This window comes from Salvelinus namaycush, chromosome 9, assembly GCF_016432855.1.
Source record: "Salvelinus namaycush isolate Seneca chromosome 9, SaNama_1.0, whole genome shotgun sequence".
Lineage (NCBI taxonomy): Eukaryota > Metazoa > Chordata > Actinopteri > Salmoniformes > Salmonidae > Salvelinus > Salvelinus namaycush.
In genome coordinates, this window is record NC_052315.1 from 14,078,317 (window position 1) to 14,222,495 (window position 144,179).

The following is a 144,179-nucleotide window of genomic DNA, read 5'->3' on the forward strand; positions in this document are numbered from 1 at the left end:
GCAACTGCTCGGCATCCGACCGCAAGGCACTACAGAGGGTAGTGAGTACAGCCCAGTACATCACTGGGGCCAAGCTCCCTGCCATCCAGGACCTCTATGCCAGGTGGTGTCAGAGGAAGGCCCTCATTTTTGTCAAAGACTCAAGTCATAGACTGATCTCTTTGCTACCGAAGCTACCACAAAGCAAGTACCGGAGCGCCAAGTCTAGTTCCAAAAGGCTCCTTCACAGCTTCTTCCCCCAAGCCATAAGACTGCTGAACAGTTAATCAAATTGCTACCCAGACTATTTGCATTGACGCCTTTTTTAAGCTGCTGCTACTCGCTTTTTACCTAGGCATAGTCACTTTACCCCGATCTACATATTACCTAAATTACCTCAACTAACCCGTACCCCTGCACATTGACTCGGTACCGTACTCCCTGTATATAGCCACGTTGTTATTTTATTGTGTTACTTTAGTTTATTTAGCAAATATTTTCATACTCTGCATTGTTGGTTAAGGGCTTGTAAGTAAACATTTCACGGTAAGGTCTACAACTGTTGTATTCGGCACATGTGACAAATAACATTTTATTTGAATTTGAAGTCAACACTTCATTAGTTTCCGATGCACCTGGAATCATTTTGTCACTTGTCAGTACACTTGTAAAAATATATCTATAAAACACCATTATATACATACAACAGCTAGAAATATCTATATCACAATTCAGTTGTGAGCATATTAGGCATTCCATATTATACTACAACATCAGTCTAACTGAATATGGATGTTGTGTTGGTTGAATGTTCCAGGCAGGTTCCAGAATGTTCTTCAGCTGGTGAACCTCTTATTGTGTTGGTAATGGTTTAGCAGATTTTGACGATGTTATAGCCTACTTGTAAACACACCAACTATGACAAGACACGGACCATGTTTATGCCTGGCTCCAGTATATTTATTTGCTCGTCATGGAAAGATTTAGTAGATTGTAGGTGACATACACTAGTTCCTGGTGCTGAGCTTGATCTTGAAGCCTCTTCAAATGTTGATGGGATTGGACTCTAAATAGAACACATATAGTCACGTTAGCATCTGAGGTAGTCCGTTAGCTAGCTAATGGTTAGTTAATGTAACCTGAGAAGGCTAATGTTAGCTTGCAAAGTTAACATCGCATCGCCAGATAGCAGCTGGCTAATTACATTGGCATGCTTTGGAATGTCTTGAAAGCTAGATAGCTATATTTCGGTTTAGATAAAGAAATGTAGTTCGCTACCTTAACGCAGCTTGCCCTCTCTTCTGCTGCGCTGATGTTGGCTGATCAGATGCCTTCTTCTTTGAAGTGAAGGGTAAACTCGATGGAATAGCATCACTTTCAACGTTCGACGACACGGCATCCCCATCAGTTGAGTCTTCAGTTCCTAGCTGGCTGAAAGCGCTGGCTACAAACACAGACATTTTGTCACTGGTGTAGGCAGGAGTAGGCAGGAGGCAGTCGCAGGTTTAGAACGACTGAGTTAATTTAAAGCACCATAGATCAAAGCGGGACGAAACCCAAACGCTGTTGTGCTCAAAATATTGAGCATCAGCTATCTGAGCAGCTCACCGATCACTGCAGCTGTACACAGCCCATCTATAAATAGCCCATCCAACTACCTACCTCATCCCCATATTGTTTTTATTTACTTTTTTTGCTCTTTTGCACACCAGTATTTCTACTTGCACATCATCATCTGCACATCTATCACTTCAATGTTAATTTGCTAAATTGTAATTACTTCACTACTATGGCCTATTTATTGCCTTACCTCCTTACTCCATTTGCACACACTGTATATAGATTTTTCTATTGTTATTGACTGTACTTCTGTTTATCCCATGTGTAACTCCGTGTTGTTGTTTTTTGTCTCACTGCTTTGCTTTATCTTGGCCAGGTCGCAGTTTTAAATGAGAACTTGTTCTCAACTGGCCTACCTGGTTAAATAAAGGTGAAAAAAAAAATATATATCTTCATAAACAAAAAGGCACAGGGCGAACCCAAAGTGCATAATATAAAATACTCAGGAAATAGTAGGCGAGATTCCTCTCAGGAAAACAAGTAACATTTGCAATGACCGACAAAGACAAACGGCAGAGGGAGTATATATACAGTGACAGAGTGGGGATTGGAACCACGTGTGTGTAATGATGACGAGACAAGTCCAAGGTTGATGAGTGAAGGGCATTTGCCAGCAGTATGTTTGGCAGCAGCTAGAAGGCCGGCGACGCCAAACGCCTGAGCTGGACAGGAGGGAGAGCCAAAGCGAAGGCTGGTGCGACACATTTTTATATTTCTCACATCAATTGGATACACCTCAACGGGGTGGTCCTCCACGTCCTGAAATCAATATGAATTCTGGACATTGTGGTTTCCTTACAACCAGGACATTTAGTTGGCCTGTTTCTACCGCTGAAATGAAGAAACGCTCTTTTTTTCATGTAATGAGAAAATTCTAAATTTTTATGAAACATATATGTTAATAACATATTAATGGCAGTGGCGTGCCGTGGGCCTGGGGCCTGGGCCTTCAGTGAGGTACTACACAGTCCCACCCGAATTAATCCACCTCTTATTACCATCATTATGATGCCATGGCTCTAGACACTATACATTTAGACAGAAACGCAGTATAACCAGGCGTTGCGTCACCTTGAAATTGACAAATTGACATTTTTGGGTAAACAGTGTTTACCCAAAAACATGACACAATCAATGAGTCTTTTCAATATTTCCCTTCACCTTTTCATTGTGCAGCTCCGTTGCCCTGCGCGCTTGTTCGTTGAGCTGTAGATCCACTCCGGTGTCCCCAAAAGTTTTCAAAAGCACCATTGCTTGTAAGTGTGAGCCATTGATAGCGCTCGTAGTTGAAACTTTGAAAGTGGCGAGCGAACGAACCCCTTTCCCGCCTGTGACAGGCTTTGTAGCGTCGGGCGACCTCTCCTTACAATGTCTAACTTTTCTTGAAAAGTTCGTCTTGAGAATGGCGTTATAATTATATCCTCGACCAAATCGATATCTTCTCCTCCTTCCGCCATTGTGGGTTGAAAAAACAGCTTAGTAGTACGCGAATTAATTCGTTTATCAAATTCAGTTTCCTAGATCTGCATAGACCTGCCCATAGGACCTGCCTCTCAATATTGGTAATCCAATCAAAAGACGTGCACGCACTACGCCTGCTAGCTGGCTCCTGTGTAACACTGGAGCCAGCCAGCAGGCGTACAATAGCCAACTCTAAAGCTGATTGGTTGACACAAAATTTTCATTTCCATTCACTATAAGCTACAAGCGCCCGCACTGTTGATTCTGAAGGCCTGAGGACAGATTTTAGACCCCTGGCAACACATGATGGCTGAATATGATTGGATAAAAGATCTAACATAAAGACCAGCCCTCCAAATCTCAACCTGGGGCTGGAAGCAGTGCAACCAAGAGGAAAGCTATGAAATGAAGAGTATAACTCTTACTCTGTGGAATAATTTAATACATATTTGTGGGAAAATATATTTAAAAAAAAAAATTATATTCTGATGATGTTTAGGCCAGCAGAGATGGCCTTGCTGGCCCTGACGGCCCACCACTGATTAATGGACATATATTGTTAACTACAGCAGTGGTGAAATGCCCCTTTAAGGTTCCCCTATGGCATCATTCTGAAGAACCTTATTTGGTTTCAACTGTTACCTTTATTTTTAAGAGTGTAGTATCTATTCTTAATTACAGGGAACATTGAGTTTCTCAATTATGTAGTGAAACGAGGCCCAGGTGTCTTACACAATCAAATTGCATGTTCAGAGAGTTCTAGCACACTGAGGATGTGTCACACCAAACTAAACTGTTGAATCATTGGGTTTCAACATCATTAGTGTCCATAACAAGCTTCCATGTTCTGTCTTTAAAGGTTATTTTAAATGATGGCCATTGATGTCTTTAATCAAACCTAAATTGAGCCCCCATAGGCACTGATAGTCATTCTCAATGCGCTTAATATGGCAAATGAATCAGGGTGAACAAATCAGAACAAGGCATTGCTGCTTTAACAAGCCTTTATCATGTTCCCAGCTCCTTTCTTCAGCACATTGTCCATTGATTTTCTTTTCCCTTTCCACCATATTTGCTAGTCGCCATGGAAACAGCCCTGATGCCTGGCTTCAGAAGGAAAGACGGGTGTAATATCCAGAGGACAAAGACAACTCCCGAGAACAAAGACGTGTGAGAGAGTAGGGGAGGTGCAAATGGAGTATTGTGGTCTGTCTTGGAGAGAGGGCAAAGTAGGTTTATCCAGGCCACTGATGTCTCAAATTTTACAGACAGTGAGCGAGAGACCCATTGGTAGCGGACATGTTAAGGGTGAAGAGGATCTCCTTGGGTGTAGGTCTATTTTGTGATCATATGGATCCCAAGACTATGGGCTAAAAATGCTATTTTGCTGAATGGGTTAAAAATGCATTTGCTGAATATGAAAAAAAAACTGTTATTCTCTGGAATTAATTAGTGTTCGCAAGCAGTTTCATTGGAATACATTTACTGTTCACCTTCATTAAGTAGAAATACTGTTATTAATTTATTAAGACTTATATAATATACTTCATGATTTGATTGTGATTTGATTGGTTTCCGATATAAGCAGCCCTGTACTTACACCTGAAAAAGGAGTGAAAAAGCACATTGAGGGATTCTGTAAATAAATATCACTGATGATTTTGATCAAAAACCACATTTGAATCTTATTTTGGTCAGATGTGCAACTGAAAACTCTTCCTATAGTATCTATTGTTGTATTAGGTTCTCTCCACAGCCTAACTTTGAACACATTAGAGTGGGCATGTAAGGTGTGCATTGATATGCTGCTCAGCAAGTTGGTATTGTATAAGAATGCACTTGGCCAGTCTCGGGCCGGCCTACGCTAGAAGAAGAGTTACCAGAAATGTCTTTCTCAAAGAAGATAATAATCATGGAAAAGATTTACAAAGCATTTTTAACCAATTAGCTATGGTAAATCAATGGAACTGAGCTAACGTTCAACACGTGTATGGGAGTAAAGGACAGTTCTGTACATGGTGAACCACATGATCTGCTCTCTTGCTTCACTGGCCTGTGCCATAGTGGTATTAAAGGAGATAAATGTTGTGTTTTTTTATTTTGTCATTTAGCAGGCACATTCTTATCCAGAGTGACTTACAGGAGGAGCAATTGGGGTTAAGTGCCTTGCTCAAGAGCACATCAACAGAGCCTTGTCGACTCGGGATTCAAACCAGCAACCTTTCAGTTACTGGCCCAACAACTACCTTAGCAAGATGGCGCCGACAGAGATGGTCGCCTCACTTCGAGTCCTTAGGAAACTATGCAGTATTTTTTTTAATTTTATGCATTTCTTACATTGTGTGAGGGCATTTTTCTGCTTTACCAAATGAGGAGAGTTACAAACTACACACCAGTCAGAGTTATACTTAAACTACATCTTTAATAATAATAAGAGCTTTGCAATAGCCCTTTTTGAGGGGGAACACGGGGAGTGTGGCGAAGCCAGGTAAGAGACCTGCGCAAACTCCCCGTGCTTACTATGGAGAGAGAGAGCGTTGTACTGGTCAGGCACCGTGTTATGCGGTAGAACGCACGGTGTCTCCAGTACACATGCTTAGCCCGGTGCGCTACATCCCAGCTCCCCGCATCTGCCGAGCTAGGGTGAGGATCCAGCCAGGGAAGATGGTGCCAGCCCTGCTCTCCAGACAGCCAGTGGGTCTCCTCGGGCCAGGATATCCTGCGCCGGCGTTGCGCACTGTGTCTCCCGTATGTCTGCACAGCCCAGTGCGTCCTGTGCCTGCGCCCCGCACGTGCCGAGCTAGAGTTACCATCCAGCCAGGACGGGTTGTGCAGGCCATTAGCTCGAGACCTCCAGTGCGTCTTCACGGTCCGGTCTATCCAGTACCACCAGTGCTAACACCACGCACCAGGCTTCCTGTGCGTCTCCAGAGCCCTGTAAGCCCTGTTCCTCCTCCCCGCACTCGCCCTGTTCCTCCTCCCCGCACTCGCCCAGTCCGGTACCACCAGTTCCGGCACCACGCACCAGGCCTACTGTGCGCCTCCAGGGTCCAGTATGCCCTGTTCCTTCTCCCCGCACTCGCCCAGCGGTGCGTGTCCCCAGTCCGGTACCACCAGTTCCGGCACCACGCACCAGGCCTACTGTGCGTCTCCAGAGCCCTGTACGCACTGTTCCTTCTCCCCGCACTCGCCCTGAGGTGCGTGCCCTCAGCCCGGTACCACCAGTGCCGGTACCACGCACCAGGCTTATAGTGCGCTTTGAGAATCCAGTGTGCCCTGTTCCTTCTCCCCGCACTCGCCCAGTGGTGCGTGTCCCCAGTCCGGTACCACCAGTTCTGGCACCACGCACCAGGCCTACAGTGCGCCTCGGCAAGCCTGAGCTGCCCGTCTGTACAGCGCCGCCTGAGCTGCCCGTCTGTCCAGCGCCGCCTGAGCTGCCCGTCTGTCCAGCGCCGCCTGAGCCGCCCGTCTGTCCAGCGCCGCCTGAGCCGCCCGTCTGTCCAGCGCCGCCTGAGCTGCCCGTCTATCCAGCGCCGCCTGAGCCGCCCGTCTGTCCAGCACCGCCTGAGCCGCCCGTCTGTCCAGCGCCGCCTGAGCCGCCCGTCTGTCCTGAGCCGTCAGAGCCGCCCGTCTGTCCTGAGCCGCTAGAGCCGTCCGTCAGTCAGGAGCCGCCAGAGCCGCCCGCCAGTCAGGAGCCGCCAGAGCCGCCAGAGCCGCCCGCCAGTCAGGAGCCGCCAGAGCCGCCCGCCAGTCAGGAGCCGCCAGAACCGCCCGCCAGTCAGGAGCCGCCAGAGCCGCCCGCCAGTCAGGAGCCGCCAGAGCCGCCCGCCAGTCATGAGCTGCCCTTCAGTCATGAGCTACCCTTCAGTCATGAGCTACCCCTCAGTCATGAGCTACCCCTCAGTCATGAGCTACCCCTCGGTCATGAGCTACCCCTCAGTCGTGGGCTGCCCCTCAGTCCGGAGCTGCCCCTCAGTCCGGAGCTGCCCCTCAGTCCGGAGCTGCCCCTCAGTCCGGAGCTGCCCTTCAGTCCGGAGCTGCCCTTCAGTCAGTGAAGGACGTCAGTGAAGCGGACAAAGACTATGGTGGAGTGGGGTCCACGTCCAGCGCCAGAGCCGCCACTGTGGACCCTCCTTGGGGGGGGGGGGGGGGGGGTACTGTCACGTTTCTGACCTTATTTCCTTTGTTTAGTCTTTATTTAGTTGGTCAGGACGTGAGCTGGGTGGTTATTATCTATGTTGTCTGTTTCTATGTGGGGTTTCTTGTTTGGCCTGATATGGTTCTCAATCAGAGGCAGGTGTTAGTCATTGTCTCTGATTGGGAACCATATTTAGGTAGCCTGTTTTTGTAGTGTGTTTTGTGGGTGATTGTTCCTCTTCGTGTGTTCATCTGGTCTGTGTTCACTAGTTCGGGACTGTAGCGTCTTCGGTTCTTTCTGTCAGTTTGTTGTTTTTGTTCGTTGTTTAAGTAGCCTATTAAAATATGGATTATCATCACGCTGCAGTTTGGTCCTCCCCTCTTTCACCCGAAGACAGCCGTTACAGGAACAGTGTAAAACACTAAAAGAATTATAAAGGATACCAGAGAGGCTGGTCTAACAAAAAAAGTGTAAAGCCTTTATTACAGCATAGCAAAGATTAAAAACAGACGAATTTGGGAAATTGTTTAACCGACAAGTTGTGGTTGCGTGAGGCTTGGTGCTCAAGGAATCAGTAGGCTATTTAACAAACACTCTGTCACACCCTGATCTGTTTCACCTGTCTTTGTGATTGTCTCCACCCCCCTCCAGGTGTTGCCCATCTTCCACATTATCCCCTGTGTATTTATACCTGTGTTCTCTGTTTGTCTGTTGCCAGATCATGTTGTTCGTCAAGTCAACCAGCGTTTTGTCTCAGCTCCTGCTTTTCACCAGTCTCTCTTTTTCTCGCCCTAATGGTTTTGACCTTTGCCTGTCCTGTCTCTGAGCTCGCCTGCCTGACCCGGACGCTGTAATAAACATTATTACTTCAACACAGTCTTCATCTGGGTCTTACCTTCAAACCTGATACACTCAAAAGGCAACAGAAGCAGGATCTGTCTTATTTTTGTAGGTATATAAGTGTGATTTATAAAACCAGGTGTAACAGTATCACTTTAAACCGTCCCCTCGCCCCGACACGGGCGCGAACCAGGGACCTTCTGCACACATCAACAACGGTCGCCCACGAAGCATCGTTACCCATCGCTCCACAAAGGCCACGGCCCTTGCAGAGCAAGGTGCAACATTACTTCTAGGTATCAGAGCAAGTGACGTAACTGATTGAAACGCTACTAGCGCGTACCCGCTAACTAGCTAGCCATTTCACATCCGTTACACAGGCACATTTAACGGTTAGGCTGTTGATTATAGACCTGATTAATTTGGGGTTTCCTCTCTCCTCACTGTTCTTAGAAAATAAAACTTAGGGCTGTTTTCTTGTCACCTAACTCCGCTGCTGCCTCCTCCACATTGTTCTCAACACCAATATACTTTGCTATTATGCACTTAGCAACACGGTCTAGGAAAAGGCACCAATTCAACAGTGCACTGATGTATTTCAGAACCCACGGACAGCGACCACTATCCAACGCGGGAGAAAGCTCATTTGTTATAAAATATTATTTTTATTTGTGTTGCACCATTGTTCTTACATAATATAACTATGTACAATGTCAGTAGCAAATGTCTTAGACTGCTCGGCTGTGCCATCCCCATGGCCTCCACAATGGATCAGTCAACTCAGACAGGCACGAATCAGACAGGCGTCTTGTACTCCATGATTTATTAGTTGTGTTTTTTTGCTACTGCTCTCTGGGTCAACCAGCAGCCTATCGACCAAACAATCGAACAGTCAACTAAATAGGGTCAGCCCTACTCTGGAGCGCCGTGTACGACAGCGTGTTCCAGTTGCCAATATCCATCAATATCCATCAACTTCGCACAGCCATTAAATAGTAGTGGGACATTATTCCACAGGCCACAATCAACAGCCTGATCACTTCTATGCGAAGGAGATGTGTCGCTCTGAATGAGGTAAATGGTGGTCACACCAGATACTGATGGGTTGATGGGCCAGGTCTCTGACTTCCTCCCTATAGGCTGTCTCGTCGTTGTCTGTGATCAGTCCTACCACTGTTGTGTCGTCTGCAAACTTAATGATGGTGTTGGAGTCGTGCCTGGCCATGCAGTTGTGGGCGAACAGGGAGTACAGGAGGGGACTGAGCACACACCCCTGGGGAGCTCCAGTGTTGAGGATCAGCGTGGCAGATGTGTTGCTACCTACCCTCACCACCTGGGGGCGGCCTGTCAGGAAGTCCTGGATCCAGTTGCAGAGGGAGGTGTTTAGTCCCAGGATCCTTAGCTTAGTGATGAGCTTTGACGGTACTATGGTGTTGAACGCTGAGCTGTAGTCAATGAATAGCATTCTCACGTAAGTGTTCCTTTTGTCCAGGTGGGAAAGGGCAGTGTGGAGTGCAATAGAGATTCCATCATCTGTGGATCTGTTTGAGCGGTATGCAAATTGGAGTGGGTCTAGGGTTTCTGGGATAATGGTGTTGATGTGAGCCATTACCAACCTTTTAAAGCACTTCATGGCTACAGACGTGAGTGCTACGGGTCTGTAGTTATTTAGGCAGGTTGCCTTTGCGTTCTTGGGGGGTTTTCTCTGCTGTTAAACATCATTTTTTACCCTTAAGACAACACAAGGGTTAAAAGGCACCATTGGACAGGCAACTATATCTCACAAGTTCACCAAGGACCATCTCAGTACAAATTTGACATGCATGCATTTGTATACCAATTTATCATAAGCATAATAAAAGATTTCAGCACAAAAGTGGTGGTTTATAAGTGATGGTTTACTGTATATAGCGATTCCCCAGTCTTGTAAAGGAAGAGACTCACATTCTTCAGGACTTTGATTAGAAATGGGTGTGCAAACTGAAACCAGGCTGACTTACACTGTGACCCAGTGTCTGGTTGCTGGAGAAGTGCCAAGGTAAACACAATTATTTTAGTCAGACTTGCCTTTGGAGAGATGAACTGTGCGATGGTGGTCTGGAGATGAAAACATAAAATCTGGGCTATTTCTTAACAGGAGGATGCTCCAATTCTCTATCCAAATCTATACTGTACTATACTCTAAATTTACTAAGTAATATTGCAATAATGCATTATGCAAGATGTTCAAAAACACATAGCGCGTACCATGGACACAAGGGCTGAAAAGAATCCTGGAAAGGTTTGGATGTCTTGTGCGCTGTTGTTTTGACAAAGGCTCATTTCTATTCAGATTATACGACTTTAGGAATAAACAGGCAAGACAGATCATAGGTGACATACAGAATCAGGGAATGTGTGGAACAGGATCCTTTACAAAATAACCTTGTGTACATTTTTCCATCTGAGGAGCATCTGTTATTCTATAGACATAAAAGAGGAACTTGTTCCTGCTTCATGTATTAGACAACATCTTGTGACTTGTTGTCTTGCAGACCACTTCATGTTAATGAGACCAGAATGGGTTAGCCATTCATTGACAGTCACGATGTCTGTGTTATACTCCCAAACAAAGCACTTGTTATTATACTGTTGTAATACATATTCATGAAGTTATTGAATGAAAGAAGTAAGACTGTTGTACTTTTGGATCAGTACTGTACTGTGATTAAAAATGGCAAAAGAAGTTTTGGTACTATACTTCTCTTTCTTAATTTCAGATTTTTGAATAATCCTAAAATTATTCAAAGTGTACCAACAGTTTAATAAGGATTACAATTTCAGAGGCTAAATGAAGGCTTGGCATTAGGTGAAGGATGTTACCCAATTTTGGGTAGCAAATATATGGCACTGCAAAGTGACAACCAGTTTGGATGCCAGTTCCCATACTTATGCAAATTGCGCAAAAAAAACACATTTTTTTCACAGAAGAACAACTGTTCAACTAAATCATTCCTCGCCAACATTGTCCTAGTGGTAATTTATGAGATGGGCATGGGTGCTGTTTAACTTTTTAGGCACCCAAACTTTTTTGTACTTTCATCAGTTCTGGGATTTTATCAAAGCAGACACGTATTGTGTGTGTCTGGTTCTTCCATTTGGATCAACAGACACAGTTACCATGGGAACATTTCCCCTCTGGAAGCACAGTTTTAATGTTCACAAACATTGCTTTTTTTCAACTGTTTAATATTCAGCCCTTATGCCCAGTTTCTCATCATTACCTTTGCTTGTTGCTTGATTATCTCAGAATCCAACAGCTCTCATGTTTGTGAAGTGTCTCTTTGTCACCTACTGTATGCTTCCATACTTCCTTTATTTCAGCAGACAGATACAATTAATGCATTGGCCATCATACCTACATTGAATAACATATAACAACAAACATGTAGCACAGACATAATCCTTCTCTAAGCAAAGGAGGGAAATAGTGTTGGTGTGAAACACAGGGGAGGAGAGGACCTTCCTTGGATCTTTTTATAAGCACAGGAAGTTGCCAAACTTGAGATGATGTCACGCCCTGATCTGTTTCACCTGTTCTTGTGCTTGTCTCCACCCACCTCCAGATGTCGCCCATCTTCCCCATTATCCCCTGTGTATTTATCCCTCGTCGTGCTTTTCTCGGCCTCCTGGTTTTTGACTTTTGCTTGTCCTGACCCTGTACCCGTCTGCCTGCCGTCCTGTACCTTTCTTCCACCTCTGGATTACTGACCTCTGCCTGTCGTCCTGTACCTTGGCCTCTGCTCTGGATTATCGATCCCTGCCTGCCTTGATCTGTCGTTTGCCTGCCCCTGTGGTTACAATAAACATTGTTACTTCACACAGTCTGGACTTGGGTCTTACCTTGATTCCTGATAGATGAAGGTTATTTCCCAGCACTCCCTGGTTTCCCTAATGTGGTATCCTCACTGGGATTCATGCATTATTCTTTTATAATGAAATCCAGAAGAGCAGGAAATGAGTGCCTATATGGATGCACTTGCAGCACTATTCTCACAGTGGAAGAATCAATGTTTTGAAGTGTTTGCAGTCCAATGTATAGCCAGTCTTACGTTTTCTAAATAAATTGGCTCCAATTTTTGTCAGCCTTTTTTATTCAACAGCCTAAACAGCAATGTAGATTTCATGCCATCACCAGCAATGGGGTCTAGCTTGCTTATCCAGAGCTTGGGGGGTATCTAGTGGTCAAAAAGATAAATACATTGGCAGATTCTTCATATTGCATGTTGTACTTTTCTTTTAGCAAACTCGGCCTAAAGTTGAACAAAATTGCATTACATTATTGAGGGCTTAATTTCAATACATTTCTGATAATAAAAGTTGAAAAACAAGTTTTCTATTATATGAAAAAAAATGACATAGGGTAGCCTATGTTTTCTCTATAATGGAAAACTGAATTTTGTCAACCTTAATACTAGATTGTTAAACGAGGAACTCAAATAAACTTTGTTCCGTTTTAGACTTTATTTGGGAAATGTGAATTATAAGCTTTCATGAGCATGTTGTTTTTCATTCATATTAAAATAAATGTATTATTTTGTTGAATAAATCAGAAATTACTGTGCGACACAGGATAAACACATTTTTTATTACTTTTTGTAACGACATTGCATTTGTAAGCACCATTGTGCAATCTGGGCAATGTAGCCTACTCAGGGTGAAGAACTGTAGGCTGAATTGATCTGAGACAGTATCTGATGTGATGGTGAAAGTGTTCTATTAAAAAAATTGTTTTATTTTTTTACCCCTTTTTCTCCCCAATTTCGTGGTATCCAATTGGTAGTTACAGTCTTGTCCCATCACTGCAACTGAACGATAACTATTTGATGGGGAGCAGCATAGCCTTCTATTACAATTAAGGATTTTGGGTAGCAGTAGTATCTGATGGGGAACAGAACCCCTGAATGTAGGATAGCCAACTGTATCCATACACCAACATATCATTGGCTTTATTTTAGATATGTCTCAAAACCTATCCACCTTATTATTCTATTTGACCTGTGCTATACTTGCTTTAGGCAGGCAGTATAGTTTATAGTAAAAAATGTTCGGCAGCACGAGTGCCCTCTATTGACCGGATGCATGTCCCATCTCCTGCTTGAAGGAGCTGAGTTGGTGGTTTCAGCACAAACCAACAGTCGCTAGCTAGCCACAGTCTGGGACTGCTAAAATGTTACCATTATCTATAAAAGACGACGAGTACAAGCCAGCCAAATTCAACCTCCTTGCCAAGATTTCAGGATGGTTCAGGTAAGTTGTCGTATTCGTACTGTCTTTTTGTTTTATTTAGCTATTTTGAATCTATGCTAATTCAGATATCTGAAAATCATGCCAAAATATGATGCTTCCTGAAACATAATGGATTTATTAGCTAGCAACTTTACAATCTATATTGGTTGACCAGAGAGATATTGTTGTCAGCTAACGTTACATAGACAAATATTTATAGGGGACAGTAGCTGGCTAGCTAACTTAGCTTCAGATGCCGGAATGGATGTCTTAACTAGCCAACACACCTGAACGTTACTTCCGACTTACTTAGCTATCTAGTAGTAGCTATCTAACCTAGGGCGGTTGTATAATATTCAATATTTGTATGCGGTCAACATGCTTTACAGCTAAATGGATACAATATTTGCCATGGCTAACATTACTTCTCATTCATAAACTGCCATACAAAAGCAATACGTTCGACTGTTGTGATTAGCGCAAGGCTAGCTTGTTTGATAACTCGCGTTAGCTTGCGGCTTTCATCAGCTGGGATTCTAACTCAGTGCAATTTCTTATTTTCCAGATCAATCCTATCTGATACAACATCACGCAATTTGTTTTTCTTTCTCTGTCTGAATCTGTCCTTTGCTTTTGTGGAATTATCGTACGGCATATGGAGTAACAGGTAAGTTCTGACCGTATATAAATCGAAAAACACGCAACTCTTATTTCAGGATGTGCCACGTATGTCTAAGCATTGTGCCATAAACCGTTGCTTGCACTGCCCCTATCAGTGGGAATGCACCACAAACGATATATATTTGAGTTACTTTGATAATTGTTATTCCCCAATGTGTATTAAAATGTCTATTCAGCTTGACGTCTGTGCATTAATTTCTGCCAGGACATCCTCGCTGCAACATGTGTTCAAATTACCTGGAACCAGCTGATTATCTGTCTGGTTTCCCAGGCTAGTATTCAAATGTCACTATCAGAAAATTAATGTCTTCCCATAGACAAGTAACTAGCTAGCTAGAACTAATATGTGCAAGAATAAATATGTTATTGTTTAATCAGCCATTCCTTAGTCATTCATAAAAGTACTGTGTTTATTTTTTTTGCTCTCAGTTTAGGCTTGATATCAGATTCCTTTCACATGTTCTTCGACTGCACTGCACTTTTAGCCGGACTTGCAGCCTCAGTGATCTCCAGGTGGAGGTCAAATGACTCCTTCTCATATGGGTACGTATGCGATCAATGTAGACCAGGGGTTTCAAACATACGTGGGTGGTTTTATCTTTTGTTATAGCAGTATCGAAAGGAGTTTGTAAGATGTTTTAATTGAGGTACACCGAGCACTCACGTACCCGTCTCCCGTGTTTTCATTGTTGCTCCTAGAGGATTTTCCACCACGTACCAACAGACTACACTGTCGTACGGCTCCAGAAGTGTCTTTATACCGGTATCATATTAACCAAGTTGACTAATGAAACCAAGATGATTTCTTGACAACACAAGGCTCTTGCGTGGTACTCTTTAGATGCCAAGGGAAGAAAACCCCTCAGTAAGAGAAACAACAGAACGTTCCACAAAAGAGGAGTACTCACGTTTGACTCCCCTCCAGAGAGCTGATTCTGAAGCTTTCAACCAACACGGCTAAAAACCTTAGCATCCCATCCTCGTCGCTATTATGTAAAGGATATTTTCAGGTGAATAAAAAAAGAAGTGCAATCGTTGATAAGTTGCAACAGGAAGACATCTCCAGAACAGAAGTAGAGAAAATGTCTAACAGGCCTCTTGGCAACGCCCTTTAGAGAACATTTGGTACTGTCCGATTAGAATATAAACATAAGCCCGAGAGGCTTGTATGAAGTCAAAACAAAAGGCGGTGACTATGCCACCTACTACAGAATCAGTACTAAACTCAGCAAAAAAAGAAACGTCCCTTTTTCAGGACCCTGTCTTTCAAAGATAATTTGTAAAAATCCAAATAATTCACAGATCTTCATTGTAAAGGGTTTAAACACTGTTTCCCGTTCTTGTTCAATGAACCATAAACAATTATTGAACATGCACCTGTGGAACGGTCGTAAAGACACTAACAGCTTACAGACAGTAGGCAATTAAGGTCACAGTTATGAAAACTTAGGACACTAAAGAGACCTTTCCACTGACACTGAAAACACCAAAAGAAAGATGCCCAGGTTCCCTGCTCATCTGCGTGAATGTGCCTTAGGCATGCTGCAAGGAGGCATGAGGACTGCAGATGTGGCCAGGGCAATAAATTGCAATGTCCGTACTGTGAGACGCGCTACAGGGAGACAGTACGGACAGCTGATCGTCCTCGCAGTAGCAGACCACGTGTAACAACACCTGCACAGGATCGGTACATGCGAACAGCACACCTGCGGGACAGGTACAGGATGGCAACAACTGCCTGAGTTACACCAGGAACGCACTATCCCTCCATCAGTGCACTGTCCACAATAGGCTGAGAGAGGCTGGACTGAGGGCTTGTAGGCCTGTTGTGAAGCAGGTCCTCACCAGACATCACCGGCAACAACGTCGCCTATGGGCACAAACCCACCGTCGCTGGACCAGGCAGGACTGGCAAAAAGTGCTCTTCACTGACGAGTCACAGTTTTGTCTCACCAGGGGTGATGGTCGCATTCGTGTTTATCGTCGAAGGAATGAGCGTTACACCTAGGCCTGTACTCTGGAGCGGGGTCGTTTTGGAGATGGAGGGTCCGTCATGGTCTGGGGCGGTGTGTCGGCCTGAGCTTGTTGTCATTGCAGGCAATCTCAACGCTGTCCGCCCTCATGTGGTACCCTTCCTGCAGGCTCATTCTGACATGACCATCCAGGATGACAATACCACCAGCCATACTGCTTTTTCTGTGCGTGATTTCCTACAAGACAGGAATGTCAGTGTTCTGCCATGGCCAGCGAAGAGCCCGGATCTCAATCCCATTGAGCACGTCTGGGACCTGTTGGATCAGAGGGTGAGGGCTAGGGCCATTCCCTCCAGAATTGTCCGGGAACTTGCAGGTGCCTTTGTGGAAGAGTGGGGTAACATCTCACAGCAAGAACGGGTAAATCTGGTGCAGTCCATGAGGAGGAGATGCACTGCAGTACTTAATGCAGCTGGTGGCCACACCAGATACTGACTGACTTTTGATTTTGACCCCCCCTTTGTTCAGGGACACATTATTCCATTTATGTTAGTCACATGTCTGTGGAACTTGTTCAGTTTGTCTCAGTTGTTGAATCTTATGTTCATACAAATATTTACACATGTTAAGTTTGCTGAAAATAAACGCAGTTGACAGTGAGATGACTTTTCTTTTTTTTGCCTTGTTTATAATAATCAGTGTGTCCTCGGTACTTGTTCCTTCAGTTGCTCTGACGTCAATCACTATCAGATGATACGAGAACAACCTATAACATTCAGTATCAAGTCTAGTGACCATCAACCCCTACACAAATCAGTGTCACAAACAGAACACTGGAAATCATGTGTGTTGCGGAAAGGGAAAACATATAAATATGCTAAGTATTGTGTTAATTACTCTTAACTGAATATTAATTTTATTCATCTTAAATATTCCCATTACAAATAAATATAACACATTTTTAAGAGCGGCCCTCCAGACCTCAACTAAGACTGTATGCGGTCCGTGGGGCAAATTGAGTTTTACACCCCTGATGTAGAGTGCTAGCTAAGAGTGAAGCTACAATGGTTACGTTGTCTCAAACTAATAAGGTGTGTCTGCTGATGTTTACATTGACGTTTGTGACGTCTCCATATTCCAAGCATATACGGATACCTGCATTATTTCTGATCTTATGCCTTTATTGATATCCAGGGTTGCCAATCCTCCTGGTGAGCACAAACTTTCTGACAGAATGTGCACCTTCACTTAGGGCTGGCGCGGTAATTGTATAATCGTGTAACCGACGATTATGGATGAAGACTGATGAAAATAAAATAAGTCATAACCATTTATTTTTTGTGAACTTAATATTCAAGTCGACAAACTCTACCCAAAAGTAGTCAAGTAAAAGTAAGCCTGGTTCACATAACAGCTGATATAAAGCGAGAGCAGCGGAGACAAAGTTTTAGAATTTTGTGTTGTGGAACAAACGGAGGACTGAAGACTGCTGAAGTCCGAAGTTTCCATTTCCATGGGCACATGGACTCTACAACGTGATGAAACTTCATTGCTCCTTGTTTCAGCAAGGTTTTGTTGCAAACTAGTATCATGAAATGCATGCACTCAATGGCTTACCAAAAACAGGGCACACTGTGACAGTTAGGAGAGGAGAAAATGTGCTTCATGAACGACTATAAGGGTGGTCGTTAGACTGACAAATAAGACATGTAAAATTCCATGACTGTCACAGCCCTACCTTCAGTACACATTTGGATGTGTGTATTGCTACTCATGTAACAAAGGTGCTGCAGTTGTTTTAAATCCCATTGGTATTTGGATAGGTGATTAGCCTTTATTGTTTACCTGTGTATTGTCTTTCTAATTCTTATCTGTTTTTCCAGGTATGTGAGGGCAGAGGTGTTGGCAGGGTTTGTGAATGGCCTGTTCCTCATCTTCACTGCCTTCTTCATTTTCTCAGAAGGTGTAGAGGTATGTCACAGAACAGTCATGTTCATCATATCACATAATGAAACCAGGTTGATGGGCCTAGTGTTTGGACAATATTTTTTTTAACTGAAATTGACAATTGTATCTACCTTTTTTTTATTTAAGATGATCCATTCTGAATAACGTTCTTGTGATGTTGTTTGACTGGTCTTGTCTCCTGCTGCTTCTGACAGAGGGCTTTGGAGCCGCCACACGTGAATCACGATCGCCTGCTACCAGTGTCCGTCGCTGGACTGCTGGTTAACCTGGTTGGCATCTTTGTGTTCCAGCACGGGGGCCACGGCCACTCTCACGGTGGGGATGAAGGTAGGACCAGGACATCTCTCTCTCTCTCTCTCCAGTGTCACTTTGCACCTCCATATCACTACATGATCCCCTAATCATAACATTCCCAAGTGGTCAGTCCTTTCCTGATAATTTCTCTCTTCAAAGTTCCTGTACTTCCTCCTTGTGCTTCTATGCTCGGTCTTAAAGCATATACTATTGGGGTGGAGCCATGAGGTGATTTGCCTTATCAATTTTTCTCCTAAGGTTCCTTTACTTGGCGGTCCCCCAAGTTGTTCACTCAAATCCTCCCCAGGCTCACGTGTTTGGCTTTCTCTCTACTCTTTCTTTCCCAAGTATCTCTCTCTTTCCCAAGTCCCTTTGCTCTCCGCCTAACCCCTGTCCACTCTGAAGTCACCAGTCCCTGTACCCTTTTCAAACACCCTAATTTTAGCTTGTCTCATATACTGTATGAAGGAAAGCTAGTTTTGTCGGGAAACTAGTCAGACAACATGTACATGACTTGAAGCTGCAGCACATGATATGCAGCTAACAGTCAGCTGAGCTTCACATCCAATTAGAGATTAGAAACACTCCTCTTAGGGATGTCAAACTTTCAGCCTGCTGCGCAGACACTGGAGGCTCTAGTCTAGAGCGCCCGGTAAATTGTTTTCGAGAGCATTTTTTAAATCTAAATGATTAAATGAGTGAGAAATAGATGTCGTTGTTGCAATAGTTTGTGAGTTGACATGTTACATTTTTTTGCCATATTCAATTATTGTTAATTTCGCTAATGTGGACAATTTGCTACTACCTTACACAAGGTTGAATTTTCACCCCATAAAATTTAGTGGAATTACCCGTTTTACCTCAGATTGGTGATGTTAGTATAAAAGTTTAGACATCACGATGACATAAGATTGATTGCTTAAATCAGATCAATATCTTTGGTTTTGTGCCATTAATTTTATCACTCGCGCTGGGATGCTCAGGACTTAAATCTTGTTAATGAAATCACACGAATAGTTACGTTTCTAGCCACACAACAATACATGGATTTGACTGTCAAATCAGCACTTAAATAGCAGTCAACCGTTGTCAGTGTTGGTATTCTATGCCGCGTTGTGACTCTTTTAAGTTAACTAACAGAAAAAATTGTATGTTCCGTTTTCCATGATGGCAGCCTCCCGAAATAAACATCCGACATTCCAAAATATACATATAAGCCTTTTACAAGTTTCATCTAACCAGCCATGTATAGGTTATTCAAAGTTTCCCTGTGGCCTTTGGATAGTGTTAGTTCAAACAGCGCTACACCACAAACGTTTGCCCCCGTTCTATTGATTTCAGTGTGATATTAATGGAAGTGATTAACAAAAGTGTTGCGTTACACTTACCGTGTTGCGACCAACATGAAACAAAATGCAACACTTCAAAATGTCTTCTACAATCCGTGTGGTTTTTGAGTTGTGTTAGTTTTAACAGGACGTGCAACCTCTTGCGCAATTGATTTCAACGTGATATCGATATGAGTGATTGACAAATAAGTGTTGCATTTCTCTTTCCGTTTTGGTGACCCCCAAATCCAAATGCATCACTCAAATGTAGCTGACTGTCTTCTGCAGGTTGTTCTCTAGCCAGTGATTTAAAAGATATCTCCAGTTTCCATGTAGTTTTTTTAAAAGTTTTGAACAGCATGGAATCTAATATCGATATCGGTGATTTGTTGCCACTTGTCAAAACAAACGGTATTTAGTGCGTGTGCAGTTTAAGGTGCTTGTTTTAAAGAAAATACAATAAATATATTATTGCTATTGTTGCACATGTACAGTTGAAGTTGGAAGTTTACATACACCTTAGCCAAATACATTTAAACTCAGTTTTTCACAATTCCTGACATTTAATCCTAGTAAAAAATTCCCTGTCTTAGGTCAGTTAGGATCACCACTATTTTAAGAATGTGAAATGTCAGAATAATAGTAGAGAGAATTATTTATTTGAGCTTTTATTTCTTTCATCACATTCCCAGTGGGTCAGAAGTTTACATACACTCAATTAGTATTTGGTAGCATTTGCCTTTTTAAATTTAACTCAACGGCTAGGAGGTATCACTTCTGTAGCGAATAAGAGTTCAAAGTTCATACCATTCACAACCAAAGCTCACGCTGAGGTTGGCTTCGTTCTGTAGTTATTATCTGAATCCTTCTGACATCGGACCGTCGTCCTAATGTACCCGAAACAGAAGGTTACATTTTTGTCAAGGGCTTATATAGTGGAGGGAGAGAAGAATGTGTTTCATAGTTTATAACCCATGCGTGGTCCCATGGTGTTTATACTTGCGTACTATTATTTGTACAGATGAACGTGGTACCCTCAGGCATTTTGAAATTGCTCCCAAGGATGAACCAGACTTGTGGAGGTCTACCATTTTTGTTCTTGGCTGATTTATTTTTATTTTCCCATGATGTCAAGCAAAGACGCACTGAGTTTGAAGGTAGGCCTTGAAATACATCCACAGGTACACCTCCAATTGACTCAAATGATGTCAATTAGCCTGTCAGAAGCTTCTAAAGCCATGACATAGTTTTCTGGAATATTCCAGGCTGTTTGAAGGCACAGTCAACTTAGTGTATGTAAACTTCTGACCCACTGGAATTGTGATACAGTGAAACAATCTGTCTGTAAACAATTGTTGATAAAATTAATTGTGTCATGAACAAAGTAGATTTCCTAACCGACTTGCCAGAACTATAGTTTGGTAACAAGGAATTTGTGGAGTGGTTGAAAAACAAGTTTTAATGACTCCAACCTAAGTGTATGTGAACTTCTGACTCAAACTGTGTGTACAGTCGTGGCCAAAAGTTTTGAGAATGACACAAATATTAATTTTCACAAAGTCTGCTGCCTCAGTTTTTATGATGGCAATTTGCATATACTCCAGAATGTTATGAAGAGTGATTAGATGAATTGCAAAGTCCCTCTTTGCCATGCAAATTAACTGAATCCCCAAAACATTTCCACAGCATTTCAGCCCTGCCACAAAAGGACCAGCTGACATCATGTCAGTGATTCTCTCGTTAGCACAGGTGTGAGTGTTGATGAGGACAAGGCTGGAGATCACTCTGTCATGCTGATTGAGTTTGAATAACAGACTGGAAGCTTCAAAAGGAGGGTGGTGCTTGGAATCATTGTTCTTCTGTCAACCATGGTTACCTGCAAGGAAACACGTGCTGTCATCATTGCTTTGCACAAAAAGGGCTTCACAGGCAAGGATATTGCTGCCAGTAAGATATCACCTAAATCAACCATTTATCGGATCATCAAGAACTTCAAGGAGAGCGGTTCAATTGTTGTGAAGGCTTCAGGGCGCCCAAGAAAGTCCAGCAAGCACCAGGACCGTCTCCTAAAGTTGATTCAGCTGCGGGATCGGGGCACTACCAGTACAGAGCTTGCTCGGGAATGGCAGCAGGCAGGTGTGAGTGCATCTGCATGCACAGTGAGGCAAAGACTTTTGGAGGATGGCCTGGTGTTAACGACAGCAAAGAAGCCACTTCTCTCCAGGAAAAACATCAGGGACAGACTGATATTCTACAAAAGGTACAGGGATTGGACTTCTGAGGACTGGGGTAAAGTCATTTTCTCTGATGAATCCCCTTTCTGAATGTTTGGGGCATCCAGAAAAAAGCTAGTCTGGAGAAGACAAGGTGAGCTCTACCATCAGTACTGTGTCATGCCAACAGTAAAGCATCCTGAGACCATTCATGCGTGGGGTTGCTTCTCAGCCAAGCGAGTGGGCTCACTCACAATTTTGCCTAGGAACACGGCCATGAATAAAGAATGGTACCAACACATCCTCCGAGAGCAACTTCTCCCAACCATCCAGGAACAGTTTTGTGACGAACAATGCCTTTTCCAGCATGATGGAGCACCTTGCCGTAAGGCAAAAGGGGAACAAAACATTGATATGTTGGGTCCATGGCCAAGAAACTCCCCAGACCTTAATCCCATTGAGAACTTGTGGTCAATCCTCAAGTCAAAACAAAAACCCACAAATTCTGAAAAACTCCAAAAATTGATTATGCAAGAATGGGCTGCCATCAGTCAAGATGTGGCCCAGAAGTTAATTGACAGCATGCCAGGGCAGATTGCAGAGGTCTTGAAAAAGAAGGGTCCACACTGCGAATATTGACTCTTTGCATCAACTTCATGTAATTGTCAATAAAAGCCTTTGACACTTATGAAATGCTTGTAATTATACTTCAGTATTCCATAGTAACATCTGACAAAAATATCTAAAGACACTGAAGCAGCAAACTTTGTGAAAATGTATATTTGTGTCATTATCAACTTTTGGCCACAACTGTAGGTAGTACAGTTTATATTTAATACATCACACTGTTTCTGCATATTGGTTATTGATTTGGACATTTTAACCTGATATTTATCCAAATGTCTTGTCAGCAGGAAGCAGCATCATTTTCAACTTAAGTTTTAGGAATATAAATGTATCTTTCAACATGACTTTCCAATGGTGTTGTACTTCATCAGGTAAAAACAGCTGTCCAAAAACGTGCTGCGATTTCTGATGTATTTTGATGATATACCAGAAGTCACCAAAATGGGTTTGCCCTGCCTATGTCCTCTGCATTTCACCATTTAGCAAACAACATGGCTCCTGCTTGTGCTCACCTTCACTCCACCTTCTTTGGTTCCGTTCTTCTGTCTCTCCGAGGGCAAAGAAGATGATTGTGGACAAAGGAGATGACTGTGGACTACAGGAAAAGGAGGACCGAGCATGCTGTAGTGAAGCAGGTTGAGAGCTTCAAGTTCCTTGGTATCCACATGACCAACAAACTGTTATGGTCCAAACACACTAAGACAGTCGTGAAGAGGGCACGACAAAGCCTATTCCCCCTCAGGAGATGGAAAAGATTTGGCATGGGTCCTCAGATCCTCAAAGTTCTACAGTTGCACCATCGAGAGCATCCTTACGGGTTGCATCACTGCCTGGTATGGCAACTGCTTGACCTCCAACTATAGGGCACTACAGAGGGTAGTGTGTACGGCCCAGTACATCACCGGGGCCAAGCTTCCTGCCATCCAGGACCTCTATACCAGGAAGGCCCAAAAAATTGTCAAAGACTCCAGCCACCCTAGTCATAGACTGTTCTCTCTGCAACCGCACGACAAGCGGTACCGGAGCTCCAGACTTAACAGCTTCTACCCTGAAGCCATAAGACTGCTGAACAGTTCATCAAATGGCTACCCAGACTATTTGCATTGACACCCCCCACATGTACATATTACCTCGACTAACCGGTGCCCCCGCACATTGACTCTGTACCGGGACCCTCTTGTTTAAAAAAATAAATAATAATAATTTACTTAACCAACAATGCAGTTAAGAAAAATAAGTGTTAAGGGCTTGTAAGTAAGCATTGTAAGGTCTACTACGCCTGTTGTTTTCTGCGCATGTGACATGCAATTTGATTTGACATTTACTATAGTATGACTTTTGTCAGGTTAATTAGCTGAACACGTTCCTCAAGCAGGGAGCACCCCGAATAGAAGAGCACCAATGCCAAGTGTATTCTTTCACCTTTATCTTCAATAGAATGTCAACTGATTTACATGTTTTCCTCTTGACACAGATGTAGCTGTAGGTGTTTGAGCACAAGAATAAACTGGGCTGCTGACATTTTTTCAGTAATAATGATAATAATCTGTGTCTTCTATCTCTGCAGGTCATGGCCACAGTCACTCTTTGTTCAATGGCAGTACGGGACACGGACACAGCCATGGGGGGCATGAGTCCAAACACGGAGATGGGCACGGGCACAGCCATGGAGATGGGCACAGCCATGGAGATGGACATGGGCACAGTCACGGAGGGCACGGTCACTCCCACGATGACCCCCACTGCCATGGTGAGACCACACCTGGCACAGAAAACAATGGCTGTAATGCTCCAGAATTGGTAGTTATTTCAGTGGGTTGCAATGTTTTATTTCCATTTAGGTAAATACACAAAACATTTGAGGAGAGTGAATATGCAGTGTATGAAAATGCAAACACCAGCAACATTTTCCCAAGAATTAGTTGTAGATTCATATTGAAGATAATTTAAATGAGTTTTCTGCTTCTCAATGTGTTGGCATTATTTAGGGGTCCAATCCCAAATAAATTCCTACCCATTCCTTGTTAAAGGTGTAATTTGGGTTGCTACATCCATTTCTGGACTTTTAAATTCATGATACCCAATGATTCTTAAAGAGTGTAACTTATAAATGCCTATGAGCTTAGTTCAACTGTCGTACCACGTCAGAACCCCAAATATATGCTTTTTTTCGTTCAAATATTTTTTATTGAACACACACAGGAATGGTGTATAGGTATAAAAGGCAGGTATACCATTTTTATCTAAACATAAAAGAGCAGACAGAAACAAAAAGACCCAGAGTTCTGGGTACAAAACAAATATTACAAAACAAGACATACAGAACAAGGACAGGTAGAAAGAAAGAGGGTAGGTGTCACCCCCCAATTATTCCCCCCCTTTATCCCTCCCCCACTTCTTCCCCCCCTTTATCCCTTCCCCTTATTCCCCTCCCGACTGCTCGGGTGGCGGTGCCAGCACATGCTGCCCAAAGGTGGATTAAAATATTACTATTGAGAGTGCTTTAAATATATGCTTTTTTTTACGCCATTTTAAACAAACACTGTATAGCCTCAAAACATGTTTAAAGCTATAATTTTGATACCATGGATGGTCAGTCCTTGCATCCATAGCTGTCTATGAATTTGAGTGGTCACATTTTTCATTTTTTTGTTTTAACAACATATTTCCCCTTTAAATCTCTATACACTGAATTAGTGCCTTCTAGCTGAAAATGACTTTTTGCCTACAACGCTAGGTGGCGCTATTACCACATTGCTGATACCTTCCAAATCCTGTCAGCTCTACCAGCGGGACTCAACGATGTACTGGTGGGGAAAGGGAGCTGTTTTTAAGGCCTGATTGTTCAGTGTGTGCAATTATTGACTGTTCACTCACCGTTGTCTATCACTTTTACCACAATTCAGTCTTTGCTAGCACTACATGGTTTGACATGTAAACTGGCACTTTATGTGTATGTGGCAGCACTTCACTCACCTTTTCAGTCATGGCCTGTATGGTTCAGTTGGTAGAACATGGCTCTTGCACTGCCAAGGTTATGGGTTCGATTCCCGGGGCCACCCATACGTAATTACTGTAAGTCGCTTTGGATAAAAGCGTCTGTCAAATGACAGTTGTTGTTATTATATATTGTGTCCCAGCAGAAGTCTCGCTGAACCTATGCAGGCAGTTGAAATGCTGTTGTTAATCTAATTTGTTGTTTGCCCTGTTTTCTATAGTTAATACCAATTGTCTGCTGTATTTAATGTATTTATTTATTCCAGATGAACTGCACACACCAGGCAAGGGCTCCAGCAAACAGATTTTGCAAGGTACTGAACATTTAAATGACTTAGCTATTTTGATGCACAGCATAATCCAGCTATTGACTAATTTGTTCACCTACTCTATGTACGCTGCGCACAACGTTTATTTTAAAATATTTGCTTACACCACCATCCGTCACCTCCATAATGGCCGATTTAATGTTGTGTGTGTGAGATTGTAGTCATGAGTTTTCATCCAGTTCAAGATAAAAAAAATTGTCTCGATTTGAAGTCTCCCTTTTTATACATAGGCCTACTTAAAACCTTACATCTATCTGTTTGATTGTGTTTCTGACATCGCAGCCAAACCATTTGAAATGGTGTGAGATTATATGGGACTGGTCATTGGTGGGAAACACTCAAGGCACCAATTACATCTGAGGAAGAGTCCAGGATCACTGTCACTTTAAACTGCTTTGTCCATGCTTTTATGGGAAAGGGCTGAGAAGAGAAAGTAGTTTGTCCCTTTCACCCAGCGCATAGAGAGAAATTAAGAGAGAGCGAAAGAATGGGGCCTTTGGAGGCCTACTCAGAGGAAAAACTGGACCCACACAGAAGTTGGAGTGGCATAGGGGGCTCTGGAGAATGGAGAGGGATGGGAGAAAGAAAGGGGGGGGTGACAGTGCGAAAGGTGACTTAACCCCTGTCCCTGTTGAGCCATTGGTTGAGGACCATTCCTCTGCTTCCGATTGAATTGTTATGAAGCTAGTCTATCCCAGGAGATTGGTTGATATTTTCTTTGTCAACTGCTGTGTTTTCCATATACAAAGTGCATGGTACTTTTGGCGTAGAATGACTTCCTCCTCAACATTCCTTTTCAACTTCAGTTTTCATCAAAAACCTTGCCACATCACAGGTCCTATGTCACTGTAATATTATGGCTCCTGTACAATTGCAGTGCTAGATTGGGCTTCAGAAAATGCCCCAAATCAAAGTTATAGGCACAGTAGCAATTTATAATTTGTGGTTGAAGTGCCCCTTTAAACACCTGGAAAAGGTTTTGAGGCTAAAACTTTTTTTGTGCATTAATTAATATAATTTCACTGTCTTAGACTGTAAACATTTTTTTTATTCTCCACACCGACTAGGTGCAGTGAAATGTGTAGAAATAATAGTACAGCGGCGCTGGAGGAAATTAGGGTTAGGGCCTTGCTCAAGGGCACATCGACATATTTCGTTACCTTGTCGGCACAGGTATTTGAACCAGCAACCTTTCGGTTCCTGGCCCAATGCTCTAACCGCTAGGCTACCTGCTGCCTATCTCAACATCTGAAGGCTAACCCCAGCCAAACTCCAACAGTAATGCCATTCATGTAATGTTTCATTCTACGTGAATATGGAAGGACTAAACAGAAGTCTGTGTTGTGGGGAAATTAGAGTTGTATAACCTGTTGACCTTGGGACTGTGGGGGGGAAGTTGTAGCTTGCTCTCAAGGAGAGCGGAGCAATGCATAAGCCCATGGGAACACCGTGACATACATGATGATGTCAGCCCAGAGTCAGTGGAAGTGAGTCCAGTGTCAGAGCTGCGCCTTACATACAGTCCAAATCAACCTCCTGCTCAACTGGGTTAAAAACACTTCAGTTGTAACTGATACAGTAGCTTGATTTCCGAAGTCAGAATACTTAAATTGATCAAAAATGTATCACTAGCCACTTTAAACAATGCCACTTAATATAATGTATATGTATATACTGTACTCTATCATATACTGCATCTTGCCATCTTTATGTAATACATGTATCACTAGCCACTTTAAACTATGCACTTTTATGTTTACATACCCTACATTACTCATCTCATATGTATATACTGTACTCGATACCATCTACTGCATCTTGCCTATGCCGTTCTGTACCATCACTCATTCATATATCTTTATGTACATATTCTTTATCCCTTTACACCTGTGTGTATAAGGTAGTAGTTGTGGAATTGTTAGGTTAGATTACTCGTTGGTTATTACTGCATTGTTGGAACTAGAAGCACAAGCATTTCGCTACACTCGCATTAACATCTGCTAACCATGTGTATGTGACAAATAAAATTTGATTTGATTTATGTGTTAAGCATGAATGTTAAAAAAAAAACACAAAAAAAACTTCTGCCCAGTATTGGTTGCGGGACTTATTTGTAGATAAGGATGATATGAAATACTTATGACGACCAATGTTGTTTTGCAGGGGTGTTTTTACATATCGTAGCAGACACCCTGGGCAGCGTTGGAGTGATAATCTCAGCCATCCTGATGCAGAAGTATGACCTGATGATCGCTGACCCCATCTGCTCCATGTGCATCTCCATTCTGATCGGAGTCAGGTGAGATGACCGTACACAGCAGTAAATTCCCAACAGGTCACACACTCATTTTACAGATATTCCCATAAAAGAGAAACTTAAAGGCCATCGTCAAACTGCTGCCGGAAAGTAGCACATACACCCAGGGCTAGATTTAGAAAGGGTTTTCGCCAGTACAGTTTGGAAGCATTATCTTCAGGATGCAACAAAATACCTTAAGTACAGCTCAAACCAGGACATAACTTTTAGGTTATAAAACCTTCCCTTGTTTGAGTTTTGCACTAGTGCAAACACTTCTTAAAACACTGCCCAATAGTTGTGATTTTGGACTCATTAGTGTAGTTCACTTTGATTGTTTTTGACTTGCCATGGTAGCAGAGAACTCCAGAGAAATTTCACAATCCCCATCCATTGAATGCTCCACAAGTAGGGCCACACCCAAGGAATATTGCACACTGGCTTCTCCCATGACATTGAATATAGGTATTCGTATCCAGCTTAATGTCTTTAGTAGGGCTGTGATGATGCCATTATTACAATATTTTTTTCAATGGCAAAAATGAACTCTGATCGTGTTAGGTTCTGAACAAAGAGTAAAAACTCAAACGGACGACTAGAAAAAGCTCAAACCAAGTTTATTCACCTACTGGGTCATACAGCTGCAAAGACAAACCATGTCCTAGGTGGGGTCAATCCTTACACATCTAGACAGCCAATAATACATCTCTGTAGCTAGTCAGGAACTTAATTGGTTCCTCTCACAGGTGTATTCATGGCCCTGCCTGACGCTAGAACCTTCGAGGGTGTGAAATGTACAGTATCAGTCAAAGGTTTGGACACACCTACTCATTCAAGTGTTTTTCTTTATTTTTCTATTTTCTACATTGTAGAATAATAGTGAAGACATCAAAACTATGAAATAACATGTGGTAACCAAAAAAGTGTTAAACAAATCAAAATAAATGTTTATTTGAGTTTATTCAAATAGCCACCCTTTGCCTTGATGACAGCTTTGAACATTAGGCATTCTCTCAACCAGCTTCATGAGGAATCAAAACTATGAATAGTTTTTCCAACAGTCTTGAAGGAGTTCCCACATATGCTGAGCACTTGTTGGCTGCTTTTCTTCACTCTGCAGTTCAACTCATCCCAAACCATCTCTATTGGGTTGAGGTCGGGTGATTGTGGAAGCCAGGTCATCTGATGCAGCACTCCATCACTCTCCTTCTTGGTCAAATAGCCCTTACCCAGCCTGGAGGTGTGTGTTGGGTCATTGTCCTGTTGAAAAACAAATCATAGTCCCACTACAGTGCCTTGGAAAAGTATTCACCCCCTTGGCGTTTTTCATATTTTGTTGCATTACAACCTGTATTTAAATAGATTTTTATTTGGATTTCATGTAATAGACATAAACAAAATAGTCCAAATTGGGGAAGTGAAATGAAAAAAATTAACTTGTTTTAAAAAAAAATCCCCAAAAATAATAAAAGTTAAAGTGGTGCATGTATATGTATTCACCCCCTTTGCTATGAAGCCCCTAAATAAGATCTGGTGCAACCACTTAACTTCAGAAGTCACAATTAGATTGCACACAGGTGGACTTTAACTAAGTGTCACATGATCTGTCACATGATCTCAGTATATATACACCTGTCCTGAAAGGCCCCGGAGTCTGCAACACCACTAAGCAAGGGGCACCACCAAGCAAGTGGCGCTATGAAGACCAAGGAGCTCTCCAAACAGGTCAGTGACAAAGTTGTGGAGAAGTACAGATCAGGGTTTGGTTCTAAAAAAATATCAAACTTTGAACATCCCATGGAGCACCATTTAAATCCATTATTAAAAAATTGAAAGAATATGGCACAACAACAAACCTGCCAAGAGAGGGCCGCCCACCAAAACTCACGGACCAGGCAAGGAAGGCATTAATCAGAGAGGCAACAAAGAGACCAAAGATAACCCTGAAGGAGCTGCAAAGCTCCACAGCGGAGATTGGATTATCTGTCCATAGGACTACTTTAAGCCGTACACCCAACAGAGCTGGGCTTTACGGAAGAGTGTCCAGAAAGAAATAAGCAAACGTTTGGTTTTCACCAAAAGGCATGTGGGATACTCCCCAAACATATGCAAGAAGGTACTCTGGTCAGATGAGACTAAAATTGAGCTATTTGGCCATCAAGAAAAACACTGTCTGGCGTAAACTATCACCCCGAGAACACCATCCCCACAGTGAAGCATGGTGGTGGCAGCACCATGCTGTGGGTATGTTTTTCATCGGCAGGGACTGGGAAACTGGTGCGAATTGAAGGAATGATGGATGGCGCTAAATACAGGGAAATTCTTGAGAAAAACCTGTTTGTCTTCCAGAGATTTAAGACTGGGATGGAGGTTTATCTTCCAGCAGGACAATGACCCTAAGCATACTGCTAAAGCAACACTCGAGTGGTTTAAGGGGAACATTTAAATGTCTTGGAATGGCCTAGTCAAAGCCCAGACCTCAATCCAATTGAGAATCTGTGGTATGACTTAAAGAGTGCTGTACACCAGCAGAACCCATCCAACTTGAAGGAGCTGGAGCAGCTTTGCCTTGAAGAATTGGAAAAATCCCAGTGGCTAGAATGCGCTAAGCTTATTGAGACATGCCCCAAGAGACTTGCAGCTGTAATTGCTGCAAAAGGTGGCTCTACAAAGTATTGACTTTGGGGGGGTGAATTGCTATGTACGCAAAAAAAAACAGTTTTTTTCCTTATTTCTTGTTTGTTTCACAATTTTTATTGTATTTTATATCTTCAAAGTGGCATGTTGGGTTAATCAAATGATACAAACACACAAAAAATCAATTTTAATTCCAGGTTGTAAGGCAGCAAAATAGGAAAAACGCCGAGGGGGTGAATACTTTCACAAGCCACTGTAAGCGCCACCCGGATGGGATGGCGTATCGCTGCAGAATGCTGTGCTAGCCATGCTGGTTAAGTGTCCCTTTTTGAATCAGTGTGTCACCAGCAAAGCACATCATCACACCACCTCCATGCTTCACGATGGAAATCACACATGCGGAGATCATCCATTCACCTACTCTGCGTCTCACAAAGACACGGCGGTTGGAACCAAAAATCTCAGATTTGGACTCATCAGACCAAAGGACAGATTTACACCGGTCTAATGTCCATTGCTCGTGTTTCTTGACCCAAGCAAGTATTTTCTTCTTATTGGTTTCCTTTAGTAGTGGTTTCTTTGCTGCCATTCAACCATGAAGGCCTGATACACGCAATCTCCTCTGAACAGTTGATGTGTCTTACTTGAACTGTAAAGCATTTATTTGAGCTGCAATTTCTGAGGCTGGTAACTCTCTATTGAACTTAGCCTCTGCAGCAACGGTAACTCGGTCTTCCATTCGTGTGGCGGTCTTCGTGAGAGCTAGTTTCATCATAGCGCTTGTTTGTTTTTGTGACTGCCCTTGAAAAGTTCTTGAAATTTCCACGTTGACTGACCTTCATGTCTTAAAGTAATGGACTGTCGTTTCTCATTGCTTGTTTTAGCTGTTCTTGCCATAATATGGACTTTTACCAAATAGGGCTATTCTGTATACCACCCTTGTCACAACTGATTGGCTCAAATGCATTAAATTCCACAAATTACCTTTTAAGAATGCACACCTGTTAATTGAAATGTATTCCAGGTGACTACCTCATGAAGCTGGTTAGAGAATGCCAAGAGTGTGCAAAGATGTCATCAAGGCGAAGGGTGGCTACTTTGAAGAATCTCAAATATAAAATGTATTTCGATTTGTTTGGTATTTTATTAGGATCCCCATTAGCTGTTGCAAAAGCAGCAGCTACTCTTCCTGGGGTCCACACGAAACATAATACAGAACATCATTAGACAAGAACAGCTCAAGGACAGAACTACATACATTTTTAAAAAGGCACACGTAGCCTACATATCAATGCATACACACAAACTATATAGATCAAATAAGGGAGAGGCTTTGTGCCGTGAGGTGTTGCTTTATCTGTTTTTTGAAACCAGGTTTGCTGTTTATTTGAGCAATATGAAATAAAGTTCCATGCAATAAGGGCTCTATATAATACTGTACGTTTTCTTGAATTTGTTCTGGATTTGGGGACAATGAAAAGACCCCTTGTGGCATGTCTGGTGGGATAAGTGTGTGTGTCAGAGCTGTGTTAGTTGACTACGCAAACAATTTGGGATTTTCAACACAATGTTTCTTATAAAAAGAAGTGATGCAGTAAGTCTCTCCTCAACTCTTAGCCAAGAGAGACTGGCATGCATAGTATTAGTATTTGCCCTCTGATTACAATTAAGAGCAAAACGTGCCGCGCTGTTCTGGGCCAGCTGCAGCTTAACTAGGGCTTTCCTTGCAGCACTGGACCACACAACTGGACAATAATCAAGATTAGACAAAACTAGAGCCTGCAGAACTTACTTTTTTGAGTGGTGTCAAAAGCAGAGCGTCTCTTTATTATGGCTAGACCTCTCCCCATCTTTGCAGCCATTGAATCTATGTTTTGACCATGACAGTTTACAATATAAGGTAACGCCAAGTCATTTAGTCTCCTCAACTTGCTTAACAGCCACACACATTACCAGATTCAGCTGAGGTCTAGCACTTAAGGAATGATTTGTACCAAATACAATGCTCTTAGTTTTAGAGATGTTCAGGACCAACCATCAGCCACCCATTTCAAAACAGACTACAACTCTTTATTAACTTCTACTTGCACACAATCCCGGATCCGGGAGCACCCTCATCAGTAAAAAAGCTGACTAGCATAGCCTAGCATAGCGCCACAAGTAAATAGTAGCATCTAAATATCATTAAATCACAAGTCCAAGACACCAGATGAAAGATACACATCTTGTGAATCCAGCCATCATTTCTGATTTTTAAAATCTTTTACAGGGAAGACACTATGTAAATCTATTAGCTAACCACGATAGCAAAAGACAACTTTTTTTGTCCACCATTTTTTCCCTGCATAGGTAGCTATCACAATTTCGACCAAATAAAGATATAAATAGCCACTAACCAAGAAACAACTTCATCAGATGACAGTCTGATAACATATTTATTGTATAGCATATGTTTTGTTAGAAAAATGTGCATATTTCAGGTATAAATCATAGTTTACCATTGCAGCCACCATCACAACTCTCACCAAAGCAACTAGAATAACTACAGAGACCATCGTGTATTACCTAATTACTCATCATAAAACATTTCTTAAAAATACACAGCGTACAGCAAATGAAAGACACAGATCTTGTGAATTCAGCCAATATTTCAGATTTTCTAAGTGTTTTACAGCGAAAACACAATAGCGTTATATTAGCTTACCACAATAGCAAACATCACAACAGCATTGATTCAAGCCAAAAATAGCGATATCGTATAAACCACCAAAATATATAAATTTTTTCACTGACCTTCTCAGAATTCTTCAGATGACAGTCCTATAACATCATATTACACAATGCATATAGAGTTTGTTCGAAAATGTGCATATTTAGTGGCACAAATCGTGGTTATACAATGAGAAAAGTTGCCAAGCTGCCCAGAAAATGTCGGGAGAAATCTTTGGAGAGGCACTTATTCTAATCAGTAACTAATCCAAAACTTGACTAAAAAATACAGGTTGGACAGCAAATGAAAGACAAATTAGTTCTTAATGCAATCGCTGTGTTACATTTTTTAAATTAACGTTACTTCAACATACAGCGTGCGCTAAAGCGAGACCGCACCGAAATTCATGGCGGAATTATTATTTTACATTTGTCAACATAAATACGAATTAACAGCATAAAGACTGCTTACTATTAGCTGAGCTTCCATCAGAATCTTGGGCAAGGTGTCCTTTCTCCAGAACAATCGTCTTTTGGTTGAAAGATGTCCTCTTCTCCTGTAGAAATAGCAGCTAATGCTAGCCCTCCACCTGAGAGGTGTCCAACTCCTGATAGCGTGTGACAAAGAAACCCCAGAAAATCGCAATAAACTGATATAAACTGCTATAAGTCGGTTTAAATTAACTACCTTATGAAGTTTTTAAGACAAAAATCAAATTAAATCAGAGCCGGAGATACAGAACTGCTAAAACGAAAGCTTTTCAGGACGCCATTGTGATGTCCCTCTTGCGCCAAGCGCCCCGTTGAAAAGAACGGTACTTCCGTTCCATGAGCCTTTATAGTGTCCCAGATTGTGCAATCCAGTCCATTCAAATTCTCACCGCTTACTGACATCTAGAGGAAGGCGTATGCAGTGCATGTAGCCCCGTAGCTTGCATGGGGACTTATAAACTGACCTCAGAACAGGGACCTCGATTTCAGAAATCTCACTTCCTGACAGGAAATGTGCTGCAGAATGAGTTCTGTTTCACTCAGAGAAATAATTCAAACGGTTTTAGAAACTAGAGAGTGTTTTCTATCCAATAGTAATAATAATATGCATATTGTACGAGCAAGAATTGAGTACGAGGCAGTTTAATTTGGGAACGTAATTATTACAAAGTCCCAACAGCACCCCCTATTGAGAAAAGGTGATTAACTAATCATAAACTTGACAAAAAAATACAGGTTGGACAGCAAATGAAAGATACATTAGTTCTTAATGCAACCGCTGTGTTAGATTTTTAAAATTAACGTTACTACGACATACAGCGTGCGTTAAAGCGAGACCGCACCGAAATTAATGGCGGAATAGTAGTTTGACATTTTTCAACAGAACAACGAATTAACATCATAAATAGTTCTTACTTTATGATGAGCTTCCATCAGAATCTTGGGAAAGTTGTCCTTTGTCCAGAAGAATCGTTGCTCGGTTGTAGATTGTCGCCTTCAACTTTGGAATTAGCAGTAAACATTAGCCATGTGGCGAAGACGTGCCCAACTCACTATAACGCAGCACTAAGAAAATTCCGAAAATCGCAATATACTGATATAAAATGATAACTCGGTTTAAAATAACTACATTATGACGTTTTTAACACCTATATCGAATAAAATCAGAGCCGGATATATCTAAGGCCTATAACGAGAGCTTTCCAGAACGCCATCCTGAGGTCTGTCTTGTGTCATGGCGAATGTTGAAAAGAGTGTACCCCACGTTCCAAAACCCTTTATATGGCCTCAGATCTGCCTAGCAACACCATTCCAATTCTCACTGTCGACCAATAGAATACATGCAAATTAATAAACTGACCCTAGAACAGACTGCCTGATTTCAGATTTCTCACTTCCTGACAGGAAGTTTGCTCCAACTTGAGTTCTGTTTTACTCACAGATATAATTCAAACGGTTTTAGAAACTAGAGAGTGTTTTCTATCCAATAGTAATAATAATATGCATATTGTACGAGCAAGAATTGAGTACGAGGCAGATTAATTTGGGAACTAAATTTTTACAAAGTGAAAACAGCACCCCCTATTGAGAAAAGGTTTTAACTTCTTATGGCTGGGGGGCAGTATTGAGTAGCTTGGATGAATAAGGTGCCCAGAGTAAACTGCCTGCTACTCAGGCCCAGAAGCTAATATATGCATATTATTAGTAGATTTGGATAGAAAACACTCTGAAGTTTCTAAAACTGTTTGAATGATGTCTGTGAGTATAACAGAACTCATATGGCAGGCAAAAACCTGAGAAAGAATCCAACCAGGAAGTGGGAAATCTGAGGTTTGCTTATCCAATATACAGTGGGATGTTGGTCATCACTTCCTAAGGCTTCCACTAGACGTCAACAGTCTTTAGAACCTTGTTTCAGGCTTCTACTGTGAAGGGGGAGCGAATAAGAGCTGTTTGAGTCAGCTCATGGCATTCTGCCAGACCCCTAAGTCAGGCAAGCACCCGTGAGAGTGAGCTGCGTAAAGACAAAGGAATTGTCCGGTTGAAACATTATTGAAGATTTATGTTAAAAACATCCTCAAGATTGATTCTATACACATTACGGCTGAAATCCCGTCAACGGGATCGTTATGACAACAGCCAGTGAAAGTGCAGGGCGCCAAATTCAAACACAAATCTCATAATTTAAATTCCTCAAACATACAAGTGTTATACACCATTTTAAAGATAAACTTGTTGTTAATCCCACCACAGTGTCCGATTTCAAAAAGGCTTTACGATGAAGCATACCATGCGATTATGTTAGGTCAGCACCTAGTCACAGAAAAACACAGCCATTTTTCCAGCCAAAGAGAGGAGTCACAAAAAGCAGAAATAGAGAAAATGTATCACTTTCCTTTGATCTTCATCAGATGACACGCATAGGACTTCATGTTACACAATACATGTATGTTTTGTTCGATAAAGTTCATATTTATATCCAAAAATCTTAGTTTACATTGGCGCGTTATGTTCAGTAATGTTTTGCCTCCAAAACATCCGGTGATTTTGCAGAGAGCCACATCAATTTACTCATACTCATAAACATTGATGAAAGATACAAGTATTATACATGGAACTTTAAATAAACTTCTCTTTAACTTCTCTGCGCTACGGATCCCTTTTACGGGATCCCTTTCCTAAACAACCGCTAGAATTGCAGGGCGCCAAATGCAAAAATATTACTAAAAATATTTATAATCATGCAATCACATGTGAAATATACCAAAACACAGCGTAGCTTGTTGTTAATCCACCTATCGTGTCAGATTTTGAAAATATATTTTACAGCGAAAGAAATCCAAGCTTTTGTGAGTGTAGCTTTCAATGCTACAACAGCTAGCCCCAAATTAGTAGCATGGTCACGAAAGTCAGAAAAGCAATAAAATGAATCGCTTACCTTAGATAATCTTCGGATGTTTGCACTCACGAGACTCCCAGTTATACAATAAATGTTATTTTTGTTCGATTAAATATTACTTTTATAACAAAAAAACGCCATTTGGGTTGCGCATTATGATGAGAACTACAGCCTCGTTCCGGTCCTGAAAGGAAGATGAAAATTTCCAAACGTATCACATTAAAAAATATTACTAAAAATATTTATAATCATGCAATCACAAGTGAAATATACCAAAACACAGCTTAGCTTGTTGTTAATCCACCTATCGTGTCAGATTTTGAAAATATACTTTACAGCGAAAGAAATCCAAGCTTTTTTTGTGAGTGTAGCTTTCAATGCTACAACAGCTAGCCTTATATTAGCTTGGTTAGCTTGGTCACGAAAGTCAGAAAAGCAATGAAATTAATCGCTTACCTTTGATAATCTTCTGATGTTTCCATTCACGAGACTCCCAGTTACACAACAAATGTTATTTTTGTTCGATAAATATTACTTTTATCACAAAAAAACGCCATTTGGGTTGCGCATTATGTTATGAAAATCAAAGCCGTGTTCCGTTCGACAAATTCCAAAAAGTATCTGTAATGGTCGTAGAAACATGTCAAATGTTTTTTATAATCAATCCTCAGGTTGTTTTTAACAAACATAATCGATAATATTTCACCCGGACCATAACCTATTCATCAAGAGACAAAAGGAAAATGGGGTGCCCCTCTCTTGCGCGCAGGAAATATTCAGAGGACACCTGACTACAAGAAAGGCATTGATGTTTATGGTTAGGTACAGTCGTGCAACGATTGTGCAATTTTCGCAAATGCGCTTTTGTTAAATCATCCCGTTTGGCGAGGTTGGCTGTCTTTGTTAGGAAGAAATAGTCTTCACACAGTTCGCAACGAGCCAGGCGGGCCAAACTGTTGCATATACCCTGACTCTTTTGCAAGAGAAGTGACACAATTTTCCTAGTTAAGAAATTCATGTTAGCAGGCAATATTAACTAAATATGCAGGTTTAAAAATATATATTTTAAGAAAGGCATTGATGTTTATGGTTATGTACACGTTGGAGCAACGACAGTCCTGTTTCGCGAATGCGCACCGCATCGATTATATGCAACGCAGGACACGCTAGATAAACTAGTAATCTCATCAACCACGTGTAGTTAACTAGTGATTATGATTGATTGATTGTTTTTTATAAGGTAAGTTTAATGCTAGCTAGCAACTTACCTTGGCTTCTTACTGCATTCGCGTAACAGGCAGGCTCCTCGGAGTGCAATGTAAAGCAGGTGGTTAGAGCGTTGGACTCGTTAACCGACAGGTTGCAAAGATTGAATCCCCGAGCTGACAAGGTAAAAATCTGTCGTTCTGCCCCTGAACAAGGCAGTTAACCCACCATTCCTAGGCCGTCATTGAAAATAAGAATGTGTTCTTAACTGACTTGCCTAGTTAAATAAATTTACGTCAACAGTCTTAAGAACCTTGTTTCAGGCTTCTACTGTGAAGGGGGAGCGAATAAGAGCTGTTTGACTAAGAGGTTTGGCAGAATGCCATGAGCTCAGTCTCGCGAGCGCCCGTGAGAGTTAGCTTCGTTCCTTTTCATTTCTAAAGACAAAGGAATTGTCCGGTTGGAATATTACTGAAGATTTATGATAAAAACATCCTAAAGATTGATTCTATACATCGTTTGACATGTTTCTACGAACTGTAATAGAACTGTCGTCTGAACTAAGTGCCTGCGCCTCTTGAAATTGGATTTTGGAACTAAACGCGCGAACAAAAAGGAGGTATTTGGACATAAATGGACTTTATCGAACAAAACAAACATTTATTGTGGAACTGGGATTCCTGGGAGTGCATTCTGATGAAGATTATCAAAGGTAAGTGAATATTTATAATGCTATTTCTGACTTCTGTTGACTCCACAACATAGCTGGTATCTGTATGGCTTGTTTTGGTCTCGGATCGCTGTACTCAGATTGCATGGTGTGCTTTTCCGTAAAGCTTTTTTGAAATCTGAGACAGCGGTTGCATTAACTTCTTAGCGCTAGGGGTCAGATAAAAAAATATATATAATTTTTATTTTATTTTAAATAACGTGCCCAACGTAAACGGACATTTTCTCTGGCCCAGGTTGTAGAATATGCATATAATTTACAGATTAGGATAGAAAACACTCCAAATTTTCCAAAACTGTCAAAATATTGTATAACAATACTTATTCTGCAAGTGAAAACCTGAGAAAATGTAACCCGGAAGTGATATATACACTGCTCAAAAAAATTAAGGGAACACTAAAATAACACATCCTAGATCTGAATGAATGAAATATTCTTATTAAATAGTTTTTTCTTTACATAGTTGAATGTGCTGACAACAAAATCACACACAAATTATCAATGGAAATCAAATTTATCAACCCATGGAGGTCTGGATTTGGAGTCACACTCAAAATTAAAGTGGAAAACCACACTACAGGCTGATCCAACTTTGATGTAATGTCCTTAAAACAAGTCAAAATGAGGCTCAGTAGTGTGTGTGGCCTCCACGTGCCTGTATGACCTCCTTACAACGCCTGGGCATGCTGCTGATGAGGTGGCGGATGGTCTCCTGAGGGATCTCCTCCCAGACCTGGACTAAAGCATCCGCCAACTCCTGGACAGTCTGTGGTGCAACGTGGCGTTGGTGGATGGAGCGAGACATGATGTCCCAGATGTGCTCAATTGGATTCAGGTCTGGGGAACGGGCGGGCCAGTCCATAGCATCAATGCCTTCCTCTTGCAGGAACTGCTGACACACTCCAGCCACATGAGGTCTAGCATTGTCTTGCATTAGGAGGAACCCAGGGCCAACCGCACCAGCATATGGTCTCACAAGGGGTCTGAGGATCTCATCTCGGTACCTAATGGCAGTCAGGCTACCTCTGGCGAGCACATGGAGGGCTGTGCGGCCCCCCAAAGAAATGCCACCCCACACCATGACTGACCCACCACCAAACCAGTCATGCTGGAGGATGTTGCAGGCAGCAGAAGGTTCTCCACGGCGTCTCCAGACTCTGTCACGTCTGTCACATGTGCGTGTGAACCTGCTTTCATCTGTGAAGAGCACAGGGCGCCAGTGGCGAATTTGCCAATCTTGGTGTTCTCTGGCAAATGCCAAACGTCCTGCACGGTGTTGGGCTGTAAGCACAACCCCCACCTGTGGACGTCGGGCCCTCATACCACCCTCATGGAGTCTGACCGTTTGAGCAGACACATGCACATTTGTGGCCTGCTGGAGGTCATTTTGCAGGGCTCTGGCAGTGCTACTCCTTGCACAAAGGCGGAGGTAGCGGTCCTGCTGCTGGGTTGTTGCCCTCCTACGGCCTCCTCCACGTCTCCTGATGTACTGGCCTGTCTCCTGGTAGCGCCTCCATGCTCTGGACACTACGCTGACAGACACAGCAAACCTTCTTGCCACAGCTCGCATTGATGTGCCATCCTGGATGAGCTGCACTACCTGAGCCACTTGTGTGGGTTGTAGACTCCGTCTCATGCTACCACGAGTGAAAGCACCGCCAGCATTCAAAAGTGACCAAAACATCAGCCAGGAAGCATAGGAACTGAGAAGTGGTCTGTGGTCACCACCTGCAGAACCACTCCTTTATTGGGGGTGTCTTGCTAATTGCCTATAATTTCCACCTTTTGTCTATTCCATTTGCACAACAGCATGTGAAATTTATTGTCAATCAGTGTTGCTTCCTAAGTGGACAGTTTGATTTCACAGAAGTGTGATTGACTTGGAGTTACATTGTGTTGTTTAAGTGTTCCCATTATTTTTTTGAGCAGTGTATATATTTTTAAACCTGCATATTTAGCTGAAATAATTCCAGGTTAGCAGGCAATGTTAACCAGGTGAAATTGTCACTTCTCTTGCGTTCATTGAACGCAGAGACAGGGTATATGCAATAGTTTGGGAAGCCTGGCTCGTTGCGAACTCATTTGCCAGAATTTTACATAATTATGACATAACATTGAAGGTTGTGCAATGTAACAGGAATATTTAGACTTATGGATGCCACCTGTTAGATAAAGGCTCGTAAGCCTTCATTCAAACAGCACTTTTGTGCATTTTGCCAGCAGCTCTTCGCAATGCTTCAAGCATTGTGCTATTAGCCTATCAACTCCTGAGATTAGGCTGGTGTAACCGATGTGAAATGGCTAGCTAGTTAGCGGGGTGCGCGCTAATAGCGTTTCAAACGTCACTCGCTCTGAGACTTGGAGTAGTTGTTCCCCTTGCTCTGCATGGGTAACGCTGCTTCGAGGGTGGCTGTTGTCGATGTGTTCCTGGTTCAAGCCCAGGTAGGAGCGACGAGAGGGACGGAAGCTATACTGTTACACTGGCAATACTAAAGTGCCTATAAGAACATCCAATAGTCAAAGGTATATGAAATACAAATCGTGTTGAGAGAAATAGTCCTATAATTCCTATAATAACTACAACCTAAAACTTCTTACCTTGGAATATTGAAGACTCATGTTCAATGGAACCACCAGCTTTCATATGTTCTCATGTTCTGAGCAAGGAACTTAAACGTTAGCTTTTTTACATGGCACATATTGCACTTTTACTTTCTCCAAAACTATGTTTATGCATTATTTAAACCAAATTGAAGCTAAATATTTGAAGCTAAATTGATTTTATTGATGGGTTAAAATAAGTGTTCATTCAGTATTGTTGTAATTGTCATTATTACAAATAAATGTAATAAATCGACCGATTAAATCGGTATCGGCTTTTTTGGTTCTCCAATAATCGGTATCGGCGTTGAAAAATCATAATCGGTTGACCTCTAGTTTGAACCAGTGGTCTTGTTGAAAGCCTTTAGTTTAGACAGGCGCGCGGCCGTAAGCACGACCTCCGTTCCCTTTCATTTCTAAAGACAAAGGAATTGTTCGGTTGGAATATTATTGAAGATTTGATAAAAACATCCTTAAGATTGATTCTATACATCGTTTGACATGTTTCTACGAACTGTAATGGAACTATTTTGACTTTTCGTCTGGACTTAGTGCCCGTGCATTGTGCATTTGGATTACAGGACTAAACGCGTGAACAAAAAGGAGGTATTTGGACATAAAGATGAACTTTATCGAACAAAACAAACATTTATTGTCTAACATGGAGACCTGGGAGTGCCATCAGATGAAGATCATCAAAGGTAAGTGATTCATTTTAACACTATTTCTGACTTTTGTGACACTTCTCCTTGGCTGGAAAATGGCTGCATGGTTTTCTGTGGCCAGGCGCTGACCTAACATAATCGCATGGTGTGCTTTTGCTGTAAAGCCTTTTTGAAATCTGACACAGCGGTTGCATTAAGGAGAAGTTTATCTTTAATCGTATGTTAAACACTTGTATCTTTGATCAATGTTTATGATGAGTATTTCTGTAATTTGATGTGGCTCTGCACTTTCACCGAATGTTTGTTTGAGACGATGCATTTCTGAACATAACGCGCCAATTTCAAATTAGGTTTTTGGACATAAAGATGAACTTTATCGAACAAAACACACATTTATTGTCTAACATGGAGACCTGGGAGTGCCATCTGATGAAGATCATCAAAGGTTAGTGATTAATTTAATCGCTATTTCTGACTTTTGTGAGCCCTTTCCTTGGCTGGAAAATGGCTGTATGGTTTTCTGTGACTAGGCGCTGACCTAACATAATCGCATGGTGTGCTTTCGCAGTAAAGCCTTTTTGAAATCGGACACTGTGGTTAGATTTACAATAAGTTTATCTTTAAAATGGTGTATAATACTTGTATGTTTGAGGAATTTTAATTATGGGATTTCTTTTTGGCGCCCTGCAATTTCACTGGCTGTTGTCGAGGTGGGATGCTACCGTCCCACTTGTACCAGAGAGGTTAACTTCTTATGGCTGCAATCCCGTTAACGGGATGATATGACAACAGCCAGTGAAAGTGCAGGGTGCCAAATTCAAACAGAAATCTCATAAATAAAATTCCTCAAACATACAGTGGGGAGAAAAAGTATTTCATACACTGTCGATTTTGCAAATAAAATGCAAATTAATTACTTAAATCATACAATGTGATTTTCTGGATTCTTGTTTTAGATTCCGTCTCTCACAGTTGAAGTGTACCTATGATAAAAATTAGACCTCTACATGCTTTGTAAGTAGGAAAACCTGCAAAATCGGCAGTGTATCAAATACTTGTTCTCTCCACTGTACATGTATTTTATACCATTTTAAAGGTAATATTGTTGTTAATCCCACCAAAGTGTCCGATTTCAAATAGGCGTTTCAGCGAAATCACCACAAACGATTATGTTATGTCACCGCAAAATCACAGACAAAAACAGTCATTTTCCCAGCCAAAGACAGGAGTCACAAAAAGCAGAAATAGAGAAAATGAATCACTAACCTTTGATCTTCATCAGATGACACTCATAGGACTTCATGTTACACAATACATATGTTTTGTTCGATAAAGTTAATATTTATATCCAAAAACCTCAGTTTACATTGGCGCCATGTTCAGAAATGCCTCCAAAATATCCGGAGAAATTGCAGAGAGCCACGTCAAATAACATAAATACTCATCATAAACTTTGATTAAAGATACATGTTTTACATAGAATTAAAGATACACTTGTTCTTAATGCAACCGCTGTGTCAGATTTCAAAAAGCTTTACGCCAAAAGCACAATATTCAATAATCTGAGAACAGCGTTCAGCCACAAAAGCAAGCCATACAGTTACCCGCCAAATTGTGCAGTCAACAAAACTCATAAAAAGCATTATAAATCTTCACTTACCTTTGCTGAGCTTTGTCGGAATGCACTCCCAGGACTCCCACTTCCACAAATGTTCGTTTTGTTCGGTAATGTCCATCATTTATGTCCAAAAAGCTATTTTTGTTAGCGTGTTTGGTAAACAAATCCAACGTCAGGAAGCGCGTTCACTAAAAGCTGACAATGTCCAAAAGTTCCGTAACAGTCAGTAGAAACATGTCAAACGATGTATTGAATCAATCTTTAGAATGTTTTTAACAAATCTTGAATAACGTTCCAATCGGAGAATTACATTGACTTCAGATATGTGATGGAACAGAGCTCCCTCATGTGAACGCGCATGGTCAGGTCATGGCAGACCTGACTAATTCCCCTCTCATTCGGCCCCCCTTCACAGTAGAGGCATCAGACAAGGTTCTGCAGACTGTTGACATCTAGTGGAAGCCGTAGGAAGTGCAAACTCATCCATATCTCGCTGTGAATTCAATAGGATCTTGGTTGAAAATCGACCAGCCTCAGAATTCCCACTTCCTGTTTGGATTTTTTCTCAGGTTTTTTTCCTGCCATATGAGTTCTGTTATACTCAGACATCATTCAAACCGTTTTAGAAACTTCTGAGTGTTTTCAATCCAATATGAATAATAATATGTATATATTAGCAACTGGGACTGAGGAGCAGGCAGTTTACTATGGGCACCTCTGTGCACCTTTCATCCAAGCTACTCAATACTGCCCCTGCAGCCATAAGTTAACACTTTTTTTGGTTACTACATGATTCCATATGTGTTATTTCACAATGTCTTCATTATTATTCTACAATGTAGAAAATAGTAAAAAATAAAACCATTGAATGAGTAGGTGTCCAACTTTTCACTGGTACTATATGTTTGTGAGAGAGGACTGTAGTAGGAGGGTCATTGTGCTGGCCCCCCTCCCAGAGGTCTCAAATCATCTGTTGACTTGACCTCAAGCCAAATTCCTCCCTCCCTCCATAGTTCCACAGACAACCCGCCTTATCAGGAATTGAAACTAGACTGTTGCCCTTTTGCCTCCATAGGACCAGAATATGAACTTTCTGCATTTCCCCTTGTCTCACTCAGTAACTTTCCATAGCTCAAATTCCTATCCACCTTTCATTGACCCCAACCTATACATTCCTTATACACGTAATCAATAAGTTCTAGTATGGAAACATAAGTAAGTATATTTCAACAGTCCTTTAAAAACCTGTATGTAAAATATTGTGCGCTTTAGCTTGCAAAATCAATCATTTTGACTCTGGATGACAACATAATGAAGTTTTGTTTCCAACGTTAGTTTTCCTTAAAAATTTTTTTTTGCCACGACACTAACGAGTATCGCGATACTGGTATTGTCCCGGCCCTAGTCTTTAGTGGTGGATCAGTCTTCACCGTAGACACACTGCTCCTGGTGCTGCAGAACAAGATGGAATGACAGGGAAGGCCTGCATGCATTGTCATGTTTCGCTGCTTCAAACTGTCCTCTGTTAATCTTTCTCAAACGCTGCTGCCACCACCACTGTAAGGGGTCTTTGTGTCTCCCAGAACATATGGCATCCCAGAAATCATTCTCTTTCCCGCTTTGTAGTATTTTTCAAACATTTAATGCCATGATGCTGCCAAGTAGACTTGTTTATGCTGTGTAAGATTCATGCTCTATACACAAAGGGTTGGATTCTATCCGTATCGCCGAAGTATTGCGGAAGATCTGCGTTGTAGCTCGATTTAAATGCAATGTTCCCTCTTTCGCGGAGACTGCATTCACAGTAAATGCTGCATGTCGGCTCAATCGGAAATGACCTTTTACATTAACGCAGATCTTCAGTGATACAGATTGAACCCAGCCCTAAAGAATGCCCAGCATTGATTGGGATGCTCTGTGTAGCCTGTATCTGACTTAGGGAGCTGAAGTCAACATGATTTGTGATTACATCAGGTTTCAGCCCAACATAACTTTTCCTTGATCACCTCGCCATTCCCAACAGAGACAGTGGTAGGTGCTGTAGCCCAACTAGTAGTCAGCGTGTGGCCCTGCGAGAGGTGACATTTTGGCATCTTAAAAATATATCTTGCTTTTCATATTTTGTTACCCGGTGATTGGTGGAACTAGTGAAATCCAGAGGCTTTATTTGGTGAGGAATGGGTCTTGAGACCCAGAGCAGGAAAGAGGCATGAGTAACCTCCATAGTGGCTCTGCTGCTCATGTTTTAGGGGGATTTTCCTTGGTGTGCCACTGTCCTCTGAAGTTGTACAGTAAAGGCAAAGTGTTCAGGGAGTGGGCCCCTTTATGCAAATGATAAACTCAGCCTCTCTGGTAGACTTGTTCTCCATTTCATAGTGTTTGAGTCAGTTCTTCCTCTCTGGAATGTGATTGTTCTGTTAATATCTGTGAACAAAGCCATCCTTGAGTGTGAATTTCTCCCACTTTCTCCCTCTGAGTGGGGTTTTGTGTCATTGAGACTTAAGCCAAAGCGTTTTTGTCGTTAGCCATCCGTGAAAGGCTATTTTTTTTTTACAGTTCACATGTTAGACAGTAAGGACAAGGGAACCCGCCTAGGCCTATTTTACAGCATGTTGCGTTCCTCCTTGGAACAGAGCGATGCTCATGAAGGACTCATTTTAATACAGGTGCGATATGGGACAAGTGAGGGAAGAATGAAAAGGGGGGAGGAGCAATTAAATAGCACAAAACATTGAGAAGCAGATGTAAACCCCAATATCAGACAAATTTAAAAACAAACAATTAACCTAAACTTTGTAAAAGCACCATCTGCAACAGTTTTTTTTTTTTATTCTTAATGATCGGCTATGAAAAGCCAACTGACATTTACTCCTGAGGTGCTGACTTGCTGCACCCTCGACAACTACTGTGATTATTATTATTTGACCATGCTGGTCATTTATGAACATTTGAACATCTTGGCCATGTTCTGTTATAATCTCCTCCCGGCACAGCCAGAAGAGGACTGGCCACCCCTCATAGCCTGGTTCCTCTCTAGGTTTCTTCCTAGGTTTTGGCCTTTCTAGGGAGTTTTTCCTAGCCAACGTGCTTCTACACCTGCATTGCTTGCTGTTTGGGGTTTTAGGCTGGGTTTCTGTGCAGCACTTTGAGTTATCAACTGATGTAAGAAGGGCTATATAAATACATTTGATTTGATTTTGGGGGTATTATTTCAGCATTTTTGAGCTTGTTTGTTAATCGGCTGGATCGGAGAAAATGGAAAGAGGGAGGCTGTCAACCAGGGATTTGAAAATAAATCCCCTTTGTGGCTATTTTGTCCCCCCACTCATAATGTTGTGCGGCTTCGTTGATGCATTTTCCACAGGCCTTGGTATATGTCATGTTTTGCCGTGAATATTTGTTTTTGTTTTGAGATGAATCACCTTCCTGTTAAAGTTCCGTGTAAAGTTACTTTGGGGCCTCGTGTTGTGATATCTTGATTAAAAACTTTAGCACTGGAAACGGTGTTGAATTAATTCCAGAAGTCAAAAGTGAGATTTGGAAAGAACTCAAGTGTAATTGCTTGAAGTAGCCTATATTCGCTACAGTTCTTTGTGCCAAGGAATTGAATGGCCATCATCGATTGTGGGATTCAAGATTCATACAATATTGGCCCACAGATATAATTTACTATTTGATTAACTAGTGAAATGGTGCGTAGTTCTTCTAGTGCGAATTCATGAGTTTTTGTTATTGGCCTGGCAGAGGGACTGTGGGTTGTTTGGAGAAATGGAAGTCATTTTGCGCTGTATCTTTTACTGACGTTGACCACATTTCAGGCTGGAGGACAATTAAGGGGAGGGGGGCAGCTTCTCCCTCCTCCCTGAAGGATGTCTCACCTAGCCATTTTTAAGATGAATGCACTAATTGTAAGTTCCTCTGGAATAGAGTCTGCTAAATGACTAAAATGTAAGGCCTTGTGGCTGCTGGCCTCACACCGGGGGGGGGGAGATATCTGGGCTGGCTGAGGACAGATGGAACAGTCTGCGCAGCATGTGATTAGTGAGTGGAGAGCAGTGGTTAGAGGCCCCTCCAAGCCTCTTGGCTCTCTGTTAGCTGGGACCCCATGTGGGACCAAGAGCCAGGCTGAGGATCCTCTCTTCCTGTTGGAGGAAAAGCAGCCAAAGGCTAGGTAATGACTCCAGGTGAAAGCCTGGAAACCAGATAAAGTAGGTGTGAATAAATTAGCACGGGCTATGTAAATACAAGCACTAGTCAAGGCCTTTGGGGATGGTGATTTGGCTCTGAAATTATATGGATGACTATGGCCCTATTCCAACTAAGAGATGGAGATTCTGAGGAGCGGAGTGGCGAAAGAGATGTCTACTTTTCAATTCACATTACATCCTTGCCTTTTGTTGTGACTGGCAATGCGACGTTCTTGGTCTGCAACTCAAATTGACCGTGAATATCACAGTTTACTGGCCACTAGCCAGTAAACACAAACCTATTTAACAATCAGAGCAAATTTTCTTCTAAAACCAGGGTTGGGGAGTAACGGATTACATGTAAGGGATTACAAAAACCCAGTAACTGTAATCCGTTACGTTACCAGCAAAAATATTGTAATCAGATTACAGATACTTTTGAAAACTTGATGTTTACTTTGAGGATTACTTTTAAATTCAAAGGATCATTGACCCTTCTCTGTTTTCTCAATGACGTTCAAATCGGCACTGAAAAAAGGCGCAAGTTTAAATTTGTACAACGTGGCAAGTCTAACCATAAATCAGACACCACTATGATGGCACACCAAATGTTTTTGATGGATTGGAGGAAGAGGCTTTTGTAGGCTATGTCTTCCAATGGTGTGACTGCTGTCGGCACCCAAAGATTTTCCAACTTGAAAAAACCACTTGCAGGTAAGGATGACAGTAGTGATGTAGTCTACGGTGATACGGATATCACTTATTATTGATATCTACGTAGCGCATTGATGTGAATCACACTGCTGCTCTCTTAGCTATTTGCGCCTTACGGATTGTTGTTGTGGATGGCTGTTCACAAATCTAAATCTGTATTTGAACCCAATAACGGTTGAATTCAATTAGTTTTAAGCTGCCAATCAATCATTGTTTTTGAAACCAGTGGACAAGACAGTGACAAATGCGCTATTGCAACAGCTGCGTAGGGCGGATCCCAGCCTATGAAATAAAAGTGGGGGTTTTATTACTCAATCTAAATCATGCTGATTTTATTTTTATCCATAGGCCTAATGGACACATGCTCAAATTCAAACACTTTTTGTAGACATAAAGGGGCAATCTTTGGGGCGGCAGGAAGCCTAGTGGTTAGAGCGTTGGGCCAGTAACCGAAAGGTTGCTAGATTGAATCCCCTGCAACCAAACCCTATTAGCAACACTCTTGAATAATGCAACAATCCACAAGCATGTGCAGACAAAGGGTTTTTCTAGTCCGTAAACATTACGTTAGTTGACAATATACAGCTAACTAACATTAACAACATGCTTCATGATTAAGTAACGCTAGCATATCAATAATGAACGTTAACACCTCCCATAAAAATATAAAAGTGCAGTAACGTTATCATACAGTGTCACTGTTCCCTGGGCGCCGGAGACGTGGATGTAGATTACGGCAGCCCCCCGCACCTCTTAGATTCAGAGGGGTTGGGTTAATTGCGGAAGACGCATTTCAGTTGAATACATTCATTTGGACAACTGACTGACTAAGCAATATAATTTCTGCATCCTTTCAAACGTGTTGGCTGTAGCTGAATGCCTATGTTTAGCTGAACCATAGCTATATAGATCAAATGAAGCCTTAGAGCGCCTATCAAACCAGGCTTTGTTTTATCAATATGGAAGTCATTGAGGTAAAAGCAAATTGTGACTGAAAATGTTGATCATTCCCTGGGGAGTTGCTTCTTGCCTGGATCGTGGCGGTGGCTCAGTGCAGTCAATCATTTTTATTTGTTTTGAAATTGAAAGTAATTTTTGTTTTTTTAATGGAAAATGTTAATCCATTTTTACTGTAAAGGTCTTTTTACATAGTCTTTAAACGAACCGATCTCAGTTCTCTTTAAAGTGGGGGGGGAGAAGAGAAAAAAAAAAAATATATATATATATATATATATATATATATATATATATATATATATATATATATATATATATATATATATATACAAAAAAGCCAAATAACTCGGTTCTCTTTGTATTCACACTGCCCTTGCCTTTGAATGAGGACTCAACTCTCTTGCCAGTTCACTTCACCTATTTTGTTGTCCGAGTCCTCTTTTGCGTTCACATTGCTATGTTTAGAAAGGAACCAAGCTCTTTTTATTTTTATTTTTACATTCACTCAATGCACTCTGGGTTTTTAACAAGTGCAGGACAAGCCATTCCATCACAACGTGTTATTGGACAGCTAGATATACCGACTTACATTTTGGAAGCAAATAGATTGCATTTAGTTAAAATCAAAAATAAAATTTGTATTTATCACATGCTGAATACAACTGGTGTAGACTTTACAGTGAAATACTTGCTTACGAACCTATCCCAACGATGCAGTTAAATTATAATATAAAATAGTAACTCATTCTCAAAACTCATTCTGATTGGTTCTATTTTTGTTTCATCAGACCAGAGGACATTTCTCCAAAAAGTACGATCTTTGTCCCCATGTGCAGTTGCAAACCGTAGTCTTGCTTTTTTTATGGCGGTTTTGGAGCAGTGGCTTCTTCCTTGCTGAGTGGACTTTCAGGTTATGTCGATATAGGACTTGTTTTACTGTGGATGTAGATTATTTTGTATCTGTTTCCTCCAGCATCTTCACAAGGTCCTTTGTTGTTGTTCTAGGATTGATTTGCACTTTTTGCACCACAGTGCGTTCATCTCTAGGAGACAGAACGCGCCTCCTTCCTGAGCAGTATGACGGCTGCGTGGTCCCATGGTGTTTATACTTGCGTACTATTGTTTGTACAGATGAACGTGGTACCTTCAGGCGTTTGGAAATTGCTCCCAAGAATGAACCAGACTTGTGGAGGTCTACCATTTAGGTCTTGGCTGATTTCTGTTGATTTTCCCATGATGTCAAGAAAAGAGGCACTGAGTTTGAAGGTAGGCCTTGAAATACATCCACAGGTACACCTCCAATTGACTCAAATGATGTCAATTAGCCTATCAGAAGCTTCTAAAGCCATGACATCATTTTCTGCAATTTCCCAAGCTGTTTAAAGGCACAGTCAATTTAGTGTATGTAAACTTCTAACCCACTGGAATTGTGATACAGTGACTTGTAAGTGAAATAATCTGTCTGTAAACAATTGTTGGAAAAATTACTTGTCATGCACAAAGTAGATGTCCTAACCGACTTCCCAAAACAATAGTTTGTTAACAAGAAATGTGTGGACTCCAACCTAAGTGTATGTAAACTTCCGACTTCAACTGTATGAGGTACTTGAAGTAGATGAAGGCAGGGTAGAGTGACTAGGCATCAGGATAAATAATAATGAGTAAAATAAAGAACAGAGTAGCAACAGCAAATGTGTGTTTGTGTTGTCGTTTCTGTGCATATGTAGTGTTTGAATGTGTGAGGGTTTTGTGTGGGAGTGAGTGTGTGTATATAAAGTCTAGTGAGTGTGGGCAGGGTCAGTACAAGATAGTCATTGCAGATAGTTTGGGTACCATAATTAACTATTTAGCAGTCTTATGGCTTGGGAGTAGAAACTGTCTGCCTGTTGGTCCGAGAGCCGATGCTCCGGTACCTTTTGCCGGACGGTAGCAGAGTGAGCAGTCGGGCCTTCCTCACACCGCCTGATATAGAGGTCCTGGATGATAGGGAGCTCGGCCCCAGTGATGTACTGGGCTGTCCGCACCGCCCTATGTACGGTGGTGCAATTGCCATATCAAGCGGTGATACAGCCAGTCAAGATGCTCTCAATGGGGCAGTTGTAGAACCTTTTTGAGAATCTGAAGGCCCATGCCAAATCTTTTAATCCTCCTGAGAGGGAAGAGGTGCTGCCATACCCGTTTCACGACTGTGGGTATGTGTGGACCATGTTAAGTCCTTAGTGTTGTGGATGCCATGGAACTTGAAACTCTCGACCCGCTCCACAACAGCCCCGTCGATGTGTATGGGGGCATGCTTTCCCCTCTTTCTCCTATTGTCCACGATCAGCTCCCCTGCCATACCAAGTGTGAAAACACCCTAAGATTTTTGGCTCAACGAGACATTTGTTTTTACACTGCCCTGCTAAGAGGGGGGCAACTGTCGGGAGAGTGTTGTACCTCCGGAGGTAGCGGTTAAGACGTGACAAGTTCGCAAGTTTACATTCCAGTATATGTGTAGTCGGGTATTTTTTACAAAAAAATCTAAGTGTGAAGACCCTCTATGGTAATGCTAATTAGAGATTGTGTGCTGAGAGGGATTCGTGTTAGTGTGGCAACTCATTGTCACAGATGTGTTTGGACAGTACATACCCAGGTGCCATACAAAGGTTAATTTGAATGACATAAAGGCCTAACAGGGTTGAGTGGTCGTAAGTAGACTTGAATGGGAGTATATATTGACCCAATTGTTGAAGGCTTAACGAACAAGTCCTTCATAGAAATGGAAAGCATTCTCTAAGATGTGTCACTTCTATACCCACTGTAATGACACAATTAGTCAAAAAGGCCTACTCTTACGTTTTGACCTCTGTTCCATCATTCCCTCTCATGAACTGGACTTTTTTTTTTTTTTTTTTTTTGGGGGGTGGATCAGCTTAATATTGCGGAAAGAATGTTGCTTCCAATGTAATTGTCTGCATCATTTCCAATCCCCCATATTTTTTTGGGTAAATATATATATCCATACACGCATGCATACATATATACATATATACATACACATACCTATATAGACATACATACTTTTTTAAAGAATATACCTTTATTATTATTCCCCGCAACCCTACCACCGCTCCCCCAATTGGAGTAAACTAATAAACACTTCTGCTTTTACCTTCAATTTATACATCTTATACCTATTTTACAGACACAGACTACTTTATAATAGTTCTCTCTTGTTTGTTCTTAGTCCTTCCTCTATTTCTGTTGTCCATCCAATTTTATTTCCACTTGTAACTGTGCTATTTCACAAAAGCTCCGCACCTATACACATTTCACAGATCCCGTATGCCCTACATTGTTTATCTTGTTATTAGTCCCACCCTTCAGTTCCACTCAACCCTTCCCATCTATCTTCCAACATCATCCATTTCGGATTTTTATTTGCCATATATTTTTCAACTGTGCTGTGATGCTTCACAAAAGATTTGAACCTTCCTATTCTCATAGCTTCTACAGATTGTAAATTAAAAATAAACATTTTTGCTAAAATAATTATTATATTATTGATTGATTGACTATGGCTTTTCAAATCCCCCAGTATTGCTATCTGTAGCGTTAGTTCTAGGCAAATGTTGCAATTCTTCAGCCATTCCTGGACCTGTGACCAAAAACGAGCTACATATGGACAATACCAAAATAAATGATCTAATGACTCTGCCTCCTCACAACAGAATCTGCAGAGCTGGGAAGATTGTATACCCCATATATATAACATTCTATTAGTTGCAAGAATTTTGTACAGTAATTTAAATTGAAAAATTCGAAGTTTTGAATCCGGCGTTGTTTTGCGTATCAATTCATAAACCATGTGCCATGGAATGGGTACATCGAAAATCTCTTCCCAACTATTTTGCAATTTATATGGCACAGCTGTCAGTTTTTTGGTCCTTAAATGAAATTGGTATATGTTTTTATTTATCACACTTTTCTTTAACCATTTATGTTCTTTAATACAGGGCCGACATACAAATTCCTTACTTTTTTCCCCTTCTACTTGCCTCTTCCATTTTTGTGGTAATGCTGCAATTAATTGGTTGTAATTTTGGGTAGAGCAGACATTTCCATATGTCTGTGTTAGCTGCATGTGTGACATAACTCCACCAGTCCTATTTATGATATCATTCACAAAAATTATACCTTTTTTAAACATTTCTTCGATAAATACAGTTTTTTTATCAATTACTATATTTGAATTTAACCACAATATTTGTTGTACTATTTGTTCCGTCCTTTCAGGTGGATTAAACTGAAATTGCAACCAACTTTCTAAGGCTTGTTTAAAAAATAAGGATATTTTGGAGATTATTTCCTTTTCAAACAACCGAAAGTGAGCAGGTGTAATCTGAATAAAGGGAAAAAGGCCCTTCTTGAACATAGGATGAGACATTCGTACCAATTTACTAGAGAACCAGTTTGGATTTAAGTATAACTTTTGTATGACTGATGCCTTTAGTGAGAGGTCTAATGCTTTAATATTTAATAATTTCTGCCCTCCGAATTCATATTCGTTATATAAATAGGCCCTTTTAATTTTATCTGGCTTGCCGTTCCAAATAAAATGGAATATTTTTTGTTCATATAATTTAAAAAGCAGGTCACTAGGTGTAGGCAAAACCATAAGCAAATAGGTAAACTGTGATATGACTAAAGAGTTAATCAGGGTGATTTTTCCACAAATAGACAAGTATTTTCCTTTCCATGGTAGCAAGATCTTATCTATTTTTGCTAACTTTCTATAAAAATTTATTGGAGTGAGATCATTTCTTTCTTTTGGGATTTTTATACCGAGTATGTCCACATCTCCGTCAGACCATTTAATTGGTAAACTACATGGCAATATAAAATGTGTATTTTTTAGTGATCCAATACGTAATATGGTACATTTATCATAATTTGGTTTTAATCCAGAGAGGATAGCAAAGGTATCTAGATCCTCTATGAGGCCGTGGAGAGACTCTAGTTGTGGTTTTAAAAGAAAACATGAATCATCAGCGTACAATGACACCTTAGTTTTTAAGCCACGGATTTCTAATCCATTAATATTAATGTTTGATCTAATTTTAACAGCTAACATTTCGATGGCAATAATAAATAGATATGCCGATAGTGGACAACCTTGTTTTACTCCTCTAGATAGTTTAAAACTTTCTGAGATGTAGCCATTATTTACTATTTTACACCTAGGGTTACTATACATAATTTTAACCCATTTTATAAGAGATTCCCCAAAATTGAAATATTCTAGGCATTTATATATAAACTCCAGTCGTACTTTATCAAAAGCCTTTTCAAAATCAGCTATGAAAACCAGACCTGGTGTCCCCGATATTTCATAGTGTTCTATTGTTTCCAGTACTTGCCTTATATTATCTCCAATGTATCGTCCATGTAAAAAACCTGTCTGATTAGGATGAATAATATCTGACAACTTTTTTTATTCTATGCGCCAAGCATTTTGCTAGGATTTTTGCATCACAACACTGAAGTGTAAGAGGTCTCCAATTTTTTAATTGGACTGGATCTTTATATATACCACTTGGGTCCTGTTTCAGTAATAACGATATCAGACCTTCTTGTTGCGTGTCTGATAATCTACCATTTATATAGGAGTGGTTAAAACAAGCTAATAATGGTCCTTTGAGTATATCAAAAAAAGTGAACTGGACTTGGCAGTAGACATTGTTTTGGCTGGTAATGAATGTGAGATTTCAGGCTGAGGTCAGGTAATGGCCAAGGGAGATATGGAACCCTTCTTCCACATTACTTCTGTGAAAGCCCTTTCTGGTGGTCACATAGGACGCTATGTTTACATTGTTCAATCTTTCATTTTCTTTGTTCCCTCACGTTTTCTTGACTCAATGAGTTAATGCATAATAGCTCTTAAACAACCAGTTTTCACTTATTTTGTAGTTTCTTATAAATGTGCAGTTTTTTTGTTTTAATTAAAAAAATTGGATGACAATGTAGAAGAGCTTCTGCTTCCCCTGTCTCCCTCGCTCCCCCGTTTGTTTAATGTAACCATTCTAGTGTAGCCAAGAGTAATAGCAGGTTTTCACATGATCCTTTCAATCAGAGGGACTTCTGATAGAAGTGTTGGTCTTGGTTGTGGTGCGGAGATTTCACTAGCATGTCATGCATTGCCATTGGCTCTCCATTTCGGTAATTACAGGTTTCCGAGTTCCTTTTGAATTGTTATTTCGCCTCATCCTCTTCTTTTCAGTAGCTTTGGTCGTGTTCAAGGCCTTGCATCTGAGACTATTTATGTATCCATCTTGCCTTCTCAAAATGGCTAACTTCTCAGCCCACTTTATTCATGGTGGGTCTGTGTCCCTTTTTTTTTTTAGATGTTGTAACGTTGAACATATGCTTCCGTTCAGAATGTGTGGATGGAGGTAGGGCTGTTGCGGTGACCGTTTAGGCATGAAGGCAGTCAAATTCATGTGATCGTTTAGTCACGGTAATTAGGCTTCTCCAAGCTCTGATGCTGCTGATGGTCATTAGTAGCCTACCAAACTTGCTAACTGCCTGGTACTCAACACTCTATTGTCCCTCTAACCACTCTGACATCAACTTTAATCATATTAAGCACATTGCTACTCTTTACAACAGGAGTATAGCCTACTTGGCTGGCATGGAAATGGGAAAAGCATCCTTCATTTGCTGTTTACAGTGCCTTCAGAAAGTATTCAGACCCCTTGACTTTTCCCACATTTTGTTACGTTTAAGCCTTATTCTAAAATTGATTTAAATAGTTGTTTTCCCTCAATCTACACACACTACCCCATAATGACAAAGCAAAAACAGGTTTTTAGAAATTGTTGCTAATTTATTAAAAATAAACATTACGTTTACATAAGTATTCAGACTCTTTACTCAGTACTTTGTTGAAGCACCTTTGGCAGCGATTATAGCATCGAGTCTTCTTGGGTATGACACTACAAGCTTGTCACACCTGTATTTGGGGAGTTTCTCCCATTCTTCTCTGCAGATCCTCTCAAACTCGGTCAGGTTGGATGGGGAGCATTGCTGCACAGCTATTTTCGGGTTTCTCCAGAGATGTTAGATCAGGTTCAAGTCCTGGGTCTGGCTCGGCCACTCAAGGACATTCAGAGACTTGTCCTTGAAGGCACTCCTGCTTTGTCTTGGCTGTGTGCTTAGGGTCGTTGTCCTGTTGGAAGGTGAACCTTATCTACAGTCTGAGGACCTGACCTGAGCAGGTTTTCATCAAGAATCTCTCTGTACTTTGCTCCGTTCATCTTTGCCACGATCCTGACTAGTCTCCCAGTTCCTGCCGCTGAAAAATGCTGACGCTGCCACCACCATGCTTCACCGTAGGGGTGGTGCCAGGTTTCCTCCAGACCTGACGCCTGGCAATCAGGCCAAAGAGTTCCATCTTGAGAATCTTTTGTTTCTCATGGTCTGAGAGTCTTTAGGTGCCGTTTGGCAAACTCTAAGCGGGATGTCATGTGCCTTATACTGAGGACTGGCTTATGTCTGGCCACTCTACCATAAAGGCCTGATTGGTGGAGTGTTGCGGAGATGGTTATCTTTCTGGAAGTTTCTCCAATCTCCACAGAGGAACTCTGGAGCTCTGTCAGTGACCATCAGGTTCTTGGTCACATCCTTGACCAAGGCAGTCTCCACCAATTGCTCAGTTTGGCCGGTTGGCCAGCTCTAGGAAGAGTCTTGGTAGTTCCAAACTTCTTCCATTTAAGAATGATGGAGGCCACTGTGTTCTTGGGGACCTTCAATGCTGCAGAAGGTTTTTGGTACCCTTCTGCAGACGTGCCTCGGACAATTCCTTCGAACTCATGGCTTGGTTTTTGCTCTGACATGCACTGTCAACTGTGGGGACCTTATATAGACAGGTGTGTACCTTTCCAAATCATGTCCAATCAATTGAATTTACCACAGGTGGACTCCAATCAAGTTGTAGAAACATCTCAAGGATGAAAAATGGAAACAGGATGTACTTGAGCTCAATTATGAATCTCATAGCAAAGGGTCTGAATACTTATTTACATAAGGTATTTCTGTTTATATATATATATATATATATCTCTAATACATTTGGAAAATGTTCTTAACCTGTTTTCGCTTTGAATTATATGGTATTGTGTGTAGATTGCTTAAGATTTCTTTTGATTTAATCGATTTTGGAATAAGGCTGTAACATAGCAAAATGTGAAAAAAGTCGAGGGGTCTGAATACTTTCCGAAGGCACTATGTGCCTAGATGCCATGTATTCCCGTTTCAAGCCAATTAAGCATATAGGAGTACCTATTTCTTTAACCGCTCAACACAGAATAGCCGCATGTGCACACTCCCTCAAATCGTTTGGAGAAAATAGCCTTTCAATTGTGTTCTTCATACTATAAAATATGCAGTGGAATTCTAAGAAAATATTGTCTGCTAATTGAACTAGTGTCGCCCACAGCCATATGGCATAGCCAGATCAGGACCTAACATAAGGACAACACAGAGTATGCTATTCTGTTCTTCTGAAATAGACTTCATTTTCTTCATATCATGCTTCTTTAGACCTGTCTAAAATAAATAATGGATTTATTGTGAAGGTGTAGGCTATATTAAATATAACATTTACATAAAAAAAAGTCTAAATCCAAAGTTGCATCAGTGGCTTGTAGGCTGTGTGGATGCCAGGAGAAGCTAAATGTCTGTTAAAAGGGCTATATGAATTATTATGATATTATTATGATTAAGCTTCGCTATGTGGGCCTCTGGTGACTCAGTCCATGATGTTGCCTCCACTCGGCTACACAGGAAGGCTTGGAACAATAGTATGATGTCAGAGCACAATCTCCTCGTGCTGGGAGCTTTCCTGTTTTCAGATTGTCCAGAGTATTGGCAAACATGGAGGCAGCTGAGTAGGTCATAAATGTCACTTTACATGACCATTTGTAATTTAGCAGACATTAAGCACAAAGGGCTTACAGAAAGTTATGAATTTATGATTGAAGAGCATGGTACTTCTGGAAAACAGAATAAATATTTCTACATGACTTACTTTCTTGAATGAAATCATGAGGCGAAACAAGAAGAGACAAGCGCCTGACTACGAAAATAATGACTTTTCAAGCAATACATTATGGCCTTAATACACTGAGGTTATTGGCTTCTTCCCCAGTAGCATACATGGTTCAGTACAACACACATATTACACAAACCTCTTGTGTGTTCTGAATTGTTAAGTGTGGTACCACAGTTTACTGGCCAGCTTTGCTGAGCAGTCAGGAAATGGATGGATCACTAAAAGGCTCCTCATTACTGTTAATGTCAGATTGGCGAAAATAAAAGCTTCTGTAATGGCTGCCCATACCTTCGTAATCGTAACTTCTCTATTACCGAGTAAGCTATTATTCTAAAAGTACAGTACAGACAGACGTGAACAAACTTTTAGTGTATTAATTTAGCTGCAATTCAAGGACATTTAGTCAATTATTGTATGGCTTTTACAAGTTATTACAAAATGACACTGAAAATAAAAATGTCATGGCTGTTATTACAATTATTGTTCTACTTATTCTGTTTTGCTTCAGACTCTAGTGCAGTAATCTGTTTGCAGATTGAAGTTGTTCCTGACTTCAAATTTGCTCAAAGGTTCTCTTTTCTCATCACCCATATTCGGTTTCATAATTACATGGTGGATTGTAGGGTAGAGAGATGTTTGCTACATTTGGACCAGACCCGTATGACTCATCAAAGGCGAAGCTAAAGAATGTACAATAGCCTAGCAACAAGCAGGCTCAAACACTGGTACATTCTTATTTATAAGGCCATTTTATCTATCCTCCTAGCTCGAACTGAAAACACACACAAAAGGTCAGATCTCAATCTTGTTTTATGCTAACAGTCCCGAAAATTAGAACCAAGCATGGAAAAAGGTCCTTTCATTACTCAGCTCCCTGGTCTTGGAATTCCCTCCAAACCAACCAAAACTACAGGACCTGGTGTCCCTGGAGGAGTTCAAAGGACAAATTGATAGTTTGAGACATGTAGTTGTCACCCGATGTCACTAGTTTGTGTTGCCTTATGTATGGAAGCATGTTTTACTTCACACACACTGTTTGTTTGCTGTTGTCAGTGTCAGGCCTTTCCCCTCTTGCCAGGCCGTGATTGTAAGTAAGAATTTGTTCTTAATGGACTTGCCTGATTAAATAACACATTATACTGGTTATAGTAGTGTTACTAATGTGTGGTGTACGGTAGTGCAAGGAAGACTGTAGACGTGGAGGAAGGGCAACATTTCTTTTGCCTATGTTGGCAAGGACTATTTGGGGTGTAGGGGGGGATTCTGCGATGATGGAGGGGGTGTAGTTTTGGGGACAGGGAAAGACGCCAAACCCTCTAATGGCTCACATATGCTGTGGTGGTCGGCCTTGTGGCTTTGGAATACGGGTCTGGTGGAACGTGCCATGACAGATGTGCTTTTTGAAACTATGGGCGCAAGATTGTTGAGAGGAGACAAAAGGAGCAAGAGTGGCTGGCATGGCACTGTCCAGCCTCACGAAGGCACTGTCCAGCCTCACGAAGGCACTGTCCAGCCTCACGAAGGCACTGTCCAGCCTCACGAAGGCACTGTCCAGCCTCACGAAGGCACTGTCCAGCCTCACGAAGGCACTGTCCAGCCTCACGAAGGCACTGTCCAGCCTCACGAAGGCACTGTTCAACTATGCGAGTAGTTTCGACTCCAGCCGGCTTGGTCTGCAAAGCACTTCTCCTGCTCTCTGAAAGCAGCTTCTGTGACTTCAAACTCTGCAAGGTATGGCTAGGTGGTTTGATGGCAAAACATCCCTATTTGACCTAGGCCTGCCATTTGTGAGGAATTCCAGATAATTGAGAGGTTTATGTTGGAACGAAGAGACTTGGGGGCTCTATTCATTCTGGAAAGCTGAAGCGTTACAGATTCCGCGATTAGAAATGGGAAGGGAATTTCCGACAGCCTTCATATGCAGCATTTACCATTATTGCGGTCTCTGCTAGAGCAGAAACGTTGCCGTTAAATTTAAACCACAATGTAAAGCTGAACTTGCGAGATGGGGCTTGAATAGAACCCTAGAGCAGAAATATTACCCATGTTTCCACTAATTAAAATAACATTTGTCAATCCTGTGTTATGGGTCCGTACCTACCTGCCTGACCTCGCCGAGCAAGCTCTGTCATTGCCCAGGGTTCATGTTGGTCAGCTTGACTCCTGCCCCAGTGGCACGATATCACTTTGGCATGCCTTGGCCCTGGGCCTGCCAGGTTAATGAGTGTTAACTACACTTTAAGGAAAGTGTAGAGTTGGGGTAAATAAGTCACTCTGAACTTTTATTTCATCCTTTCCCTCTGCCAGTGTGGTGCCCTTGCTCAGGGAGTCCATTGGGATTCTGATGCAGCGAACTCCGCCTTCTCTGGACAACGCCCTGCCAGAGTGCTACCAGAGGGTAAGTGCTGCACAACCATGCCTCAACCATACCCTCACATCAAAGCTGAAAACATGGTGGGAAATGGTACTATAAATCTGTGTGTGTGTGTTTGCAGGTGCAGCAGTTACAGGGTGTGTACAACCTGCAGGAGCCTCACTTCTGGACCCTATGCACAGATGTCTACATCGGCACACTCAAGCTGCTAATCGCACCCGATGCTGATGGCAAATGGATTCTTAGCCAAACACATAACATTTTCACACAGGTAGGAACGGAAGCCATCCCTTTGTAATTTAACACACATGGCCATTCTCCTACAAGTACACACACTGATTAGCCAGCAGCAGATAGGAAACCACAAAATCACTGGTAACATTTGAAAACAACAGCCAACTGGTCAGCAGACAAAATGAAGTTGCTCCTTGGTTTATGGGCAGATGATCAGTCTATTCAAGTCCAGGTGGAAGGTGTGAAACAAAGATGTAGCAGCCGAGTTCGACAAGCTGGGTATTAAGAGCTCTGCCATGACCACTATACTGTCTTATTAACATTAGAATGACATTACACCTGTACTAGGTAATGACGGGCCACAAATGTCAGCGACGTGAAAGGAAAAAATCTTCACTGTGACGGATGTTGATGCAAAGCTTGACAGTTTGTCTCAATTGTACTTATCCACAGGCTGGAATACGGCAACTGTATGTCCAGATTGAAGTGGCAGCGATGTAGGGGGACTCGTTCCTCTCTATGTCCCCGGGGGTCGTGGGACCAAAGCCCTCTGTGCTGCTGTTGGGGTTCCTCCCCACCATGTTCCCCCCGCATCTCTCTGGGTCTCAAAGTTTACATCCCAAACCAAGGATCAAGACCGAAGCAGCTATAGGACAAGTACACTGACTTTTGGGAGGAAACAAAAAAACGATGGAAACCAAAACTTGCCAATTATGTGACGTCTGCGAGGAAAACAAGAACTTTGCTTCAGACACTGCACACCCACACACACACACTTCCACCCATTCATACTGTTTAGGATGTTTTTTTGTTTTAATAATGTCAGAACTCACGGGCCATACTGTATGTCTTGGTTAGATCCTTTTCCCATTAAGATGGGGTTTTAATTAATTGAACTATTGTCTGATAGGAGTTTAAGTACACTTCAATGGACGTTTTGTGTTAAGCCCTGCAATCATGTAAGATCCATCAATAATCAACGTTTGTACGTCTATCATACCAGTCAGTCCCACATAATTAACTAGGGGGCATATTCCCTTTGGCCATTTAGTTGCACTTTGCACACTTGAGCCATTCAACTGTCATTCTGGGTTTCTTAAGTGCCTTTTGAATCAAATAATGGACAATCAGTCATATCCTCATGTGAGAAGCCATTCGTTTACGTATGTGCGACTGGAATCATCATGTCCTTCAAGACCCGGAGGGAATCAGACGGCCGACATGGGTCTTATTCCAACTCTTTGGTTCCATCTTTGATCGAACATCCTTTTGAGAGTTGTCAGGGTAATTTTTCCTGGGAAAGTTGTAAGAATTCCTCTTGACCATGCTTGACATAATTCCCTGGACGGCACACAGCAGCTTTATTTGAACCATGAACAGCTGCTTACCACCTTGTTAAAGGGGATGGTTGAAACGGACATCAAAATGAAGTTAGCCTAAAACCCAGGATTTTATTGTCCTCATTGGTCTTAAGTTTGCAGTTGGCCAGTTCCAATCTTCTTTTGAAATGTAATAAATGATTTTACTGCACATTTTATATTCTTTCTCATTATTTATGTTGCAGGAATGGAGGTTGACATGGGATAATAGTTTAAACTTCACCTTAAATGTTTGGCTAAGCTTGTGTATATCTCAATGTTTGTTTAGTTCCACTGTTAATTGTTACATGTTTGACAGACGTGGTGCATGTCTTTAAACAAGGAAAATGCTCTGTCATCCATGATTTCCTATCTGTAAATAATTACTTTACCAAATCTCATACTCTTAAGGCTGGTTTTACAGACCCAGAAAAAGGTGGCTAGCATTCCAGGTTGTCTTTTTTTGCAGTTGCGCTGTGCGACTGATTGCCTAAGAAAATAACAATAGGAAGTAGCAAACACTCGTAACAATTTGATCACCTAAAAGCATTCTCTTTTTAGATAATCTCCATTAAAAAGTGGTTTTAAAGTCCAGGAATTGGCTTAGTCTGGGTAACTGGCCCTAAGATAACTGATTGCATTTGCCTTAGTCTGTGTTGTCATTTTCCAATACAAGACTACAGAACAGCTTCACTTTTTACCAAGACACTGATGTTACTGAGCAGTTGTGTTCCTCCGTGACCTTTTTCTTCATTTCCTCCTCAATCAGGCTAATGACATTTTATGACACAATACAGACAACGACCAGCGAGCGTCAAGATAATTTGTTGACCCTGGTTCCAAGGCCATAGTGAGATTAAACTATCGGATACATTGGCGTATTCAGAGTACAATAGCCCTAAAGCAATCACTGGCTCTCCTTATGGCATGTTGACCCATCACCCTGACCCTACTGCTGCATTTGTGTCGTTCATCTGTTAGGCGAGTCAAGTCAACAATGGTATGGATAAGAGTTGGTGGGCGTATACAACACATGGCTCTAGGTGTAACTGTCTCAGACTGTCTTTGTGGAGAACCTTCAGAGATCCTGAGAGTCAGTTTTGAGATGGGGTGTGTGCATTAGGAGTTGTACGTTGAGCTGTCTGTCATGAGGTCCTGCCGTATGTCGGGGGTGACGGCTGACAGACATAGCGTGTCTACCTCCAGCGGGTGCAGGTGACCCGTCACGATCGTGGAGTGTAGCAGGCCGCCAGGTCACAAGACGCCAGCTGGCAGAGCGTCCCCGTGCGGATGGCCTGGTCCTCGGCTCCCACCCTGGCCAGACCCACGCATATCTTCTCCTCACTAATGGCTAGAGGGAGGGAGAGAGACAATCAGCGGTATTGCTTTTGTGTACATTAAAAGCCCACTACTTCGTTTGAAAAACAATGAAATGGCAGCCCTGGAGGTCTGGAGTAATGTAAGGCCAATGGGTTCATACTGACCAGACTTACAAATCACAGGAAGTCGGTGGCACCTTAATTGGGGAGTACGGGCTCATGGTAATGGCTGGAGCGCATTGTTATCAAATACATCGAATACATGGTTTCCATGTGTTTGATGCCATTCCATTCTCTCTGTTCCAGCCATTATTATGAGCCGTCCTCCCCTCTGCAGCTTCCACTGCTATACGTGCTGTGGAGGAGACATCTTGTTCGGAATTTAAAAGCTGCATCTAATTGACAGGTGTAGACAAGACGAGCCCTTTGTAAGCAGTAAAGACATTCACAATGAAGGATAAAAGAAGTACACGGCCTTATGCCAAGCACCCAGTACTGTACTCTGTAGGTCAAACTGAACATCTCTATTTTATTTCAGCACATTGAAATCTAGCTATTTTTTTTTTTGTGCCAGTGCTTCATTCTGGTGCTGGATCAGAACTATATTGAACAAAAATATAAGCGCAACATGTAAAGTGTTGGTCCCATGTTTCATGAGCTGAAATAAGAGATACCTGTAATTTTCCATAAGCACAAAACGCTTCTCACAAATTATGTGCACAAATTTGTTTACATCCCTGTTAGTGAACATTTCTCCTTTGCCAAGATAATCCATCCACCTACCAGGTGTGGCATATCAAGAAGTTGATTAAACCGCATGATCATTACACAGCTGCACTTTGTGCTGGGGACAATAAAAGACCACTCTAAAAATGTCAAGTTGAGGGAGCGTGCAATTGGCATGCTGACTGCAGGAATGTCCACCAGAGCTGTTGCCCCAAAAAATGTATGTTCATTTCTCCACCATAAGCCGCCTCCGTCGTTTCAGAGAATTTGGCAGTGCATCCAACCGGCCTCACAACCGTAGACCATGTGTAACATATCCAGCCCAGGACTTCCACTTCCGGCTTCTTCACCTGCAGGATCGTCTGAGACTAGTCCCCCGGACAGCTGATAAAACTGAGGATTATTTCTGTCTGTAATAAAGCCCTTTTGAAGGGAAAAACTCATTCTGATTGGTTCTATTTTTGATTCATCAGACCAGAGGGCATTTCTCCAAAAAGGACGATCTTTGTCCTCATGTGCAGTTGCAAACCGTAGTCTTGCCTTTTTTATGGCAGTTTTGGAGCAGTGGCTTCTTCCTTGCTGAGCGGACTTTCAGGTTATGTCGATATAGGACTTGTTTTACTGTGGATATAGATACCTTTGTACCTGTTTCCTCCAGCATCTTCACAAGGTCCTTTGCTGTTGTTCTGGGATTGATTTGCACTTTTCGCACCACAGTACATTAATCTCTAGGAGACAGAATGCGTCTCCTTCCTGAGCAGTATGACGGCTGCACAGTCCCATGGTGTTCATACTTGCGTACTATTGTTTGTACAGATGAACGTGGTACCTTCAGGCATTTGGAAATTGCTCCCAAGGATGAACCAGACTTGTGGAGGTCTACCATTTTTGTTCTTGGCTGATTTATTTTTATTTTCCCATGATGTCAAGCAAAGAGGCACTGAGTTTGAAGGTAGGCTTTGAAATACATCCACAGGTACACCTCCAATTGACTCAAATTATGTCAATTAGCCTATCAGAAGCTTCTAAAGCCATGACATAATTTTCTGTAATTTTCCAAGCTTTTTAAATGCCCAGTCAACTTAGTGTAAGTAAACTTCTGACCCACTGGAATTGTGATACAATGAATTATAAGTGAAATCATCTTTCTGTAAACAATTGTTGGAAAAATCTGTTGTGTCATGCACAAAGTAGATCTCCTAACCGACTTGCCAAAACTATAGCTTGTTAACAAGAAATTTGTGGAGTGGTTGAAAAACGAGTTTTAATGACTCCAACTTAATGACACCAACCTAAGCATTTCACGTTAAAGTCTACACCTGTTGTGTTCGGCGCAGGTAACAAATAATGTTTGATTTGATATATTTGATTTTGTGTGTTTGCGTGTGTGTCATTCATTTCCACCCACTTTCACCCTTGGGAGGCTGGGACTGAACAAAGCCCTCATATTATGACTGTTTCTGCTCCAAATACAAACAGCCCTTTCCCCCTGTGTGTGCCATCCCTGGGTGCATATTAAGCAGGCCTCAATCACAGTCACAATAGCGGACTGTTTGTTTCTGTAATGGGGAGGCGACTATGAGGCAGATGGCCCGAAAGCTCATCATTTATATTTATTGGAGCGAGCGAAGCGCACACGGGAGAGCCCTATAATTCGAGGTAATGGATGCTGGTTGAAGTGGAGTCTGTGAGTTTAGGGTCACTCCCCTATGTGTCCCCAGCTGCAGAAGGGTGTATGTGTGGGTTTGTATATATGTGAGCTCTCTGATGTTAACCCCATTGACATTAACCCCATTATTCAATTGTGTAACTGGGGAAGCCTGGCATTAGCAAAGTCACCTCCCCACCCCAAAAGGGTGAACAAGTGCAGAGAACAAAAGCAGAGGCATGCATTACTCTGATTGGGTCATCTATCATGATGACTCCCTCAGACAACATGTACTCCATAATTCTACATGACAAAGGGGGAATCCCCATCACTATAATGGAACTAGCAGGACCATTGTTGATTGTCTTTGTGTAAGCGTCAGTGAAATGTTATGTTTCATATTACCCATCAAAATTATGTATGACTATTATGCTGGTGTGGTTTTGCATTTTCCTGAAAATGTAATGGTGCAAAGGTGACCATAGAAGGCTGAAAGAGATAGATAATCAGATTGGCCTTGGGTCATTTGACAAGAAGTTGTTCATGGCCAGTTTTAAGGGAAAAAATCAAATGGTCCACATCTGTGGAATGGTTCTTCACCACTTAGAGCCCCCCCCCCCAGATATCAGAGTCAAAGAGCAGTCCATGGAGAACCTGATAAGGTATGTTTTTCTCCTTATCCCTCTCCTGTGCTGGGCTGTCTAAGAGTGAGTAGTCTGATTTATATCTGGTCAGTGTTTTCACCCAGCATGGTTCAAACGGAGCAGCTTTGAGGTTTATTGCAGACGTTCACTTAACATACATACTGTATTGGCAGCTGGAGACGGGCTAGGCCAGTGAGTTATGAAACACTAGCTTGTTTGACTTGAACTCACAATCTGTTATCAGTGTTGGAAAGCCATTTTGTATTTTAATCCCCTGCATGTGTTATCAAAAAAGAAGTATGACTGCTCTCTTCACTTTGTAAATCAACTGTTTTGGACAACAGTTAATCTTATGTCACACTATTGCTTTTCATGTATCATATATCGGTTTGCAGAAAGGTTGTAAACTCCTTGTTCAGTCTATATTTCTCCCAGATTTACTGGTGTAAATATATGTGCATATATATACACACACACTACCATTCAAAAGTTTGGGGTCACTTAGAAATGTCATTGTTTTTTAAAGAAAAGCAAATTTGTCAATAAAAATAACATCAAATTGATCAGAAACAGAGCGTAGACACTTAATGTTGTAAATTACTATTGCAGCTGGAAACGGCTGATCTTTAATGGAATATCTACATAGGTATACAGAGGCCCATTATCAGAAACCATCACTCCTGTGTTCCAATGGCACGTTGTATTAGCTAATCCATGTTTAGCATTTTAAAAGGCTCATTAGAAAACCCTTTTGCAATTATGTTAGCACAGCTGAAAACTTGTGCTGATTAATGAAGCAATAAAACTGGCCTTCTTTAGACTAGTTAAGTATCTGGAGCATCAGCATTTGTGGGTTCGATAACAGGCTCAAAATGGCCAGAAACAAAGATCTTTCTTCTTAAACTCGTCAGTCTATTCTTGTTCTGAGAAATGAAGGCTATTCCATGCGAGAAATTGCCAAGAAACTGAAGATCTCGTACAACGCTGTGTACTAATCCCTTCACAGAACAGAGCAAACTGGCTCTAACCGGAATAGAAAGAGTGGGAAACCCCGGTGCACAACTGAGCAAGAGGACAAGTACATTAGAGTGTCTAGTTTGAGAAACAGACGCCTCACAAGTCCTCAACTGGCAGCTTCATTAAATAGTACCTGCAAAACACCAGTCTCAACTGAAAAAGCGTGTGCAAGCAAGGAGACCTACAAACCTGACTCAGTTATACCAGCTCTGTCAGGAGGAATGGATCAAAATTCACTCAACTAATTGTGGGAAGCTTGTGGAAGTCTACCCAAAACGTTTGACCCAAGTTAAACAATTTAAAGGCAATGCTACCAAATACTAATTGAGTATATGCAAACTTCTGACCCACTGGGAATGCGATGAAAGAAATAAAAGCAGAAATAAATAATTATCTCTACTATTATTCTGACATTTGACATTCTTAAAATAAAGTGGTGATCCTAACTGACCTAAGACAGGGAATTTTTACCAAGATTAAATGTCAGGAATTGTGAAAAACTGAGTTTAAATGTATTTGGCTCAGGTGTATGTAAGCTTCCGACTTCAACTGTATATAGTCCAATGAGTATGTATACATTATATATATATATATATATATATAGTCTAATGAGTATATATATATAGACTAATGAGTGTGCATATGGTGTGTACATATATAGTCTAGTGAATGTGTGTAGGGTCAGTACAAATAGCCCATCCTTGACAAGGATCGACAAGTTGTGCGTTCCGAGATGCCGTTCTTCATACCACTGTTTTATTGAGCCATTATTTGTCTGTTTGTGGCCACCCTGTTAGCGTGCACAGTTCTTGCCATCCTCCTTCGACCTCTCTCATCAACGAGTTGTTTTCACCCACAGGGCTGCCGCCGACTGGATATTTTTTGTTTGTCGCACCATTCTCGGTAAACCCTAGACAGTGTCATGCGTGAAATGCCGAGGAGGGTGGCCGATACTGGATCCGGCGCGCCTGGCACCAACCATCATACCATGCTCAAAGTCGCTTAGCTCACTTGTTTTTCCCATTCTAACGTTCAATCAAACAGTAACTGGCTTGCTTTATATAGCAAGCCATGGCCACTTGACTCACTGTCTGTAGGCACGATCTATGAACGGGGTGGTATACCTAAAACTGTCCAGTGAGTGTATGCATACTACTCTGTAACAGATTTTCCACTTTGTAAATCTGGATGTTTGTATTGATAACTTCAAAGAAATTGTAGCACTCACCAATCAGGCATAGTGTGTGCATCCCTAAGTCCCTGTTCTTCTTGATTTCATCATAGAATCTTTCCGGTCTCCAGGTGTCTGTCCAGAACACAATGGACACCGTCTCTCCAAAGTTGTACAGCTGTCCAAAAGAAATGAACACAACATGATTTAAAGCTAGAATCCTTATTTGAAACAATAACAAAGCAGCCACCCCGCCTCTGGTTTGGTAAAAAGCTGAGGGATGGCCCTGGAGAAAGGTAACCACTCAAATTCATAGAAAGAGCCATGGATGACCATATCATGACAATATTTTTTAACCATGTTGAGAATATACCGTTTTGTTTACATTTACATTGTTTACAAACATTGGAGTAAAACAAGCTTCTATTTTGCATTCTGATGGGGTACAACATCATTGGGCAAGAATGGTCAGTTTCTCAAATAAAGAGTTTGTGGATCTGGTTCACTTGTCTGAGAATCAGTGTGTCTCTTAGTGCTCCTGTGAGCTTATCGACTGTGTGTGTGTGTCTGTGTGTGTGTGTGTGTGTGTGTGTGTGTGTGTGTGTGTGTGTGTGTGTGTGTGTGTGTGTGTGTGTGTGTGTGTGTGTGTGTGTGTGTGTGTGTGTGTGTGTGTGTGTGTGTGTGTGTGTGTGTGTGTGTGTGTTTTTAACTGACTTTGTTTTTCAGTGTGTGAAAAATCACATGGCAAAGATGTGCAAGCACACAGACCCAAAACATGCACTAGGACCCTACCTAACCCACCCCTTTCCCCAATAAGCTAACACAAGAGCACTGCAGTGCAAGAACAAAACACTGTTTGATAGGGCCGGTCTGATAAGACATATTAAACCGTCATTTTCATAATATATTTCTTACCATTTAAAAAACTGAGTTAGAGAGCAGTTATAATAGCTAATTTTAGCCATCTATTTACCTCTTATTTGAAACCAATGTCAAATTGTTACACTGTTTTACAAAATATGCTAATTCTCCACCCACATATTCCAAGTAATCTGAGCTCAAATTGGTCATTTTTTAACATTTGTTATTAGTAGTATCACGGGGAATACATTTAAAACGGAAAGGTAAATTCTACAGGCAAATATAGTATAGAATAGTACACCCCTCCCCTGAGGGAGATGGTGAAACACAGTAGAAACAGTGTGTGTTCCACAGGCAGGGAAAACACACCAAACCTTGACCCCTTGCGACAGGCATTGGGCACTTCATTAGAAAAGCAAAGTCTCCTTCTCTTCGGTCATTGCTCACTGGCAATGGCTTTGAGATGCCAGATCGCTTCCAATTAGTGCGCCTGATGCGCTCCACTACCCACTAATGAAGACCCTGGCAATTGCCAGCACTGACGTTAGCGACGCTAATCCGTGAGGAACTGGAGAGAGACACAGCTGGGCTAAGCTAGCAGCCCCCACATTAGAGGCAGGGTGGGACAGCTGGGCAGCTCCCCTGACAGGTCAATGCAGGGCCACATTATGGATGTACTGGGCTGGCCTGGACATTCAGCGGGATAGGTGCTGCTCTGCCGTCTCAGTTCAAGGATATTCTTTCCCAATGGCATTTATGTTCTTTGATTGCTTTCATGGGACGTTGCTACAGAATGGTTCAGATGAAGGGGCTTAGTAGACCAGATGTAATATGATGGCTCTTTTGACAATGTTTGTGGGGATGTAGTGAGTTTTAGGTTACAACATGTCTTTGAGTGGACGTACCTGGAGGCCACAGCATTCAACTGCGTTCATGGAGGCATTATGGATGACCCTGCATTGTATTCCAGCATTCACTTCTCTCAGGACCATGTCACTGTGGGTGGTGGCGGTAGAACCAAATAAACATTGTGTTACTAAAAACATGGCCTGATGCTGCCTTAGAAACCTGACAACAAAGCAATAAAGTCTACCATTTCACTTTGCTGCTCTATTTCCATTCCAAACCAACTGGCAGTTTGCTACAGTAAGGTTGGTTTTGGATGTACTTTGGGCAGTGAGACTCTTATTGTTCGACTGCTTGATTTATTTATTTCAAAAGCCAAACTTGGCCCAAACAGAATCCTTGGTTTTTAGATGTCATTAACTTTATTAAACCCCAACATTCCTTGGAGCAAATCGTGACCGTGATGGAAAGTGGAGAATTTGCTTGAACCCTCGCTCCCCTCCTCCTGGTCAGTGGTTTTGGAGGGGAAAAGAGCAGAGAAACATTCTGCTGATTTTCACCAGGACGTTGAGTACCATTCAAGTGGCTCTAGCAGATGGGAGTGCAGTACAATGAATCAGTGGATCTTTCCAGAGACTCTGCTGTGTTTACACAGCAGTTAGGTCCAGTTTTGTCCTACTAGTTTCCATAGAACATTTCCCCATTGGCTTAGGGGGAAAATAGCTGCAAAAACACTTTGCTTAATTGTGTGGTGCTCCGTTGAACATCGCAGTCATACCAAACGATTTGTGAGATAGTGTTTTTGTAGCAATTTAAATGAGTTCCGTTTCCATTTGAATGGAAAGCAAATGGAAACTGCAGTTGGTAGTCATTGCGGACTGAAACATACCAAGGTCATGAGATGTAAAATATTTGTGGCATGCGATGTTGCTTAAATGATGGCAAGCATCAACTGGAGGTTTAGAGGAAAACCAGTGGTGTTCATCAAAGCAACTTATTTCAACCAGTTTGTAATGATGTTATTTCAACCAGATTCTAACCTGTTTATAAGGAGGTTACTGTATATACTTACTAACGTATGATGGTGAGTGATGTGTGTACAGTATGTGTGATATAACATCTCACAGTAGTCAATCACTGTGTGTCAAGAAGTGTTAGTACATTCATTTCATTAGAGCAGTGTAAACAGGAAAAGTACATTTCAGTCATTTAGAAGATGCTTTTATCCAGAGCAACTTACAGCAAGTGGGAATCAAACCCACAACTCTGGCATTTCGAGCACCATGCTCTACCCACTGAGCCACAAGGGACAATATGTTTGGACGTGTGTAAGTGTTTCTCCACGTCAGTCCGAGGTAAAGATGAATTTATAATGATCAGATGGAGATCTCTCCTTAGCGTAAATATATAGGTCACGACAGGCACATATATAATAAGGTTTGATAGGCACATATACAATAAGTCATGTCATTCCAGTTTGATAGGCACATATACAATAAGTCATGTCATTCCAGTTGCCTTTTATATAAAAATAAAAATGTATTTTATGTGTTATGACATTTTTTTCTTCTTTTTTTTATCCCCTTTTCTCCCCAATTTTCGTGGTATCCAATCGCGAGTAATTACTATCTTGTCTCATCGCTACAACTCCCGTACGGGCTCGGGAGCAACGAAGGTCGAAAGCCATGCGTCCTCCGAAGCACAACCCAACCAAGCCGCACTGCTTCTTAACATTACGCGCCTCCAACCCGGAAGCCAGCCGCACCAATGTGTAGGAAACACCGTGCACCTGGCCCCTTTGGTTAGCGCGCACTGCGCCCAGCCCGCCACAGGAGTCGCTGGAGCGCGATGAGACAAGGATGTCCCTACCGGCCAAACCCTCCCTAACCCGGATGACGCTAGGCCAATTGTGCATCGCCCCACGGACCTCCCGGTCGCGGCCGGCTGCGACAGAGCCTGGGCGCGAACCCAGAGACTCTGGTGGCGCAGCTAGCACTGCGATGCAGTGCCCTAGACCACTGCGCCACCCGGGAGGCCCTTGTTATGACATTTTAAGATGCGGTTATGACACTAAGCACGTTTCCATCCACAGAATATTCACATGAAAATCTGTCACCAATTGGATGGAAACCTAGCTACTGTTATGGATGCGTCATGATGTTGAACAACACTTCAAGTAAAGTGTTACTGATTTGTTCTGCCCACTGCCAGGGAGACATGATTTCAAGAACCACAAGATGCATTACACTGATGCTATTCACTACATTGGTGTCAGAAGTAGGATGGCGCCTGTGACATATACATGAGTGACTTGGTATAGTGAAGTGTGGGGACATGTTCTCCTGCAACAGAGGGGATAGTGTAACAATCCTAGGCTCTTTAAGATCTCCCCCAAGTCGGCTTGACCCTATTGGAATAGTGGTGAGACAATTTGCCTAAGGCCAGGGACTGCCATTGTTCACTGCAAGAACTTTTGAAACTAGCCTATAAGTAGTAGTCATGACATAGGTTAATGAACAACTTTTCCAGCATAAAAAACAAGTCCAGTAATCAATGGCCTCCCTTACACAAATGGATCTCCCACCACAAGAAATTCCACATCACTGACCTCAGACTCTTTCAGGAGCTCATCAGCCTTCTGTTTCACCATGTCCCTGTCGGCCAGTATCAGCTTCCGTCCATAGTCCTCCTAAGGTCAAAGATCATCACACTCAAAACACACAATGTCTTTGAATTTGCTTGAAAAACAGTGGTGTCATGTTATATGCAATAATGGATTCACTTTATCTGATGGCAACCTTTGTCCCCATTCTGCCAGCTTGAGCTGTTGTTTAGGAAACAAACCGTGTGTGTCTATAAACTATACAATTTGTGACCTTTACTCCATTTTTAAGAAAACACTAGGAGTAGGAACTATCACTGAAGCCGCAGTCTGTAAGATTTCCAGCCACTCACTACAATGGTCATTTCAGCTAAAGAAACTTGAATGTAATGTCATACCAGTACTCTTGTTTTGATCTGAAACTAGAAGCAAAGTCAATAACATGCACTACAGAAGGGATTGTACCCTGATGCAGTTATCACCTGCTCTGGACTACATGAGGGCTGACATCAAAATGTACAGGTGATCGAGGGATTGTACCCTGATGCAGTTATCACCTGCTCTGGACTACATGAGGGCTGACTTCAAAATGTACACGTGATCGAGGGATTGTAGCATGCACACAATATCACTGTCAGTCTGTCACCGCATTCACAAGTAGTACATAATATTAACCATACCAGTGCATCTTTGCCAACTGTCAATATGGACGTGTAGGCTTCCTGGTAGACACAAATTCATTGCTTTACAATTTCTAATCCCTTTTACGGTGATGTCCTTTGCACCTACTAACCCAAGCCCAATAAAGTACAGCTTCGTAACGTCAAAATATCACGCTTTTTTAATGTGTGGCTAACACCACACGTTTTAACAACTGTCTTGACCACAGAGTAGGCTAGCTAAAGTGCTAAACCTTGCAGAAAACAGATCGCTGCAGTTTTAAAATGGTCCGGCATTAGTTATGACAGAAAATATACCAGCTGGTACCTACAACATGCTTGCATTCATTAAAGAATTCACTTAAGAATACAAAGCACAATTCTTACAAAACTGTTTGAAGCCACTTGGCACTAAAAGCTTGTGTAGCCACTATATGCTTTCACATACAGTACCAGTCAAAAGTTTGGACACACCTACTCATTCAAGGGTTTTTCTTTATTTTTAATATTTTCTACATTGCAGAATCAAAACGATGAAATATCACATATGGAATAATGTAGTAACCAAAAAAGTGTTAAACAAATCAAAATATATTTTAGATTTTTCCTAGTAGCCACCCTTTGCCTTGATGACAGCTTTTTACACTCTGGCATTCTCTCAACCAGCTTCCCCTGGAATGCTTTTCCAACAGTCTTGAAGGAGTTCCCACATATGCTGAGCACTTGTTGGCTGCTTTTCCTTCACTCTGTGGTTCAACTCATCCCAAACCATCTCAATTGGGTTGAGGTCGGGTGATTGTGGAGGCCAGGTCATCTGATGCAGCACGCCATCACTCTCCTTCTTGGTCAAATAGGCCTTACACAGCCTGGAGGTGTGTTGGGTTATTGTTCTGTTGAAAAACAAATTATAGTCCCACTAAGCGCAAACCAGATGGGATGGCGTATCGTTGCAGAATGCTGTGGTACTGTAGCCATGCTGGTTAAGTGTGCCTTGAATTCTAAATAAATCCCGACACTGTCACCAGCAAAGCACCCACCACACCATAACACCTCCTCCTCCATGCTTCACGGTGGGAACCACACATGTGGAGATCATCTGTTCACCTACTCTGCGTCTCACAAAGACACAGCGGTTGGAACTAAAAATCTTGCATTTGGACTCATCAGACCAAAGGATAGATCTCCACTCGTCTAATGTCCATTTCTCATGTTTCTTGGCCCTAGCAAGTATCTTCTTATTGGTGTCCTTTAGTAGTGGTTTCTTTGCAGTAATTTGACTATGGAGTCCTGATTCACACAGTCTCCTCTGAACAGTTGATGTTGAGATGTGTCTGTGTGTCTATGTGTCTATGTGTCCCCACATAGAACTATGTGAAGCATTTATTTGGGCTGCAATTTCTGAGGTTGGTAACTTTAATGAACTTATCCTCTGCAGCAAAGGTAACTCTGGGTCTTCCTTTCCTGTGGCGGTCCTCATGAGAGCCAGTTTCATCATAGCGCTTGATGGCACTTCAAGAAACTTTCAAAGTTCTTGAAATGTTCAGGATTAACTGACCTTCATGTCTTAAAGTAATGATGGACTGTCGTTTCTCTTAGCTTATTTGAGCTATTCTTGCCATAATATGGACTTGGTCTTTTACCAAATAGGACTATCTTCTGTATACCACCCTTACCTTGTCACAACACAACTGATTGGCTCAAAGCATTAATAAGGATAGAAATTACATAAATTAACTTTTAACAAAGCACACCTGTTAATTGAAATGCATTCCAGGTGACTACCAAGTACAGCCAAGAGTGTGCAAAGCTGTCATCAATACAACGGGTGACTACTAGGAAGAATCTCAAATTTAAAATATATCTATTTGTTTAACACTTTTTTGGTTATTACATGATTCCATATGTGTTATTTCATAATTTTGATGTCTTCACTACTAATCTACAATATAGAAAATATAAAAAAAATAAGAAAAACCCTTGAATGAGTAGGTGTGTCCAAACTTTTGACTGGTACTGTACATCTTGACTCAAAATATTATTGATTTTACAACAGAGTTGCATGACTTCCTGTAATGTGGCCGCTTTCCAGCCGTCATTAGAACAGTCAGACAGCAGTTGTCGGTGGATCGTCAGGTACAGTAGGCTACAGGTTGCATATTTGGATTGTTTATAATAAGTATAAACGCACAAAGTAATGGGATTGTTAACGGCATGTATGAAGATCATACAACCACAGTGCAGAGGGCATGTCGTCATTGCTCACCAAATATACACATATTTCACTTTCTAAAGTCACTCTAAGCCTTTACTAGCCTCTATTCCCAATCACTATTTATTTAGTTAGACGAGATCATGGGGTTGTGATTTGCTCTGATTGTAGAGACTATAGTGAAAGTGAAAGGATACAGTTGTCAATGTTCCAGCCCAAGTCTAGCTCTGGAACTGGACCCCACCTACCAGAGGAGGCTGCTGAGGGGAGGACGGCTCATAATAATGGCTGGAACGGAGTGAATGGAATGGCATCAAACACATGGAAGCCATGTTTGATGTAAACTCAGCAAAAAAAGAAACGTCCCTTTTTCAGGACCCTGTCTCAAAGATAATTTGTAATAATCCAAATAACTTCACAGATCTTCATTGTAAAGGGTTTAAACACTGTTTGCCATGCTTGTTCAATGAACCATAAACAATTAATGAACATGCACCTGTGGAACAGTTGTTAAGACACTAACAGCTTACAGACGGGAGGCAATTAAGGTCACAGTCATGAAAACTTAGGACACTAAAAGAGGCCTTTCTACTGACTCTGGAAAACACAAAAAAAGATGCCCTGGGTCCCTGCTCATCTGCGTGAACGTGCCTTAGGCATGCTGCAAGGAGGCATGAGGACTGCAGATGTGGCCAGGACAATAAATTGCAATGTCCGTACTGTGAGACGCCTAAGACAGCGCTACAGGGAGACAGGACGGACTGCTGATCGTCCTCGCAGTGGCAGACCACCTGTAACAACACCTGCACAATCCCATTGAGCACATCTGGGACCTGTTGGATCGAAGGGTGAGGGCTAGGGCCATTCCCCCCAGAAATATCCGGGAACTTGCAGGCGCCTTGGTGGAAGAGTGGGGTAACATATCACAGCAAGAACTGGCAAATCTGGTGCAGTCCATGAGGAGGAGATGCACAGCAGTACTTAATGCAGCTGGTGGCCACACCAGATACTGACAGTTACTTTTGATTTTGACCCCCCTTTGGTCAGGGACACATTATTCAATTTCTGTTAGTCACATGTCTATGGAACTTGTTCAGTTTATGTCTCAGTTGTCAAATCTTGTTATGTTCATACAAATATTTACACATGTTAGTTTGCTGAAAATAAACACAGTTGACAGTGAGAGGACGTTTCTTTTTTTGCTGAGTTTATTTGATAACATTCGTCTTATTCCACTCCAGCCGTTTCCACAAGCCCGTTCTCCCTAATTAAGGTGCCACCAACCTCCTGTGCCACAGAGTTCCTCTAATCCATATTCTCATTCCATAGCGCCTCCCTTGTACTTGATTGATGAATTAAGATCACTAATTAGTAAGTAAGTATCTCCCCTCACCTGGTTGTCTAGGTTTTACTTGAAAGGAAAAAACTAAAACCAGCATACACTAGGCCCTTCATGGAATCAGTTTATGGCTGGAAAGCGAGGACCATAAGATGGCGGAAGCAGAAGTGTTGTTTGAAGTTGAAAGGACGTCCAGTACAGTTAGCGAGAAAGATGAGTGGACAACATTGAAGTCCAAGAATGGAACAAAAAGGGCTAAAATTGTTGTGGAAAATGAGTCTGATGAATCATTGCTTGTTGGAGTACTTTTTTGGATAAGGATGTTTATTTGGGAAACCCTTTTGAAGTCACAAGGATTGTGAAGGCGGTGTTGGAAAAAGTGGATGTAGTCAAAGTAACCAGGAGTAGTATGGTGTTGATATGGTGTGTATCTAAAGAGCAAAAGGAGTGTGCATTGTGCCTCACGAAATTATCGACGCATGAAGTGAACAGCTATGATTTTCAGAGCAGGGCACCAGTAAAAGGTGTCATCTCTGGTGTCCGTTGGACATTGATAATCAATATCTTTGGCAAAAAATTCCAGGAGTAGTTAATGAACGTCGCTTGGCTGGTATGGAGGGAAAAGGGAGCTAAGTGTATCTGTATTATTGATGTTTGATGAGTATTTATCGCCGTAAAAGCGTTCGTGCAAAACCTGATGCAATGAAAGAAGTGTAAAAAGTTTGGCCATGTGTGAAGTGTTTGCAGACGGAAGGAATATGTTATTGAAGAGTCTGAATTTTAAATGTTTCAACTGTGGTGGGGATCATATTTCCCGAATTCCCTGAGTGCACTGTTAGGGTGAAAGGGGTTGAGGTGTCAAGGATCAAGGCTGTACAGCAAATCTCCTATGTGGAGGCAGTGAAGAGCATTGAAAGGGCAAGAGGCCACAGCAAATGTTATACTTCAATCAAGTGATCTGGATACACGTATTGTGAAAAGGTGGTTTTTGTAGCATTTATAGCCACAGTAATTAATTGTACTGCACAAGTGTCCAAGAAGTCCAAGAAGCTGGACATCATTATATCTGCAGCAGAGAAGTTTTTGGGCCTCCAAGACTTAACGGCAGAAGCACTGCCAGGAAATGTCCCGCCATCACAGAATCCTTCTGAGCCTGTGTAGGGACCTGATTAAAACAGAAAAGCAGGCTGATTTAGTTTAATATTTCATTACTGATAGTTTGTAAGGAATTTAAATATTTTACCCCACATTTGTTCCTTTTTGGATCACTATTATCCACCTGTACAGTAGGTGGCGGAATGCACATAGAATTGTTGCAAACACCATTATACCAAAAAGGAAGAAGAGTTTGAGGCCCTGTTCTAATCTGACTGGAATGTGTTTGGGGTTTAGATTCTAGTTGATTCATTGTATTCTAGGTCATTCATGTATTGTAAAACTATACCCAGGGAGCAGCACTTGGGGCTGGTTCAGGCAATACCCAAGCTCTTGCATCAGTGTAGCCTACAGTGTAAACAAAGATGCCTAGAGATGATGTGGAAAAGACCTGTTATCCAATCTCCTTCCCTTCAATAAAGTATTTGACATTATCTGACCACGTTTCATTAAATCAATATAATGTTCAGAAAAATGCAGCATTTTGGCACCAAATGGAGAACTTTGGTAATGAAAACCTAGATTTAGAGAAAGGGTTTGAGGATAGAGGCCAACAGTGAAGGGATTTGCGGGCCACATCTTGTCTCTACGCAACAGCTCTTTCAATGACCTGCTTTGAATGAACAGAGTGAGTGAGGCACTACCATTGTGCTGGGATGGGGAAGCAGTGTGTGTTTCCTAAACCTCTAGTCTTGGACTCATTTGCCAGCGTTTCAGCCAACACATAATCCATGAAAGTGACAAAAATTACAGTAAACAGGAGTTAACTCTCACAAGATCAGAGTGTGATATCACTGACACCAAGAGAGGAAATTAAGACTATTTTATGATCTATTTCAAGACATATGAAACCTGATCTGGTGAGATTGCTAATGGCTTCCTACATGTTGAGCATTTTGGCACCAAATGGAGAACTTTGGTAATGAAAACCTAGATTTAGAGAAAGGGTTTGGTTGAAGGAAGAGCGACAGAGGGCAGTCATACAACTGCCTGTAAAGATCGTCTAGAGCTGATAGCCAGCCATTGTGTGCAAAAACAAATAGAAGGTATTAACAGGACTGTCTGGGGAAGAGTTCTGTGGTGTAAATTAAATGAACACCAATTTAAAAAGATCAGACATTCTTATCTTCCATCTCAAAAACAGGAAAAAGAAGACGGGTGACTTATGTGATGAAGGCAGTTTCTATTTATTAGAAGCTACTCAATCAAGACTGCAAACTGGGTTTTGGGGTTAGTTTAACATACCATTCAGTTACATTTCAATCAATGTGCATTTTGGTTTCACTCTAAGCATTGTTTTGCTGAGGACACGCATCCAAACGTACATCTTTGAAGACCAAGGTTGGATTTCTCTAGAAACCTAATTTCCCGGCTTGATTAAATGGGCCCCTTAATTGAATGTGGTATTAGAGATTTAACAATTGAAGTGAGAGTTGAAAGAATTGGAACCCGTCCCCTAACTCTAAGGCATTAACCATCTGGTCCACCAATGAACCATTTGGTAAAAGGTCATTATTTGAATAGCGTGTCAAATTATCTGTTTCTTTATGATTCAAGTTACTAATTGAAACATGGTTGTCAATATTTAATTCCCTTTAAATAAAGTATTTCCTGTCGGACAACAACCTCTCCCTCAGCGTAATCAAGAAAAAGGAGATGATTGTGGACTACAGGAAAAGGAGGACTGAGCACGCCCCCATTCTCATCGACGGGGCCGTAGTGGAGCAGATTGAGAGCTTCAAGTTCTTTGGCGTCCACATCACCAACAAACTATCATGGTCCAAGCACACCAAGACAGTCGTGAAGAGGGCACGACAAAACCTATTCCCCCTCAGGAGACTGAAAAGATTTGGCATGGGTCCTCAGATCCTCAAAAGGTTGTACAGCTGCACCATCGAGAACATCCTGATGGGTTGCATCACTGCCTGGTATGGCAACTGCTCGGCCTCCGACCGCAAGGCACTGCAGAGGGTAGTATATACGGTCCAGTACATCACCAGGGCCAAGCTTCCTGCCATCCAGGACCTCTATACCAGGCGGTGTCAGAGGAAGGCCCTAAAAATTATCAAAGACTCCATCCACCAAAGTCATAGACTGTTCTCTCTGCTACCGCACGGCAAGCAGTACCGGAGCGCCAAGTCTAGGTCCAAGAGGCTTCTTAACAGCTTCTACCCCCAAGCCATAAGACTCCTGAACATCTAATCAAATGGCTACCCAGACTATTTGCATTGCCCACCCCCTCTTTTACACCACTGCTACTCTGTTATTTCTATGTATAGTTCACTTTAAATAACTCTACCTACATGTACATATTACTTCAATTACCTCGACTAACCGGTGCTCCACACATTGACTCTGTACCGGTACCCCTTGTATATAGTCTCGCTATTGTTATTTTACTGCTGCTCTTTAATTACTTGTTTGTTTTATTTCTTATTCTTATTCATATTTTTTTTAACTGCGTTGTTGGTTAGGGGCTTGTAAGTAAGCATTTCACTGTAAGGTCTACCTGTTGTATTCGGGGCATGTGACAAATAAAATTTGATTTGATTTGATCCACTTCACATTTTTAAACTTTGTTTCCAGCATAACATCAGAATGATTTGTTTTCCCTAAAGGTGAGGAATTAAATACTGTATATTTCGTAATGTACGTGAAAGAAAATGATTTCCTTAAGGGCTTGCCAGTGCTTCTTCCTTGCCATTTGTAAAGGTCCAAAAAGAGCCCGTCATCAGACATTGTACATGGCAAAATGAGCTCGCTGAACCCTGGCAATGGGATTTGAGGCATGCCCGGATCTCTCTCTTTCTCCCTCTGCCCATTCCAACACTGCCTGCCACCCCAGCCTGTTCCCTGCCACCCCAGCCTGTTCCCTGCCACCCCAGCCGTTTCCTGGGAAACTTCGCCAGGCCAGCATCTGAAAACAATTTGGTTCTTAATGAGAATTTACTTCACACAAGTGGTGTGGGAAAATGGGGGGGTGAAAGAGAGGGGGATAAAGAGAGAGATGACGGAAAGAGGAATGGAGTTCTGCTCCTTGGACACTCAACATGGACTGCCCTGTGCCTGTTTATGTACAATACTTGAAGGAATAATGTCTGGGTCAAGGTGTTATTTTTCTATTAGCGCAGCAGTTTTGATGCTTCTCGTCTCAAATACTCTGCAATGATGCTCTTTTCCTTATGAAGTATAATAGATGTGTTGCTTTGTCTCTCCTTATAATTGTACTGGAAGAATGGGTAGATGATATGATACACTTTTGAAGCGTGTCACTCTTCTCTGTCTAATATTAGGTATCTAGGCTTATCAACCTATCAGCTCTACCTAATTCACCTAATATTGCAAGACTCTCTGATTAACCCTTCAAGTGGTAAACAGCCTGGCTCTCCCCTGGCACCACTCCTCCCCAAACCTGCAATTGGGGCCCAATTAATGGCTGCGGTTGTTGTTTTAGTGGCTGATTATGTAATGGCATTCTGTGCTCCTCCTCTGAGCTGATTCAGTCTGCCAGCTTTCACTGGAACTCTGTTGTCCTGTGGTCCCTTTTCTCTCCCGTTTTGTTTGAGTCCAGTCAGCCAGTGGCAAATTGTCCCAATATGGCAATATGGTTGGACTGTGTTCTGGTGAGTGTCCTCCTCACACACATAAACATGAACTATTTCCCAGTCCTGAGCCCCTTGGTTAAATCTACTATAACTCAGCATCGGGAGGACTTTCAGAGTAAAGGTGCAACTTGTTTTGTATCCTAAAAAGGAGTCAGAGAGGGGATGGGGAGAGATGTGTAGAGACAGTGAGATACAGTGTGGACTAAAAGAGAGTGGGCGTAAATATGGTGTTTGAATGTAGCTGTTTGTAGCTTATTTTAATATAATATATGCCACTTGGCAAATGCTTTTATCCAAAGCCACTTACAATTATTCGATCCCACTGGAATAGAACCAATACCCTTGGCCTAGCCAGCAGGCATCACTGCCCACATATCAACATGACAGTGCAGTATAACAATTAGAATTAGTAGAAACAAATTTAGCACAAACTACAAGCAACTAATATAAACAGCAGGAAGGCTGCCTTGTACTCCTATGCTCTTATCTGGGCATGAAACCACTTGTTTCCTCCACTGGCTGCAGTCAGACCTCTCCCACGTCTCACAGTGTCAGGTAGTCCCCTATGTCAGGTAGATGTTGCTGACTGTGAACCAGATACTGTATGTCAGGGGAATTGTCAAGAATTGGTTTCTTTAGACCTGGTCTGTTGTCATAGCCCCCCGATGCCCTCAACAACCCCCAAGGCGCACACTGGAGAGAAACCTGCTCTTGAAATAGTGGAGGTGGTATTGTGACATGGAAATGAGGGTAGAAGAACAGCATAGATGACGTTTTATCACTGGAACCATGTAGACAACATTTTTGTCTCAGACTAAGAGAAAGTGGATGGAGTACTTCACAAGTTGAAGCATTCCTGGTGTAACGGATGTGAAATGGCTAGCTAGTTAGCGGGTACGCGCTACTAGCGTTTCAATCAGTTACGTCACTTGCTCTGAAACCTAGAAGTAGTGTTGCACCTTGCTCTGCAAGGGCCGCGGCTTTTGTGGAGCGATGGGTAACGACGCTTCGTGGGTGACTGTTGTTGATGTGTGCAGAGGGTCCCTGGTTCGAGCCCGAGGTCGGGGCGAGGGGACGTACTAAAGTTATACTGTTACACTGGCGGCAGGTAGCCTAGTGGTTAAGAGCGTTGGGCCAGTAACCGAAAGGTTGCTGGTTCGAGTCCCTGAGCCAACTAGGTGAAAAATCTGTCTGTGCCCTTGAGCAGGACACTTAACCCTAAATGCTCCTGCAAGTCGTTCTGGATAAGAACATCTGCTAAATGACAAAAAAAAAAAAAAATCTACATCTTATTAATTAATGAGCCTGACATGTATTGTGAATTCAACTTAGTGAAATATGACAATGATTATTTCTACCAAATGCATTTCACTGGACTGACGAGCAATGTTCATGGCAGGATAACCATGTTTCAGCAATGAGACAAAATTGTTGGACTTATTGGAAAAGTCCTTACACATATCATAACAACACATATCCTAACGACGGATAAACCCAACATGCAAACAATGGAAGGTCAATGTGAGAGGTGACAAAGATGTTCGCTATGTGGATGACTACCAGGAGAAAACACCTTTACAATTGCATCCCTGAAACTACGAGAGGAATTCAATGCATTTCCAGAAATGTGATGCAATGGGATGTACAGACGAGAATGGCTAATTTCCTGGTGACATCCAGGCTTCCTGTCAGTAGCGTGTCCTCAGCAACCCACAGAGATACACACATTGTTCTCCAAAAATTGTAGGGTACACACACTGACTCAGTTCAAAGGAAAAAAGTTGGAGAGGTGAGTTTGCAATTGCAAAATGTGACAACCAAAATTTGGCTCTGGTAACAATGGGATGTTCTCTGGGCAATTGATCAAAAAGATGAGGGGACGAGGAAAATAAAGATCAGGAAGGTGAATATGGCAGTGAGTAGTTCAGGCCATAGCTTTACTGTAACCTAACGCCATTTAGCTGGTGTTGACTAATAGCATCCAGCCATACATTCCTTAGTAGGGGTTTTAAACCAGATGTTTTTAGACCTGGATCTCCTGAAAATAAAAAGGTTAACACTACATTATGGGGCCTTCGGAAATGTTTGAGGCCGCACAAATTTCCCAACTTCAGGAGTAAATTAATGCTAACAGTGAAAATGTACACTGAACAAAAATATAAATGCAACATGTAAAGTGTTGGTATCATGTTTCATGAACTGAAATAAAAGATCCCAGAAATGTTCCATACGCACAAAAAGCTTATTTCTATAATTTTTTGCACAATGTGTTTACATTTCTCCTCTGTCAAGATAATCCATCCACCTGATAGGTGTGTCATATCAAGAAGCTGATTAAACAGCATGATCATTACACAGGTGCACCTTGTGATTGGGAACAATAAAAGGCCACTCTAAAATGTGCAGTTTTGTCACAGAACACAATGCCACTGATATTTCAAGTTGAGGGAGCGTGCAATTGGCATGCTGACTGCAGGAATGTCCACCAGAGCTATTGCCAGATAATTTAATGTTCATTTCTCGACTATAAGCAGCCTCCAGCGCCGTTTTAGAGAATTTGGCAGTACGTCCAACCGGCCTCGCAACCGCAGACCACGTGTATGGCATCGTTTCGGCGAGCAGTTTACTGATGTCAACGTTGTGAACAGAGTGCCCTATGGTGGCGGTGGGGTTATGGTATGGGTAGGCATAAGCTACGGACAACGAACACAATTGCATTTTATCGATGGCAATTTGAATGCACAGAAATACTGTGACAAGATCGTGAGGCCCATTTATTTTAAGGTATCTGTGACCAACATGCACATCTGTATTCCCAGTCATTTGAAATCTATAGATTAGGGCCTAATTAAACTACTTAAATTGACCGATTTTCTCATTTGAACTGTAACTCAGTAAAATCTTTGAAATTGTTGCATGTTGCATTTGTATATATTTTTTTCCAGTATAAAACCAATTTAAAAAAGATGCAGGTTGATTTAAAAGCTGTAGCCAGCCAATGTTGTGCAAACCTTGCAGTGACACAAAGCGTCTAGTAAATCTGGCCCTATAGGTAAATGAGCCTGTATGGTTGTGATGGAGCAGGGTAGAGTAGTGTTTAATAGCAGACCCCAGTCTGTGGGTGAATCCCTGTAGAATGGCCCTCTCCTTCTCTGGGGTCCTCTTAGCATTCATTGAAGCACAGTGTTCAAGTCCACGGGGCCTGAATGAGCCCCCTTTGTGCAGTAATTGGAGATGGTTCTGTTGGGGCTAACAATGAAGTGCTGGGCCTCCCCTCCTTCTCCCTATCTCCTTCCCTTCATTTCTCTTCACCACTGTCATTCTCATCACGCTCTCCAAACGCTCTGCTCCAACAGTTGTGTAACTTTTTGCATAAATACGTATAAACAAACAGAGCACGAATGTCTGGGATTGATTTATGTTTTTGGGGAAAAAAAGTCCTTGACATTGTTTCCTTTGAGCACCTGTGAACCTATTTCTCTAGCTGCTAAATACTGCAGGTATTTGCAGGTACAATGCATTCAAAAGCATTCAGACCCCTTGACTTTTTCCACATTTTGTTACGTTACAGCATTATTCTAAAATGGATTAAATACAACATTTTACTCATCAATCTACACACAATAGCCCATAATGACAAAGCAAAAACTGTTTTTTTGATTTTTGCAAATGTATTAAAAATAAAAAACAGAAATATCTTACTTACGTAAATATTCGTAAACCCTTTGCTATGAGACTCGAAATTGAATTGAGTTCAGGTGCATCCTGTTTCCATTGATCATCCTTGAGATGTTTCTACAACTTGGTTGGAGTCCACCTGTGGTAATTTCAACTGATTGGACATGATTTGGAAAGGCACACATGTCTATATCAGGTCACACAGTTGACAGTGCATGTCAGAGCAAAAACCAAGCCATGAGGTTTAAGGAATTGTTCGTAGAGCTCCAAGACAGGATTGTGTCGAGGCACAGCTAGATCTGGGGAAGGGTACCAAAAAATGTATGCAGCATTGAAGGTCCCCAAGAACACAGTGGCCTCCATCATTCTTAAATGGAAGAAGTTTGGAACCACAAAGAATCTTCCAGGAGCTGGCCGCCCAGCCAAATTGAGCAATCGGGGGAGAAGGGCATTGGTCAGGGAGGTGACCAAGAACACTATGGTCACTCTGCCAGAGCTCCAGAGGTCCTCCGTGGAGATGGGAGAACCTTCCAGAAGGACAACCATCTCTGCAGCACTCCACCAATCAGGCCTTTAGGGTAGAGTGGTCAAACGAAAGCCACTCCTCAGTAAAAGGCACATTAATGCCCACTGGCAGTTTGCCAAAAGGCACCTAGAGGACTCAGACCATGAGAAACAAGAGTATCTGGTCTGATGAAACCTAGATTGAACTCTTTGGCCTGAATGCCAAGCGTCACGCCTCGAGAGAACCTGGCACCATCCCTATGATGAAGCATGGTGGTGGCGGCAGCATCATGCTGTGGGGATGTTTTTCAGCGGCAGGGACTGGGAGACTAGTCAGGATTGAGGGAAAGATGAACGGAGCAAAGTACAGAGAGATCCTGGATGTAAACCTGCTCCAGAACACTCAGGACCTCAGACTGGGGCGATGGTTCACCTTCCAACAGGTAACGACCCTAAGCACACAGCCAAGACAATGCAGGAGTGGATTTGGGACAAGTCTCTGAATGTCCTTGAGTGGCCCAGCCAGAGCTCAGACTTGAACCCGATCGAACATCTCTGAAGAGACCTGAAAATAGCTGTGCAGCAACACTCCCCATCCAACCTAACACAGCAATACAGGTGTGCCAAGCTTCTAGCGTCATACCCAAGAAGACTCAAGGCTGTTATAGCTGCCAAAGGTGCTTCAACAAAGTACAGAGTAAAGGGTCTGAATATTTATATATATATGTGATATTAAAGTTTTCTATTTCTAAAAAATGTGTTAAAATTTATGAAAACCTGTTTTTGCTTTGTCATTATTGGGTATTGTGTGTAGATTGATGAGGAAAAAAATATATTTAATACATTTTAGAATAAGGCTGTAAAATGTGGAAAAAGTCAAGGGGTCTGAATACTTTCCGAATGCACTATGTATATAGCATATTTCTGCTACAGCTGAATAAACAACAAGAGTTGTTTATAAGTTCCTGTCCAATTTCTGGTCAAGTGCTTTTCCCACTTTCATACATTATGCAAACAGGATCTGGAAGCAAGGAATTATAGTTGTCTCAGCTGGAATCGTTTCCATGTCCTGTCTGAGCCGGAAGGTTGAACTTGAAAATCCAGAATCCACTTTACAAGTAGAAGATTATGGGAGATCAACACATAAAATTAGATGGAAAAGACAGTGTCATAACTAAAGTAAGGTAGTAACTCAGTTTCCTGTTCAGCAATTCTAGATATTTGGGTTAAACAAGATGCACTAAAAGCTTCAGTCACTCAAAAAGTAATATTTAAATCCGAACTGGTTTTCTAGCAGATTAGTCAGAATGTCTTACCCCATGTTCAAGAATGGCCTTTTACCTTTTATTCAGATTACAACCTCTCACTTTCAGTTATTTGAAAATCTAAAAGAAAATCACTATTTTTAAACAACCCATAGAAAGTTGTTTGCGATTTCAGTTTAATCCACCAGAAAAGACAGAATAAATATTACAACAAATATTATGGTTAAACTCAAATATACAAATTATTAAAAATCCAATATTTTGGATATAAAATAAAAGGGTTAAATCTTTGTAAATGTCTGCTCTACTCACAATTACAACCAACTAATTGCAGCATTACTGCAAAAATGGAAGAGGCAAGTGGAAGGTGAAGAAAGTAAGGAACTTGTCTGTCGGCCCTGCATTAAAGACCAAAATTGGCTAAAGAAATTGTGATAAATAAAAAAGTATACCAGTTTCATTGACAGCTGTGTCATATAGATTACAAAATAGTTGGAAAGAGATTTTTGATGTACCGATTCCACGGCACATGGTTTATGAACTGATACAAAAAACAATGCTGGATTCAAAACTTTAAATTAAAATTATTGCAACAAATAGAATGTTATATACACTACCGTTCAAAAGTTTGGGGTCACTTAGAAATGTCCCTGTTTTTGAAAGAAAAGGACATTTTTTGTCCATTAAAATAACATCAACTTGATCAGAAATACAGTGTAGACATTGTTAATGTTGTAAATGACTATTGTAGCTGGAAACGGCTGATTTTGAATGGAATATCTACATAGGCGTACAGAGGCTCATTATCAGCAACCATCACTCTTGTGTTCCAATGGCACGTTGTGTTAGCTAATCCAAGTTTATCATTTTAAAAGGCTAATTGATCATTAGAAAAACCTTTTGCAATTGTTAGCACAGCTGAAAACTGTTGTGCTGATTAGAGACGCAATAAATCCGGCCTTTTTTAGACTAGCTGAGTATCTGGAGCATCAGCATTTGTGGGTTCGATTACAGGCTCAAAATGGCCAGAAACAAAGACTTTCCTCTGAAACTCTTCAGTCTATTCTAGGGGCGGCAGGTAGCCTAGTGGTTAGAGCGTTGGGCCAGTAACTGAAAGGTTGCTAGATTGAATCTCCCATCTGTTGTTCTGCCCCTGAACAAGGCAGTTAACCCACTGTTCCTAAGCCGTCATTGTAAATAAGAATTTGTTCTTAACTGACTTGCCTAGTTAAATAAAAAATACAAATTCTGAGAAATGAAGGCTATTCCATGCGAGAAATTGCCAAGAAACTGAAGATCTCATACAGCGCTGTGTACTACTCCCTTAACAGAACAGCGCAAACTGGCTCTAACCAGAATAGAAAGAGGAGTGGGAGGCCCGGTGCACAACTGAGCAAGAGGACAAGTACATTAAAGTGTCTAGTTTGAGAAACAGACGCCTCGCAAGTCCTAACTGGCAGATATGGCTTTTTCTTTGCAACTCTGCCTAGAAGGCCAGCATCCTGGAGTCGCCTCTTCACGGTTCACGTTGAGACTGGTGTTTTGCGGGTACTATTTAATGAAGCTAACAGTTGAGGACTTGTGAGGCGTCTGTTTCTCAAACTAGACACTCTAATGTACTTGTCCTCTTGCTCAGTTTGGTCACTAGGGCCTCCCACTCCTCTTTCTATTCTGGTTAGAGCCAGTTTTAGTCCCATGCTTTTTGAAGGATGTGACTAAAAACAAACAAAATATATCTATTGTAAAGTATACTGTGTCCGTAAAATGTATATAGTATGTATAAGCTGGAAGTAGAAGCCTAAGAGTTGTTGTCCATTAGTTTACTCCAATTACAGGAAGGATGGTACGGTTAGGGGAAAATATATTTAAAAAATACAGTACCAGTCAAAAGTTTGGACACACCTACTCATTCCAGGGTTTACTACACGATTCCATATTCGTTATTTCATAGTTTGTCTTCAGTATTATTCTACAATGAAAATAGTACAAATAAATAAAAACTCTTAAAAGAGTAGGTGTTCTAAAACTTTAGACCAGTAAAGTATATCGAAGAACACCAATAAATCATGTAGACATAAGTTTGTAAGTGTATTGACTGAAAGGGTATTTGGGGACACAGGTAGATAGTGATCATTAGAAGGGCCTAACCGCTCTAAACTGCTCAATTGAAGTGGACTCAGTCTATTCTACATTCCTTTAGGACTTTAGGTCTTTCTCGCTCTCTTGTATCTTGTGCTACGATGTTCTCTTCTCATTCTCACACAAAACGCAAGTGCCAGCTGTAAAACCAGTCATTGTACAAGTTTCTACTGAACAAGAGTTGAAATGCTATAACCAGCAAGAGCTTTGTGCCACTCAAAGTGCAGGACACACCATGTGAAAAGGCAATTATTATTGTTCAATAGGTTCATTTTGTTTGCTCTCCTCCTGAAGTCACCTCGGCTGGTCGACAGCTATTGCATTGTTCTGACCCAGGCTGGGAAAATAACTCAAAGTCCTTAAACATCTCCCCCGCTTACAATGTGACATTTGAGTCCTTGTGGAAAGAAATACAATGCCACACAATGGAGCCCCTCATAAAAAAATACACACATTCAAAAAGGTGGCTAAATACTGTTACATACTGTTATTATTACCCTACCGTCAATCACCGCCGTACACAATATACACAGGGGCTCCCAACGTTGATGTCTGACTCAGTCTGAAAGGTTAGTCTCACCGGGCAATGCTTCCCAGGAAAGCCAAGGCCAGCTGTCGAACTGCAGATAAACTACTCCACATCTCTCAGGCTGTACTACAGATAAACTACTCCACATCTCTCAGGCTGTACTACAGATAAACTACTCCACATCTCTCAGGCTGTACTACAGATAAACTACTCCACATCTCTCAGGCTGTACTACAGATAAACTACTCCACATCTCTCAGGCTGAACTGCAGATAAACTACTCTACATCTCCCAGGCTGTACTACAGATAAACTACTCCACATCTCTCAGGCTGTACTACAGATAAACTACTCCACATCTCTCAGGCTGTACTACAGATAAACTACTCCACATCTCTCAGGCTGTACTACAGATAAACTATTCCACATCTCCCAGGCTGTACTACAGATAAACTACTCCACATCTCTCAGGCTGTACTACAGATAAACTACTCCACATCTCCCAGGCTGTACTACAGATAAACTACTCCACATCTCTCAGGCTGTACTACAGATAAACTACTCCACATCTCTCAGGCTGTACTACAGATAAACTACTCCACATCTCTCAGGAAGTACTACAGATAAACTACTCCACATCTCTCAGGCTGTACTACAGATAAACTACTCCACATCTCTCAGGCTGTACTACAGATAAACTACTCCACATCTCTCAGGAAGTACTACAGATAAACTACTCCACATCTCTCAGGCTGTACTACAGATAAACTACTCCACATCTCTCAGGCTGTACTACAGATAAACTACTCCACATCTTTCAGGCTGTACTACAGATAAACTACTCCACATCTCTCAGGCCGTACTACAGATAAACTACTCCACATCTCTCAGGCTGTACTACAGATAAACTACTCCACATCTCTCAGGCTGTACTACGGATAAACTACTCCACATCTCTCAGGCTGAACTACAGATAAACTACTCCACATCTCTCAGGCTGTACTACAGATAAACTACTCCACATCTCTCAGGCTGTACTACAGATAAACTACTCCACATCTCTCAGGCTGTACTACAGATAAACTACTCCACATCTCTCAGGCTGTACTACAGATAAACTACTCCACATCTCTCAGGCTGAACTGCTGTATTTCTGTTGTACAACATATTGTGTAAGAAGCATGTAGTAGTTGTGAAATGAATAGCCTGGTTACCACTTAAGATTACATTTTGTTACCACTAACAATTCTACAAATAAAGCTGATTTCTGTATCATTATTGGAGAGAAACAATGACAGCAATTCTCAGTTCAGCTGACATAATATGGAGGGTTGAGACTCAGTATTTCTGTTTCCCCTTATTGTCATGTGCATTTTCCAACAGGGGGTAAGACATATTTAAATCAACTTTAGACATTACTATTCAATAAAGATTTTTGTTAGCTTATTACTTTGCTATAGTTCTGTCCAGAGGGGCAGCAAAGAAGAAAAATGCACGTCTGCTTGGTCAGGATTTATCTGGATTAGCTCTGTGTTTGTTTAGGGTTTTAATGCCTTACCCAGACGTCTTCATTGGGTGCAGGACACCCATGATAACAGACAAACAAACACAGCAGCCCGAAGTCACTCACAAACTCTAGTAAGGAGTTACCCACAAACTCAGGTCAAGCAGTGGTTGAAAAAGTACCCAACTGTCATACTTGAGTAAAAGTAAAAATACCTTAATAGAAAAGGACTCAAGTAAAAGTCACCCAGTAAAAAACTACTCGAGTAAAAGTCTAAAAGGTATTTGGTTTTAAATATACTTAAGTATCAAAAGGTAAATGTCATTGAAAAAATATACTTAAGTATCAAAGTATAAACCATTTCAAATTCCTTATATTAAGCAAACCAGACAGCGCACCACACACACACACAAAGTCGGAAGTTTACATACACTTAGGTTGGAGTCATTAAAACTCGTTTTTCAACCACTCCACAAATGTCTTGTTAACAAACTATAGTTTGTCAAGTCGGTTAGGGCATCTACTTTATGCATGACACAAGTAATTTTTCCAACAATTGTTTACAGACAGATTATTTCACTGTATCACAATTCCAGTGGGTCAGAAGTTTACATACACTAAGTTGACTGTGCCTTTAAACAGTTTGTAAAATTCCAGATAATGATGTCATGGCTTTAGAAGCTCCGTTTTAGGACCACTATTGTTTTCACTATATATTTTACCTCTTGGGGATGTCATTCGAAAACATAATGTTAACTTTCACTGCTATGCGGATGACACACAGCTGTACATTTCAATGAAACATGGTGAAGCCCCAAAATTGCCCTCGCTAGAAGCCTGTGTTTCAGACATAAGGAAGTGGATGGCTGAAAACGTTCTACTTTTAAACTCGGACAAAACAGAGATGCTTGTTCTAGGTCCCAAGAAACAAAGAGATCTTCTGTTGAATCTGACAATTAATCTTGATGGTTGTACAGTCGTCTCAAATAAAACTGTGAAGGACCTCGGCGTTACTCTGGACCCTGATCTCTCTTTTGACGAACATATCAAGACTGTTTCAAGGACAGCTTTTTTCCATCTACGTAACATTGCAAAAATCAGAAACTTTCTGTCCAAAAATGATGCAGAAAAATGTATCCATGCTTTTGTTACTTCTAGGTTAGACTACTGCAATGCTCTACTTTCCGGCTACCCGGATAAAGCACTAAATAAACTTCAGTTAGTGCTAAATACGGCTGCTAGAATCCTGACTAGAACCAAAAAATTTGATCATATTACTCCAGTGCTAACCTCCCTACACTGGCTTCCTGTTAAGGCAAGGGCTGATTTCAAGGTTTTACTGCTAACCTACAAAGCATTACATGGGCTTGCTCCTACCTATCTTTCCGATTTGGTCCTGCTGTACATACCTACACGTACGCTACGGTCACAAGACGCAGGCTTCCTAATTGTCCCTAGAATTTCTAAGCAAACAGCTGGAGGCAGGGCTTTCTCCTATAGATCTCCATTTTTATGGAATGGTCTGCCTACCCATGTGAGAGACGCAGACTCGGTCTCACCTTTTAAGTCTTTACTGAAGACTCATCTCTTCAGTGGGTCATATGATTGAGTGTAGTCTGGCCCAGGAGTGTGAAGGTGAACGGAAAGGCTCTGGAGCAACGAACCGCCTTTGCTGTCTCTGCCTGGCCGGTTCCCCTCTCTCCACTGGGATTCTCTGCCTCTAACCCTATTACAGGGGCTGAGTCACTGGCTTACTGGTGCTTACTGGTGCTCTTTCATGCCATCCCCACTTGAGTGGGTTGAGTCACTGACGTGATCTTCCTGTCTGGGTTGGCGCCCCCCCCTTGGGTTGTGCTGTGGCGGAGATCTTTGTGGGCTATACTCGGCCTTGTCTCAGGATGGTAAGTTGGTGGTTGAAGATATCCCTCGAGTGGTGTGGGGGCTGTGCTTTGGCAAAGTGGGTGGGGTTATATCCTTCCTGTTTGGCCCTGTCCAGGGGGATGGGGATGGGGCCACAGTGTCTCCTGACCCCTCCTGTCTCAGCCTCCAGTATTTATGCTGCAGTAGTTTATGTGTCGGGGGGCTAGGGTCAGTTTGTTATATCTGGAGTACTTCTCCTGTCTTATCCGGTGTCCTGTGTGAATTTAAGTATGCTCTCTCTAATTCTCTCTCTTTCTCTCTCTCGGAGGACCTGAGCCCTAGGACCATGCCTCAGGACTACCTGGCATGATGACTCCTTGCTGGCCCCAGTCCACCTGGCCGTGCTGCTGCTCCAGTTTCAACTGTTCTGCCAGGAGCCCTGACCTGTTCACCGGATGTGCTACCTGTCCCAGACCTGCTGTTTTCAACTCTCTAGAGACCGCAGGAGCGGTAGAGATACTCTTAATGATCGGCTATGAAAAGCCAACTGACATTTACTCCTGAGGTGCTGACTTGTTGCACCCTCGACAACTACTGTGATTATTATTATTTGACCATGCTGGTCATTTATGAACATTTGAACATCTTGGCCATGTTCTGTTATAATCTCCACCCGGCACAGACAGAAGAGGACTGGCCACCTCTCATAGCCTGGTTCCTCTCTAGGTTTCTTCCTAGGTTTTGGCCTTTCTAGGGAGTTTTTCCTAGCCACCGTGCTTCTACACCTGCATTGCTTGCTGTTTGGGGTTTTAGGTTGGGTTTCTGTACATCACTTTGAGATATCAGCTGATGTAAGAAGGGCTATATAAATACATTTGATTTGATTTGATAGGCTAATTGACATCATTTGAGTCAATTGGAGGTGTACCTATGGATGTATTTCAAGGCCTACCTTCAAACTCAGTGCCTCTTTGCTTGACATCATGGGAAAATCAAAAGATTATATATATATAGTGGGCACATTTGAAAATTGCTCCCAAGGATGAACCAGACTTGTGGAGGTCTACAATTTTTTTTCTGAGGTCTTGGCTGATTTCTTTTATGTCTGATGTTGTAGTGTGCCCACTATATATGTATACATAGTGGGCACACTACAACAATCAGACATCATTTACAAATGAAGCATGTGTTTAGTGATTCTGCCAGATCTGAGGCAGTAGGGAGGACCAGGGATGTTCTCTAGATAAATGTGTGAATTGGGCCATTTTCCTGACTTGCTAAGAATTGGAAATTTAAATACTTTTGGGGGTCAGGGAAAATCTTTGGAGTAAAAGTACATTATTTTCTTTAGGAATGTAGGGAAATAAAAGTAATCAAAAATATATATAGTAAAGTACAGATACCTCAAAACACGACTTAAGAAGTAATTTAAAGTATTTTTACATAAGTACTTTACACCACTGAGGTCTAGGATCAGCTTACCATACCCCTATTTATAGCGTTAACCACCAGGAATTAAAATATGAAAATGACCTTAGATCAGCTCTTGTGCAGAGTTCTAAGCCCAATACATTGTGTTTCTTATTGTACTTGGAGGCCACTGGGTGAGAGTGTGCGTCAATAACAATTAATTCACCCCCAATGACGATCATCGAATCACAGTGTTGAATCAACACACATTCACATCTCAGACAGACAGACAGACAGACAGACAGACAGACAGACAGACAGACAGACATACAGACATACAGACAGACAGACAGACAGACAGACAGACAGACAGACAGACAGACAGACAGACAGACAGACAGACAGACAGACAGACAGACAGACAGACAGACAGACAGACAGACAGACAGGGACGAGAGCATACGACGTCTTATTCTTTTACTGTCAGTGACTGACATGCACCTGAATGGGTGATGCCAAGGGGGTTCTCTACTGTTTACTGTCAGTGACTGACATGCACCTGAATGGGTGATGCCAAGGGGGTTCTCTACTGTTTACTGTCAGTGACTGACATGCACCTGAATGGGTGATGCCAAGGGGGTTCTCTACTGTTTACTGTCAGTGACTGACATGCACCTGAATGGGTGATGCCAAGGGGGTTCTCTACTGTTTACTGTCAGTGACTGACATGCACCTGAATGGGTGATGCCAAGGGGGTTCTCTACTGTTTACTGTCAGTGACTGACATGCACCTGAATGGGTGATGCCAAGGGGGTTCTCTACTGTCAGTGACTGACATGCACCTGAATGGGTGATGCCAAGGGGGTTCTCTCTCTGTTTGTGGTCTGACTTGTCAGTAAGAAGATGAAAATCAACCAAAGAGATACCATAGGTTAGGAGAGACATGTGGGCTCCCAGAGATATAAAGCAGGCTTTAGCTTGGCAGGCCAACACAGTCTTGGGTTGAACTAATGACTCAGGATCGATGTCAGATTTTATAGCAGTGACCTAGGAAGGAGGCCAGTAGACCCCAGATACCACCTCCAGTAGATCTAATAGCCATCTTTATGATCCAGCCTGGGTCCGGATGTTGGACCTCTACAGTAAATGACAGACACATAAACCAAAAATCACATTGTTTTACACTCTTATTTAACATCTGTAAATATGTCTCTCTCTCTGTAGACAGCATTCCTTATGCTGGTTTCAAACACTGTTGGAGAAGAGGGATTTTATGAAACAGATTCTGTCTAGAGAGAATGCCTAGTCCATTTAGTGGGAATAAAGGTTGTTCTCAGGACCCCTGGCCCGCTCACTTGGCTTGGTTGCACTTGTAACTTGTTCTATGGACTTGGTGTTCCTGGTTCTCATTGTTATAGGCCACTGGCACTGTCTTAGTACTGGCTTGAGAGGCAGCACTGGATGAGAATTTGCGTGTGTGTGTGTGTGTGTGTGTGTGTGTGTGTGTGTGTGTGTGTGTGTGTGTGTGTGTGTGTGTGTGTGTGTGTGTGTGTGTGTGTGTGTGTGTGTGTGAGACATAGAGTAATATGAAAGGCAGTAATGTGATTTATACACACTTATGAATGCCATGCATTTCTGCTTATTAGTACGTTGGCAGCATTAATGGAGACATTAGAGGGTAGAAGTTACAGATACACATCACTCTCATGTATTAACTCTGTCATCGTACCAGGTATTAATCAGACAAGCAAAAGGCAATAATCAACCCTGACATAATGATCTACCACAGCATTACATAACATTTTCCTCTACGTTGCAAATCTTTGGATTTCTACATTATTAAGTGTTCCACATGAATCCACGCTTGTGAAAGCTGATAAAGCATGTTAATTATAGCAAATAGCCATAGTTCTGACAACACCCCTCTTTTATAATTCAGTTGTTCAACAGATTTCCTCTGCTGATAACATTTCTTGTTGCTCTATTGTCACTTGGAACACAACGTCCCCTCACAAGAAGCTGTTCAGCTCACACACACACACACACACACACACACACACACACACACACACACACACACACACACACACACACACACACACACACGTTTGTATTGGCATTTATAGTGTGTGAATGTACAGTATACTATGTATGTTTGTGCCTTTATCACAAAATGTATTACTAAAGACCATGTTTGCTTAAAACAACAACAAATAATTGCAATAGGATCTCTTCAGCTCACCATTATGTATTGAGTTCATATCCCTTGATTGTTTCCCCTTTCACCATTGGTCCACTAAGAACATCTAATGGGGGGTCTGTTGGGATCTGTGAGGTTGGATAATAGCATGTTATTATTAGAGCAAAGAAACTAAGCTCACCTGCTATGTACAGTATATAGGAGGGAAAATGCTGCACTTTGGTTTCCAGCTTAATTATAGCACATCAGTTGATCAGTTCCAACATAATATCTTGGAGGACAATGAAAGTTTACTAGAAAAATAATAATATTTTATAAATATTCATGACGTATAATTCTTAGGTTCCCTTTAGTAAGCATTATACAACTCTTTTCTATGATCTGATGAACACGCAACTGTAATCAGTCTCCCCACAAGTGTTATTATGAGCCTTATTCAATCCATATCGCGGAAGTTCACCGTTACAGCGTGATTAAAGGCAATGTTCCCGCGTTAGCAGAGACTGAACTCACCGGAGATGCGGTATAGGTCGGCTCAGTTGGAAATGACCTTTACATTTCTATCACGCTTCAACCATACAGACTTCATAGAGCCCTGAGTATTCCAAAGTTAGAATTTGAAGTAATGTGGGATATGACGAGTCAGTAGGCCTTCCCAAACCACCGCTATGTTACCAGAAAGGGCGGTGTATGACATCAGAGGAATTGATGGAGAGGGAGCAGTCTAGTGCTTTCCTGTGCTCCTGTGGTAACGTCACCACTACACCTCCTCCCTCTCCCAGACTCCAGAGAGCTTGACTGCCTTTATATCTTTCTATTCAACCAATAGAAAGTTACCTCCCAAGGAGGCCACAAGAAGTAACTAGTCGGTCATAGTTAGAGGAGCACTTTAAAAGCAAATTTTTTTTTCATGGGTTTGATTTGTACAGTCAAGTTTCACTGACTCATTCTAATGCTACTGCATTCTGTCCTTGCTCTTTGGTTACACGTGACTTTAGGGACCCAGGCACTGTCATAATACTGACCTACAGTAGTAGCAATATAACACTTGTCGTTTAGGAAGCGGATTGACATACCATATAAAAGGATGCAACTATTCATATCTACTACAACAGTAGCCTACTACTCCCACCAGGTACACTCCCCTCAGACGTAGATACTTTCACGTAAGACCATGCACACACAGGCAGCAATTTGGAAACAAAATCGAATGTGTAAACATGGCTACAGTATGTCGAGATGAGTAGGAAGAACTGGTGGGTGGGTTCTGGTTCTTTTTTCATAGAGTGACTTTTCATTTACAGGTTGCGCATTCCAACTCTGGGACTTCTTCTGTCTGCTCCTAACCCATCCAGTGGCTCGCTTCAATTATACAAAATCCATTTACATTCCTATGACATGCTTCGCTTAACCCTTTAAATCAACTACCCCCTTCCCCAATTCCCCTCTACCCTTCAGTGAGCCGCCCAAACCCAGCCACCACTTCAACATCCCTCCTCCCCCCAACAAGTCTTCCATGGGTATGGTTGGGGTCAGGGTCCTACAGTACTGCTCTCTTTTTCTCGAGTTCTTGTTCTGATTTGTTCCCTCTTTAGACAGTTGGAAGTAATTATAGCTACAGTGACAGTTGGTTCTGACATTCCTACATATTACAAGAGATTTTTGTTAGAGCAGTCCAAACATTGTGCTGATGAGTGTCCTTTGGCCTGCTGATTTTGTTAATCAGTTTTTATCTATTATTTAAAAGGTCCCCTATATTACATTTCCATCAAAGATTTACCTAAATATTTTCCATATGTGAGTAGAGTAGAGCACCTGAGTTGTATTTTATAGCAAGATCTCAGTCAGAGTAAAGTCAAAGATGGAGGTAGCATTGTGTTCATACTGAAAATAATCCAGAAAAATCTTGAAACACAACTGAAGTCAAATGTCAAGAGGATAGGTTTGTCTTTTGTTGTACTGTAGAGTGCATGCCTGAGATGTGCTTTTAATGACATGCACTCGATTACATTTGCACATTGTTGATAACACTGATTTAATTTAAATGTATAATTAATTTAAACACCAATGCCAAGAGCTGGTAGCCTGAGATTGTCACGCCCTGACCTTAGAGATCCTTTTTATGTCTCTATTTTGGTTGGTCAGGGCGTGAGTTGGGGTGGGCATTCTATGTTTTTGTTCTATTTCTATGTGTTTGGCCGGGTGTGTTTCTCAATCAGAGGCAGCTGTCTATCGTTGTCTCTGATTGAGAACCATACTTAGGTAGCCTTTTCCCACCTGTGTTTTGTGGGTAGTTGTTTTCTGTTTTTGTGTCTGCACCAGACAGAACTGTTTCGCTTTCGTTCTCCTGTTTGTTGTTTTTGTTCGATTTGGTTTTTTGGATTAAATCATGAACACTTTAAACACTGCACCTTGGTCCACTCTTCCTTCAGCCCACGAGAATTGTTACAGCGATAAAGGAATAATTGGAGTAATTACAGTTTGGAAAATGCCATGCTCATTGTGTGTTTATATAGAAGACTGGTTTCAACTGAACTATTCTATCCTGTAATGTTAAATTATGTACAACACATGATTTATGCTCTCATGGTGCATTCAAACAGTACATTTTTGCTATGTAAATTGATGGGAGGAGTCTGGTTGATGTCTAGTCCAGCCTTCTATTGTGCTGCTGCCAACAATGGAGAAGATGGGGCTATGGCTTGTGCAGTTGATAGAACAAAGAATGAACAGCATTAGGGATAGCACACATCCTTGTGGCACACCGGTGTTTACAGATTACGATGTAATAATCTCCACTGGGTGCTTGTTTACTGAGAGCATTAACTGGGCCTTATATTGTTAACCTTTAAGTGTATCCTCATAATATCCTAGAGATCAAGGTGTTCATTGTGCCATATTCTCACTCTTTATTTATGTACCATTTGGCTGGTTGGCATTGGCTGTCTGACAGCACAGTATCTCATCAACTAAAAGACTGTGAGACATGAGGACAAAGCTGAATGATGAACACAGAGTCGAGGGGGTTTGTCACTTGGCAGAGAGTGAGCTGGATTTCCCAGTGGTCCAACTCTCCACGGTGATACAGGAAGTCCCCTGGAAAGGGACCCGGACATCTATCATTTGAGACTGCAGAGAGTAGAGTTTGGCCCAATCACTACATTGTCCTCTCACAAGAGACTGACATTTTATTGGATGATTTACAGATGATTCAAGATGATAATTGATATAATTTTCATAGCACCCTGATGAAGGCTTTTAGCTGAAATGTGTTATTTAAGTGTTTGTCTATTCAACTATTCAATTAATCGATTATATCAACAACTATACCGAACCTACAATTCTGCATGTTTTTTCAACAAAATCTTGGATGGTGGGACGTGTTGTTGGCATGGAGTCACAGTCAATTTTCTTCGTCTCCCCAAAACTGGATAGCTAAATTAATTAATGCTTTTTTATTGTACAAATCTGAGAGGTTTTTTAATCAAGCCTCCCGGGTGGCGCAGTGGTCTAGGGCACTGCATCGCAGTGCTAGCTGCGCCACCAGAGTCTCTGGGTTCACGCCCAGGCTCTGTCGCAGCTGGCCGCAACCGGGAGATCCGTGGGGCGACGCACAATTGGCATAGCGTCGTCCGGGTTAGGGAGGGTTTGGCCGGTAGGGATATCCTTGTCTCAGTATGTAAATGTAATAAAATGTATGCACTCTACTGTAAGTCGCTCTGGATAAGAGCGTCTGCTAAATGACTAAAATGTAAAAAATGTAAATGTTTCCTCTCTGTTACACATCATTGTTCCATTCCATATTAATGAATATATTGTGCTGGTGGATGGGTTGTAATAGTTTAAATTGAAAAGGTTAGCTTGGGAAGAGCAAAACTAGCAAGCGTGCCTTTTATTTCCCAGCAGGGAGACCTCAGTGGGCCGACCCTGGTGTTTCCAAACATCACTATTGTTCCTAGTGACATCAGGTGCCAGCTGGTACTTCCCCTGAATTATCCCACTTTCTTAGGAGCGTCTGTAGTGGCATAGACTGTACCGTCTGGCCTCTCGCCAGATGTTGACATTTCTCACTCCGGTTACCATTAGATTTCCCAAGAACAATCGGGGCCCATTTCAGTCCACATCTGAGCCAAGGCAAACAGATACAACAAAGCGAGGGGTCTTCCATGTAAGGCTACGTAACAAGGGACATTCACTTAGAGAGATCATGGTACAGACGTAGGATCTAATTTAATCACCCTGTTGCAGGATAACATTCCTGCAATGCAGGAAATGTACAACCTGTAGTGTATTTGAGGTTTAAAAAGACATCTAAAGTGTGTAATTTCCACTTAGAAATTTCAAACGTGATTTTCCCTTACGAATAATTCAACCCCTGCAAAAATGTCCATTGGTAGTATTTAGTAGTATTTATTAGGCTCCCCAATTAGCTGTTGCCGAGGCCCTTTGAGGTACAGGGAGCACAACTGCATCTCTGTCTCTGCTTTTGAGCGCCATATCATGACAGAGAAACTACTCAGTTAATAACCCATGGATGTTTATCAACACAAAAAGGGATTCAGACAAAGTGTACCAACTGAAAACCAGGAATTACATCCTGGGAGAGAGAGTCAGAAGTCAACAACAATAATAATCACCATGGTGATTGTAACAATGGTCATGTGTTTTGATTGAATTTTGGGTGACATGGCTGCCCTACCTTTTATGGAAGGTTCCCAGCCATTCTAGGACTCAGGCATGTGTATGCGTTCTGACCTCACTACCTCTTTGAATAAGCCCTCCGTCACACACACACACATCCTGGGTCAAGTGTTGTGGCCGGTCAGTTCGAGCCAAGCCATTGTTTAGGGGCGTCGTGCCTCTAGAATGGACAGTGCGTACCAACAGATCCCAAGTCAGGAAATGGGGCTGGAAAATAAGACACAGAACAGCAATTTCCATGACTCCATTTGTGAGTTCCAGTTCATCATATATTGATTGCATTGTGGCAAGTGCTGAATGTTTTATTTTAAAATCACTGAGACTGTGTTTTAAAATATGTAACATGTGCTGTCTTTTGGACAATGGCGTCAAGGTTCACCTAGGTGGGGTCACTCAAACATCCTGAGACCAACAAGTCGTGGATATTTATAACCTTTCTGTTGACAGCGAGACGAAATAGTACAGGGGTACCTTGTTTTCATATGAAAAACTGTATATAAACTCAGAAAAAAAAGAAACGGCCCTTTTTCAGGACCCTGTCTTTCAAAGATAATTAGTAAAAATCAAAATAACTTCACAGATCTTCATTGTGAAGGGTTTAAACACTGTTTCCCATGCTTGTTCAATGAACCATAAACAATTAATGAACATGCACCTGTGGAACGGTCGTTAAGACACTAACAGCTTACAGACGGTAGGCAATTAAGGTCACAGTTATGAAAACTTAGGACACAAAAGGGACCTTTTACTGACTCTGAAAAACACCAAAAGAAAGATGCCCAGGGTCCCTGCTCATCTGCGTGAACGTGCCTTAGGCATGCTGCAAGGAGGTATGAGGACTGCAGATGTGGCCAGGGCAATAAATTGCATTGTCCGCACTGTGAGACGCCTAAGACAGCGCTACAGGGAAACAGGACGGACAGCTGATCGTCCTCGCAGTGGCAGACCACGTGTAACAACACCTGCACAGGATCGGTACATCCGAACATCACACCTGCGGGACAGGTGTGGCGAGTTACACCAGGAATGCACAATCCCTCCCTCAGTGCTCAGACTGTCCGCAATAAGCTGAGAGTGGCTGGACTGAGGGCTTGTAGGGCACCAGACATCACCGGCAACAACGTTGCTGGACCAGACATCACAAACCCACCGTCGCTGGACCAGACAGGACTGGCAAAAACTGCTCTTCACTGACAAGTCGCGGTTTTGTCTCGGGGTGATGGCCGGATTCGCGTTTATCGTCAAAGGAATGAGTGTTACACCGAGGCCTGTACTCTGGAGCAGGATCGATTTGGAGGTGGAGGGTCCGTCATGGTCTGGGGCGGTGTGTCACAGCATCATCGGACTGAGCTTGTTGTCATTGCAGGCAATCTCAACGCTGTGCGTTACAGGGAAGACATCCTCCTCCCTCATGTGGTACTCTTCCTGCAGGCTCATCCTGACATGACCCTCCAGCATGACAATGCCACCAACCATCATGCTTGTTCTGTGCGTGATTTCCTGCAAGACAGGAATGTCAGTGTTCTGCCATGACCAGCGAAGAGCCCGGATCTCAATCCCATTGAGCACGCCTGGGGCCTGATGGATCAGAGGGTGAGCGCTAGGGCCATTCCCCCTGAAGTGTCCGGGAACTTGCAGGTGCCTTGGTGGAAGAGTGTGGTAACATCTCACAGCAAGAACTGGCAAATCTGGTGCAGTCCATGAGGAGGAGATGCACTGCAGTACTAAATGCAGCTGGTGGCCACACCAGATACTGACTGTTACTTTTGATTTTGACCCCCCCCCCCCCCCCCCCTTATGTTCAGGGACGCATTATTCAATTTCTGTTAGTCACATGTCTGTGGAACTTGTTCAGTTTATGTCTCAGTTGTTGAATCTTGTTATGTTCATACAAATATTTACATACATGTTAAGTTTGCTGAAAATAAACGCAGTTGACAGTGAGAGGACGTTTCTTTTTTTGCTGAGTTTACATGAGTCAGAGTTTTATATGTAGCAACATCTCTATTTTAGATGCGATAACGGAGATCTGCCAGCATGGAATTCATTCCTTCATAAACAACATCCAGTGTGGCTTTGTACCAGATGGCTTTGTGCCAGGTCTGGAAAGGCAGGCTTTTGTTTGCCACTGACCAGTCCTTTACGCTCCAGAGCATAGTAGACCTCGATCATCATCGATCATTTGTGTTTTGAAGTTTCAAAGACACAGACTCATTGAAAGTTGTTGGATTCAAACCAAAAACTAGACATTACAATGTAGTGTTTGCCGCAATCTTGGCCTGTTAGCTAGTGGGTAAGCTCAACTTGGGGTAGGACTGAACTAATTGTCCATGGGGTATTTTTACATGGCAGTTCAGGGCGAGTGACCAAGACTCATGACCTGTCCAAATCCCATTTCCTGTTCGACTGAAAGACTCTGAAAATCAGAGAAAAGATGACGAGAAAGAGAAGAGTTGTGAAGGGGGCGTTCCTCCGACAAAAGACTTTCCTCTGAGTGCAGTTCACCCTTTTCAGAGCTTGGCATAGTTTACTAAGCACCATGGCGACATGCTGGAGAACTAGCAGTGTCAATGCGCCTGTGTCATTTCATTCTCCTGGGTGCCTTAAGAAAACCTCCACTGGAGGAAGTGAATTTTCCCAAAGTTACGGTAATGTTAGATTCATCAGAGAGAAACACACTATGACGTGACAGGAATCTTAAGATGTGTTTAGGTGGTCGAGTACATAGTTCTTTACTTCTGCCTATAACAGTTTTAGAGACCAAACTTGACAGAGCTTCACAAAATATAGCCTCTCACCTGATTCCAAACCAATGCTTTCTTGGAGAATAGTTCCAATCAGAGAGATGGTGGGAGTGGCACCAGTGAGGGATGGAGATGATGTCCTTCCACAGTTTACATTCTAATGTCAGTCAGCAAGCCCTGCCAAAGGAGGCGTGGGTTTGGATGCCACTTCTGACACCATGTTATGTTATAAGCTATATGGATGAGACCGAGAGACGTGTCAAGTTAACAGAAAGTTATATGGAAACAATACAGGACATTGTTTGAACTTTGACCAATATAGAATAAACCCTTTATAGGACAACGATTTTGCCTGAAATAATCATCAAACTAATCATGACAAAGACATGTGTACAGTAGCCATTAACCTTTCTGAATATGATTATCCATGACAGTGAAGAATAAGAGTATACGGCTTGCCATGTCAGAACTAGAGAAAATTTACAAGCAAGTGGGATGAAAAAGAAATGGTGGTCTACATATCAGACCTAATGTACGACCAAAACATAGTTGCTTGATGTTACTGAATATTGCAATGCACACATTCATATTTCCTATTTTACTTTAACTCCAGAGAAACCAATCAAAATTGAAAGATGTATTTAATTCCTGCAGAGATTATTACTTGGAAAGATTTTTCTGCTTTAATCTTTTCTACTGAAGCTGACAGATCATAGTAAGAGCTCCCATAACTGGATTGAACCCCACAGTTTGATAACGGAAGACTAGTGACTTCTCTGTAGCTTGTTCTCACTTCTCCCCTCCCCGTTCAAGATCTGTGTGTTTGGGCGAGTGTGTGTGGTTAATTTTTTTCTTCTGCATTTAAAACACAAAGCATTCTTTTGTCGGACCAATCTGCAAAGGCCCTCTAAAAGCCAAAAGGCTTACGCTGAGCTGGATCACGTCACGCTCTGATTTGATGCCCACGACAACAAATGGAGGTTCTTACTCTTTTGTTCTACTTACTTGTGTGGCCAGTTGCATGTCCAGGAACACAGATGTATATGATACACACCTTTTCAAAAGTTTCAGAAAACTATGGCACTTTCTCATGGAGCCTAAATGTTTCCAGTATTCCTCACAGTCCTGGCATGTCCAGAACAGTCTCCATCTTAGAGACCTTCTGTTTTTTTTATATTGTTTTTTAAAATGTAACTAGGCAATGGTTGTTAACCCTGAGCATTTAGCTACTTCTCAAGGCTTTCCCCAATGCTCACTTTAATGATGGTATGCTCATGCTGTAACAAATAATTGAACTGAAATAACCAGCGGTCCTCAATTACTGTTAGCTTTACAAAGCCTCTATCACAACACCTAATGAACAGCAACAATGTTGACCATCTCCATTCCCAGTCTTGCATTTGCTGATGAATCCCTCCCTTTGAGAATGAAGCTCCCATGATTTATATGTCAATTAAATGGAAATACTGAAGTGTCACTGTCAACCATTTTACTCTAGGGGGTGAGAGACATTCCTGGGACTTCACAGCTAGCCATGACGTGAAGAACATGTAACATATGCCTTGCAATCTCACCCCATATTGTATTTGGCATCACATTCTATTTGTTATTTAGCAGATAGTCTTATCCAGAGTGACTTACATTTTTTTCATACTGGTTCCAAGTGAGAATGGAACCCAGAACCCTGGCATTGCAGACACAATGCTCTACCAACTGAGGCACACGGGACCACGTCTCATTGCTGTCTCTACTGATCATGCCATTGCATACTGTTTGTCCTTACAGGTTAACACGGACTCTCTTAAATGGTGACAATCTCAATTACATGCTCTGTAGGCCTTCCTCTGTTTGGGTGATACATAAAATGGGAACATGCTCATCTAAAATTCAATAATTCAATGCATTGTATTGATCATCCTAAAGTTTTTTGACCTGCCAGAGTTGTCCTTTTGACCTGCATTTTGATGACAGTGCTTCTGTATGTGGCCTTTATGGTCAGTATAACAAAGATTCCCAAACTATGTTTAGTGTGGGCCTGATTGGCGCTATCTATACTGACTGTGAGAACCGGATAGAGGAAGGAGAAAGGTATATTTGTTTAGGGCATTGGAAGGAAAAGGCAAGGATGTGGGGATTGTTATCTTTTGTGAAATGTTGTTCTTCCACCCCCCATTACAACTTATATTTGACCCAGTTGAACTGGTGAAGGATTTTAGATAAGTGGTGAATGGGTAGATGATTAGAATTGGGACTCACTTTAATGTCTGTGCTTGAGGTTGGTCAGGGACATTGAAATCCTGTTAAAAGACTAAGTGTATCCTTTTCAGTCTATTTTCAATTACTCCATCCATACTACTTGTGCTTATCCGTGTGTCTTAAATGGGACTAATAAACATCTTGATATAAGGACATACTTTGTTGCCATTTTTATTTTACTTTACACTTAGGCCTATCTAATGTAACATGAAACCCTTGGAGGCCTTGTAAAAACCTCCGGAAATTACTTTTGTTTTCTGTCCTCTCCTTCATTGACCATTTCCTGCAATCATATTCCTGTGGAATGCTTTATGAGAGCAGTGTAACGCTGTGAGTACACGCCATCGGTATGTTTACAACCCATGACTTGAGGGGGTTCTAAAAATACCTACAGCTCTCACATGTTCTACTTCACCTCTAGGTAAATCCATCACTTGTTTGAGAGAAAGGCTTTCCTTTCCACTCCTGCTTTTCTTTTTTGGGGATTCCTTTTCCACACTGACATCTGACATGGTCAACAGAACAACAGTCATGTTACCAGACACTAAATTGACTGCTGTGTTCCATAAATTATTTGCTGCACTTAACCTGCCCTGCAGCACTTTGTCTGTTTCTTGTATTTATTGCTTTCTTTAAACAGATGATTTGCACTCAAAACTTGATTTGTCTAGCAGTCTAAACCTATGGCTATGAAGCTAAACTGCAACAATAATCTAGAGTAGTACTGCCTACTGGGTTGAGTGGCCTATGTGCTCTCATTGTCCAACATATGTCACATCTCCATAATTTTCTAGGCTATGCTCAGAGGTGGCCTCTGAACGTGTGACTTTGTCTTGATGTAATGTCTCTGTAGCTCATATATAACTACTATAACTTTTGGCACCCTGGGAAAATATACTACACAAACATAAATCAATTTAAGTCTGGGTACGTTAACATTTATCAAACACATACAGTACTAGTATGGAGGGGAGGAGTTTATTGCATAAAGGACGATCAACCAATAGACTTTCAAGTCTTCTCACAATCCAATGACTGTGTTGGTGTGCGTGTTAGGGTTATGGACATACAGATTCTGGTGGGGTTGCACCTGGAGAAGGACTGGGATAAGGATAAACCAACCAGATGCAACAGAATGAATAGATAGCAAGAAAGGGAGTGGAATGGGGTGATGGTGAGATGCCCAATTCAGCTGGCACATGGATGTAAAGAATGTCACAGTTGAAGTATCATGGTGGATCAGTTGGAGCACGGTGGAGCAATTTCAATGAGCACATCTCTTGGTTTTCCTCTAACCGTACCAGTGCGTTAACGGAGCTTGTCATGTTGGGGCCTCTCCTCTTCCTTATGGGGCCAATGTTATTCACGTCCTCGACTCTCTCCTCTGAGAGTCATGAAACAAAGTCCTTGGAGCTCAAAAGCACAGTCCTCTGTTCATTCCCCTTCTCCTTTCTTCCTCTCGCCCCTCCACGTATTCTTTCTGCATGGCTACTCTCCCTCTGACCTCTCGGACATTGGGGGGGGGGGGGGGGGGGTTAACATGCCTAAGGTTCCAGCTGCTTTGGATCACATTCACACAAATGTATCAAATACAACAGCAATGTGTACTGTAGCAAAGCATTAATGTGAAATGATTCGTATATAAAGTCTAGAGGGCTTATTTGGATGGTCAATTTGTTTTAGATTCATGCTGATGTTCTGCTTCCATTAGGCCACTTTGGGAGCAACCACTATTGGAGGATAAATGGGCCAGAGTCCTGTGGTGGATAAAGACTGTCTAAGTGAAGGAGATCGAAAATAAACAAAGAAAGAGGTATGGCGGTGGGACTTCCCAAAATAAAGACCATGTCTCTCTCTGCAAGCAGGCTTGTGATCTCACTTGGTTTGATGGTCCAGAGAGCTGACAGCGATGGTGCCAACGCTCGCTCACAGACAACCAACTGGAGCAGGGATATAGATATTCTCCCCCTGTCAAAGAATTCACCAAAGAGACCTCTTGAAGGAAGTTTTCCATGTTGTCCTCTTTCCTTTGAGTTATTTTCCTCTCTCTTTGCTCTCTCTTTCTCACACAGACACAAACACGTAAGGATTTCCCCCCACTAATTCAAAGTAAAAATAATTTAAAAATGTAATTAACGCAAGAACATTTGATGTTGTGATTGCATAGGACTAAGTATACATCCTCTGAGGCAATACTTGGTGAAAACAGCTTTGGCAGCAATTACAGTCGTGAGCATTTTCTGGTTAAATCATTCCCAATACATAATGCAGCCACCATCATGTTTGAAACTAAGGGTGGTTTTGAATGAGTCACACACACACACACACACACACACACACACACACATACACACACACACACACACACACACACACACACACACACACACACACACACACACACACACACACACACACACACAGATTAATGGGCAGAAGACATGGAGCACAGGGGACAGAGCTGGGACTCTGGGAGCACAGGGGATGGAGCTGGGACTCTGGGAGCACAGGGGATGGAGCTGGGACTCTGGGAGCACAGGGGATGGACCTGGGACTCTGGGAGCACAGGGGATGGACCTGGGACTCTGGGAGCACAGGGGATGGACCTGGGACTCTGGGAGCACAGGGGACAGAGCTGGGGCTCTGGGAGCACAGGGGACAGTGGGGGGTTACTCATGGAGCACAGGGGACGGAGGGGGGTTACTCATGGAGCACAGGGGACGGAGGGGGGTTACTCATGCACATATAGCTTGACTTAATTTGGTGAAGGGGGGTCATCAGGGGGTGGAATAATGTGCACAGCTGGTGCATTCCCAGAGATAAAAGCACAATTATTTCTGATAACTGAATTTATTAATGGTATTTTTGTATCATTATTGTTTTGTTATAATTACTACCACACCGACTGCTGGCTTTACCAATACTTAAAGTAATAGTAGTAGAGGTATCATAATAATTATTCATCTGTGTCCATTCGAATATCTAAATTCATGTTAGTAAGCATACTAAATCAACTGCACCACATCGTCAGGACAGATGTTGGTATTTTTAGGCAGGCTATTCTGTTCAGATTACAATGGAGGAACATTTGGGTTGAAGCCATAATCATCTTCCCACGGATATGAAAACTATCAACACAATCTATACATCTATCTATCTAGTATCTCAGATTATTACTACGCAATTACCATTTTACAATGTAATCTCTTGTATGTACCTGGTCATTTATGCATTTTAAAATAAAGTGCAACACAAATAGCCATATCAAACCACCACTTCATTAACAGACGCTAAATTGCTTGAACGCACATACATTTGACAAATATATTTATTTTTTTTACACTGATTTCATTGCCTATATTAATTTAATGTATGTGTTCTTGTGGAGAATTGGAAGAATTTCTAAATGTAAGGCACACTAAATTTCGAAATTCTAAATAAATGTAATCTCTGTGAATTTACTGCTGGACAACGCGACTGGGACGGTATGAGAGGGGAGGGTTGAGTTGCGCGTGTTGAACTGACAAAAAGATTCGCTTTTACTTAGCCTATCTTGCGCACGGTGCTCAGTCCATGGGATCACTGTGGGGAAACAACTCAGCCACTGGGAAATACACAAAAAGGTTTCTTACTTAGCAAATTGTGCCAATATAAAAGGTTGACACTTGTAAAGAATATTCGCATTGATGACGACTATTATTAAGGTAAGGAAACATGACATTGACATAATTTCTATATTTTATCAATGTATTTGGTCTAATTAGGTGTCTGGCCATCATTATTAGTAGGTTATGAAGAATTTAAAATAATGCAAATAAAACAACAAAAATACTATTTGCTTTCTAAAGTAATTTAAGATCATATCTTAAATAGGCTTACAGAAGAAATCGAAAAAACATGTTTGAACAAAATAACGTTCATCTTGCTCATCACTTGCCCATGAGTTTTAAACGCATTTCAAGTGAATGTTAAGACGCCGTTAGATAGTTTTGCAAGTTAGTTCTTGCAAGTTTGTTCTGAAGTTCATGATTTTTTTTCCAAACTTATTTTTTTTTATAGCTTACTTCATAGTTTACCAATGCGTCACCCCCATCTCATTCTTACCACAGATCAGAATCAGAATAGCCTATTACGATGGTCATTTAACCTATGCACCATCGCGATACTTTTCCATCTTGTGGAATTCAGCACACAGTTCAGAATCAGGTATCATGATCGTCATGTCCATAAAGGGCCGATCTGGGTCCGACTTTTCTGATTGTTTGCTTTATCACACATTCAACAACAAAAAAAGAGTTATCCTCAACTCTTTTACAAAATAATTGCCTCGGTCTCATGTTCACTTGTTTTTAGAGGGACTTTTGTTCTGTCTTTGTCTTTTGTTCAATTAGCCTACTGAATACTCAATCACCATTCCATATAAAAAGGGCAGGAGTAGCCTGAGCTAGTAAATAGATTGAATTTTAGAAAAATCTACAACAAAACATTTTCTCATGACTGTTCTAAATTGGTATTTTCAATTTTTTCCAGGAGTTTCATGATTGGGTCCAAGGACATTCTCAGAATATCCTGCGACATTGAGGATTATTTGATTTGAGCGTCTGCAATGACAACCCATCAAGCGTTTAGGATTACCATTGCCAGCTGTGCCTTGACTCACCAGCTCCACTCAATGGACTAAAATCTTGAACTAAAGAATTTGGGGGATTTCATTAAAAACAGAACCATGGGTGACTCCATGTATTCTGACTTGATAGCCAGACACTACAACTTCACAGGGAAGCTCCGGAAAGTTGAGCAGGATTCCAGGCTCAAAGCGGACTCTGTGGTTTTCATCATTGTATGTTGCTTCATTATTCTTGAGAATGTCTTGGTCCTGCTTACTATTTGGAGGACCAAGAAGTTCCACAAGCCCATGTACTACTTTATTGGGAACTTAGCTTTATCAGACTTGCTGGCTGGGGTGGTGTACACTGCCAACATTCTGCTGTCAGGTGCCAACACATACAAACTGACACCCACACAGTGGTTCTTCCGGGAGGGTAGTATGTTTGTGGCCCTGGCAGCCTCAATCTTCAGCCTGTTGGCCATCGCCATCGAGCGCCACCTCACCATGCTGAAGATGAAGTTGCACAACAATGGCAACACGTGCCGTGTCTTCATGCTCATCAGCACCGTGTGGCTGATTGCAGCCATCTTGGGCGGCCTGCCCATCATGGGCTGGAACTGCATCCAGAGCATGCCCAGCTGCTCCACCGTACTGCCGCTCTACCACAAGACCTACATCCTGTTCTGCACCACCGTCTTCAGCGTCATCCTCATGGCCATCGTGGTGCTGTACGCGCGCATCTACGCCCTGGTGCGCACCCGCAGCCGCAAGATGGTGTTCCGCAAGGTCTCCAATGGCCGCGGCGGGGGTAGCGCTAGCAGCAAGAGCTCTGAGAAGTCAATGGCCCTGCTGAAGACCGTGATCATCGTGCTGAGCTGTTTCATCGCCTGCTGGGCCCCACTTTTCATCCTTCTGTTGCTGGACGTGGCCTGCGACATCCACATGTGCCCCATCCTGTACAAGGCCGAGTGGTTCCTGGCCTTGGCCGTGCTCAACTCGGCCATGAATCCCCTCATCTACACACTCACCAGCAACGAGATGCGTCGCGCCTTCCTCAAAACGCTCCTGTGCTGCAGCGTCTGCATCCGGCCCTCCGGCAAGTTCTCCCAGCCCATTATTGGTGCAGAGTTCAGCCGGAGCAAGTCGGACAACTCGTCCCACCCCAATAAGGATGAGCCGGAATACTTGCCAAGGGAGACCATCGTATCCTCTGGGAATATCACCTCCTCTTCTTAAAGAGCCTTCTGGAATGTTGTGTGAAAAGTAGCTCCACTGCTTAGGAAATGTGGATGTATATATGTTTTTGTGCAGTGTGCAAGTGTGTTTGTGTGTGTGTGTGTACATTATGTATATAAATGTGTATACGTTGTGCGTGTGTGTGTGGTTTTGTTGCCCTGTGGATGTGTGTATGTACAGTATGTCAGTTTGTACAGTAAGTTGCCTCTTCAGTTTCCATTTGTTTTATCACTTCTCAAAGTGTCTGTCCATGTCAGAGAGTAGAGATGTAGAGTTGTTTAGTTTGTTTTCTTCTACCCTCACATCTTCAACTGCCAGCACTGATCTGAATATTTTCATATTCAAAAGACAATGTCATAGGGAAGCACATACAGTATAACACCCAAACTATAAACCTGATTTACAGTATAGCACCTAAATTGTAAACCTGGCTTAGAGTATAGCACCTAAACTATAAACCTGATTTACAGTATAGCACCTAAATTGTAAACCTGGCTTACAGTATAGCACCTAAACTATTAACCTGATTTACAGTATAGCACCTAAATTGTAAACCTGGCTTAGAGTATAGCACCTAAACTATAAACCTGATTTACAGTGTAGCACCTAAACCCTAAAGCTAATTTACAGTATAGCACCTATATTGTAAACCTGATTTACAGTGTAGCACCTAAACCCTAAACCTAATTTACAGTATAGTACCTAAATTGTAAACCTGATTTACAGTATAGTACCTCAATTGTAAACCTGGTTTACAGTATTATGAGAAGAAGATGTTTTTGTCAAAGGTATTTTTTGTATTTAGTACAGCACTTGTTGTAAAAGTGCTAAATAAGAACCATCAACCCATTATAGGCTTTTACTGATTCTCTATAATGGGTGTTGATAGAAGAGTAAAAATTGTTTGTAGTGCTTATTGTTCTTATTGAAATATTTAAGAAATACAATGAATGAAGTGCTTGTGTATCTTCGACTTAACTCTGAAGGCTAGTACAATGTCAATTCTACCCCCTGATTGAGAATGTATTTTGTACTTGTAATTTGTTTTATTTCACTCTTATTGGATACAGTTCTTTGTAGCAAAGCAATGTAGTTGCAATAATAATTTATATTCAAAACAGCGAAAAAGGCGTTTGGTTTGTGTGACAAAGGTTATCTTTTTTATCCAGTCATGATTTTATTGTCCTTTCTGTTTCGCTTTTAGATGAAGATACTGTAGCTCCAGCCATTCAACATATTTGTCTGTCCCTCAGTTACCACTCTCAAAAAACCTTTCAACTCTCTTGTGAAAACCAGCATGCCGCAGTAATAGGGAAGGTCATGAGGTTGAAAACAAAAAAAGATTGATGTCAAAGGATAAGCAATAGCACTGGTCCATTCCTGAAAGTACCGACCGCAATAATTACTTACATTTTCATAATGGAATAAGTTAATGACAATGGGCACACACATCACCAATAGCTCACTGGAATCCTCCCATATAGATTTGTTGTTGAGGGCACCGTTAAACACCCATGGACAAGTACAATAACGCTTTTCAGGGGTCACGTAATCACAGTTTTCCAAACTCCCATGTGGACCCAAGTCATATTTTGCACATGTTTGGTTAGCTCTTAATAAATATTGGAAATAAAAAATGGTATTGTTGTTTTCTCTTGTTGTCTTTTCTTAACGGACAGGCTTAGTACAGAATGTTGTGACATTAAAGAAAAACCCTTTTTGTAACATAAAAGTTGTCATTTTGTTACCAGTTGTCATATTGTTAAAGTTGTCAAAGTTGGGTTAAATGAGGGGTTCCGACTAAGTTCTGCCACCTAAAGGTGGGGGACAGTAGTGGGAATTGGATAAATATCTGATAATAATAGGCTACTCATCTGAAAGCAACTAGTTAGGGGGCAGGTCCAACAACTTACCCAGCTGTTTCAACAGCAGTCCTGAATAGGGTTGCAAAATTCCAGGAACTGCTTCTGGAAGTAACGTCAGCACAATAACTGTTTGTCAGGAGCTTCATGAAATGGGTTTCCATGGCCGAGGAGCCACACACAAGCCTAAGATCACCATATGCAATGCCAAGGGTCAGCTGAATTGGTGTAAAACTTGCCGCCATTGGACCCTGGAGCAGTGGAAACGGGTTCTCTGGAGTGATGAATCACACTTCACCATCTGGCAGTCCGACGGACGAATCTGGGTTTGGCGGATGCCAGGAGAACACTACCTGCCTAAAGTTTGGTGTAGGAGGAATAATGGTCTGGGGCTATTTTTCATTGTTCGGGCTAGGCCCCTTAGTTACAGTGAAGGGAAATCTTAATGCTACAGCATACAATAACATTCTAGATGATTCTGTGCTTCCAACTTTGTGGCAACAGTTTGGGGAAGGCCCTTTCCTGTTTCAGAATGACAATGCCTCCGTGCAGTAAGCGAAGTCCATACAGAAATGTTTTGTCAAATGAGATGTTTGACAAGCAAGTGTCCACATACTCATGTAGTGTATATATAAAACACAGGTAAATCCCATTTTTGACTGCACTGGGCCTTTAAAGTCTATGGGGAGGCAAACTCAAATCGTGCTGGATTATGATAAGATACTTAGCGCCTCCCTGTGGCTATCTGTTGTTATTGCTTCAGAAAGTTGTTTTTTGGTACAACATTTAAAATTTCTTTACATGAATATGTATGGCAGGTGTAATTCAAACGCATTATGAGATCGCGCCTGCACATTAGACCAATAAACAATGTTGCTAATGACATATCACTTTCATATTATGTATCATATGTTTAATGCCAACTATTTAGGAAAAATTTGAATGAAAATGACCTACCTGCTTGGCCCTTTAAGCTCCTTGTCCACCGCCTGTTCTGTTTTTTAGCTATTGTCCTTTCATCGGCTGTTGCTATACTAGCTTGCTTGCATATTTTAGCTAGCTAGTATTCAGGCATATATTGAATTAGCTTGCTCTATGCAAGATTAAACTAACTCCGTTATCTTTTAGGAGATTAATCTACCGAAATTAAATAATAAAATACTCAACAATTCCCTCCAGTAAGAGCCTACTACCATGTATTGTAGATATGTGATAGTAGAGTAGTGGCCTGAGGGCACACACTTAATGTGTTGTGAAAAGTGTTATTAATTGTAATGTCATGTAATATTTTTAATTGTATATAACTGCCTTAATATTGCTGGACATCAGGAAGGAGTAGCTGCTGCCTTGGCAGTAGCATAATGGAGATCCTTAATAATTACAAATACTGCTGCTCATTATCAGACAAACTGACGCGGGAATCGAGCCCTTCAAACTCGATTCAAGCTGTTGGATACTTTTTTTGCAACTTTCGCAGGCAAGTCTTTTATTTCAACTTTTGCGGATGAGCTACTACCTACTTGGTATACAGAGACATCACATAGAACTGTGTTACTTAGTAAACTCAACTCCATATACATCTGGTTTGAGTTGAGTTGCAATGAGTGTCGAGTCTGTCAGTCGATACTTGTGAAACTCATTTTAATCTTTAAATGCCTATCGTGTACCTATGTTTGTCCTGTGTACATGCAGGCTTTTTTTGTGTATGCTGAAATCCGTCGTTTTTTATTAAAACGCCATTTTTTGTGACGTCTGTCAAATTGCGCTCGGTAATCCACTGTTTCCCAATGGAGGCTGAAATTACGACTTCAACCGTGCGCTACCACTCGATACTTTTACAATGATCCACGATACTTTTACAATGATCCATTCTATAACTTACTGTGTACCCGTGCTTATCCTGATCGTTATAGAGTTGTCAGTCGAAGTTGGAATCCATCGTTCTTTTAATAAAAAATTGCATTCTGTGCATCCCCTGTCAAAACTAAAGAATCTGCTGCTCTTTCTCCGTTAACAAACAATGGCTCCCTTGGCAATTGTACTTTTATCAACAACTACGAATTTCAGCACCCAAGGAAAAGTTTGCAGTTACACAGGACAAACATAGGTACATGGTAGGCGTTGAAGAATTGTTATTTTTACAAGTATCGACTGACACTGACTCGATGTAGTCGTAAGTACACACCGCTGACAGTTATCGCAACTCAATTTTATTGAGATGTATATGGATTTGAACGCGATCAAGATGAAGCCTTTATTGGCCCTGGAAAGGGAGGGATAGCACTAAAAGTGGTCAACATAATTTATCTGCAAGAAATATTTGCCAAAAATTAGAGTTATGAACAACACTTTGGGAGAATACAAGAAAGAATTGAGTTGAAAAATGAATAATTGCTAAGAGTATTGTGGATGACAATATCCCTGTGAACCTCTCATGCCCTTGTAACCTTGTGAATCTAAGGTAAACAAAACTAACAACATTAGACAATGGGTCAGGTTTGAGTTTGTTTCCAGCTTCACAACCCCTGGACACCATGTGTGTCCATGTCGGTTTTATTGAGCCTTTGGTGAGTGTACTGTATTAGGCTACTTTCTTTTCTGATTCCAATCGTTTTACCATCAAGTGATTTTGTTTTGATTCCTGAAATAAATATTACACTGTTATCATCTGCAAAAACGAGTAAATCGTAATGTGACAGCCGTCTCTGCTGTGCTGTCTCAAGGTACTGGATATACTTTACAGAATGTTGTTATTTGCACTTTGCTTTTCTTTGCACTGTTTCGGCCATTGAAACCAACTATAGAAAGAATTATCAAAAATAACCCAGCAAGGAAGTAAGAAAGGATCCACTAATTACAAGTTGTTGGGGTAATCCGAGTAACCCAATCCATTAGGTTAATCACGAAGCCCAGCAGCACTTGGTCAAAATAACCCAACATGTGTTCTATGCTACATTGACCCAGCGCTGCGTTCGTGAAATAACCTAAGTTGGGTTGTTAAACACATACATTTTGGGGTGCACATTTGGTGAGTGTCCAGTTCTGTGTATTACTGTTTAAATATAAATATTACACTATTTTTAGTGTTGACTGTAAATGCACAGGTTGTGCTTATGGATAACACAGTAGAGGTGAACTGTATACCCCACACCAACCACACCACCAGTTGTAGGGTGGACAGGGGTGGAATTAATCTCGATCAGATTCCTTGTAAACACAACATGACTATAACTAACCCATAGCCTATGAAATCCCTATTCGACAATTACTACTACTCCCATTACTACTGCCATCACTACTGCTGCTGCAGTGCTTGTTGTAGCGCTGAGTGGACATAGGAACAAAGTGCATTTTGTGGCTTATAAAAGTGTTAAATACAAAGTGTTGACAGTGCTGAGTAAGAACTTCAACATAAACTCACTCATAAAACATTTTTGCTGTATTCGTTGACAGTCTCTCTAGTCATTGTTTTAAGTTTTGAAATGATCACAGTATTAACTGCTGTAGCTTTCTTTTATGCCTGCTACGTTACTGCATGTACTTCACCTGAGCCATCCGACTGGCCAGCGGTAGGCCTATAGTGCACTTGATTTGCTCTCTTTGCCCGCCGGGAAGGAAGAGACACATGAAATGGTTCAAAATGGTAACAGTTCGCCTACACGGCGCACAGGGAAGCCGAATCGGGTACACCTACTGTCAACAGCCCCAGACGAATAATAGGAACACAAGGCTTTATCGTTGTTGTTTTTTACAGAAATGTTTGGTGATCGACTAGGAATGCCTTGGAGATCGACCAGTGGATCGCGATCGACCGGTTGGTGACCAATGCTCTAGAAAGTTGAGTGAAGTTCAATCTCATGCTTTTCTCTGTGGGCTGACATTTCTGTACGGCAGTTCCGGGGAGCTGTGTGGCAGTCTTAGAGGGAACATTGCTGATGATTCAACCATAAACGCATCAGCAACCACAGCTAATGAAGTCAATGAAACCCTTAACAAAGAGTTGCCGTCTGTTTTGGAATGGGTGGCCAGTAATAAACTGGTCCTGAACATCTCTAAAACTAAGAACATTGTATTTGGTACAAATCATTCCCTAAGTTCTGAATCGGGTAATGAACGGTGTGGCTGTTGAACAAGTTGAGGAGACTAAATTACTTGCCGTTACCTTAGATTGTAAACTGTTATGGTCAAAACAGATTCAATGGTTGTAAAGATGGGGAGAGGTTTGTCCGTAATAAAGAGATGCTCGGCTTTTTTGACACCACACCCCACAAAGCAAGTCCTGCAGGTTCTAGTTTTATCTTATCTTGATTATTGTCCAGTCATATGGTCAAGTGCTGCAAAGACCTGGTTAAGCTGAAGCTGGTCCAGAATAATTACACACGATACTGACACACACACACTTACCCCACTAGACATGCCACCAGGGGTCTTTCACAGTCCCCAGGTCCAGAACAAATTCAAGGAAACATACAGTATTAAACAGAGCCATGAGTGCATGGAACTCCCATCTTATGTAGCACAAGTGAACAGAAAACCTGGTTTAAAAAAAACAAATAAAGCAACACCTCACGGCACAACGCCTATCCTACGTGACCTACTTGTTGTGTGTATGTATTGACATGTATGTGTAACTGATGTATTGTGTGTGTGCATCTATATGCATGTTTTGAAATGTATGTAAATTGTAAAGTCTTTTGTCTGTAATGTCTTTTTCATTACACGTCGGACCACAGTAAGACTAGCTGTCCCAACTGGCGTTGGCTAATGGGATCGGACGGGGACCAGTACGAAAGAAGTATCAAAATGTAGGCACTCACTACTGTAAGTCGCTCTGGATAAGAGCGTCTGCTAAATGACTAAAATGTCAATAAAAATCCAAATAAATAAAATAAAATCCTCAACTGTCAATCAAGCAACTTTTGGGCTCCCGAGTGGCGCAGCAGTCTAAGGCACTGCATCTCAGTGCTAGAGGCGTCACTACAGACCCTGGAACGATTCCAGGCTGTATCACAACCGGCCGTGATTGGAAGTAGGGTTAGGGTTTGGCCGGGGTAGGCCGTCATTGTAAATAAGTATTTATTCTTAACAGACTTGCCTAGTTAAATAAAGGTTAAATTAAAAAACAACTACCAAGCGCTGAAAAAAACGAAGGAACCAGCGATATTTATAACTAGTTCATCAAGATAATTAATCTGTGTATTTTACAGTGGGAGTAAATAAAACACAGTGGGCAGAACAAGCAAGGAGTTGGGCAAAGCCAAGCACGAGCTCACGAGATCCTATTGGCTCGTTGTAGCATGTATTTGCATATCTTAAAACTTTGACATAGCGTCAAGTCTATGAAACTTAGTGAACTTGTTCGTAAAATATTTTAGTTTTGGGAACAGAAAAATGTATTGAGATCAGATGTTTAATCGATGAGAAAATTACCTGAATGTCGGCCCAGTTTTACCTAGTTCCATCCTCTCACTACCCGCGACTGGACTTCCTCTCACTACCATATTTGGTGTTGAGAAAACGTTCTGAACGTACGCTTCAGCGTTATAGCCCCTATGACGTGTCTGAGTTAACCCTTCGTTTGCGCCATAAACATCTATTTGACTTCAAGGTATTGCATTCTGGGAACCGATGTTATTTTATCCCGCGTCTTTTCTGTTCTCTAACGACTTGTCCATTAGAAGAGAACACTACTTCCCATAATGCAAATGTAGTCGTCCCCCCCCAGTCAAAGTTGGTCCGTCTGTGAAATGAAATTGGAAAATGAGAGCAGCGAAAGGAGTAACCGAGGAGATAAAATTGAAAATATTGCACATTGACATCAAATATGCGACAGTACCGCAGTTGTATTAGCGACGGTTCGTTATGACAGACGTTGCACGGTGTTCTGTCTTGCTCCGTTTTTGTTAGCTATATGGATGTTGAACTAGCTGGCTAGCCACCTCCCTGTCACGAGCAACGCCGGGGTGTATTCTTCGTTTAGACTTCGGTTCATCACCGTACTGCATGTTGCAGTGGCCGAAAGTAGGGCCAGGGCTCGGTTATAGCATTTGAGATTCACCGCTGTACAAGAGCATCAGTTCACAACATTTGTCAACAATGCACAACTCGTTGCAAGCTATAATTATTGCCATCTTTTATGCAAGTTAGCCAGTCAGCAGTTAATATTATGGCACAGTACAGAAATTAATAGCCAGTAACATTTCAGTGCCGTGGTACAAGTGCAGGTGGTGCATTCCGAAAAGGTATGCAAGTTGTCCTCTAGCAAAGTTCTTGGTTAGGTTGTCAAACAGTTAAGCTATATGTCTGCAAGTTTCCAACTTGTCAATATTCTTTTTGTGTACATGAAGTAATATAAAAGTGATTTTTTTCATTATTGTATCATATATATAGCTAGATAATTATCATGTCCCTTCCCTCTGCACAGTGATAAGGGATCATACACGGCAGGATGGAGCGAGGAGGCACCATGGAGCGAGCAGGTAGCATCCAGCTGGACGTCCCTGAATTTAGCAACTCTGTGCTGTCCCAACTGAACCAGCTGCGTATGCAGGGGCGGCTGTGCGACATAGTGGTGAACGTGCAGGGCCAGAGCTTCCGTGCTCACAAGGTTGTGTTGGCTGCCAGCTCCCCTTACTTCCGAGACCACATGTCACTGGGCCAGATGAGCACTGTGTCCCTGTCAGTCATCCGCAACCCCTCGGTGTTTGATCAGCTCCTCTCATACTGCTACACCGGGAGGCTGTGCCTGCAGCTGGCCGACATCATCAGCTACCTGACGGCCGCCAGCTTCCTGCAGATGCAGCACATCATTGACCGCTGCACGCAGATCCTGGAGGGCATCCATCTAAAGATCAGCCTGGCGGAGGAGGAGCTGGGGGCCGGAGGGGGGCAGCAGGGGCACAGGGGGGCTGGGAGCTTGGAGGAAGGAGGAGGAGGTGGGGTAGGAACATCAGGGTGCTCCGTAAGCCCGCGCCACAGCAGCCCCAGGGTTCTGGGCCCTCAAGGAAGCAGAACCCGAGGTGCCATGGATATCCGAGAGGTGGGAAGCCCAGCGGGGGAGTCCATGAGCCCCCAGATGGTGGAGCACAGTGGGCTGGGCCCGGAGGGTCTGCCTGGGGCGGTGGAAGTGGGCAGCAGGCTGGGGAAGGAGCCCATACTGCGCATCAATCGGGCCGGCCAGTGGTACGTGGAGGCGGAGAGGGGGAGCGGCGGTGAAGAGGGGGAGTCAATGAGGGTGGTGGATGGTTTGAGGATAAAGACTGAGAGGATGGAAGAGTGGACGGGGGCTGATACCCAGGAAGAAGGGAGCGGGGCGGAAGAGGGAGCAGCCATGATGATTGACACGTCCGGGTGCAGCTCGCTGGTGCAGGAGGGTATTGTCACGGGGGCCAAGAGCTCTCAGCCCTCCAGCAGCTTCAGTGAGACTGAGAGGTGGGTACAAGTTCCAGGGAAGCAGTCACTTTATATAATATATATGCCATTTAGCAGACACTTTCATTCAAAGTGACTTATACATTTTTTTCCTATGGGCAGTCCCGGGAATTGAACCCACTATCTTGGCATTGCAAGAACCATGCGCTACCATCTGAGCTACACCATATAAAAGGAGTGTGCATGCACGTTTTAAACTGAAGTAAAATTCAGTACAAAGTACCTCAGAAAAGCACTTTGGGTAACATTTTAAGATTATTGAGTGAAAATTCTATACAAAAGCAGCCTACTATATGTATTGTTAATGGAAGATGGAGTGCTAAGGTAAATGGCTCAGTGGACTTGCCTGCTGAAGAGGTTTGAGGATCAAGTATCTTTGTCCTGTCAGGTTTAGTCCTACTGGCAGTGTGGTGGTGATGGCAGAGAGACCGAGAGCCAAGAGTGAGTCACCCAGCAGAGTAGACGACCAGTGCCATCCCAACTCGCAGGTATGTGTCACCCTCATCGACTGGTATCCTACCCTGGTGGTCAGCACTCTGCATTTCCAAAGTCCACCATACAACGCTAGTCCAAAAAAAAGCTAGCTTTCAGTCCATGTGCAATCAATGATCTTTTAAGGTCTCAAGGGAGGTTATGGATTGGTACACTAGCCTGTTACATACTCAATGACTATACCACTGAGCCGCGTACTCTATGATTAAGGGGTTTACTACTAAGGGGAATCATGCATGTTGTGTGCATTCCTCATGGACACGTACAAACATAGAGGTGATGATGATGATGCAGGCCCTGTGAACAACTCCTTAATCTGGCCCTGTGGAAAGTCCTTAATTAGATTTCAGAAATACTCCATAAGACAGGAAGAGAAGACTTTCCCCAACACCTATGACATCAGCTTATATTAAGGGTCTTAGTTAAGACATAACTATTATGGGAACCCATGACAGAAGTGTGGTACCTTCGACAACAATTCCAACTGCAAATACAGTGCCTTGCAAAAGTATTCATCCCCCTTGGTGTTTTTTTCCTATTTTATTGCATTACAACCTGTAATTTAGATTGATTTTTATTTGGATTTCATGTAATGGACATACACAAAATAGTCCAAATTGGTGAAGTGAAATAAAAATAAAAACTTGTTTCAAAGAATGATATAAATAAAACGGAAAGTGGTGCGTGCATATGTATTCACCCCCCCCCCCCCCCTTTGCTATGAAGCCCCTAAATAAGATCTGGTGCAACCAATTACCTTCAGAAGTCACATAATTAGTTAGATTGCACACTTGGACTTTATTTAAGTGTCACATGATCTCAGTATATATACACCTGTTCTGAAAGGCCCCAGAGTCTGCAACACCACTAAGCAAGGGGCACCACCAAGCAAGTGGCACCATGAAGACCAAGGAGCTCTCCAAACAGGTCAGGGACAAAGTTGTTGTAGAGAAGTACAGATCAGGGTTGGGTTATAAAAAAAATAGAAACTTTGAACATCCCACGGAGCACCATTAAAGACTATGGCACCACAACAAACCTGCCAAGAGAGGGCTGCCATCAAAACTTACGGACCAGTCAAGGAGGGCATTAATCAGTTAGGCAACAAAGAGACCAAAGATAACCCTGAAGGAGCTGCAAAGCTCCGCAGCGGAGATTGGAGTATCTGTCCATAGGACAACTTTAAGCCGTACACTCCACAGAGCTGGGCTTTACAGAAGAGAGGACAGAAAAAAGCCATTGCTTAAAGAAAAAATAAGCAAACACGTTTGGTGTTCGCCAAAAGGCATGTGGGAGACTCCCCAAACATATGGAAGAAGGTACTCTGGCCAGATGAAACTAAAATTGAGCTTTTTGTCCATCAAGGAAAACGCTATGTCTGGCACAAACCCAACACCTCTCATCACCCCGAGAATACCATCCCCACAGTGAAGCATGGTGGTGGCAGCATCATGCTTTGAGGTTGATTTTCATCGGCAGGGACTGGGAAACTGGTCAGAATTGAAGGAATAATGGATGGCGCTAAATACAGGGAAATTCTTGAGGGAAACCTGTTTCAGTCTTCCAGAGATTTGAGACTGGGACGGAGGTTCACCTTCCAGCAGGACAATGACCCTAAGCATACTGCTAAACCCTCGAATGGTTAAAGGGGAAACATTTAAATGTCTTGGAATGGCCTAGTCAAATCCCAGACCTCAATCCAATTGAGAATCTGTGGTATGACTTAAAGATTGCTGTACACCAGTGGAACCCATCCAACTTGAAGGAGCTGGAGCAGTTTTGCCTTGAAGAATGGGCAAAAATCCCAGTGGCTAGATGTGCCAAGCTTATAGAGACATACCCCAAGAGACTTGCAGCTGTAATTGCTGCAAAAGGTGGCTCTACAAAGTTTTAACTTTGGGGGTGAATAGTTATGCATGCTCAAGTTTTCAGTTTTGTTTGTCTTATTATTTGTTTCACAATAAAAAATATTTTGCATCATCAAAGTGGTAGGCATGTTGTGTAAATCAAATGATACAAACCCCCCAGAAATCTATTTTAATTCCAGGTTGTAAGGCAACAAAATAGGGGAAATGCCAAGGGGGTGAGTACTTTCTCAAGCCACTGTAGCAATTATACACACTCAGTGTACAAAACATTAGGAACGACTTCCTAAAATTGAGTTGCACCACCTTTTGCCCGCAGAACAGCCTCAATTCATCGGGGCATGGACTCTACAAGGTGTTGAAAGCGTTCCACAGGGATGCTGGCCCATGTTGACTCCAATGTTTCCCACAGTTGTCAAGTTGGCTGGATGTCCTTTAGGTGGTGGACCATTCTTGATGCACACGGGAAACTGTTGAGGGTGAAAAACCCAGCAACGTTGCACTTCTTGAAACAAAATGTTGTGCCTGGCACCTACTACCATACCCTGTTCAAAGGCACTTAAAAAGTTTGTCTTGCCCATTCACCCTCTGAATGGCACACACAATCCATGTCTCAAGGCTTAAACATCCATCTTTAAGTGCATTTAACAGGTGACATCAATAAGGGATCATAGTTTTCACCTGGTCTGTCTATGTCATGGAAACAGCAGGTGTTCCTAATGTTTTGTACAGTGTACATCTAGTGTTACAATGAGTGTTGACAGTCTTGAGACGTACCTCTTGTTTGTCTTTCAGGGGGAGGAGCAGGCTGTGTTGGGCGGCTACGAGGAGTACCTGCGTGAACAGGTGGCTGACCGCTGGTGCCACTACAACCCTCGACTCACCTGCATCTACTGCTGCAAGTCCTTCAACCAGAAGGGCAGCCTGGACCGCCACATGAGGCTGCACATGGGCATCACACCTTTTGTGTGCCGCATCTGTGGCAAGAAATACACCCGCAAGGACCAGCTCGAGTACCACATCCGCAAGCACACAGGAAACAAGCCCTTCCATTGCCACGTCTGCGGGAAGAGCTTCCCCTTCCAGGCCATCCTCAACCAGCACTTCCGCAAGAACCACCCGGGCTGCGGCCCTCAAGAGGTGGCCCACAGCGCCTCCCCAGAGACCACCACTGTCTCTTCCCGGGGGGAGCAGAACGAGGAGGGGTCGCCCAGCCAGGAGGAGCCAGATGGGGGTGGAGGTGGGGCCTCTTTCAGAGAGGGTGTCCAGGCCTCTGTCTCCACCACTGGGCCTGATTGACCCAGTGGACCAGGGAGGGAGATGGTTGGGGTATAAGAGGACAGGGTATAGGTTAGGTTAATGGTTTGTACTCTCCTGCCAGGGGAGGAAAGACAATGTATGTTGAAGTTGCTTCAAAGGAAAGGATAAAAAGGGGGAGGTCAGAAGGTCAAGTCCATCCAGGGTGAGATTTTTATAAGCATTTTATTTTTTTTTATCCTTCGACTAAACCGCAGGGACAGGAGAACGAAGCAACAGAGTAGTTTGATATGGCACTTCGTAATATGTCGTTATTTATAAATGATATTTCCGCTTTAAACCATATCTACCTTCACAATACAAACATGAACAGATTAAGCCAACACATGAAGAAATGCCACACACTCCCAATAACCTCACAACACTGAATGCAGTGGTTTTTATTTGACTATTTTCTTATGTTACAGTTTTATTATTTTGTATAATAACTACATACAATTTCAATTCTTGCATTTTGTCTTGAGACAATCTTGAACAGATGGGGGTCAGTGATAATCAGACGACTCTTCATACATTATATGGGCAATTCCACGGTTACTCATGGTTTTCACATAAAAATGTATGTCAAACAAAAAGCAATGGTTGCAAAGTTAAACAAACCATACACATTTTTACACAAGGACTACTTTTAACAATTTCCAATTTTACAAAAACACATTTACTTGAGGTAATAAAAACATTTACTTGAACAGTGCAGAGGCAAAGTTTGGTATCAGAATGACAGCACCAACAGCACAAACCGTCATTCTGTTACCAAACTTTGCATCTGCTCAAGTAAATTTATTTTTGTCAAATGTTCTGTGTAATTTGTTAAGTAGCCCTTGTACATAGTTGTATGGTTTGTTTACAGAGAGCATCACTGTTACTGTGGAATTGCCCATGTGCCAGAATGGCTTAAAAATGAATTCCACATGAATAGTAGATATGGCGCAGTGAACAAAACCAGTTAATTTTGTTGAGTAATGAGTACAATTATGAAAATAAGACTGATGTCGGTCTTATGACGATTTTATGTCATGCGTCTTAACACGGCTAAATGCATTCAGAAGTATACCATTATTTAATCAGTGCAACACTTTTACAATGTATTAAGATATTGGCAAAGGTAAGAGGCCTTTTAAAGAGGACTCTTGTTAATCCATATGTATTTGACCCATACCTCCATATTCTTTAACCAGCTGCTGAATGCATACTTCTATACAGGAACACAGGAAACTGAGTTTTTATTTTATTTTTTAACCTCAGATAAGCTACAATAAAACTCTCTTACCTCTCACACATCACTACGCAATACAGCTCTGCTCCAAGCAGATTGGTCGATGCACTCAGTTGAATTTACAGTATGTTCTAATTTTTCTATGTTGTGGTTAACTACCTTTTTTATAAGTGACAGTTTTTTTTGCATAAGCGCATCTTCTGAACATTTTTATCTAGCTCTGACAATGTATCTGGAGGATGTAGAGACAAGATTGTAATGGAGGACACTCATATCGCTATTGGGGGTGTCCTAAGGAGGAGAGATGAGACTCTGCAGCTGAACTGTAGTACCACCCAAGAGAAAGACTCTGCAGCTGAACTGTAGTACCACCTAAGAGAAAGACTCTGCAGCTGAACTGTAGTACCACCTAAGAGAAAGACTCTGCAGCTGTTCTGTAGTACCACCCAAGAGAAAGACTCTGCAGCTGAACTGTAGTACCACCCAAGAGAAAGACTCTGCAGCTGTTCTGTAGTACCACCCAAGAGAAAGACTCTGCAGCTGAACTGTAGTACCACCCAAGAGAAAGACTCTGCAGCTGAACTGTAGTACCACCCAAGAGAAAGACTCTGCAGCTGAACTGTAGTACCACCCAAGAGAAAGACTCTGCAGCTGAACTGTAGTACCACCCAAGAGAAAGACTCTGCAGCTGAACTGTAGTACCACCCAAGAGAAAGACTCTGCAGCTGTTCTGTAGTACCACCCAAGAGAAAGACTCTGCAGCTGTTCTGTAGTACCACCCAAGAGAAAGACTCTGCAGCTGAACTGTAGTACCACCCAAGAGAAAGACTCTGCAGCTGAACTGTAGTACCACCCAAGAGAAAGACTCTGCAGCTGTTCTGTAGTACCACCCAAGAGAAAGACTGCAGCTGTTCTGTAGTACCAACCAAGAGAAAGACTCTGCAGCTGAACTGTAGTACCAACCAAGAGAAAGACTCTGCAGCTGAACTGTAGTACCACCCAAGGGAAAGACTCTGCAGCTGTTCTGTAGTACCACCCAAGGGAAAGACTCTGCAGCTGAACTGTAGTACCACCCAAGAGAAAGACTCTGCAGCTGAACTGTAGTACCACCCAAGAGAAAGACTCTGCAGCTGAACTGTAGTACCACCCAAGAGAAAGACTCTGCAACTGAACTGTAGTACCACCCAAGGGAAAGACTCTGCAGCTGTTCTGTAGTACCACCCAAGAGAAAGACTCTGCAGCTGTTCTGTAGTACCACCCAAGGGAAAGACTCTGCAGCTGTTCTGTAGTACCACCCAAGAGAAAGACTCTGCAGCTGAACTGTAGTACCACCCAAGAGAAAGACTCTGCAGCTGTTCTGTAGTACCACCCAAGAGAAAGACTCTGCAGCTGTTCTGTAGTACCACCCAAGAGAAAGACTCTGCAGCTGTTCTGTAGTACCACCCAAGGGAAAGACTCTGCAGCTGAACTGTAGTACCACCCAAGAGAAAGACTCTGCAGCTGAACTGTAGTACCACCCAAGAGAAAGACTCTGCAGCTGAACTGTAGTACCACCCAAGAGAAAGACTCTGCAGCTGAACTGTAGTACCACCCAAGAGAAAGACTCTGCAGCTGAACTGTAGTACCACCCAAGAGAAAGACTCTGCAGCTGAACTGTAGTACCACCCAAGGGAAAGACTCTGCAGCTGTTCTGTAGTACCACCCAAGAGAAAGACTGCAGCTGTTCTGTAGTACCACCCAAGGGAAAGACTCTGCAGCTGTTCTGTAGTACCACCCAAGAGAAAGACTCTGCAGCTGTTCTGTAGTGCCACCCAAGAGAAAGACTCTGCAGCTGTTCTGTAGTACCACCCAAGAGAAAGACTCTGCAGCTGTTCTGTAGTACCACCCAAGAGAAAGACTCTGCAGCTGTTCTGTAGTACCACCCAAGAGAAAGACTGCAGCCCACTGATGCTACAGATGTCCCATCACCAAAGGATAGACATGCTTGCTACAGTGGAGTGTGTTCCACTGGAAATCAATCATTAAGAAGAGGAGGCATCCAAAGGAATTGAGAGGACAAGCCAAGGGTCGTATTTCCCTCCCTCGCAGGGAGGCCAAAATAACTACGCCAAGCACTTCAATTAAGGAGGGGTTTGAAATAATTACATTTTTAAAGAAATATGTAAAAGATATATTGCAAATTGAATTTAACTTAAAACATTGTTTTTATACAGATAAAGGGTAGCACAGTGGATTGGCCGTTTATTTTCTTTTTGTTTTAGAACTGAATCATTTGTGGGTGTGACGAGAGTTTTTAATGAATGGGTGTGACGGGAGTTTTTAATGAATGGGTGTATGCAAGTGAAAAATGTTTACTGATTTGTCCACTGGGTTTTTCTTATCTGAAATGAGAATGCATTACACATCACCACAGTACACCTCGGTTAATATTCGTCAGACAAAAACAGATCAACATTCTTTATAAATATCAGGTATTTTTGTTTACTGTTTTTAAGTTTACTCTGTTTGTACGTAACATTTAAGGGGTTTTAGATAGAGCTTGGGCTACCTGCAGAGAAATCTTACAGCAAGCCTTATTTAGCAAGTGCAGCTTAACGAAGATTAAATGTATACTGAACTAAAATATAAATGCAATATGCAACAATTTCAAAGAGTTTACTGAGTTACAGTTCCTATAAGGAAATCAGTCAATTTAAATGAATTCAGTTGGCCCTAATCTATGGATTTCACATGAATGGGCAAGGGTGCAGCTGTGGGTGGGCCTGGGAGGGCATAAACCCACCCACTGGGGAGCCAGGCCCAGCCAATCAGAAATAGTTTTTCCCCACAAAAGGGCTTTATTACAGACAGAAACACTCCTTAGTAACCCCCCCCCCCCCCCCTCCCCCCAAATGATCCCGCAGATGAAGAAGCCGGATGTGGAGGTCCTGGGCTGGTGTGGTTACACATGATCTGCGGTTGTGAGGCCGGTTGGACGTACTGCCAAATTCTCTAAAATGACGTTGGAGGTGGCTTATGGTAGAGAAATGAACATTCAATTCTCTGGCAACAGCTCTGGTGAACATTCCTGCGGTCAGCATGCCAATTTTACGCTCCCTCAAAACTTGAGACATCTGTGGCATTGTGTTGTGTGACAAAACTACTCATTTTAGAGTGGCCTTTTATTGTCCCCAGCAGAAGGTGCACCTGTGTAATGATCATGCTGTTTAATCAGCTTCTTGATATGCCACACCTGTCAGGTGGATGGATTATCTTGGCAAAGGAGAAATGCTCACTAATGGGGATGTAAACAATTTGTGCAAACATTTTTAGAAAAATAAGCTTTTTGTGCCTATGGAACATTTCTGGGATCTTTTATTTCAGCTCATGAAACATCAGACCAACACTTTACATGTTGCATTTATATTTTGTTCATTGTATGCATTGATAACATATGTTTTATTTTTTAAGTGAAGACGCCCTTATGGAAGTAGCAATGCAGCTATTATCTTATATTGAAACTAGGGATGCACGAATTTGGAAATTCTTGGTCAATAACCAATATTTTCTTGTCCATGATGGCTGATACTGATATGACATTACAAATATTGTGTGAACAACTAGCTATTCAATTCATCAAAATACTTTTTTTTATTTATTTTTTTATTTTTTAAGTTTTTTTAAAATCAATGAGCAAATGTTGTAAAGATCAAACATTTTCACCTAGAAACACTTTCCAGTGCACCTTGTCATTTTATTGTAGCTCAGATTTAAAGCACTAATCAGCAGTTGAAGCAATAACAAAGTGTGTTCCCCAACCCTGTTTCGGTGAGAAATGAAACCACTCAAATTCATAGACAAAGCTAATGGATGCAAGAACTGACCATCCATGCTTAAAAAAGTATAGTTTAAACCATATTTTGAGGCTATATAGTGTTTGTTTACATTTACAAACATTGAGTAAAATAATCTTACTTTGGGTTCTGATGGGGTTCGACATTATGTTATAATCAATGGGTCAATGGGTACATAATTCATTTGAGTACAACAATGTATGTAGCAACTGCAGATTGTCCCTTTAACACCATCCACTATTAGTCCAGTTTTTCAGCCATCATCGATCTATACCGATATGAAAGGCAGATATACAGTATCACGCATCCCTGATTGAAACATAGGTATATTAATACTCATGGTTGTAGCTTGAAGATTCTTTACAATGTGATTGCTTCAGCTAACAAAATTTGAAGATGGTCTTGAATTGTTCAATGATGGAAGATTTATGTGAACATTTTAGTCACACTCACAGTTAATGCTTCTAAGCCAGTGGTCACCAACCTTGGTTCTGGAGAGCTCCAATTATGCTGACTTTAGAATTAAAGCATTAAATTAAAGAATTATAGCATTCCAATGTAGAACTAAAGTGGAATGATTTTAATTGACATATTTTCAGATACAGTTGATTTCATTCATCTTAGAGGTATAGTACATTACAAACCTTGATGCTGGTAAACCTGGAATCCAGATAGAGAAGTATTCCATCATTATGAAAATGTGTAAAAACTATTGGATTTTTAAACAATTACTATAAAACAGAACAATTATTATGAAACCGAATACAACTAATTTTGTTAAAAATAATAATTCCCACCAGGTACCGGGTTTGCTTGATTTGAATTTGTTTGAATAGCCTTTTTGGGGGTTTGATCAAGATTTATTGTTTCATGCCTTTTTCTTTGTTTAGAACTAAAATGGCTTTTTATTTTATTTTTAATAAGCTTTAACTGCTTTAAGTGATTATTGATTATTGAACCCTTGTGTGTGTATTGTTACTGCTGAATGTAGATCAATGACAGGAACAAGCTCTCGTGAACTAGCCTCTAGTTTGAGCAAATAACAGATTTATGGCGGTTTTCATCGTCTCCACTTACCTCTATGTCCTGTGAAGATTCTTACTAAGCTAGTGAGAGGATGACAATAATACAGATATAGTTTATTAAAGTACTGTCCTGAAAAGTCCTGTTTTGACCCATCTGTCCAACTGTGAAAAACAACATATGAAGCTAAAAAACGTTAAGGAATCCAAACATTTCAGTTACTTTAATGTATGGTCAAGCTGAGCCCATATTTAGCAGTGATGCATGTCTTTGTCATAGGTTTTTAATGCCAAACTTGGGAAAGTTCCTTTATATATTTTCTCCAAATCTTGCCAAATAATGATTTATTAGGTGATATTTAATATATTCTACATTTTGTGCTATTATGTCCTTGTTTTGCTGCTTCATTGAGCTATCGTGTCTTATCAGATATATTCTTTAACAGTTGTCTCAATGTTTATACACAAAGATGCATATGTATATCCAATATGGTTTTGACCACAAAATGCTTACTCCAACAAATCATTAAGCTATGTAATTAATGACTTACAGTAAAATATTATTTGACATTAAAAATATATTAATAAAAACATTATATCTCAAAGGAAATGGAATATATTATATGACAATATTTAAAACGTTTCCTGTCAAGTGAGGTACAAAACCAGCTGTGGTCTTGCAGGTTATATGTGAAGTTTATTTTTATTTTGCATGGTCCTGTTCCTGAAAAAGAAACATTGATTACACTGTAAAGGCCAAAGGTTAATTTGTTATTGTTTTTGATCATGTGAAAATGGGTTACTTCACAATAACCACTATCATTTTCTTCACTAGTACATATTAAAGTACATTCTTCTTAAAGGAAATAAAAATACATCACAAAGTGGTCCACTGTTCATCCCATTTGGTTTATTTTAGATCAATACAGAGATCAGAAGTAGGTAGTTGCATGACATGACAGTTTACATTGGGGAATGACATATCTGAAGTGTGTGATCAGAGGTCACAGGGGTCAGCCACTCGGCCAGTGAACACCATGGTGTTGATGGTGGACTCTCGGATGAGCAGGAGGAAGGGCTTGTTGGCCACAAACAACTCCCGGTTTGAGTTTATGGAACGGCCGACGGCCATTACAGCCGTGGCAGCAGCCGCCTCACTGCCTTCCTCATTCACCTGCAACAGTTGTTTATTCGTTAAGTTACTGGACAAAAATGTTTTGAAAGTTGATAATTTTCATTGATATAATAAAGTGAATAGAGTGCCCCAACCGTGTGCCCCAGCCAATGCACGTTTGATCTGTTCATTTGTTTGTTGACGTTTGTTTCCCCAGCTACTTTTAGTGATGATCATTATGGATTTTTGAATCATGATCCTTATGGATACTGTACATACCTCTATGAATGCTTTATGGAATGGATTTTTGAATCATGATCCTACTGTACATACCTCTAGGAATGCTTTATGGAATGCATCGGAAATGTACAGATCATTCGCCTCATCTTCAAGGATGCCTGGCAGGCTGGCGTCCTTGGGGCTGAAGAGGTCCTCGAGCCCCATGGCCTGCAGTTTCTCCTTCAGACTGAAGCTGTCTTCGATGCGGAAGCGTGGCAGATGCACCGACACTGAGGTTTCCCTCATGTTATGCAGCCAGCCAGTCAGCTTCTTCAAGTCCAGGTTCTCCTCCACCTTAGAACATCATCGGCAGAGCGAAAATTCAGTGTGATATAGTACTGTACACTATAATTGTCAGTGAACAGTGTAAATTATGACAGTAGGCACCTACCTCAGACAGGAGTGTGTCTTTGAGAGGTAGGATCAGCACCATGGTGATGTCATCTCCACGGTACGGCAGCTCCAGCACCTGCACCTTGTCTTCCGTGAACCTGCCGTAGTGGAACTTGGTTTCCTGGTACATCATGGACACTGGGCACGTCTTGGACTTACTCACATAGAAGTCAGCCTTGAAGACATTCTTTTTGTCAAATTTGCTTTTCCACTGACCCTGTGAGACAGCAGAGATGACAGTTGAATGGAAGGAAATGGATGCCTGGGTGGTGGCTATGGAAGGCCGTGGAGGCAAAAATTAAGTAGTTTTGGCTCAAAGGCCCTCCATAGGCAGAGAGGAAATAAACTCAACACACCTTGAAATAGATTGTGTTGACCAGGACCAGCACAGTGTTAGAGTTCAGCGAGTCCTTCGGCAGGGTGTTCTGAATCCTGTTCTCAGTCTTGTTTGCGATCCAATCGTTGATGGTCACCCGTGACAGTTCTGGCTTCTCCTAAAAGACCCATGGTCACAGAATTGCATTTCTACATGTCTAGAATTACTTTGGTTCAGAAAGACTTTTTCCACATTTTGTTGTGTTACAGCCTGAATTTAAAATGGATAACATTTTGACTTTGTGTCACTGGCCTACTCACAATAGCCCATAATGTCAAAGTGGATCTGTTTTGAGAAATGTTTACAAATGAATAAAAAATGAAAAGCTGTAATGTCTTGAGTCAATAAGTATAGCATTCAACCCCTTTGTTAGGACAAGCCTAAATACGATCAGGAGTAAAAATGTGCTTAACAAGTCACAAAAGTTGCATAGACTCACTGTGTGCAATAAGTGTTTAATATAATTTTTTTAACAACTACCTCATCTCTGTATCCCACACATACAATTATCTATCTGTAAGGTCCCTCAGTCGAGCAGTGAATTTCAAACAAATTCAACCACAAAGACCAGGGAGGTTTTCCAATGCCTGTAAATAAGATTTCTGTATTTAATTTTTTATACATTTGCAAAAATGTCTAAAAACACGTTTTCACTTTGTCATTGTGGGATATTGTGTGTAGATGGGTGAGAAAAAATATATTTAATCAATTTTGAATTCAGGCTGTAACAACAAAATGTGGAGTAAGTCAAGGGCTATGACTACTTTCAGAAGGCACTGTAATTACTCAGCTGTGTGACTGCAGATAAATACCATGTAGTAATGATGCATGTAATTGATTAGACTTAACGCTGTTCCATTATAGTAATAAGTGGTTTAACTCTTGAACACACATTGTTATTAAAGAGTATATAATATCTATTTGTGATGTGTGAAAATGCAAAATTATGCTGTAGGCTATAGACAATGCAAGAGGGAAAGACCTTGAAGTTGAGTGGCATGAGTTTGGCTCCATACACCAGCTCACTGATATTTTGGTAAATCTCATTGAATGCCAGAGACTTTTCTCCAAAAAGACGGTTGGCTGAGATCAGTTCTGTCGTCTTGTCTTTCTTGCGGTACAGACGACAGTTTAGCTTGGCGAAGAAGAAATGCACTTGGTCCGACGTCTTCTCTTTGATTGTGTCAAACTCAAACACCTGAATTGAGATTGAGACAGAGATCAGACATTGGGATGCCCTGAGCTGTTATTGGTTGTTGCCATTCATTTAAAAAGAAAATGTTTATCACTAGAGGAGCAAGAAAGAGTGAACATGTGAATTGATAGAAACCCCACATTTCTAAGTTCTTCCTGCCTAATGTGGATGAAAAAATACTGAATGAGTCATGTTCTTGTAAATGTATAGTAAGTCTCAATCTTGGTTTTATATTTTGGCTTTTTGATGTTGGTTACCAGGCCTATTTAACAGTCCTGTGGGCTACACTTCAGACCCCTTACATTCATAATCTGTTTTAGCGTGTTGTTGCAGGCGCCAAGCTTGGTCATAGCAAAGGCTGAGGAGATGCTGATAGGGGACATGAAGATGTTTGACTCGCTGGATTTGCCCTGGGCTAGCTGCTTGAACAGGGACAGGGCGAAGCGACTGTTGGCCTTGGACAGCTCCCACACCCGGGGATTGGTGTTCTCAGGGACTTTCTCCGGGATAGCGTCCCCTGTCGGGGCTTCGTCCTCAGGGCTGCGGTAGACGCACCTGGGCTCCAGGGGCACGTCTTTGGGCTTGGCATTGCAGATGTCTTTGAACGCCTGGGAGGTTGACAGCAAGGGCAATAGCAGCCCCAGCGTCCACACAAACTGGGGAAGCCTCATTCTGCGGGGAGAGGGGTCTGGGTCAGGGTATAGCAGGGCAGTGATGGAAAAAGTACCCAATTGTCATACTTGAATAAAAGTAAAGATACCTTAATAGAAAATGACTCAAGTAAAAGTGAAAGTCACCCAGTAAAATAGAGTAAAAGTCTAAAAGTATTTGGTTTTAAATATACTTAAGTATCAAAGGTAAATGTAATTGCTCAAATATACTTAAGTATCAAAAGTAAAAGTATAAATAATTTCACATTCCTTATATTAAGCAAACCAGATGGCACCATTTTGTTTTTTATTTACGGACAGCCAGGGGCACACTCCAAAATTCAGACATAATTTACGAACTAAGCATTTGTGTTAAGTGAATCTGTCAGATCAGGTAGTAGGGATGACCAGGGATGTGCTCTTGATAAGTGCGTGAATTGGACCATTTTCCTGTCGAGCTAAGTATTCAAAATGTACTTTTGGGTGTCAGGGAAACTGTATGGAGTAAAACGTACATTATTTTCTTTAGAAATGTAGTGAAGTAAAAGTAAAAAACGTTGTAAAAAATATAAAGTAAAGTACAGATACCAAAAAAAACTACTTATGTAGTACTTTAAAATACGTTTACCTAAGTACTTTACACCACTGTAGCAGGGTTATTCAACTCCTTTGGTCATTGGTCAATGGCTAATTTAGAAACCAGCTGTCTCTGTGGACTCTGGCTAATCGATGGCATGTATCCTGAGTGGTGCAGCGGTCTAAGGCACTGCATCGCAGTGCTAGAGGCGTCACTACAGACCCGGGTTTGATCCCGGGCTGTATCACAACCGGCCGTGATTGGGAGTCTCATATAGGGGAGCACAATTGGCCCAGCGTCGTCTGGGTTAGGGGAGGGTTTGGCCGGGGTAGGCCATCATTGTACATAAGAATTTGTTCTTAACTGACTTGCCTAGTGAAATAAAATGTAAATGTAGGGATCAATGAAGTATCAGGGGAAGGGGAAACTACCTGACACTGCAGCTCTAGTGGACAGTGCAGCCAAAGACAGGATGAAAATAGGTGGAAACTACTTCTCCAGTAGGCATTCCCGATCACACGTGTAGGCGATGTCATGGCGACGTTGGCTAGCTAAACTCATGCGCAGAAACAAATCATCAGATCTAACTGTCATCTTGCGCCGAACTGTGCATTTGCTGGCCGTCAAAAATCAAAGGCACTCCTTCAATATAAAGTTGTTTTTGACAAAAGTTTGTCAGTTTGCCACTTTCACAAGGTTAGAGTAATAACATGTTCAACTACTAAAGACATTGGCTCAAATCTAGGTTGAGGCTTTAGGGAGTGGAAAAATTAACTAAAAGGAATACTTTTTCACTTCTCTCATTGACTTCTCAAACCCCAAACCTGGTCTGTTTCGCAAGCGTTCCAGAAAGTCTTGCGAAGTTGCGCCTCTAGGTCTCGAGTAGTGGTTCCCAAAGTTTTTATAGTCCCGTACCCCTTCAAACATTCAACCTCCAGTTGCGTAGCCCCTCTAGCACCAGGCAGTGTTGCCAACTCCTCAGTAAGGAAAGTAGCTATTGGCTGTCCTAAAAGTCGCTTGAAGTCGCTAAATGACGTCATCCCCTAATTTGCATAATTGGCCATGTGCATGTAATTGTGATGGACGCTGTAGGAGAGAGGAATAACGTCGTGGGAGAGACAAAAAGTGAGTAAAAAACACCCTAAATATGTTTAGAACTACAAATGAGCAAGCTGCAGAGAGTGGCACACACAGCAAATAAGAACCAGATATTTGAGGCCATACTCCTCCTTCAGCACTTGATGGACCCAATTGTTAATCCCCGTCATAACAGAGGCATTGTCAGTCCCTATCCCCAGGAGTTTCTCTTTTTTAAGACAACACTTCTCTAGGAAAGCCACAACAGCACGGGCTATAGATTTGGCATCTCCTCCCTCCAACTCAACAAGCCCCAGAAATGTTGATACAATTGTCTGCTTGGTGTCACTAAAGTACCTTATCACAACCCCCAGGTACTTAGAAACACATCCATGGACTCATCGAGAAGGAGGCTGAAACGCTGGTCACCCACATCTGCGACCAACTTTTTCAGAAAGTATGGTGCTAGAACACCATTAATCATTCCTGTGCACTTTGTCCTGTGCATTTTGAAGTGGGTAGCAGCAGTGGAGTCTGAGAAAGCAGCTCTACATGCTTCTCTGTGATCACATGCCAGCATAGAACAGTGTTCAGCGATAGCTAATTCCAAGGTGGCCTCAGCCTTTTTTGCAGAGTAAATTTTTTTTAACCATAAATGGCAGCTTGTTTTGGGTGGAACTGTTATAAGGCTTTGCTCTTTGAGTATGTTTTTGAGTTGTCATGTGTTTTTTTACATCACTAAGTCTGGCGTAGAAATCAGCCTTACAATACAGGCAGTATGCCCGTGTATCATCTCCAATAAACGGCTTCAACAAGCCTTTGAATTCAGGGTTTGATTCCCACTCCTTTATGTATTTTTGAGTGTACAGTTTAGACTGAGACATGATGAGCTAGCCATCTAGATGTTTAGCTTATTCACAGAGAGGCACACACAAAGTGGACATGGTGAGTAAGTGACTGAGGCTGTGTGAGTCAAATGCAGTGATTTATTTTAGTGCAGAGATTTATTTTAGACAAAGAACATTTTACATTTACAACCCGCCCTGAATGTAAACCAGGGCGGGATCAGGCAGCGGCGGCTTCCCGCATGCGCGATTCATTTGCAGTCTGGACGCGGAGGGGTGAACATCTCCTGCTCGGACTGCAGCAGCACCCGCTGCTCGTCGAGAAGAGTAAGAACGATACGTGCTTTCACGTCAGAGTCTCCAATAACACCAGAGAAAGTCGCTAGATTTGTCGCTAGTCAAATTTAAAAAATGTATCGCTAGAGGGGTCTGAATACTCGCTAAATATAGCGATAAAGTCGCTAAGTTCGCAACACTGGCACCAGGGTCAGCGCACTCTTAAATTGATTTTTTTTGCCAACATTGTAAGCCTGCCAGACACACACTATACAATACATGTATTAAACATAAGAATGAGTAAGTTTGTGTCACAACCTTGCTACTGGGTAGTGGCAAAGAGCTCTTATAGGAGTTCATTGAAAATTGTGAATAACTAACCACAGGTTAATGAGAAGGGTGTGCTTGAAAGGATGAACATAACTCTGCAATGTTGGGTTGTATTGGAGAGAGTCTCAGTCTTAAATCATTTTCCACACACAGTCTGTACCTGTATTTGGTGTTCATGCTAGTGAGGGCCGAGAATCCACTCTCACATAGGTATGTGGTTGTAAAGGGCATCAGTGTCTTAACAGCACAATTTGCCAAGGCAGGATACTCTGAGCGCTGCCCAATCCAGAAATCTGGCAGTGGCTTCTGATTAAATTCAATTTTCTCAGAACCGCTTGTTGCAATTTCGATGAGGCTCTCTTGTACAGATATGATATCGGTAAGTGGACTGGAGGCAGGGCATGAAAGGGATAACAAATCTAGTTGTTTGTGTCATCTGTTTCGGGAAAGTACCTGCCTAATTGCGCACCGCTATATCACATTTGACATTGTCTGTAAACTTGAGTTAATTTGCACACAAAAAAATATAATACGATGGAAAGACCTGTGTGTTGTCCTTGTTAACGCAGACAGAGAAGAGCTCCAACTACTTAATCATACCTTCAATTTTGTCCCGCACATTGAATATAGTTGCGGAGAGTCCCTGTAATCCTAGATTCTGATAATTCAGGCGAGAAAAAACATCACCCAGATAGGCCAGTCTAATGAGAAACTCGTCATCATGCAAGTAGTCAGACAAGTGAAAATGATCGTCAGTAAAGGAAACTTTAAGCTCCTCTCTCAATTCAAAAAACGTGTCAATTACTTTGCCCCTTGATAACCAGTATGTTGTAAAAGTGTTACATGGTCGCTGCCCATATCATTGCATAGTGCAGAAAATACGAGAGTTCGGGGCCTTACTTTAACAAAGTTAACCATTTTCACTGTATTGTCCAAAATGTCTTTCAAGCTGTCAGGCATTGCCTTGGCAGCAAGAGCCCCCTGTGGATGCTGCAGTGTCCCCAAGTGGCGTTGGGAGCAACTGCTTGCATGCGCATTACCACTCCACTAGGTCTCCCTGTCATGGCTTTTGCACCATCAGTACAGATACCAACATGAGCAGCAGCTACATACGGACCGTTAGTGGAATCCCCGCGAGAGTGTATGGGTTAATGTGATTGGATGTTAATTATTTGACTAGGCTACCTGTATTTGACATTGACTAGCGTTGGTATAGTGGTGCTATTTCCCCTAATGCAGAGTCGATCTTTAAGATACCTTGAAATACTGCTGTGTTAATCATTCAAAACAATCAAAATATAATTCCAATAATAGCATGTCATACCATTGGCTTAAACCTGAACGCATTCAATATAACTTTCATCCATCCCCCTCCCTAAGTCACCAGCCGCCACTGCAGCACACATTTTAACCAACACCATAACACTTTTGAAAATAACTTCCACAGTCCAACATTTTCTTCACATCGTGGGAGCCCGCTGTAAAAGTGAAACGCAAAGTACAAAAAACGAACCAAAGCAAACACGGGAGCTATCAATTTATGATTTGGTGATAATTCATAATTTTAAAAGAATTTCCGCTCTGTTAGCTCTCCCACTACGTGATATTTTAATACCACGTCAGGGGGTATGTTATGGTATCACCTTATCAAAGGCAGCAAACAGTGAGTGGACGTTACATTTTCTTTAACGTGTATAATATTTTATCCAGGTCTTGTAAAGTTCGGAAGCGCAAAACCTCAGGAAATGTATAATTTTGTCAACTAGAGTGCCATCTAAGCAAATACACATTGAAAAACAAATAAAAATGTTTAAGTTTGAAGACTTAAAATATATTCTATTTTATGTTGAGAAGCTTTGAGTTGATCGTGTTTATTCAGCTAGCCATTGAGAAATGAATACCTGTTGCTAGCCTCAATACGTGGGATCTTTGAACATGCAATTATAAGCCGATCTCACCATGGCTTAAACCATATTAAACTCTCCGTAACAATGTTATGAATTGACGCCTTACCTGAGGTAAATTTCCTTGTAAGTAAATGACTGTGTGGAACGTAAAAATATCGGCTGCGATTTGAGCTGGCGAGTCCCTCATAGGGGACAGGGTCAGTGTCCTGCAGTGCGCCGGGGCTGTAGAAAGGACCATTTACTCAGCTCAACCTTCGAAGTATTGATCGTTGGTCCCACATCCTGTGACCCAATGTTCTAATGTTTTCGCAAGTATTTGTTCATATGAAATGATACAAATAGAACCAAATGCACAGAGAATTGTCACAATGAAGAACAAAAAAAGTACAAGCTCATTCGTATAATCGTACATACTAATATTGATGTAGCAACAGTAAACTGTCTTTAGCCTGCTTAAATACCCCATACATCGTACAATATTGACAAGAAATCTACGTATGACAAAAATGTTGCTCTATGCCATATAAACAGCTGTGTGTGTAGAACTACAAAAGATGGTTAAAAGGCATCGGTTTCACAATATTGTTTAATTACAGTCCCTGCCAGTAAAGAATCACTGTTGCACATAAGTTACATTTACTTCAAACTTCCAGTTCTCCCCTCAAAGAAACAAAACAAAAGCAATTGTATTATACAAAAATGCAATCCCATTTTCACACAGTGAATTCTTTAACAAAGAAAAACGGTATAAGACCTATATCCAAATTGGAGAAATCTCATTCTAAACATTCCTTAAGGGAGTATAATATAAAAACAATGTTGAAGTTAAACTTGTACCTTAATTTAAGCAAACTCTTACAAAGAAAACTTGGGTAGTAGTTATCAAAAGCAATTACATTTCCCAAAGTTAGAAAATATGTAAAAAATACAAATGAAAAAAAATACAACAGCCCATCTTATTACAAGGAATTCAATTTGAGTGGAAGCAATGAGTGTGTTCAGCGTGAACAAGAAAACAATCTGAAATGAAGCGGTCTCTCCCATTGGGACATGGCCGCTCACATGGAAATCAATTCCCTGTCAGGGTGGTTTAATATGTCATCCTATGTTACTTATTTTTTAACTCATCATATGATTGCTAAAAAGGACAACTAAGTCCAAAAGTAAACAATTCCACAGTATTTAGTCAAATGAATCACTCATCAAGACATTTCCTGGGCAAGAATGTGACATTCTTGGCAAAGAATTCAGAAGTTACTCGTGTCTTGGTGTATGGCTATCCTACTGTCAAGTGTTACTGTGTTTACCCAATACTTGTCTTAATGATCATATCACACACACACACACACACACACACACCAACCCCATTTAAATTAGAAAGTATAAATTAAGACTATTGTGATCTCTACACAACTTCCAAAACATTCCTTTTAGAAGGGTCGTTTTTTTATTTAACTTGTCAAGTCAGTTAAGAAAAATGTATTTACAATGACGGCCTACCCCGGCTAAACCCTAACAATGCTGAGCCAATTGTGCGCCACCCTATGGGACTCCCAATCATGGCCGGTTGTGACACAGCCCGGGATCGAACCAGGGTCTGTTGTGACGCCTCTAGCACTGAGATGCAGTGCCTTAGACTGTTGCGACACTCGGGAGCCCCTCCGTAAAGACAGAAGTCTGTCCTCAAATTCTGGCGAGCCTAACACCATCTAAAACACAGACCAAACAATGCTAAGTGACAGCCAAAACATGCCAAACATAATTTCCCTGGGTTTCTATTTAACAGACACCAAATGGCTATGTAAACAAATAAGCAAGTTTCCCCGGTATCAATGGATCTTTAATATTAGCGCGTCACAGTTTTACAATTGTAAAACTCGTAAAGACGTTAGTGCTGCAAGACTTCCGGGAAACTCACCCCTCCCCAGAGAATCTGGCACTGAACTCCTTTGTCTCAGAAAGGATAAGCGGTTCCTCGGCTCTGCAATGGAAATCAGCCGATTGACTCATGTTTCCAGGGCTGATTCGTAGAGACCATTTAATATAAATGCGGACTCCTGAAGGAGTTTAATTAACAGTTGCAAGTTGATGTACTGTATAGACAAACCTACATGTATCCATATTAAACTTTGAAATAGTCAATAGCCTGCTGGAAGGCAGGTCACATTTCTTAAGCTTCAATCAATAATCAACAATAGAGCGACTGAGACCAGACAGTATTCAAAAGATAGCAGTGAAGGTATGGAGCGAAGAGAATTCCTATGCAGATACTATGCAAAGGATCACATTTACTAAGCACTCATGAATTTTGCCCCTATTTTTTCTAATTAAATGAATAGTTCAAAAACTTTACAAGGACATATTCAAACATGCATGTTTTAGTTTCAATATTATATTAATTTGAAAAAAGGTTCAAATGTTGCACCAGCGCAAATACTTCATTATGAAAATATAATTGAGCAACAGACGGTGCTTTAAACAGCTCAATTCAAAATGGTTCCCTCAATGATGGGCCAAGATCATAATACTGTACCTCTGCAAAAACAAAGATACAAAATTGTGAAAATGTATGCAAACGATGTAATTTGACAAACCCAGAAAAGTAATTAATTAACTCTTAAGTTATCTTTCCCAGTGCGGGCAATGGTAGTTCCTTCCTCTTCATGCAAGGAAAATGTTAAATTCTGATAGCTGTTCTTAGAAACCACAGCATGTTAAGTAGCCTAACATGCTGACTACACCGGGCACGCGCGTGGGTCCGCTTGTGCCATCATGCGCATGTTGATTTTTTTTCCATCCACACCAGATGCCATCAGGACACACAGGTTGAAATATCAAAACTCTGAACAAACTACATTCATTTGGGGACAGGTCGAAACATTAAATATTCGTGGACATTTAACTAGCTAGCTTGCTGTTGCTAGCTAATTTGTCCTGAGATAAACATTGGGTTGTTATTTTACCTGAAATGCACAGTGTAGTCAGCATGTCACCCATGAAGCATGGCAATATAAAAAATAAATAAATAAAAACCGGTGAGAGGTGAACCTTCTGCAAATTCTGTCTCTACAATGCATCACAGCAAAGCTGTTGTAGCCAATCATTACGATTGCTTAAATGTGAAGTGCCTTCCCAAGCAACAAAAACAATGAGTATAATTATAAATAAAAAATGTTACACAGCAATTATATGTATAAAACCGG

General features: G+C 41.8%; 5 protein-coding genes and 1 long non-coding RNA gene across 7 annotated transcripts; 3 read left to right on the forward strand and 3 right to left on the reverse strand.

The window, feature by feature from the left end:
* Positions 1–542: 542 nt before the first annotated feature.
* Positions 543–1,841, reverse strand: LOC120053383. Its single transcript, XR_005477500.1, has 3 exons — positions 1,790–1,841; positions 1,258–1,423; positions 543–1,045 (listed from the first exon to the last, which is right to left on the reverse strand). It is a non-coding gene; the product is annotated as an uncharacterized LOC120053383 (long non-coding RNA).
* An 11,320-nt stretch (positions 1,842–13,161) lies between these two features.
* Positions 13,162–62,658, forward strand: slc30a7 (solute carrier family 30 member 7). Its single transcript, XM_039000904.1, has 11 exons — positions 13,162–13,327; positions 13,872–13,973; positions 14,417–14,530; positions 17,844–17,931; positions 18,123–18,255; positions 23,958–24,140; positions 25,654–25,701; positions 27,880–28,015; positions 60,826–60,916; positions 61,014–61,163; positions 61,580–62,658. The coding sequence occupies exons 1-11, from the start codon at positions 13,248–13,250 to the stop codon at positions 61,625–61,627; spliced, it is 1,173 nt and encodes a 390-aa protein (XP_038856832.1). The 5' UTR covers positions 13,162–13,247; the 3' UTR covers positions 61,628–62,658.
* Positions 62,659–63,707: 1,049 nt separating this feature from the next.
* On the reverse strand, positions 63,708–110,299 carry dph5 (diphthamide biosynthesis 5). The gene is given in 8 exon segments (XM_039001355.1): positions 63,708–63,835; positions 69,067–69,187; positions 70,776–70,882; positions 73,285–73,405; positions 73,999–74,082; positions 74,084–74,131; positions 109,525–109,717; positions 110,292–110,299. Coding segments are annotated over 8 exon segments (810 nt in total).
* Positions 110,300–110,657: 358 nt separating this feature from the next.
* On the forward strand, positions 110,658–114,587 carry LOC120053706 (sphingosine 1-phosphate receptor 1-like). The gene is made up of 2 exons (XM_039000905.1): positions 110,658–110,778; positions 111,605–114,587. Exon 2 carries the CDS (start codon positions 111,801–111,803, stop codon positions 112,917–112,919), a length of 1,119 nt encoding a protein of 372 aa, XP_038856833.1. The 5' UTR covers positions 110,658–110,778; positions 111,605–111,800; the 3' UTR covers positions 112,920–114,587.
* A 6,630-nt stretch (positions 114,588–121,217) lies between these two features.
* Positions 121,218–128,115, forward strand: LOC120053707 (zinc finger and BTB domain-containing protein 37-like). Its single transcript, XM_039000906.1, has 3 exons — positions 121,218–122,212; positions 122,601–122,700; positions 125,365–128,115. The coding sequence occupies exons 1-3, from the start codon at positions 121,230–121,232 to the stop codon at positions 125,866–125,868; spliced, it is 1,587 nt and encodes a 528-aa protein (XP_038856834.1). The 5' UTR covers positions 121,218–121,229; the 3' UTR covers positions 125,869–128,115.
* Positions 128,116–132,845: 4,730 nt separating this feature from the next.
* LOC120053710 (antithrombin-III-like) lies at positions 132,846–141,229 on the reverse strand. 2 transcript variants are annotated; one of them, XM_039000908.1, is made up of 7 exons: positions 141,083–141,138; positions 135,617–135,986; positions 135,102–135,317; positions 134,100–134,237; positions 133,742–133,960; positions 133,405–133,644; positions 132,846–133,131 (listed from the first exon to the last, which is right to left on the reverse strand). In XM_039000908.1, exons 2-7 carry the CDS (start codon positions 135,983–135,985, stop codon positions 132,955–132,957), a joined length of 1,359 nt encoding a protein of 452 aa, XP_038856836.1. In that variant the 5' UTR covers position 135,986; positions 141,083–141,138; the 3' UTR covers positions 132,846–132,954. The 2 variants fall into 2 exon arrangements, with proteins under 2 accessions (XP_038856836.1, XP_038856837.1); XM_039000909.1 differs by lacking the exon at positions 135,617–135,986 and having other exon boundaries at positions 141,083–141,229.
* Between the last annotated feature and the right edge of the window lie 2,950 nt (positions 141,230–144,179).

Bases quoted from the DNA above. Each gene is read 5' to 3' on its own strand.
- slc30a7 (XM_039000904.1), top strand. From the start codon at position 13,248: ATGTTACCATTATCTATAAAAGACGACGAGTACAAGCCAGCCAAATTC. The intron at 13,974-14,416 runs GTAAGTTCTGAC...TTTTGCTCTCAG, and splicing joins TACGGCATATGGAGTAACAG to TTTAGGCTTGATATCAGATT. The intron at 14,531-17,843 runs GTACGTATGCGA...CTGTTTTTCCAG, and splicing joins AATGACTCCTTCTCATATGG to GTATGTGAGGGCAGAGGTGT.
- LOC120053706 (XM_039000905.1), top strand. From the start codon at position 111,801: ATGGGTGACTCCATGTATTCTGACTTGATAGCCAGACACTACAACTTC.
- LOC120053710 (XM_039000908.1), bottom strand. From the start codon at position 135,985: ATGAGGCTTCCCCAGTTTGTGTGGACGCTGGGGCTGCTATTGCCCTTG. The intron at 135,318-135,616 runs GTAAGGGGTCTG...ATCTCAATTCAG, and splicing joins CGCTAAAACAGATTATGAAT to GTGTTTGAGTTTGACACAAT. The intron at 133,645-133,741 runs GTAGGTGCCTAC...TGATGTTCTAAG, and splicing joins AAGACACACTCCTGTCTGAG to GTGGAGGAGAACCTGGACTT.
- LOC120053707 (XM_039000906.1), top strand. From the start codon at position 121,230: ATGGAGCGAGGAGGCACCATGGAGCGAGCAGGTAGCATCCAGCTGGAC. The intron at 122,213-122,600 runs GTGGGTACAAGT...TTGTCCTGTCAG, and splicing joins AGCTTCAGTGAGACTGAGAG to GTTTAGTCCTACTGGCAGTG. The intron at 122,701-125,364 runs GTATGTGTCACC...TTTGTCTTTCAG, and splicing joins AGTGCCATCCCAACTCGCAG to GGGGAGGAGCAGGCTGTGTT.